General features: G+C 42.0%; 1 protein-coding gene and 1 non-coding gene across 3 annotated transcripts; both read left to right on the top strand.

Moving 5' to 3' along the window:
• Positions 1–43,813: 43,813 nt before the first annotated feature.
• Positions 43,814–129,567, top strand: FAM81A (family with sequence similarity 81 member A). Of its 2 annotated transcripts, none has more exons than XM_070797487.1 (9): positions 43,814–43,933; positions 66,476–66,543; positions 67,657–67,930; positions 90,537–90,655; positions 111,388–111,517; positions 113,101–113,207; positions 121,074–121,209; positions 122,765–122,960; positions 127,289–129,567. In XM_070797487.1, exons 2-9 carry the CDS (start codon positions 66,497–66,499, stop codon positions 127,411–127,413), a joined length of 1,134 nt encoding a protein of 377 aa, XP_070653588.1. In that variant the 5' UTR covers positions 43,814–43,933; positions 66,476–66,496; the 3' UTR covers positions 127,414–129,567. The 2 variants fall into 2 exon arrangements, with proteins under 2 accessions (XP_070653588.1, XP_070653589.1); XM_070797488.1 differs by having other exon boundaries at positions 43,877–43,933; positions 66,476–66,572.
• Positions 68,547–68,618, top strand: TRNAC-ACA (transfer RNA cysteine (anticodon ACA)). Its single transcript has one exon. It is a non-coding gene; the product is annotated as a tRNA-Cys (tRNA).
• Positions 129,568–144,179: the final 14,612 nt, after the last annotated feature.

Here is a 144,179-nt window from a genome sequence, read left to right as displayed (position 1 = left end):
AAATATTGTGTTTTCAGGGCTTGAAAATGCACTTCTTACAAGTTCCATGCAAATTACTCCCAGGAGCTGACATGTAACCAGAAAAATAGCTTTAGCCAAAACTGTCTCAATCTTACCTCCAGGAAACACTTGATTCTTGCTGAGCATAGTCTAAGAGAGACTTCTAGCCAGTCAAATAGGCAAGTCTGGCCTTTGTACCACTATGGTGAATCTAGTTTCTGTCCAGTGGTGCTGAAGCCATAGATCCTGTCTGTGAGGTGCGCCTGCCCCACTGCCTCACTGCAAATTCAAGGTTGGAGAGATAAATGGAGGAATGAGCACAAAACTACCCTCCCACTTTCTCCTTATCAACTATGGGAAAAGGAGAGCCCTGTCGCAGTGGTTACAGGGTGATCCCTGGAGCCAGGTAGGCAGAAGGTTGTTAACCAGCGTAACACGAGCACAATCCGTTGCTGGGGAAAAGATTTCATGTAATGTAAGGGCGATAAGTCATTTTATGAGTTCCTGCAGCATTATTATTTTGCCTTCCTTTTTTTTTTTTTTACTTGAATTTTCTGATGACTGTGTATCAGTAGATATTGCCAAGTTGGACTCTCTGATCCTCGGGCTCGAGGCTAAACTTGCAAAAGTCTCGTGGCCTTACTCTGGGGAGTGAGGCTACTAGGGAGTCCGTTGGCCAGAGCTGTAAACAAGAGATGCTAGTTCCAAGCCATGGCATGTGACTGTGGTTTTGGAGCTGGAAAAGGAGAATCAGATGGACTATTACATGGTGAATTAACTAGTCATTTAAGCTAATAAACATTAGTCCTCTGATAAGAGTTATTATTGAAGCTTCTGCTGGCTCAAGCCCCCAAATACAGCATAATTGGGACCTCAACCTTTAAGATTATCAGATTTGTCTAGACATTTGGGCGTTATTCTGTTGATAATGTGCAATTATTTTTCAGATTTCTAAGATAGTCTCCAGATTTAGTGCTTCTATCTAGGTCTTGGCCATTACTACTTTTGCTTATGCTTTGAAGCCTTCATCAATAGCAAGTGAGCCAATTAAAGCAGAAACCCTTGGTGTAAGGGTGTGAAACACCATTACATCGTATTTGACCACTGAAAGGCTCTGCAGGAAAAAGCTGAATTTTCAGCATAGACTTACTGCTAGAGTTTGAGGAAGAGTGTGTCACCAAACGCTCATTAACACTGTTACCGATGAACTGATCTAGCTGGAGACACTCACTCCTCTGATCTTACTGAAAACCATCCTGACAATCTGTTTCTGAAGCTAGTGATGGAGACACAAACACTATTAGGATTTTCCAGATTGCTTTCGATATTCCAAATGCCAAACCATCAGAGTTGTAAAAATTATTTTTGATCTGCTAAATACTACATCAGGACATGTAGAGTAGGAGATGTCAGTTATAAAGACATTTGTGTGTATACTTTTTACCTTGGGGTCTGAGGTTTTATTGGTGGTGTGTTGTGTGTGCTCAGTTGCTTTAGTCATGTCTGACTCTTTGTGACCCCATGGACCATTGCCCACCAGGCTTCTCTGTCCGTGGGATTCTCCAGGCAAGAATACTGGAGTGGGTTGCCATGCCCTCCTCCAGGGGATCCTCCCAATCCAGGGATCAAGCCCACTCCTCTTATGTCTCCTGCATTGCAGGCAGATATTATGAGAGGGAAATTGCACTAGAGGAGAAATGGATCTAGTCTTAATCACTACGTCACTTAGAGGCTGTGAACCCAAGACTGGAAAGCGGCCTTTGAAGTGGTTCTCAGCATTGTGTTTGGATAAGTAAGCCTGGCTTACTTGTCTTCATGGTACAGTTTGGTGGCTACAGCATCAACCATCATACCCTCCATCAAATGGAGGGAGGAGAAGAAAGGCATATTCCCTTTCTATAAGATCACATTTGGGAAGTTGCAAACATTTCCACCTTCATGTCCATGGCCCGAACTTAGCCACGTGGCCACATCTAGCTGCAAAAAGATGCTGGGAAGTAGTCTTTATCCCAAGCACCCTATACTTAAAAATTAGGGGTTCTGGGACCAAGAAAGAAAGAAGAGAAGGGATACTGGGTGATATGATTAGCAATCTTGGCCACAGACACTGAACCATGGACACCAGAAAAAGCCTTCTGAAAAAGAGGATGTCTGAGCACAGAGTGAATGAATATGATTAGGGACTCTTCCAGACAAAAAGGAGGTAGGAGAGGAGGAAGGGAAGAGTGTTTCAGAGGAGGGGACTGTATGTAAGAGGCTGTAAGGGAGAGGAAGCTGGTCATGTTGGAGTGTCTAAAAGACACTCCATCCCCAGGCGAGGCTCAGGCCTGTCCTCATTCTCCAGTGATGCTCCCAGAGGCCTGGATTTCTCCCGTGTCTCCTGCTTCATTTGATTCTCCAAGTTTACCTTGAGTGGTCATTCCCTCCAGGGCAGGAAAGGGAAGAGCAGACAGAACACAATATCCTTGTGAAGGATTTTTGTTTTCCCCTCAGAATAGAAAAATTGAGAATGAGAAATGAGTCTTCAGTGCACTCCTTGACGAGGCTCCAGCGTGTGTGAGGGGTTGAGGGAGAGAGCTCTCCAGAGGCTCTGGTTCGCCCCTCCACACCTAGGAGATAACCTCCTTCCATTAGTATCCCAACCATGACCAACAGGATCTGTGAATTGGGCGACAAAGGGTCATTGGGGGATGCAAAGCCACTTCCCAGTCAACTTGCCCAAGACTGACTCATGCTTTTACTGCCCAAGTTCATTCCTCTTCAATGTCTCCTGTATCCAGGAATGTACCTTCAAAGTATTTCCTCACTTAGGTGAGAAAACGGAGAGTTACTTGAGCTCCCCTCTCTTGCCTGCCCCTCACATCCAACAGCTCACCCACCCCATAGCTCTCACATCTGCACCCCCCTCTCCAGCTTCACTGCCCCAGGCTAGTCCGAGTTACTGCCAAGTGCTCCGGACTGCTGCAGTGCTTGTCAATCTGGTTGCCCTGCACCTACTTGGCCCTCTACTATCTGAACATGCCACAGGCACTGTCATCATTCACAGCATGAGGTGATCATAGTCCCCCTTCCTTGCCACTGTTGTCCCTGCTGGGGTTTTCTTCCTGTGTTCGGTGCAGCGCTGGGTTCTCAAGTCCACACTGCTCCCACCACCCAAGAGCCGTTCCCTCCCATCTCCCTTCAGTCCAGCCACTTAGGTCACCAGTCGGGTTGGACAACCCTCTGCCCTGCCTCCTGTCTCAGCGCTTTCCTGCAAGCTGCATGCTCCTGCTTTCTCCCGGTGGGTGCCCGTCACCTTTGCCTTCTCTGCTCTGGTTGCTGTCTTGGGGAAGTTGTTCCTGAACGCTCAGTCTGCTGAGAACCATCCTCCCATATTTCCCATATTTCTTCCCTTTTGTACACATGTTGCCTTGTGATTTCACACTTGCTGCTGTTTGATCAACAGTCTCCCCAGCTGGGTCACCCATAGGGGTCCACGAGTCCAGCCCTGCTCTAGAACCAGAAGAGCAAGCATCAATTCATGACAAGGAGAGTAGTACTCAGAACTGTGCTCTGTACCACTGGTCAAATATAATGTGATAAAGTATCTGGTTCTGTTTATTATGAAACCCTAAGACTAGGGGAGTTTTTCCTGATTTTACCTTTTCATTAACCAGTTTACTCTGTGTCTCAATATGTGGCCATAAGGAAAATTGGAAATGCTAGGGAGGCACTAGGGGGAATTTATTATAAAGACAGAGATAAATCCCCAGAACATAAAGAAGTCTGCTTCTTTTGAGGAAGACAAGCAGGAAGGAACTTCAGACCAGTTTTTCATCTCAACCCCTAACTCTAGTCAGGCAATAAATGCTTTTGTGCTGGACTCTCTTGGGTCTTCAGGACGCTATAGTCCATGGAGTCGAAAAGGAGTCAGACATGACTTAGCAACTAAACATCAACAGTGGTGGTATTATCTTAATATCTCTTAACTGCTTTGCAGACCCAAAACATTTCTGCCTCCAGCTCCAGCAGGAATTTGAGGGTTGAGGGTCTCAGGAGAGCTGCCCATGGAGAGCTACCTTCAGGAAGAAGGGTTTGCTTGAATTCTGTTCCAACAGCTTACAGTTGGAAACAAGCTTCACATCCATTATGCTCATCAGAGGTTACAAATTAGTGGCCTACAGTCCACATTAGTACTTTAAATGTGTTTTGTTTGGCTAAAAGGATGTTCAAAATTTTTTACCGTTTGAAAATGCTAAATGCATTTGATTTCTTTTTTGGCTTATAAAATCCATTTCTGTTGACATGTATGTCATCTGCTCTCTTGGGAACACTGAGTTTGAGACCCTCATGGAGGTGGCATTGACAACATGAGGACTTCTCAAGTGTGAGGCATGTGACCTTGGGTTAAATGAAAATATGGTTGAAAATTGCAGGCCACAGACATAGGGTCCCCAGGTGAGATACCAGAGCTCCCTCTCCATGCTTGTACATAGGAAAAAAGACCATGTGAGGACATGGCGAGAGGTGGCCATCTGCAAGTGAAGGAGACAGGCCTTACCAGAACCCAACCAGGCTGGCAACTTGATCTTGGACTTCCAGCCTCTAGAACTGTGAACAAAGAAATTTCTGTTGTTAAAACCATATCGTTTGTGGTATTTTGTTATGGCAGCCTTAGCAAACTAACAAGCACCTTTCTCTGGGTTACTTTATGGACAAACGCATCTGGCTAGAAAGCCCTGGTCTTCCCAGGGGTGCTGGTGATAAAGAACCACTTACCAAAGGAGACAAAAGAAACTAGAGTTCAATTCCTGGGTCAGAAAGATCCCCTGGAGAGGAAATGGCTACCCACTCCAATATTCTTGCCTGGAGAATCCCATGGACAGAGGATCTTGGTGGCTACAGTCCATGGGGCTGCAAAGAATCAGACACGACAGAAGTGACTTAGTACATCCACAGAAAACCTTACTCAAGGCCTTCTTTTAGTCCAGCAATGGAGATCTGGTTACAGCTGTAGAGATGTTTCAAAAAAAAAAAAAAGGAAAGATTTAGCATGCATGGCACATGGGGAAGAAATTAATTCTTTCCATGTTGAAACATTTTATATGGTAAATTTGCTCCAAATCATAATAAAAGTTTTCTTCAATGTCTTCAAGACTCAGTGCCAGAGAATTAATGGGGATTAGATTGTTTCTAAAGGTAAATCTTTACAAACAAACAAACCCATTTATTCTTGAGGCTGGAGAGGAGGTGAAAGACACATTCAAGAACCTAAACAGGAAATGGAAGACCCATTGGGACAAGAAAGCAGGAGGGATCTCATTATCCTAGCAATGTGAGACCCACGGTCTTTATTTCTTCCCCACTCAGAGAGTCACTAGGGTTTCTTGGTAGAAGGGGCTGTCCACTCTGGTGTGGAATCTGTACCAGTAGTTCAGTGAGAATATTCCGGCACCTAGAAGTCTGTTCTCTCCATAGCCAGAATGAGCTTCTATACATCACATCACTTGTCTCCCCTGCCCCCAAAGCACTCCTCCAAATGGCTTCCCATTGTACCTCAAATGAAATTCATGTTTCCTGTGGCCAGCGAGGCCAACCGATCTGGGCCCTGACCACTGCCCCGAACTCATTTCCCATCACCATGCCTTCCTCTTACTCCACTCTAGCTACAGAGTGGGAATGAGAAATGTGAAGGTGTGCGTGATGCAACTATATGCCTCTTTTGTCCAAGAATGTCTGCTACTTCATTCTGTCCACCATTGTCCCTAAGAACTTTAGGAAGAAGTATCTTCCACATGCAAGGAGAGAACAAGCCCTCCCAACTGGTCTTGGGACCACCCACCTTCCTCCTGCACTGCCTCTTTCTAGAGGCAAACTCCAGTTATACTATTTTGATCCCAGCAGATATGACTTTTCTGGGCTCATTTAGGCATCTCTCAGGAGATAAGGACTCTGTGCACATCTCATTGCCTCAATCTGGTAGAACATCTGGTAGGGCAGTCAGCTTGGGAAAGTCAGCAAGGAGCCTAGAGCATCTGCTCTCTCTGTGTGCCTGGCCACAAATCTCATTCCTGTCCCCTTCACAACTTGATCCAAGATAAAATGAAAGAATGTCCAGGTACTCCTGGACAGGAAGGGTGGAACTGTGGAACCACTGGACACAGAGGCATTGGTGGGCCTAAGAGACTGGAGACAATGCTATGGTAGATCTTTCTAGATCATTCTCATTAAAATATCCAGAATGAACTTCCCTCCCAAGTCAAGAAGAGATTAATATTCACACTTACCTATAGGGCATTCCCTACCTTTCTAGTTCTGGATAAAATATAGTATTCAAGAAGCAGTGGCTTTTATATTTAAAATGGATAACCAACAAGGACCTACTATATAGCCATGGAATTATGCTCAGTGTTCTGTGGCAGTCTAGATGGGAGGGGAGTTTGGGGGAGAGTGGACACATGTATATGTATGGCTGAGATCTTTTGCTGTTCACCTGAAACTCTCACAACATTGTTAATCAGCTGTACCCCAATATAAAAAAAAGACCGTGATGCTGGGAAGATTGAGGGCAGGGGCAGAAAGGGGTGACAGAGGATGAGATGGTTGGATGGCATCACTGACTCAATGGACATGAGTTTGAGAGAACTCCGGGAGATAGTGAAGGACAGGAAAGACTGGCATGCTGCGGTCCATGGGGTCTCAAAGCTGGACGTGACTTAGCAACTGAACAACAGCAACAATACAAAATAAAAGGTTAAAAAAAAAAAAAAGCAGTAGCTTTGTGCCAGCTACAGAACTAAATGCTTTCTGCAAGTTATCCCATCTAATTGCTGTTCTGTTTAAGAGATGTGCCTTGTCACCTTCCGTGTTACACGTGGGGCGGCTGAAGCTGAGGGATGCGAACTACTTTTCTCCAACTCACATGGTTTGCAAGTAGTCAGGACCATAATGGATACTAACTAACCACTGTTATTTGGTACATTAATTTAAACCAGTTACCTACACTATTTTAAAAACAGCTTTATTGAGGCATAATTTACATATCATAAAAGTCGCCCACTGTAAGTTGGCGATTGAATGCATCCATCACCATACTGCAGTTTCAGAATGTTTCCACTGCCCCAAATGTTTCCTCATGCCTATTTGCAGGTAATCCCCCTCCCACTCTCTGCCCTGGGCAACCACCTATCTGTTTTTCATCTCTACAGATTTGCTTCTCTAGATACTTTGTATAAATGAAATCATCCTGCATTATCTTTTATGAAAAAACACACTTGTTTTGTGAAGACTGTTTATCATTTCTCAACATTCAGTTCAGAGGTGTGCTGTGGATAAACCCAAGAAGGAAGGCATTGTACCTCCACTTCCGCAGCAGGCCTGGAGGGGAAATGTGTGTTTGTTAACTGGTCCTGGCTTCTAAGGAGGCAGACCTGGGTGCTGCCAGGCTGGGAGCAGAAAATCAAAGTAGGGGAATCATATGTGTTGATTTTTCTGTTTTCTTATTTCTTCAAACATGTGGAATCATTGATCTTAATTCATGAACTTCTACTCGAAACAGTTTCAGGAAAGTTTCCATTTTAAATAAAATGCAGAGTGAAATGAAGCCCTACAAATCTTATTGAAAAAACATAATCCAGGGGACCAACCTACATTGCACCAGCCCAGCTTCTACCCAGTAAGGAAGCGCCTCCCTGGAAGCGGAAGCATGAAAGACAATAGCCAAGAGTCAATTCCTCTGACTCTCTCCCCGATTCCCACCCACGATGGCCATAAAATCTTGTAACATTTATTTCTGCTCCAGACCTGGGTCTCCCTAAGGATCTTGCTCCACTGCTTCCAGACCCTCCGTTACTCCTGAGACGTCTTGCTCTGGGGCGAAGACCTAAGTTCCTTTCCTAGGTGGAGAGATAAACAAGGGAGCTGAACCCTTTCCTTCCTGCCAACATCATCCCTGTTCCTCTGAATGAAACTTCCATTCCCCCCAGGGAGAGAACAAAACCCCTGCCAATGACCACTTAGTCATTTCTGACCCCTCTCATACCCAATTCTTTCCTTGCCAAGAACAAATTCTCTCCAGAGGCAGAAAGACGGTAAGTGGGTTCATGAAGCCCTCGGGGCAAAGTGATGCTCTCCCCTTTCCCCATCTCTCAGAGGTGTTCCTTTCTTTACCAAGACCTGAAAACAAGCCAGTTTTTTTGAAATATAATTGATTTACAAAATTTCAGATGTACAGCAAAGTGATTAGGTGGGCCTTGGAGTAAAGCAAGCAAAGGCTAACAGAGTTTTGCCAGGAGAATGCACTGGTCATAGAAAACACCCTCTTCCAACAACACAAGAGAAGACTCTACACATGGACATCACCGGATGGTCAATACTCAAATCAGACTGATTATATTCTTTGCAGCCAAAGATGGAGAAGCTCTATACAGTCAACAAAAACAAGACCAGGAGCAGACTGTGGCTCAGATCATGAACTCCTTATTGCCAAATTCAGACTTAAAAATTTAAGAAAGTAGGGAAACCACTAGACCATTCAGGTATGACTGAAATCCCTTACAATTATACAGTGAAAGTGACAAATAGATTCTAGGGATTAGATCTGATAGAATGCCTGAAGAACTATGGACAGAGGTTCGTGACATTGTACAGGAGGCAGTGATCAAGACCATCCCCAAGAAAAAGAAATGTAAAAAGGCAAAATGGTTCTCTGAGGAGGCCTTACAAAAAAGAGAGAAGCCAAAAAGAAAAGAAGAGAAGCTAGAGGCAAAGGAGAAAAGGAAAATATACCCATTTGAATGGAGAATTTCAAAGAATAGCAAGGAGAGATAAGAAAATCTTCCTCAGTGATCAATGCAAAGAACTAGAAGAAAACAATAGAATGGGAAAGACTAGAGATCTCTTCAAGAAAATTAGAGATACCAAGGGAACATTTCATGCAAAGATGGGCTCGATAAAAGACAGAAATGGTATAGACCTAACAGAAGCAGAAGATATTAAGAAGAGGTGGCAAGAATACCCAGAACTATACAAAAAAGATCTTCATGACCCAGATAACCACGATTGTGTGCTCACTCACCTAGAGCCAGCCATCCTGGAATGCGAAGTCAAGTGGGCTTTAGGAAGCATCACTATGAACAAAGCTACTGGAGGTGATGAAATTCCAGTTGAGCTATTTCAAATCCTGAAAGATGATGCTGTGAAAGTGCTGCACTCAGTATGCCAGAAAATTTGGAAAACTCAGCAGTGGCCACAGGACTGGAAAAGGTCAGTTTTCATTCCAATCCCAAAGAAAGGCAATGCCAAAGAATGCTCAAACTACCGCACAATTGCACTCATCTCACATGCTAGACTTCCCTGGTGGCTCATACGGTAAAAGCATCTGCCTACAGTGCGGGAAACCCGGGTTTGATTCCTGGGTTGGGAAGATCCCCTGGAGAAGGAAATGGCAACCCACGCCAGTATTCTTGCCTGGAAAATCCCATGGACAGAGGAGCCTGGCAGGCTACAGTCCATGGGGTCGCAAAGAGTCAGACATGACTGAGCGACTTCACTTCACTTCACTTCACATGCTAGAAAATAATGCTCAAAATTCTCCAAGCCAGGCTTCAATAGTACATGAACCATGAACTTTCAGATGTTCAAGCTGGATTTAGAAAAGGTAGAGGAATCGGAGATCAAATTGCCAACATCTGTTGGATCATCGAAAAAGCAAGAGAGTTCCAGAAAAACATCTATTTCTGCTTTATTGACTATACTAAAGCCTTTGACTATGTGGATCACAATCAACTGTGGAAAATTCTGAAAGAGATGGGAATACCAGACCACCTTACCTGACTCCTGAGAAATATGTATGCAGGTCAAGAAGCAACAGTTAGAACCGGACATGGAACTACAGACTGGTTCCAATTTGGGAAAGGAGTATGTCAAGGTTGTGTATTGTCATGTTGCTTATTTAACTTCTATGCAGAGTGAGTGAGTGAGTGAAAGTCGCTCAGTCACGTTAGACTTTTTGCAACCCCATGGACGGTAGCCTGTCAGGCTCCTCTGTCCATGGAATTCTCCAGGCCAGAATACTGGAGTGGGTTGCCATTTCCTTCTCCAATATTCAGAGTACATCATGTGAAATGCTGAGCTAGATGAAGCACAAGCTGGAATCAAGATTGCCAAGAGAAATATCAATAACCTCAGATATGCAGATGATACCACTCTTACGGCAGAAAGTGAAGAACTAAAGAGCATCTTGATGAAAGTGAAAGAGGAGAGTGAAAAAGTTGGCTTAAAACTCAACATTCAAAAAATGAAGATCATTGCATCTGGTCCCGTCACTTCATGGCAAATGGGGAAACAGTGAGAAACTTTATTTTTGGGGGCTCCAGAATCACTGCAGATGGTGACTACAACCATGAAATTAAAAGATGCTTGCTCCTTGGAAGAAAAGCTATGACCAACCTAGACAGCATATTAAAAAGTAGAGACATTACTTTGCTGACAAAGCTCTGTCTAGTCAAAGTTATCATTTTTCCAGTAGTCATGTATGGATGTGAGAGTTGGACCATAAAGAAAGCTGAGCACTGAAGAATTGATGCTTTTGAACTGTGGTGTTGGAGAAGGCTCTTGAGAGTCCCTTGGACTGCAAGGAGATCCAACCAGTCCATCCTAAAGGAAATCAGTCCTAAATATTCATTGGAAGGACTCATGCTAAAACTGAAGCTCCAATACTTTGGCCACCTAATGCAAAAAACTGACTCCTTGGAAAAGACCCTGATGCTGGGAAGGATTGAAGGCAGGAGGAGAAGGGGAAAGAGGATGAGATGGTTGGATGGCATCATCAACTGGATGGACATGAGTTTGAGCAAGCTCCAGGAGTTAGTGATGGACAGAGAAGCCGGGCATGCTGCAGTCCATGGGGTTGCAATGAGTCAGACACAACTGAGCAACTGAATTGAACTGAGTGGTAAAGAATCCATCTGCTGAAGCAGAAGACGAAGGAGACCTGGCTTCTATCCCTGGTTCGGGAAGATCCCCTGGAGAAGGAAATGGCAATTCACTCCAGTATTCTTTCCTGGAGAATCCCATGGACAGAGGAGCCTGGTGGGCTACTGTCCATGGGGTCATGAAGAGTTGGACATGACTGAGTACATATATATACACACACACACAAACACACTATATGCAATATCTTAATAATAAACTATAGTGGAATGACTCCAAAAAGAATAGATATATTCTTTTCCATTATGGGTTATTATAATATATTGAATATAATTCTCTGTGCTATACAGTAGGTCCTCGCTGTTTATCTATTTTATATAGTGTGTATTTGTTAACCCCAAATAACAAATACTTATTATTTGTTACCTGTGTCGACCCCTCATTCTTCCCCTCATTCCTCCTTGACTGTAACTCCCCCTCATTCCCCTTCTGGTAACCATTAGTTTGTTTTCTAAGTCTGTGAGACTTTCTGCTTTGTAAATAAGTTAATTTGTATTATTTTTTGAGGCTCTATATGTGTGAGATCGTGTGGTATTTGTGTTCTCTGTCTGACTTATTTAACTTAGTATGATAATCTCTAGGCTCATCCATGTTCCTCAAATGAACAAGCCAGTTTTAAGTTTTATTCATAAACTTCTCTGGTGCAAACTTCTCTGGTGCAGGAATTGCAGGGAGACTGACTAGAAGCCTAACAACAGCAACAATAATAATAGCTAACATTTGTTAAGCATCACTCTGTGTCATGCTCTGTATATGTCATATAATGCTCAGAATAACTATATAAAATCAGTAGCATTATTAGACCCACTCTACTGAAAACAGCATTATTAGTATAGATATTGTTAGCATAGAAGTTATAAAGAATTATTATTATTAAAGTATTAGTAGTGCAGACTTTTAATTATATCTGGAAGATATAGAGTATATATATATACTCTCTCTATATAGATATATCTGAAAGAGTAGAAATTCTTAGTACAGAAAATAGTATCAGTATTATCACTATAGTGCAGAAATTATTCAGTGTTACTTAGTGGGGGAATTCCCTGGCAGTCCTCTGGGTAGGACTCAGTACCTTCACTGCTGTGACCCCTGGTCAGGGAACTAAGATCACACAAGTCATGTGGTATGAAAAAAATACTATTACTGTAGGACATGCTGCTGCTGCTGCTAAGTCACTTCAGTCGTGTCTGACTCTGTGCAACCCCATAGACGGCAGCCCACCAGGCTCCCCTGTCCCTGGGATTCTCCAGGCAAGAACACTGGAGTGGGTTGCCATTTCCTTCTCCAATGCATGAAAGTGAAAAAATAAAGTGAAGTCACTCAGTCGTGTCTGACTCCTAGCGACCCCATGGACTGCAGCCCACCAGGCCCCTCCGTCCATGGGATTTTCCAGGCAAGAGTACTGGAGTGGGGTGCCATTGCCTTCTCCACTGTAGGACATAAATTATTGCAAAAACAATATCATACTGTTATTAGTACAGAAAATAGTATCAATACTATTATCACTGGCCCCATTTTTTAGGAAAGTGAGGCTCGGAGAGGTTAAGTGAACTGATCTGAGGTTACAGAGTTGGCAGTGAAGCTAGCTGAATGTGCTCAGCTCTTTAGTTCAGTTCAGTTCAGTCACTCAGTCGTGTCCAACTCTTTGCGACCCCATGAACCGCAGCACGCCAGGCCTCCCTGTCCATCACCAACCCCTGGAGTCCACCCAAATCCATGTCCATCGAGTCGGTGATGCCATCCAACCATCTCATCCTCTGTCATCCCCTTCTCCTCCCACCCTCAATCTTTCCCAGCATCAGGGTCTTTTCAAAAGAGTCAGCTCTTTGCATCAGGTGGCCGAAGTATTGGAGTTTTAGCTTCAACATCAGTCCTTCCAATGAACATTCAGGACTGATTTCCTTTAGGATGGACTGGTTGGATCTCCTTGCAGTCCAAAGGACTCTTAAGAGTCTTATCCAACACCACAGTTCAAAGGCATCAATTCTTCTGCGCTCAGCTTTCTTTATAGTCCAACTCTCACATCCAGACATGACTAGTGGAAAAACCACAGCCTTGACTAGATGGACCTTTGTTGGCAAAGTAATGTCTCTGCTTTTTAATATGCTGTCGAGGTTGGTCATAACTTTCCTTCCAAGGAGCAAGCATCTTTTAATTTCATGGCTGCAATCACCATCTGCAGTGATTTTGGAGCCCCCCAAAATAAAGTCAGCCACTCTTTCCACTGTTTCCCCATCTACTTGCCATGAAGTGATGGGACCATATGCCATGCTCTTAGTTTTCTGAATGTTGAGCTTTAAACCAACTTTTTCACTATCCTCTTTCACTTTCATCAAGAGGCTCTTTAGTTCTTCTTCACTTTCTTCCATAAGGGTGGTATCATCTGCATATCTGAGGTTATTGATATTTCTCTTGGCAATCTTGATTCCAGCTGTGCTTCCTCCAGCCCAGTGTTTCTCGTGATGTACTCTGCATATAAGTTAAATAAGCAGGGTGAGGCAATACTCTTCCCATGTCCATCTTCCCCCGCCCAGGGCAGGGGATGAATGTGCACAGGGGAAGGAGGATCTGAGATTGGACTTTGAGAATTCATCATAGTAGCTGAAGGAGAAAGAATTTCAGGTATTTTCTGGTAACCGAGGGCCTGCAGTGAAATGGGTAACTAACCTGGGAAATGTTCCCACATCCTATGTTGGGAAGAAAGAAACCATCTTGAAAGTTAGAAATGAGTTCTGCTGTATGAATGAACACAAATCTCAGTCCCACAGGTAGGGAGGGGCGTGGACAGAACACAGAACACTGGCTGGGATTTGCTGTGGGAGGGGTAACTGGGGCAGGCGACACACTGGAGGGAGGGGAGTCTGGAGCTGTGAGGTTGTGGGGAGCCCGGAGCTGGATGTGGAGGCCTGGAAGAAGAAGCAGAATGAACCTCGGTCCTCAGCAGAAATAGTGTTATGTATGTATCTTCCCATAGAGAACACTGGCGTTCCAGTAAGAATTCAGCTGGAAGCAAGACTAGGGGAAGGAAATTACTCCAAGTATTAATGATAATTTCTTGTTTTAAAAATATTTGTTTATTTATTTGGCTGTGACAGGTTTTAGTTGCAGCATGTGGGATCTACCATCTTTCTTGTGGCCTGCGAGATCTTTAGTTGCAGCATGCGGGATCTCGTTCCCTGACCAAGGATCAAACCTGGATTCCCTGAATTGGGAGTCTTAGCCACTGGACCACCAGGGAAGTCCTTAGGGAATTTCTGTAGCAGTCCTCAAACATAACAGGTTTGTCACAACTGCACCACGTCTCCTTCAGAGCAGGGCAGAGACACAAGTGTAGGAGAGGTGACCATCTCTCTACTTCTCTCCACCAGAGGAATCAGGGGCTTTGTCTGTGTCTCTCCTGGGTCCCTGCCTCTGGGTGGAATCTGCTGCTGCCCTTGTTTGAGTGGGTAGGTGAAAAGTGAGGGAGAAGAGACTACACTGGGGAAGAGAAAGGGGGAGAATGGGACAGAGTGAGACAGGAGGGGAGCAATTGGGGGAGGGCTTTGAATTCACGGCCTGGTTACCTAGATGTGTGCATGGATTTCGCTTTCTGCTGCCCCCTGAGTGTGGAGATGATGTTGGAGAGAGCTAGGGCTCCTGAGTGGAAAGAGGCCTGTGATGTATAAGGTGGAGAGGAAAGGTTGGAAGTTTGGGGCAGATGGTGCAGCATTTGTGACGGGGAAGGAACCGTGGGAGTTTTGTTGGAAAGACTTGCTGGAGTGTCGTGGATCTGAGAAGCAGTCTGGGTTCTTTGTGATGAGGAGCCATTGCTTCCAGTCAGAATTCCTGTTCCTACCCTGGAGGCTGGTTTGTGAACCAATCAAAAGCTAGTTCCAAAGGCCCGCTTTGCAGTCAGTGTCCTTCCCTGCACTTTCTTTCCTGCCATCGGCTATGGAGTGGCCTGAGCAGATCTCTTAGCATCAGGGGTGAGAGAACACCAGGGTGCCCTCAGCAGAGCTGCCTCGGGCTTTCTGGACTTCCCTTTTTTGGTATTAAAATTTGCCTTGAACCCAGTGAGAAAGGTCTTTTCTGAACCGTTTGTGGAGAGAAAAATCAATTAAAAAAAAATTTTTTTTTTTGGCTCAGCCATGTGGCATGTGGGATCTTAGTTCCCCCACCAGGGGTGAACCTGTGCCCTCTGCATTGGATTTCCAAGGAAGCCCCAGTCAAAATTTAAAGTGAGAAAAATCAATTAAACACATTTACCCCGTGTTTTAACTGTATTACCTTGAGTGAAGCCAGACATGATCATGAGAGCAACTGGAAAGAGTGTTACAGTTTTGCTGTGCTCACAGCTCCCTGGGGAGAATTGAGAAGCCGTTCCAGGGCCACTCAGAGAAGCTGGGCCACGGCCGGGAAATACTGGGGCCGGCCACAGGCATAAGAAAGCAGAACCACGTGCAAGCACCTTATTGTGGATTCTGTGAGAAGGAACAAGCGAGGTTTAGCACTGGCTGACGTGAATGATTTCAGCAGGTTCTGGGGCACAGGGGCTGTCCTTGCTTGTCTGGTGCCTGGCCCTGGAGTGACTAGTGTGGTGCATAGCAGCTTGGAGTATGAGCACCTGATGAGGGAGGGGTGTGGACTCAATCGACTGCTCAGAGAGAGGAGGTGACTGCACTCTAGCCAGGCCCTCAAAACGGAGTCGTCAGTATTTGAATAAACCATATGACACTTTATGAACCTAAGGATGCAACCTTCATTTCCTTATTTTAGGGGACATATAAACCTAGAAGCATACAAAAGTGTCTCTGAAGTGAAAGAAGTGAACACGTTTGCGACCCTATGGACTGTAGCCTTCCAGACTTCTGTCCATGGGATTCTCCAGGCAAGAATACTGGAGTGGGTTGCCATGTCCTCCTCCAGGGGATCTTCCCTACCTAGGGGTCAAACCTGGGTCTCCTGCATTGCAGGCAGATTCTTTACCACTGAGTTACCTGAGAAGACCCCAAAATCTCTCTACTTAAGCCTAAATTTTAAGAGTTCTAAGCCATTACCTGCTCTTCCTTATTTGCATGCAGGAGTTCTTACTTAGGCCACAGGTAGATGGTTGTGCTCATTTGTTAGGAAAAGACCTGGAAACTTATTGGTTTGGGAAGCCACAGCCTCCTCCCAGGTGATCCTGTCAATCTTAGGGAGATGGGGATCAAGCTGTCTTGAGGCTCTGATAGGTAGAACAATGGTGTTCCCAAAGATGTCCAAAGATATTCTTGATCCCAGAACTTTAAAATGTGTTACTTGGCAAAAGGGAATTAAGGTTGCAGGTGCAGTTAAGATTGCTAGTCAGTTAATCTTGAGATGGGGCCAATCTAGTCATAGGAGTTATTCAAAATGAAGGAGGGAGGCAGAGAGGGTTGAAAAAGACTCAACCCATTTGCTGCTGGCTTTGAAAGTAGAGGAAGTGGCCACATGCCAAGGAATGTGGGCAGCCCCTAGAAGCTGGAAAGGACAATGGAAGGGAGCCTTTTCTGAAGCCTCCAGAAAGGAATGCAGCTCTGCCAACACCTCCCATTTGTGAAATCTATATAGGACCTCTTACCTATAGAATTGTGAGATGATAATCTGTGTCATGATAAGCCACCAAATTCATGGTAATTTTTTAATGGTGGAAAGAGGAGATATCTTTAAATGACAGAATGATTACTCCTTCAGAACCATTCTTCTGTACCTCTTGTTACTAAATACCGAAGATTTCTCTTTAAGCAGAAATAGATTTATAAAGAGACATTCTGTAGCTTACAGGAACTCTGGGAGGGCCATAGAACAGGCTAGAGAGCATACAGCCAGGAACAACGCCCAACCATACCATGGGGCTGCTTTTCTAAAACATTTTTTAAAAATCTATTTATTTACTTTGAAAAGACAGGAAAGGAAAAACAGCAATAATGTGTGTTTTAATAAGACAGTGGACCATTTGGGCTCAGTCCTGCTGGGGGACCATCTGGGAAACTGTACAACACATTTCACAGTTGTCTCACTAGAGAATGGAAGGGGGGAACTGGGGCTTTGTTCCACTGCTTCCTGTCTCCCATTGGTTGAATGTTGACTCTGAGGAAGTCAACGACCTCAGGTTGCAAGTTGTGTCTAAGCATCAGTTTAACAAACTCCTTTGAGCTGAAAAGAGCTCTCTGGCAGTGAAGCAGAGCTGTGTACCATGTGAGAGATAAAAGTCTTCAGCACAGCAGAAACTGTGCCCCACAGGAGTGCATGAACTCAAACATGGGCTGAGGAGATGTGGTGTGAAACATCGGTATCACCTGCTACAACCCCTCCTAAGACTAACAGCTAACATCTTGCCACCTCTCTCCACCTCTCTCCACACCACATAGACATAGCAAATGCATAGTGTTCATCATGTGCAGGGCACTGTCATCCCTTAAGTCCTTGAGTCTTTATAATGACCCTATCAGGTACATTTCAAAGAGCTTTAGTGCTTAGAGGATATTGGAATCATTCCAAAGTGTGCTGGAACAGTTCAGTTCTAAAATGTTATTGTGCCAGAAATTACATCTTTTGCAACTATTTAAATTTATGGTGAACATTTTGAGATGTCAACTTTAAAATGCATGTGGGGGTTTGTAGTTTTTCAAAATCCTTTGTAAGCAGTTGAAGAGTCTATAAACCACTGTCCTAGACTTCTGCATGTGTGTCTCCCCGAGTGATGTGCCCAGAACCACTGAAAGAGTTGATGGGGGATCGGGTGGGGAGTGTGTAGTGAAGCAGCTAGAGGAGCTTCTGTCATTACCCTTGAAGAACCTTGGGAAATAACTTAAAGGAAAATCAGAACCGGAGACTTTATAGGTTAAAAACATAGGTGGAGCTCTCTGCAGTTCCAAAGGGATGAATGCTGAGATCTCCAGCATCTTGATTCAGTAGTTTCCCACCCCCCAGAGTCTGTGGCTGCCAAGTCAGTGGCTCCACTGCCATCTCAGCTTGGCATCTCCCTCTCCACTTTTTTTGGCCAAGCAGTGCAGCATGCAGGTTCTTAGTCCCCCGACCCAGGGACCAAACCTGTGCCCCCTGCAGTGGAAGCTTGGAGTCTCAACCAATGGACCACTAGCGAATTCTCTCATCTCCCCTTTCATATTTACTTGATTTTCTAAATATCATCTCAAATTCTAAGTGTTAAATTTACTCTGGGATCAACATAGCTATCAGTTCAGTTCAGTTCAGTCGCTTAGTCGTGTCTGATTCTTTGCGACCCCATGAATTGCAGCACGCCAGGCCTCCCTGTCCGTCACCATCTCCTGGAGTTCACTCAAACTCACATCCATCGAGTCAGTGATGCCATCCAGCCATCTCATCCTCTGTTGTCCCCTTCTCCTCCTGCCCCCAATCCCTCCCAGCATCAGAGTCTTTTCCAATGAGTCAACTCTTTGAATGAGGTGGCCAAAGTACTGGAGTTTCAGCTTTAGCATCATTCCTTCCAAAGAACACCCAGGACTGATCTCCTTTAGAATGGACTGGTTGGATATCCTTGCAGTCCAAGGGACTCTCAAGAGTCTTCTCCAACACCATAGTTCAAAAGCATCAATTCTTCGGCGCTCAGCTTTCTTCACAGTCCAACTCTCACATCCATACATGACCACTGGAAAAATCATAGCCTTGACTAGACGGACCTTTGTTGGCAAAGTAATGTCTCTGCTTTTGAATATGCTATCTAGGCTGGTCATAACTTTCCTTCCAAGGAGTAAGCGTCTTAATTTCATGGCTGCAATCACCATCTGCAGTGATTTTGGAGCCCCCCAAAATAAAGTCTGACACTGTTTCCACTGTTTCCCCATATATTTCCCATGAAGTGATGGGACTAGATGCCATGATCTTCATTTTCTGAATGTTAGCTTTAAGCCAGAGAAGGCAATGGCACCCCACTCCAGTACTCTCGCCTGGAAAATCCCATGGATGGAGGAGCCTGGTAGGCTGCAGTCCATCAGGTCGCTAAGAGTCAGACACGACTGAGCGACTTCACTTTCACTTTTCACTTTCATGCATCGGAGAAGGAAATGGCAACCCACTCCAGTGTTCTTGCCTGGAGAATACCAGGGACTGAGGAGCCTGGTGGGCTGCCGTCTATGGGGTCACACAGAGTTGGCCACAACTGAAGCGATTTAGCAGCAGCAGCAGCTTTAAGCCAACTTTTTCACTCTCCTCTTTCACTTTCATCAAGAGGCTTTTTAGTTCCTCTTCACTTTCTGCCATAAGTGTGATGTCATCTGCATATCTGAGGTTATTGATATTTCTCCCGGCAACCTTGATTCCAGCTTGTGCTTCTTCCAGCCCAGCATTTCTTATGATGTACTCTGCATATAAGTTAAATAAGCAGGGTGACAATATACAGCCTTGACGTACTCCTTTTCCTATTTGGAACCAGTCTGTTGTTCCATGTCCAGTTCTAACTGTTGCTTCCTGACCTGCATATAGGTTTCTCAAGAAGCTCACATGGTCTGGTATTCGCATGTCTTTCAGAATTTTCCACAGTTTATTGTGATCCACACAGTCAAAGGCTTTGGCATAGTCAATAAAGCAGAAATAGATGTTTTTCTGGAACTCTTTTGCTTTTTTGATGATCCAGTGGATGTTGGCAATTTGATCTCTGGTTCCTCTGCTTTTTCTAAAACCAGCTTGAACATCTGGAGGTTCACAGTTCACGTATTGCTGAATACACAGAAGAACTGTACAAAAAAGATCATCACGACCGAGTTAATCACGATGGTATGATCACTCACCTAGAGCCAGACATCCTGGAATGTGAAGTCAAGTGGGCCTTAGAAAGCATCACTACGAACAAAGCTAGTGAAGGTGATGGAATCCCAGTTGAGCTATTTCAAATCCTGAAAGATGATGCTGCAAAAGTGCTGCACTCAATATGCCAGCAAATTTGGAAAACTCAGCAGTGGCCACAGGACTGGAAAAGGTCAGTTTTCATTCCAATCCCAAAGAAAGGCAATGCCAAAGAATGCTCAAACTACCGCACAACATGGCTATATGGGGAAAAAAAGCCAAAAACTCTGCTTTATAAACTAGGAAGGCATTAAGCCCTTCTCTTCTAGGGAACCAAATGAACATTCTAGTATAAGCTTCATGGTACATTGAGGATATAATACGAGCTGGGAGGTAGTTTTAAGACTGGGCTGATGGACTAGTTGCAGAGGTGAGGCAGTGAACAGTGGCAACAGAAAACCTACCTACCTGATGCAGGAAAAAGGTGCTTGGTAACTTACCCAAACTGATTTTCCCAATCCATCAAACTCATGAGCTGTGGCTTAATGTTCCCTCTTAGAAAACAATATTCTCTACTTCACAGGGATAAGCACAGTAGTTCTGTGATCTCTCTGGAATCTAGTCTTGCCAAGAGTGAGTTAAGAAAGCTGAAACAGGTTGTTAGAATGTAGTCTGATTGATAGCTCATAAGTTGCAAAAGTGCTTCTCAAGACTGGTATAAGGACCACTTCACTTTTTCAGCTATTTTTTCCTCCAAATGTTGTTTATGCTAACAAGAGGCAAGGTAGGGAAAACTTTAATAAATAATATTTCTTGCTGTATGAAATATGATGAAAGTCACTCAGTTGTGTCCAACTCTTTGCAACCCCATGGAATAAACAGTCCATGGAATTCTCCAGGTCAGAATGCTGGAGTCAGTAACCGTTCCCTTCTCCAGGGGTTCCTCCCAACCCTGGGATCAAATCCAGGTCTCCTGCCTTGCAGGCAGATTCTTTACCAGCTGAGCCACCAAGGAAGCCCAAGAATACTGGAGTGGGTAGCCTATCCCTTCTCCAGGGGATCTGCCTGACCCAGGAATCGACCTGGGGTCTCCTGCATTGCAGGTGGCTTCTTTACCAGCTGAGCTACCAGGAGAGCCCATTTCTTGCAATGATTCCTTTCAAGAATTAGTTTATTTACTTATTTGGCTGTGCCAGGCTTTAGTTGTGGCATATGAACTCTTAGTTGTGGCACGTGGAATCGAGTTCAATGACCAGGAATTGAACCCAGGCCCCCTGCCTTGGGAGTGCAGAGCCTTAACCACTGGACCATCACTTACAAGCTGTGAAGCTTGGCCAGTGCGGAGTAGTGCTGACACTTCCTCCTCACAGAACTGCTGTGAAGAATCAGCAAGGTCATGAGGACAAAGAGCCCAGGACAATGGGACACAGTAAATGGTGGTCAGTATTATCAGGATCATCACTCTCCTTTTGATTTGTAATTCGATTTCTAGATAGACTGACTGCAGGAAAAAACCTTATGTAGAAGATTGATACAAGTCTTTGGGTTATTTTTTCTCTAGTTAGTCATGAGAAATTGATATTCTGGTTTCAAATCACTACTGATAATTTAGTTACTGAAGTAATTTCATCTGTTTGATTAACTGCTGCTACTGCTAAGTCGCTTCAGTCGTGTCCGACTCTGTGCGACCCCATAGGCAGCAGCCCACCAGGCTCCCCCGTCCCTGGGATTCTCCAGGCAAGAACACTGGAGTGGGTTGCCATTTCCTTCTCCAATGCATGCAAGTGAAAAGTGAAAGTGAAGTCGCTCAGTCGTGTCTGACTCTTAGCAACCTCATGGACTGCAGCCTACCAGGCTCCTCCATCCATGGGATTTTCCAGGCAAGAGTACTGGAGTGGGGTGCCATCGCCTTCTCCGGTTTGATTAACTATTTGGATATAAAACATTTATAAGCATAATCTCATTTAATTCACATTAAAAACCTATGAATCAATCAAAACAAATACTATTAATTTTTTTCCCATTTAGGCAAGTGAAAAGGCAGATGGAGAGAGATTAAATAGCTCATTTTTACTCTCCTTTTTCTCTCTAGAAACTGCTCTAATCCCACTTATATACACTAAAATGCCATGCATTCATTGGAGCCCATTTTAAGCTTTCCTTTCCCCCTTTTCAGAAGAAAAGAACTCCATCTTTTCTGACTTCTCTAGCACTCAAAGTGTGAACCATATAATTTAGCACTGTATTACTCTCTTTCATTTCTTCCCAATGGTTTCTGGGGTTTTTTGTTTGTGTCATTTTGTGTGTGTGTGTGTGTGTGTGTATCTTTTTAATTTTAATTCAAGCCAGCAAGACAAGAAACCTGTCAAGGCTAGGAATCGTAGAACTTAAATACACTTTGGGTCTCACTGCCCAATTCCCTTCCCTTCACCCCTTCACGCTCCCCAGCTGGAACTGGACTCAGAGCAAGTGCCTGGTGCATATTTGATTGATTCACAGAGAATTTCCCTGAAATGATGACCTAGAAAATCCATTGCAAGATAAAAATGGAGAATCACTCCTTGGGGACTGGCATCTAAGAAACAGGACAAAAATGCTCCTGCTGGGAAACTGAAATGCAAAAAGCAAACACAAGCAGCAAACACATCACTTTATACAACTTCTGATTCTGATTCTGGCAATTCCCTTCATATCCCTCTAAGTTAATATGACCAGAACATGCCTTTAGTCACAGTGTCCCCTAGTCATAGCACTGTGACCATGTGTAAGTGGGGACATCCTTCTTGACTTTATGACACTCTGTTCTCCCTTCTGTGGTGATGAGAATCAACTCCATTGTCTATAGGAAAATTAAACAACTCTTAACCAAGGGAGGCTAAATAGCAACTGATATTTTTGGAGAGTCTCTTAAATTAGTACAGCTGAGTTTAATGGAAAAATAAACATGTTTCGTACTGAATATCTGTCGCATATTTGCCTGCTGAATATCAGCCTAGAGAGAATTTTCCCATTTGTTTCTTCCTTTTAATCACATGTCTTCCTGGTTGTTTATAGGAGTTATTATATAATCAAATAGATATTTCTTATAAATTCCAAATGTCAAGACATCACTAGGATTCTTTTTGAACACAACATTCTAGATTTTTTCCAGTGGTTCCAATGACCAGGGTTCCTGCCTCGAACCACTGTTTCTTATCCAGGGAAAAAAACAAAGGTCTTCAAGAATCTGATTCTGGTGGAGTCATGTTGCCAGACAAATGCTTCTCAGTGTTTGAGATACATGTGAGTCAACTGGAAATCTTGTTAAGATGCAGATTCACTTTCACAGACTTGTGGATCTCCATTCTAACACAGAAATGGTGCTGGTGCTCCTGGTGCACAGACCGCATTTTGGGTAGCAATGTCTAACTACTTTGGGTAGTTAGGTCTCTGTGGAGAGGCAGGTCCTTGAAAGCTTGACTGAAGTTTCTTGTGTGCAAGAAGATGTGGTCCCTATGATTGGAGGTCAGAAAGGTCCTTAAGTTTTAGATGGCCCAGTTTTTTCTTTTTTTTAATTGCCATTTAAGAAAAAATGGGAGTATAGGTGTTTTACACTGCTGTGTCACTTTCTGCTATACAGCAAAGTAAATCAGTCATACTTATACATATATTCCCTCTTCTGTGGATTTCCTTCCCATTTAAGGATAGCCCTGTACTGAAAGCAGAACAAGCTGAGGATGACCTGAGTTTCTGAAGGAAAATGGGTAGCTTGTTCTTAAGTAGGCAGAAATGCCTACTGGCTGGGAGCTCTCCCTGGTGCTGCTTGAGACTTCTCCCAAGTCTCCTTTCCTTGCAGGATCCCCTCCTGAATTTTAGCTCTTATCCAAAACATCAATCTAAATCCTTGTTTGCAAATGTGCCCTTCTTGGACTTTGATGCTTGACTACCCCTCGTGTTTATTTCTAGCTAACATCTGGAGCCTTTGGTCCTGCCTGGGAAAAAATATTGATGTCTTTAAGCTCTTTCCTTGGGGATAGACTCTCTAAACCATGAAACCCTGATCATTTGTGTGTCTCTTGTCTATCTATCTTCTACTTATCCATCCATCCATCCATCTATGTATCATCCATCTCTGCTTTAATTTGATGTTCTTGACCAAGAAAGGAAAAGAAAGTTCTTCGTGGCTTTTCCAGGGGATCTTCCCAACCCAGGGATGAAACCTGGGTCTCCTGTATTGCAGGCAGATTCTTTACATCTGAGGCACCACCAGGGAAGCCCACATTGTGGCTATATTTTCATAAACAAAATAAGATAGAGGCACAGAGTATGTGCTTTGCACATAGCAGGTATTCATTGCACACTTTTTAAAAAATTGAGATAAAATTCATGAAAATAAAATCAAGCATTTGCAAGTGTGTGATTCATGTATTAAAGTGTACAGTATACACTCATGCTTGGTGCAACCACCTCTGTCTAGTCCCCAAAACAATTAACACTTACCTTTTGAAAGCTGTATGAAAGTAAAGATTACTTGGGTAATTCAGAAGAAATTTCTGTCATTTATTGAATTCATTAGGCAAATTATTAACTCTGAAAATTGTAAATATTTTAACTGCATGAATATTTTTTCATTTTGTTTTTTAATTGCTTTGATGGTAATGATAATATTAGCTGTTATTTATGGAATGCCTACTACGTGCCAGACACTTTTCATATAGCTTCTTATTTAAGCTCAGAATAGCCTAATGAACTAGGTATTTTCATGAACGATAGAAAATACCCCTGAAGCTCAGAGTTTAGTTAATGCGTGTCAAGGCCACTCAGCTACCAAGTGGCAGTGCTGTGTGGTGCTTAGTTGCTCAGTTGTGTCCGATTCTTTGTGACCCGAGGCACTGTAGCCGGGCAGGCTCCTCTTTCTACCAAGTGGCAGAGCTGAGGCTTAATCCAAGCCAATCTGACTCGAGGACTCGATCTCTTAATCACAACAAAATAATACCTCATGTGGACACAGACTTATTATCTGTGACAAGTATGGATTATAAAGAAAGTTAAACTCTCAGAAAGCAAAAAAAACTAGATACGTGTAAACTCAAGTTTAAATGCTTAAAAACAAGGAATGAGAAAAAGCTAACAAAACACCAGAAATCATGCGTGCATGTGATTACTCAGTCATGTCTGACTCTTTGCCACCCTTTTGGACTATAGCCCTCCAGGCTCTTCTGTCCATGGGAATTTTCAGGCAAGAATACTGGAGTGGTTTTCCATATCCTCCTCCAGGAGATCTTCCCAATCCAGAGATCTAACCTGAGTTTCCTGTGTTTCCTGCATTGCAGGTGGATTCTTTACCCAGGGAAGACCCAGACATCTTCATAGAACTATTCAAAGTTAGGGAGTTTTGCTGCAAGTTTTTCATATAATTTAATGGACTTCTATTTAATTATTCAACTGTTAGGATTCTTTTTTTTTTTTAACTTTTTTTTGGTTGCACCCCATAGCATGTGGGATCTTAATTCCCCAACCAGGGATTGATCCCACACTTGTGTTGGGAAGTGGTTAAGCTGGACTACCAGGGAAGTCCTGTCAGGATTTTAAAATCATGATTCTCTTGCATCACCCAGGTGATCTTTTCCTGATCACCACTATCAGAAAGGAAACTTGTTCTAATGTCTTCTGTTTTAAAAAACAAAATAAAAAGTCATTCTGATTACTTTCCTGTTTTTCTGCTCCTCTTCACTGCAGGCCTCCTTGAAAGCATTGTCTGTGGTCACTCCTTCAATCATCTCCCATCTTTTCGTCAACTTGCTCAAATAGATTCCATCCCCATGACTCCATTGAAACAGCCCTCATCAAGGTCTCCTTTGACCTCCATGTTGCTAAATCCATCATTCTCTTTTGGCGCCTTCTGAAACTTTTTGGCAGCCTTTGCCCCTGCTGATTGCAGGGTCAACACCCTCCTTGAAACTCCTCTTTGCCTTCTGCATCACCATACTTCCTTGACTCTCTTTCATCTACACAGGCTCCTCCTTCTCAGTCTCCTTTCTGATTCTTGGTTGTGGATTCCAGCATATAGTTTGTTTTTCTCTGTCTCAGGGCTTGGTTCCAGGACACAGACTATTCCTCATCTGCCTGTCAGTATTCCCTATATGATCTTATCTGGTCCCTTGACTGGAAGTACCTCCCATATGCTAATGCTAATCCAATTATATCTTCTGCTCAAACTCTCCCCAAGAGTTCAAACTCATAGTTCCAGCATAGTTCTTTCTTGGAGGTCTAATAAGCATGTCATACTTAACATGATTAAAACTGAACTCTTGATTTCTACCCCTAAACTCGATCCTCCCAGAGATATATATCCATCTTATAAATGGCATCAAAATTTACCCATCTGCTCAGATTTGGAAAAAAAAAAAAAAACCTTAATTTTTTTTCCTTCAGAATTAAAAGATGCTTGCTCTTTGGAAGAAAAGCTATGACCAACCTATTAAAAAGCAGAGACATTACTTTGCCAACAAAGGTCTGTCTAGTAAAACCTATGGTTTTTCCATGTATGGATGTCATGTATGGATGTGAGAGTTGGACCATAAAGAAAGCTGAGCACTGAAGAATTGATGCTTTTTAACTGTGATGTTGGAGAAGACTCTTGAGAGTCCCTTGGACTGTGAGGAGATCAAACCAGACCCATCCTAAAGGAAATCAGTCCTAAATATTCATTGGGAGGACTGATGCTGAAGCTGAAACTCCAATACTTTGGCCACCTGATGTGAAGAACTGACTCATTGGAAAAGACCCTGATGCTGGGAAAGATTGAATGCAGGAGGAGAAGGGGCCGACAGAGGATGAGATGGTTGGATGGCATCACTGACTCGATGGACATGAATTTGAGCAAGCCCTGGGAGTTGGTGATTGACAGGGAGGCCTGGCGTGCTGCAGTCCATGGGGTCGCAAAGAGTCGGACATGACTGAATGACTGAACTGAATTTTTCTTTCCTTCATCCCTAACTAATTCTTGGTAAGTTTAAATCTGTCTTTACATTGTATTCCAAATCAGTACAATCCATCTCCCCTGCAACCATTGTAATCCACCCATACCTCATTACAATACACACAATAGCTTAAAACTAGCTTCTCTGCTTTCTCTTATGCCCTCCTGTAATTCATTTTCAGAACAGCCATCAGAACAAATCAGATCAGGTTATTCCCCTACTTAAAACAGTCCTTTGTTTCTCTTCTCAGATAAAACTCAAACTCTTTCCTGTGGCTTTCAAGCTCCTGCACACAATGCCCTCTGAATTCATTCAGTAAACAGCCCTCCCTGTCCCTGCCCCCATTCTGCATTTAAGCCGCACCAGCTTTCTCTTTTCTTGCCTGGAGAATCCCAGGGACACGGAGCTGGTGGGCTGCCCTCTATGGGGTCACACAGAATCGGACACGACTGAAGCGACTTAGCAGCAGTAGCAGCAGCAGCTTTCTCTTAGCCTCAAGCACGCCAAGCCCCTTCTTCACTGGCTGTTCCTTCTGCCTGGAATTCTCTTCCCCTAGATCTTCACATAGCCGACTTTGGATCATCCAGGTGTCAAATGCCAGTTTCTCAGAGAAGTCCATGCTGCTGCTGCTAAGTCGCTTCAGTCATGTCCGACTCTGTGCGACCCCATAGACGGCAGCCCACCAGGCTCCCCCGTCCCTGGGATTCTCCAGGCAAGAACACTGGAGTGGGTTGCCATTTCCTTCTCCAATGCATGAAAGTGAAAAGTGAAATCACTCAGTCATGTCCAACTCCAGCGACCCCATGGACTGCAGCTCACCAGGCTCCTCCATCCATGGGATTTTCCAGGCAAGAGTACTGGAGTGGGGTGCCATTGCCTCCTCCGGAAGTCCATGCTAGCTCTCCTTTTAAAGTTGACCGACATTGCTCCACATTGGTCACCATCTTATGGGTCTTTAAAAATATATATCTATATATTTGGGTGCGCAAGGTCTTAGTTGCAGTATGTGGGATTTTTAATTGTGGCATGTGGAATCCTTTTTTTTTTTTCAGTTGAGGTATGTGGGATCTAGTTCCCTGACCTACTTTGGGAGTGCAGAGTTTTAGACACTGGACTTCCAGGGAAGTTCCCCTATGGCTCTTTTAGTTTTCTCCAGGAGCCTCATTACTCTAAAATTGCTTTGCTTGCTTAGTGTTTTCCCCTTTTAAAATATGAATTTCATGAGGTCATAAACTACGCATGACTACTGTACCCCCATGCTTAAAATAGTGCCTATTACAGTCTAGGTTCTCAACAGATGAAGCAATTAAGGCTCAAAGAAATTAAATGATGTGTACAAAATCATCCAGTGAGTGAGTAAGAGATGAAGCCAAAATTTGAACCTAAGTCTTTCACATTGAATTCTGGAGCCCTTCTATTACATGATAATGCATGTAATATACATTCAGAATGCAATTATTTTCATTATCTGAGTAATCTAAAAAAGTCCCCTGGCTTTTTGTTATTTGTATAGCTTATAAAAAGCTAACTAAAATAATTTTCTTCTTTTTCCTTGCTGTAAAACATTATTATATTCATACACACACACCTTAAATGAATACTCTTATGTATCTGGAAAATGTTTTTGTGTTAATAAAATAGGCCTTACCTCGACTATCCTATTTTTAATGGGCTAAAACTGATAGGAAAAGCCATATACTGATTTTTTTGTCAGAAAGTTATTAAAATAAATTTGGAACAATTTACTATGCAGTCAATGGGTTTATGTTCTTTTGAACAAAATTGGCTTTTAAATTAGTGTCTTACGTCCTCTGAAAAAGGTTTCATAATGCCATTCTCAAAGGGGAGAATTGTGGTTTGCTAACCACACATTTTGAAAGTGTCTGAAATAGAAATACAGAAATTATGTCCTAGGAAGAAAGGCGGTAATAAGACAAATAAATAACCTGAGGATTTTCAAAGTAATAGGTACATGTATTTTTAAAATACTCTATAATTTTCTCCTCATAACTCTGGATTTTTTCCTTTAACTTTTTTGCATCAAAGAAATATATGTACTTAGTTTATAAAGTCAAAGATACTTCAGCAACATAAATGGACCTAGAGATTGTCAGGCTGGATGATATTACTTATATATGGGATCTTTAAAAATGGTACAAATGAACTTATTCACATAACAGAACAGAGTCACAGGTGTAGAAAACAATCTTTTGGTTACCAGGAGGGGAAGGGAGAGAGGGATAAACTGGGAGATTGGGATTGCTGTATACACACTACTATATATAAAATATATAATAAGGACCTACTGTACACCACAGGGAACTCTACTCAATACTCTATAATGATATACGCAGGAGAAGAATTTAAAGTAGAGGGGATATATGTAGATGCATCACTGATCCACTTTGCTGTCCACCTGAAACTACCACAACATTGTAAATCAACTATACTCCAATAAAAAGAATTTCTAAAAGTTGCTTATATGATGTTTCTTGGTCTTTCACAGTTGCCTATGGACTTTCTGCCACATATGCTTTTCCTCCAATCTTCCCAATTTGGCAATGTACCAGCTTTTGATTAAACTGGTAATCAACATTTACATTATGTCTGTTGTTCACAGCTGAGCTATGTATGGTTGTACAACTATTTTTCTTCTCTTCATATTACTAATTGCCTTCTTTGGCCATTGCTTTAGTTCTTTTTGCACTTCTCACCAGTTCATCTATAAACTTTTTGATAGAATTATAACTCCTTTCACTGTGGTACAAACATACTAGGTAAGCTGTTTTGTCTTTCTCTCACACATTCTCTCTAGCTCTCTTGCATTTTCTTGGGAATATCTTCCCTGTGGTGTTCCACTTCTTGCTTCTGTCTGCACTAATTGCTCTCCATAAGGCCTGCTGGATATCAGTCCTGGGATGACTTTTGTCATAATCCTAAGAATTTTCTTTTGGAGTGGATTTTCTACTTCTTGGACCCATGTCTATTTATTTTTGGTTCACTTTCTTTTAAAATTATTTTTATTTATTTAATTTTTTAGGTGTATAATGAAGGGATTCAGTTACAGATACATATATGTGTGTGTATATATGTATATATATATTTTAGATTCCTTTCCCATATAAGTTATTATAAAATATTGAATACAGTTCTATGTGCTGTATAGTAAATTCTTGTTGTTTATATATTTTATACATAGTGTGACTTGGTTTACTTCTCACATGGTTTACATTTCTAAGTAAATTCCTTAGGAAGTGTGCAGATGGGGTACATTTGTGGGAAGAAGCATATATGACAATGTCTTTGTTTTGCCCTCAGACTCAATGGATAGTTTATCTGGATGTAGAATTTTAGAGTGGAAATATGCATCTCTCAGAATTTCACAGGTACTGATCTTGCTTCCAGTGTTACTAAAGTGGTGGCTTCTTCAGCCTGAACGCAGATGTGATGGTCCTTCCCTGCTCCCTCCCTGGTGCCAGTCTCAGCGCTCTGTTGAGGCAGGAGCTGCTGACCCTAGGCTCCACCTAGCCCACTAGGCCAACCTGCTCCCACCACCCACCCACTAGGCAAGCGGGCAGGTGGGAGCTCTGCTCCAGGGCACCAGCTTCCAGGCCTCCTCGCTGGCACAAGCTGACTGCTGGGGCCAGTAGTGAGCTGATCCCACGGCGCCCGCAGCCTCAGACAGTGATCCTGGTTAACAAGCATGTCCGCTGCCTCTGCATGGCCACTGTGGTCTCTGCCGCTTGCATGCCTCTCTACACGGAGGGTGGAGGAGGACGTTCTGCAACAGCAGGGTCCTTCAGACCAGCCGCTTTCTGGAGTTGCACCTTTCTGCTTGTCCTGCAGAGGCACTCAGTAATTGGTTGGTGCCATTAGCGGTCCTGCTCAGCCATTGGTTGGTGCCATAGTGGGCCCCGCCCCTTCCCTCTTGTATGTAAAAGTTGCCTGAATTCAGACTGAGGGAAGCTGGTTTTTTGAGCTGCTGTCTGCCATCTTCTCCATCTGCTAGCTTTCTAATTAAAGTCGTTATTCCTTGTTCCAATAACAGAGTCTCTCAGTTTATTGGCCTGTCGTGTGGTGAGCAGAATGAGCTTGGGCTTGATAATATTACTACCAAGATGTGCTTCTGACGTCTGATTCTTTGTATGTGGTTCTTACAGCCTGGAAGATTTTAGGATCTTCTCTTTATCTTTGGTGGCCTGATATTTCAAAATGAATTGCCTTGATATGAGTCTTTTTTCATTCACTGTCCCAGGGACTTGGTGAAAGTGAAAGTTGCTCAGTTATGCCCAACTCTTTGCGATCCCATGCACTATATACAGTCCATGGAATTCTCCAGGCCAGAATACTGGAGTGGGTAGCCTTTCCCTTCTCCAGGGGATTTTCCTAACCCACAGATTGAACCTAGATCAACTAGTAAGGCGGATTCCTTACTAGCTGAGCCACAAGGGAAGCCCTTGAAGGGACTTGGTGACTCTTTTCAATCTAGATGATCATGTCCTTCAGTTATAAGACATTTTCTTGTTTAATTTCTGCAACTTTAAAGGGCTTGCTTTGGGATATCTGATTGGTTGGCCTGTCATCCAATACTGGTCATAAAATGCCTGTGTTGAAGTTTTTTTAAGGCTTTACTTATAATTTTCTCTCTTTCAATTTAATAAAAGGAAAGTTGATATTTCTTGAGAAAAATTTTCTACAGATACCATTATTATTTCCTCCCCTTGGAAAGAGAGTAAGCTCTTCTTTGCAAAAAGAAATGTCAAACTTATTATATTAAGATTAGATAATATGTTGAGAAGGAAATGGCAACCCACTCCAGTATTCTTGCCTGGAAAAGTCCATGGACAGAGGAGCCTAGTGGGCTGCAGTCCATGGGGTTACATGACTGAACACATGTGCATGGGGGTGGAGGGAGATGGGTTGGTAGCAATAAACTGGGAGAAGTAAAAAAAAAAAAAAAGATTAGATACTATGTATGCTTGTGTTTTAAACTTATAATGAATTAGCAAGAAATTTGTATTTGTCAACTCCTCAGCCATTGCTGGCTACATTCAGCCTCATAGATGTTCACTGTGAGTAGAATGACTTCAATTTGCAGTGGGAGGAAGGAGGATGGACTAGTGATGTCATTTGCACTTTTCCCATGGCACCAGATACATAGGCCTCTTTCCGTTTTCAAGGGCCTGGGTGTGTGCTTAATTTGGTTGAATCATATAGGTGGGACAGGAAGGACTCAGATAAATAAGGCAGGAGCTGTACTGTGACAATCTCACTCATTGTTCTTAGAGGAGACCTTGGCATTTGTATTAGGTGCAGCCCAAAATGATCTAGGATGTTGGAACTGTACATCCACTGACTAGGACTTGATAGTTTCATGCAAGGGAAAGAGATGGTTTGGGATGTGGCTGACACCAGAAGGAAAACTTAGAATTGTTCCAAGACAAGCAACATCAGAAAACAGTGTGGGGTGTGAGTCAACCAGATTAATTACCAACTTCTGTCTGCATATGTAAGATAAAATAGTTGAGCCAATATTAATTAGACTTCCACTCTTCTGATTGGGGCCTTGGAAAAAATAGTAATAATAAAACATATATGATATTAAGTATGCTGCTGCTGCTGCTGCTAAGTCACTGTCTGACTCTGTGAGACCACATAGATGGCAGCCCACCAGGCTCCCCCGTCCCTGGGATTCTCCAGGCAAGAACACTGGAGTGGGTTGCCATTTCCTTCTCCAATGCATGCAAGTGAAAAGTGAAAGTGAAGTCGCTCAGTTGTGTCCAACTCTCAGCGATCCCATGGACTGCAGCCTTCCAGGCTTCTTCGTCCATGGGATTTTCCAGGCAAGAGTACTGAAGTGGGGTGCCATTGCCTTCTCTGGATATTAAGTATAACAAACAACATTAAAATAGTAACTTAAATGTTCTAAATTTTTTTACATGAATTAGTGCTTTTGTTCTCAATTAGAACCCAATGAAGTAAGCACTGCATTACCCCCATTTTACAGATGATGCAACTGAGTCAAAAAGAGGTTAAGTAACTAGTCTAAACACATATCAATAGTGTTCAGCAAGTTCACAGCATGAATCCTCCTAAAGAAAAAAAAGTGTCAAGTTTACAATTTATGATTCTAAGGGGAAGAAAAAGTTGCTTCCTGAGTCTGTAGTGATGAAAACCTGCTACATGACTATGTGGGGTGGGGGAACCACAGCTTCTGCTAGAAAATCCTAAAACTCATTTATATTACCTTGGGAAATCTGTTATATGTACATGAATACAAAGTATCTAAATGCTAGAGAGGAAACAAAGAGGATTATACTTGATATTTCTCTCTTAAGAGCAATCAGATAATATTAAAGTACAGAATGTGTACTGTCTATCAATTAGGACTTAAAAAATCACTCTGTGTACGTTTTGCTAGCAAGCATGCACTCATAAAGCTCTTGGTTCAGTTTCATTATTTAAGAAGGTGCTCAAATCCCAAAATGCTTTTGGTTCTTTGTATATCAAACTAAAGATGCTTTTATCAGGTTCATTTGGAAAATGACACTAAATCTTCACTCTTTTCCAGGGTAGACCTGGGTGAAGGGGTAAGAAATCAGAGTGTTAAAATTAATTTGCTCTCCCCCAAATAAAATTTTTTATATGTTACTCTTCATATTCTCTGATAGGTGCAATCCTTGGGGGAAGAAAAGGGGAACAAAAACTGCATTTATTCACAATTCATGTTTCCACATGCTTTATGTACTGAAGTTTGTGATGCATTGTTCCCTCCCAGACTGATGTGGTCATCGGAAGGCCATCCAGCATCATCTGGTTAAAAAACAGGCCGTGGCATCAGAAGTGCCCAGGTTCAAATTCCACCATATAGTACTTCAAATTCCACACAAATAGTACTTAAAAGTTATACTGTATCTATTTCGTTTTCTCTGTTACTATTTTTACATGAAATCTGACTAGGGCCAATAACATGAAAAATTGTCATTATATTTCAAATACAGAAACATCAAATACCAACCTCTGAAAATCCCACCCACGAATCAAGATTATTGCCAATTAATTTATTGATCTACGAGCCCTGTCAAATATCTTATCATGATGAAATTCCCACTGTTAGAAATCTGCCTAACATTGCAAATCCCAGCAGGAGTCTTTCTAGTTATACTCAAAACATCAGACACAGTAACTACCTTTTCAGCCACGACTCCTATCTGCCCATGAGCTACAGATAAATTATTTGAAACTTACATGCAAACAGAGCCTCCATATTCTTCATCTGTGTATTTGTTCTTCTAGTGCTAAACAGCTTTGGGACTTGGACAAGACTTAGTAATGTCTTTAAGTCTCAGTTTTATTCATGGATTGTTGCAAGGAATAAATCAAATACTATAGGTAAAGCATTTAGCCTAGAGCCTGATACATAAACACTGGCTATTATAGCATCAGAGCTAGATAGGGCCCACGTGAGGTAAAGCACTTAAGTGTGAAATTTAAGGGGGTGCCCCAAACACTCAGTAATGAAGATAAATATAATTTTAATGCAATATTTTGAAAATTGACAATTAACACCAAAAATCAGTGATGAACAAAATATCAAAAATTTCAACAACTACAGGATTGGTAGTCTTGATTTTTATTTATTTATTTTTTTGGTAGTCTTGATTTTTCTTTGCCTCACTTCAATGTGGCTTAGCACACTACTGTATAATGTATCATGTGTGTGGTGTGCATTGTTATGTAGTAGGTATTGTCATTTCTTTTTTGTTGTTGAACAGAACTGAAAACTGTCTCTTAATTCTCCTACCTGTGAGGATCACTGTCTAGTAATGTACTACTTGACACAGAAGCTGAAACAAGGGTGTCAGCTTATGTGGGGTTCCATTTTCTAAACTGTGCTGTCCTGACTGGTTAATACACAGTAAACAAACATGTTTGCTCAGCTATACTAAACTGAACCATTGTGACATGAAACTTCAGGAAAGCTTAAAGATTATACAGTGTATAATATACATATATATATGTCTATTTTCTGAAAATTACTTTAAGGAAAACCTTTCCAAAATCAATGTGCAATGGACTTTTCTTTGTTAAATTTTATTTTTTTTAAAGTTCGTTTAATTGGAGGATAATTACTTACAATATTGTGATGGCTTTTGGCATACATCAACATGAATTGGCCATAGATATGCATGTGTCCTCCTATCCTGAACCCCCCTCCCATGGGAAAGGAGTACATCAAGGTGACAAGTATATTGTCACCCTGCTTATTTAACTTCTATGCAGAGTACATCATGTGAAATGCCAGGCTGGATGAAGCACAAGCTGGAATCAAGATTGCCATGAGAAATACCAATAACCTCAGATATGCAGATGACACCACCCTTATGGCAGAAAGCACAGAGGAACTAAAGAGCCTCTTGATGAAGGTGAAAGAGAAGAGTGAAAAAGCTGGCTTAAAACTGGACATTCAAAAAACGAAGATCATGGCATCCGGTCCCATCACTTCATGGCAAATAGATGGGGAAACAATGGAAACAGTGAGAGACTTGATTTTCTTGGGCTCTAAAATCACTGCAGATTGTGACTGCAGCCATGAAATTTAAAGATGTTTGCTCGTTGGAAGAAAAGCTCTGGGCAACCTACACAGCATATTAAAAAGCAGAGACATTACTTTGCCAACAAAGGTCTGTCTAGTCAAAGCTATGGTTTTTCCAGTAGTTATGTAGGGATGTGAGAGTTGGATCATAAAGAAAGCTGAGTGCCGAAGAATTGATGCTTCTGAACTGTGGTATTGGAGAAGACTCTTGAGAGTCCCTTGGACTGCAAGGAGATCAGTCCATCCTAAAGGAAATCAGTCCTGAATATTTATTGGAAGGACTGATGCTGAAGCTGAAACTCCAATACTTTGGCCACCTGATGTGAAGAACTGACTCATTGGAAAAGACCCTGATGCTGGGAAAGACTGAACGCAGGAGGAGAAAGGGCTGGCAGAGGATGAGATGGTTGGATGGCATCACCGACTCGATGGACATGAGTTTGAGCAAGCTCTGGGAACTGGTGGACACGGAGGCCTGGTGTGCTGCAGTCCATGAGGCCGCAGAGTCAGACATGACTGAGAGGCTGAACCTCACTGACTCATTTATTTATCAGGCTGCATCAGGTCTTAGCTGTGGCCTGTGGGATCTTTACTGCGTCATGCTGGATTTTTTGTTGTGGTGCACGAACTCTCTAGTTGTGGCACCCAGGCTCAGTAGTTGTAGTGGGTGGGCTCAGTTGCTTCCTAGCACATGAGATCTTAGTTCCCTGACCAGGGATTGAACCTGTGTCTCCTCTACTGCAGGGTAGATTCTTTTTTGTTTGTTTATTTTATTTCTTTATTTTTAATTGAAGGATAATTACAATATTGTATTGATTTCTGCCATACATTCAACATGAGTCAGCCATAGGTATATATATGTCCCCTCATTCTTGAGCATCCCTCCCACCTCCCACCACATCCCACCCCCCTAGGTTATCAGAGAGCCCCAGTTTGAGTTCCCTGAGTCACACAGCAAATTCCCACTGGCTATCTATTTGACATGTGTTAGTGTATATGTTGCTATGCTACTTTCTCCATTTGTGCCACCCTCTCCTCCCTACTCGTCCCTCTCCACCTCCCCCCTGGCCCCAGTGTCCATAAATCTATTCTTTATGTCTGTGTCTCCATTGCCAGGGCAGATTCTTAACCACTGGACTACCAGGGAAGTCCTTGCAATGGAATTTTCTACAAGGACTCCCTTTGTCACTGAAGTGAGTTTGGGATGAATCAGTTTAATTATAGAATTGTTCTAGAGCTTCTGTCCATAAGTTCTTTAGATAAATTTTCCTTTATTCCAGATTTCACTTTCTAGTGAGTAGTATCATGTTAAAGCTCAGTTGTTTGGTATTTCAACACAATCCAAGCTGCCTTTGCCCTTCTATGTACACTAGCAATTACCTAAGTTAAGACAAAGATGACATCTCCTAAGTTAACACTATTATGAAGAATCTTCCAATATTTTATGCTTCCCTGCTGGTTGTGCCCTAATTATAATTACTTTAAAAACCCTTATAAGATGGATAGGGAACAACAAATTCAGAAGCAAAACATAATATTTGAGAGAATTAGCCAACACATGAAGGGAAGTTATTAGCAATAAAAATAAGTCAATTACAATTTACTCAAAACATATTAAAAAATCCATTATTTTAACATATAAAACAGGAAAATAAGGGATTTCCTTAATTCTAAGGTGTTATTATTCAGTTCAGTTCAGTTCAGTCACTCAGTCATGTCCAACTCTTTGTGACCCCATGAATTGCAGCATGCCAGGCCTCCCTGTCCATCACCAGCTCCCGGAGTTCACTCAAACTCTTGTGCATCAAGTCGGTGATGCCATCCAGCCATCTCATCCTCTGTCATCCCCTTCTCCTCCTGCCCCCAATCCCTCCCAGCATCAGGGTCTTTTCCAATGAGTCAGCTCTTCGCATGAGGTGGCCAAAGTATTGGAGTTTCAGCTTTAGCATCAGTCCTTCCAACGAACACCCAGGACTGATCTCCTTTAGGATGGACTGGTTGGACCTCCTTGCAGTCCAAGGGACTCTCAAGAGTCTTCTCAACACCACAGTTCAAAAGCATCAATTCTTTGGTGCTCAGCTTTCTTCACAGTCAAACTCTCACATCCATACATGACCACTGGAAAAACCATAGCCTTGACTAGACGGACCTTTGTTGGCAAAGGAATGTCTCTGCTTTTGAATATGCTATCTAGATTGGTTATAACTTTCCTTTCAAGGAGTAAGCATCTCTTAATTTCATGGCTGCAATCACCATCTTCAGTGATTTTGGAGCCCAAATAAAGTCTGACATTGTTTCCACTGTTTGCCCATCTATTTGCCATGAAGGGATGGGACCAGACGCCATGACCTTCGTTTTCTGAATGTTGAGCTTTAAGCCAACTTTTTCACTCTCCTCTTTCACTTTCATCAAGAGGCTTTTTAGTTCCTCTTCACTTTCTGCCATAAGGGTGGTGTCATCTGCATATCTGAGGTGATTGATATTTCTCCTGGCAGTCTTGATTCCAGCTTGTGTTTCTTCCAGCCCAGTGTTTCTCATGATGTACTCTGCATAGAAGTTAAATAAGCAGGGTGACAATATACAGCCTTGACATACTCCTTTTCCTATTTGGAACCAGTCTGTTGTTCCATGTCCAGTTCTAACTGTTGCTTCCGGACCTGAATATAGGTTTCTCAAGAGGCAGGTCAGGTGGTCTAGGATTCCCATCTCTTTCCGAATATTCCAGTTTATTGTGATCCACACAGTCAAAGGCTTTGGCATAGTCAATAAAGCAGAAATAGATGTTTTTATGGAACTCTCTTGCTTTTTTGATGATCCATCGGATGTTGGCAATTTGATCTCTGGTTCCTCTGCCTTTTCTAAAACCAGCTTGAACATCAGGAAGTTCACGGTTCACGTATTGCTAAAGCTTGGCTTGGAGAATTTTGAGCATTACTTTACTAGCGTGTGAGATGAGTGCAATTGTGCGGTAGTTTGAGCACTCTGTGGCATTGCCTTTCTTTGGGATTGGAATGAAAACTGACCTTTTCCAGTCCTGTGGCCACTGCTGAGTTTTCCAAATTGGCTGGCATATTGAATGTAGCGCTTTCACAGCATCATCTTTCAGGATTTGAAATAGCTCAACTGGAATTCCATCACCTCCACTAGCTTTGTTCGTAGTGATGCTTTCTAAGGCTCACTTGACTTCATGTTCCAGGATGTCTGGCTCTAGGTGAGTGATCACACCATGGTGATTGTCTGGGTCGTGAAGCTCTTTTTTATACAGTTCTGTGTATTCTTGTCACCTGTTCTTAATATCTTCTGCTTCTGTTAGGTCCATACCATTTCTGTCCTTTATGGAGCCCATCTTTGCATGAAATGTTCCCTTGGTGTCTCTAATTTTCTTGAAGAGATCTCTAGTCTTTCCCATTCTGTTGTTTTCCTCTATTTCTTTGCATTGATCTCTGAGGAAGGCTTTCTTATCTCTTCTTGCTATTTTTTGGAACTCTGCATTCAAAGGTCAGGAGGGGCAGCCGTGAGGAGATACTCCTCATCCAAGGTAAGGAGCAGCAGCTGCGGTTTGCTGGAGCAGCCGTGAAGAGATATCCCATATCCAAGGTAAAAGAAACCCAAATAAGATGGTAGGTGTTCCGAGAGGGCATCAGAGGGTAGACACACTGAAACCATAATCACAGAAAGCTAGCTAATCTGATCACACGGACCACAGCCTAACTCAATGAAACTAAGCCATGCTGTGTGGGGTCATGGTGGAGAAGTCTGACAGAATGTGGTCCACTCGAGAAGGGAATGGCAAACCACTTCAGTATTCTTGCCTTGAGAATCCCATGAACAGTATGAAAAGGCTAAATGATAGGATACTGAAAGAGGAACTCCCCAGGTCGCTAGGTGTCCAATATGCTACTGGAGATCAGTGGAGAAATAACTCCAGAGAGAATGAAGGGATGGAGCCAAAGCAAAAACAATACCCAGTTGTGGATGTAACTGGTGATAGAAGCAAGGTCCAATGCTGTAAAGAGCAGTATTGCATAGGAACCTGGAATGTCAGGTCCATGAATCAAGGCAAATTGAAAGTGGTCAAACAGGAGATGGCAAGAGTAAATGTTGACATTCTAGGAATCAGCGAAGTAAAATGGGCTGGGATGGGTGAATTTAACTCAGATGACCATTATATCTACTACTGTGGGCAGGAATCCCTTAGAAGAAATGGAGTAGCCATCATGGTCAACAAAAGAGTCCGAAATGCAGTACTTGGATGCAATCTCAAAAACAACAGAATGATCTCTGTTCTTTTTCAAGGCAAACCATTCAATATCACGGTAATCCAAGCCTATGCCCCAACCAGTAACACTGAAGAAGCTGAAGTTGAAGGGTTCTATAAGACCTTTTAGAACTAACACCCAAAAAAGATATCCTTTTCCTTATAGGGGATTGGAATGCAAAAGTAGGAAGTCAAGAAACACCTGAATTAACAGGCAAATTTGACCTTGGAGTACAGAATGAAGCAGGGCAAAGGCTAATAGAGTTTTGCCCAGAAAACACACTGGTGATAGCAAACACCCTCCTCCAACAACACAAGAGAAGACTCTACACATGGACATCACCAGATGGTCAACACCGAAGTCAGATTGATTATATTCTTTGCAGCCAAAGATAGAGAAGCTCTGTACAGTCAGCAAAATTAAGACCGGGAGCTGACTGTGGCTCAGATCATGAACTCCTTATTGCCAAATTCAGACTTAAATTGAAGAAAGTAGGGAAAACCACTAGACCATTCAGGTATGACCTAAATAAAATTCCTTATGATTATACGGTTGAAGTGAGAAATAGATTTAAGGGACTAGATCTGATAGACAGAGTGCCTGATGAACTATGGACAGAGGTTCGTGACATCGTACAGGAGACAGGGATCAAGACCATCCCCATGGAAAAGAAATGCAAAAATGCAAAATGGCTGTCTGAGGAGGCCTTAGAAATAGCTGTGTTATTATTATCAACAAAGAAAGCCACCAAAGAAAAGCCATCAGGAACAACACATATTTTATTAACTAGTTATTAACAGAATAGTGTCCCAAGGTGTGAACCCCACCTTTGTTCAATGTAAGATTTTTCTTATTTGATGAAAGATTTTTAACAAGGAAATGGATACGGTGATGATGAAATTAGTGGCAGAATTTAGATTGAGTTAGTGCAAAATGATGTATTATGCTCTCGTTTCTTCATGAGTCCAACAATACATATATGCAAAGACTATTTTTTCCTATCTTGAAAATGTTCACTTAGCACCAAAAACCCTTCTCCTGACCTATGTCTTACCCTCCCTGCACTTCAAATTTCTTTAAACAGTGACCCACACCTGCTGCTGCAGTTTTCTAGCAGCCAGCCTTTTGTTAACCCACAGCAGTCCGAGAACTCAAAAATACCCTTGAAGGTCATCAGTGACCTTCTATTTCCTACATTTTCTTGACTTCTGTGGGACTTGTCACCTTGAGCTTTTCCCCCCAGAGCCTCTCTGAGATTATCCCTAATGTCTCGTATTCTTCCTCATTCCTTTGTGGGAACCCTCTTCCACTTTCTGGTTCCTAGATATGACCATTGCTTGTGGGTAAATCTTTTGGCACTTTATTATTGGTGAAGAACATTGTGTGATACACCTCAGAATGGATCTTGACACCCCACTGAGTTATAAGCCTTAGTTGAGAATTGCTGACTAGAAGATAAAGTGTTAACCACCCTGCAGGGCTCACCATATACTTGGCCTGTTTTCCAGCCTTTTTACAAATACCAGTTTTGACCTATACAATCCCTTGACCTGTCCCTGGATGAGCCTGTTCACTGGCCTCAGGAAAGCCCCTTATATTGTATCTTCATGACTTTTTTTGCTTCTGAAACACAAGTAGGACTAGAACTCAGTTGTGGGAATTCCTTGGTGGTCCATTGTTTAGGACTCCATGCTTCCATTTTAGGGGGCATGGGTTTAATCCCTGGTCTGGGAACTCAGATCCCGTGAGTCATAAATCACTTAAAAAAATCTCCACAGCATCTAGCAAAATATATCGCACTTGTTATTTGTATTTAATAACTGGTGAGCAGTACGATAGCCATCAAGTTTATAAAATTGTTCTCTTTGATGAAATTATTTTTGGTAATCTTTGCCAGTATTAAATAATTTGTAATACACAGCTTTTTACTTTAATGCAAAAAATCCATTTCCTGTAATGAGTCACAATCAAACAATTCTGGAAAAAGATAGTTCTTTGAAATTTATCCTACAGAAATTGTTTGAGCTGGAAAAAAAATAAGATAGGCTTACATCATTGTGCACTGTGTCTCCTCAGGATTCAGAACACGTCACCTGAACAGGGGTAAAAAAAGGTCAGAAGTGGGAAGTCATGGTGCTAATTCAAGGCTACTATGAGACTTCAGGATTCCTATTGAGGAATTCAGAGTTTGAAAGAGCTACAATTAAGTGTCTTCTTACTAATGAATCTTTTAAAATTTTGGATTCTATTTATGCTATTTGATATGATTTTTTAAAAGTCAGAATAAAATGGTGTATATATGTAGCAAGGGCCCTCACTCACCAGGTCCTCTTCTTCTCTACCCTTGAGAGTGATGGAGTCTTGTGGCAAATACAGCAAACAGTTATGCTTCAAAGGCAGCAGAAGTACAAGAGAGAGTTTTCTCTGTTTTATAGATGCTCTACTCTGAGGATTTTAAGGATGCAGCTGCTCTCCCAGGAAGTCAGGAATGGGTGTCCTGCAGCTCTGTATCAAGGGGAAGTGGTAGAATGGAGCTGGGACCAGAGCAGAGAGTGGAACAGTAAGGGGAGAGGGATGAGGCAAAGAGGACTTTCATGTGCTCATCTGAGATGCACACCTTACTACGGTAACCCCATGTGGATAGGCAAGAAACACTTTGAACCTTTCTTGAGACTCTTCATGATGGGCTCTGGGTTTGAATGAGTACTTTCTGATAAGACCTGCACATCTTTCCAGACATAGCAGCCAGTTATGTATGTTTCAAATATATTTTCAGTGGCAAAAACTTAGTGCGAAACTGCGTGATACTGTTATGACCATGACATAGCATTGAATTCCATATGTATTTCCTGAGTGCATACCATGTGCCAAACAGTGGGAATCAAAGGGAAAAAAGGGAAGAATAATCACTGAGCTAAAGGGATGCTCCTAGGTCAGATCTTCGCACCACAGGTCTCAAGGTCATGCACTCTCCTTATGGCAATGGCAGTTTCAAGGGTGTCTGTTGTTATTTGACTGGTGTGTCTCTTGCTGTAGGCTCTATGAGAACAGAAATCTGTTTCTTTTTCTTCTTCACCATTATGTATTAGGGCTAACTAAGCACAGTTTCCAGCATTTGACAAGCATCCAATAAACATTGTTCCCTGAACGTTATGGATGCATTAACCCTTTATGGGGGTATTATTCCGTTTTATACGTAAGGAAACGGAATATCAAAGACCACACAGAAATCACTGCTGGAGAGAGGATTCCATAATAGCCCAGCCTGACTCCACAGCCCAGGGTCTGTCTGCCAAGTCCTACTCCTTTCCCTGGATTGGAGAGGCTGCGACTGGTGGGGTAGACGGTTAGGAACACCTGTACTGGGTAAATACTAGCGACGCGAAAGAGAGGTGAACCGGAGGTGGCGAGGCGGGCATAGGTGGGGGTCCCCAACTCTGCTACATCCCGCCCACAGACAGGAAGCAAAATTCTGAGTGGATCGGCTTGTGCATCCTTCTCAGAATCCACATTGAGAGGAAGGTGGAAAGAGTTAGGACGCTCTGGGAAGGAGATGAGGTAGAAAGGAGGAGGAAGGGAGGTGAAGAAGTCGGGTGGTGACAGATCTTTTTTGCGCTCGCGTCTGCTGCAATGAGACACCACCCCTGGTCCCAGTGGCGAGTGTCAAGGTGATTCATTAAGATGTCACTTGGCCGCCTCGAGGGTTACTTAGCTCCCCTGCACAGGTGGGGCGTCAACGCACAAGCTGTTTCCCAGACAGTGGCCTCGTAAAATAACTTCTCCCCAATGTGGAAGAAAGAGGGTGGGGGGAGATAATAACGCTTGGTTGTGGGAAAGAGGTTTGGTAAAGGGACGTGAGGGCTCTGAAGAGAATTACAGTGCAGCCACCACGGCTATTATCTTAATCAGGCACCATTTCAACACCTCTGCCTTCAAATCAAGCAGCCCTACAACAGGATTTATTTTCCAATAAGCGAAATCCCCGCCCGCCGACTCGGAGTCGCTGGGCTGCGAGCTGGGTGGGAAACAGCAGCCGGAGGAGAGGCTATTTTGGGTGTGGGAACGAGGAGGGAGGAGGGGCGGCGCCGCGGGGCCGGGCGCGGGCGCGGGGAAAGCCTCCAGCTCGGGCTGCCACGGCAACCGCGTCCAGGCAACGCGCCCGGAAGCCGCTCGGGCGGCGCGCGGCGGCTCGCGCCCCCCGGGAGCCGCGAACCCGGCCGGGCCGCGCGCCGGGCCAGGCGGCAGGCGCGCGCTGATTGGACGGCGCTCCCCGCGGCGCGGGCCCGCAGCCGGGCGCCCCGCACAGCCCGCGCCAGCGGCCGCCGCACCCAGCCGCGCCGGCGAGGACATGGGCAGCCGCGGCGCGCCCGCCCCCCGCGCCGGTGAGTGCGGCGTCCCGGATCCCCGCCCCGGCCTCCTCCCGTCCCCCGTGGCGGGAGCGCCCGGGGCCAGCCGGTGACCTTGGGACGGCCCCCGGGGTGAGGTGGGCCAGGCTTAGGGGAGAGAGAGCTGAGTGTGGCCCATGTGACTTGCTGCCGGCGAGAGGGTTAACTGCATGCTGACGCGAAGGGATGAAGTTGGGCATCGAGCACGACTGGCATTGCATTTTTGCGGGGGCCGGGGGAGGTTGCATGCTGGCACACCAGCAGAAGCCCCGAGGGACTGTTTGGGGGAGCTGGGGTGGAGCACACATTGCCAGGGGGCAGTGTTCCCAGTCAGCTGTCCCGCTACTCAGAGCTGAGTGACCTTCGGTGGATTCATCTCTCTGCCCCCTCCCCACCCTTCTCTCATCTTTAAAAGGAGGGGCTCGGGTTCTTTGCAGTTCCGGGGTGCTGCCATGGTACTGAGCTGAGAAGGGTCCCCCAAGTACTGCAGGTGCCGGACATACAAGCCTTAGCCACTACCAGGAGTTTCCATTAATTTGCTCTCAAAGTGGTAAGGTATGTTATCGTTTTGTGAAAGATTGTGGAGAGAAAGCAGTGGCTTGATTAGAGAGTGGTTTCTCATGATGCACAGGTAGCCTCTTGGGTGCTCTAAAGTCGTGAAGAAAATCAGGGTTAAAGCTCCTAGGTTCTTGTTTCCTGTAGTTAATCTAATAGGAAAGTTTGTATTTGAACAGGTAGAATCAAAACCCAATAGTGGCAGGCAGCAGCAAATTAAGTGAGTCATTTCTTCAGTATGCACGAGGTTGTGTGTGTGCGCGCGCGTGCTTGTGTGGCTGCGCTCACGCCCTCATCTTAAAGTCTGTGTGTCAGTGTCAGAAATTATTTCATAGGAGTAAGCAGAAATAATGCTCGAATGATTTGAATCCACGAAAGTGCAGCTCTCTGAGAAGCAGGGATGAACGTTTGCTGCTTGTTCTTTAAATGAGTTGGGTCTGTGAAGGTAACTCAGCTTTTACTGAGAAACCTCCCTAAGCATTTGCCCACTGGGGTATGTGGGGGGTGGGTGGGTAGTAGTGCTTCTGAGACTCAGTCAGTTGTATCACCTCTTCTGTCCTTGACGTTGTCTGCGGCCCGTTTCTATATTCTCAGTTCATGAATTTCTCTCTTCCTGGGAGAGGGAAGGGAGGCAATGCTCTGTCCGGCTTTCTGCTCCAAAGCAAACCTTGATACTCCTTCCAGTGTGATTTCATCTGTATAAAAATGTGGTTTGGGAAGACACATTTTTCAATGTTAATGAATAAGCTTCTGCAAACTTGTTTACCTGAAGGTTTAATAATCTTAAATGGTTTACATATTAGAAATCTGATAACATTCAGATACCAAATCATTACTGCCCAAGAATACCGCCACTAAGCCCTAGGAATCCTTTAATGAATCACACCTCATTACCCTTGGATCCCTTAGTAACAAACTATTCAGCCTCCTGTCCTGTAGGCTGCTCGCCTGTGTGCTCCAGCCTGCCTTTCAGTCTCTTGTTTTTGTACCTCCTGCAGCCACTTGCCTTTGTGGTCATTTTGCTGCAGCTGAGTCCATCTCCTGTCCCTTCCCTAGCTCCAGAGGCTGAGTGAACAAGTTCCCTCAGAACATCCCTCTCTCATCTCACTGGTGCACTCGCTTCCTAGTGCCGCCTCCAAACCATTAACCCATCCCTAACAGTCTTCTCTACAGTTCTTGCCATCTGCTTGTGCTTCAAACCCTCCTTCTCATTGTCTGAGACAGTGCTTGCCCAACCTAGTGGCTCTTCAGAATCACCTGGAGCACTTTGAAAAACATGGCGCTTCAGACTCTCCCAAACATACCGCATTAGAATCATCAAGGTTGCTGCTGCTGCTGCTGCTAAGTCGCTTCAGTCGTGTCCGACTCTGTGCGACCCCATAGACGGCAGCCCACCAGGCTCCCCCATCCCTGGGATTCTCAAAGCAAGAACACTGGAGTTCTTGGAGCTGGTGGGAGTGGGGGTTGGAGAACAGGAATGAGGCAGTCTGTGCTTTGGGAAAACTGGCAGAACAGGTCTTCAGATATTTTCAGGAACTGATTTTATGAATCCAATCCTTGCATCTCCTCGTATCCCTTCATGGTGACATCAGTTCCTTGTGACTAGCAGAAAACCTTTGCAAAGATAAGTTCTTGTTTGTGTGAACTCCTCCTTTTCCAAAAAGTGAACTGATGTGCCAGTTGCTCATCGGGTCCAACTCTTTGTGACCCCATGGACTGTAGCCTGCAAAACTCCTCTGTTCATGGGATTCTTCAAGCAAGAATACTGGAGTGGGTTGCCATTTCCTTCTCCAAGTGATCTTCCCGACCTAGGGATCGAACCCGGGTCTTCCCGCATTGCAGGCAGATGCTTTACCTTCTGAACCCCCAGGGACGCTTCACCAAAGTCACATATATTGACCTTCTCCTACTACCTCTTTGGAATAGTTTCTCAAAGCTATCTGAGGTGCTGCCCTGCTGGCTGCAGTCCTCTTTCTGTGCCAAATAAAACTTAACTCGAAACTCTCACATTGTACATTTTTTCTAAGTCGACAGAATCATTTCATTTGATGCTACAAAAAAAATTAACAAACAAACATGATTAACTAACTTGGTTCTCTTTTCTACCTTGTCTCTTGCGGATGATTTTGGTGTTTATGTTGAGGTTCTATTAATTCACTGAGTTCTTGAAGGTCATTCCTATCAACTCCTGTGGCCTTAGTTTCCACATCAATGCCTCACTTCTTGGACTTGTGTAGTCATGGGGATTTTTTCCACCTTCAAGATCTGGATGTCAGTTTTCTTGGCTGATTTTTCCCACCTACTACACCAGACTAACCATCACTGAGGACTCTGGTCCCTTAGTCACTTGGTGTTCCAATCCTTTTATGGCTCTCTTTCTCTATTTGGAGGATATACTATCCAGCCATTTTGGTTTGGTCTGGAATCCCAAATCCTTTGTCTTAACATGTTGGGCTTCTCATATTCCAGTCGTCAGTCCAAAATCACCCTCAACATCTGCTTTTTCTTCTCCCAGTCTGCCATGTTATCTGCCAAGTTATCACAAAGACCTGTCCACTGGTTCCGCTGCAGATTTATGCGAGCTCTAATTTCACTAGGTCTTACTTTTCTGTTAAAAAAGAAATCCATCTTTTATGAAATCCAAGCTGCATTTCTTTAGAGGTGATGCCAAACTTTTCCATTCCTTAAACATCCAGTCAATTTCCTTCTTTTTTTTTTTTTTATTGATGAGATTAAGGATGTTTACATTGGAGCTAACTGCCCTTTGCTTTAATGTAAGTTTCCACTGTACCCTCTTCACTACCCCAAGCGTTTTTTTTTTTAAATATATATATATTAGTTATTTATTTGGCTGCATCAGGTCTTAGTGAAGCATGCAGGATCTTTTAATTGAGGCATGTGGGATTTAGTTCCCTGAGCTGAGCCCCCTGCACTGGGAGCTTGAAGTCTTAGCTGCTGGACCACCGGGGAAGTCCTTAAACATTCTTTCTTAATTCTTCTTTGACCTTCTTTATTTTCTTCATCCGAGGAAGAAAATGTCTGTCAGGCCCTTACCCAAGATTAACTTGAGCGCTCTGCATGCTGTACCCTGTGGACTCTGCCTGTTTCTTCTGCCTCTTTTGGGAACTTGCTCCATTTGTTATTCCCTTTCTCTAATTTCTTTGGTCCCTCCTTCGTCCCAGCCTTCGAGCTCCGCTTTTAGCCAGATTTTGCTCAGCTCCCCCAGATGCCTTCAGACTTCCATTTCCAGCCATGCCTTCTGAATTTCATTCAGAATTTTTTAAAAAGAATTTCATTTATTTATTTTTAGCTGTGCTGGTTCTTCCTCGCTGCATGATCTTTTCCCAGGTTGCGGAGATCGAGGGCTACTCTCTAGCTGCGGTGCATGGGCTTCTCATTGTGGTGGCTACTCTTGTTGTGGAGCAACAGGCTCTAGGGCGTGTGGACTTCAGCAGTTGTGGCTCTCAGACTCTAGAGCACGGGCTCAGGAGTTGTGGTGCACAGTCTTAATTGCCCGCGGCATGTGGAATCTTCCCAGATCAGGGATCGAACCCGTGTCTCCTGCATTGGCAGGTGGATTCTTTACCACTGAGCTGCCAGGGAAGCCCCATTCAGAATATAACACCCAGAAACCCAGCTATTTTGTCTCTAAAGAGCTCTTCCTCCTAGCTTCCTTAATCTTTTTTCCCTTTTTAACTTTTTATTTTGAAATAATTCAGATTTACAGAAAAGTTGCAAGAATGATTTAAATAATTCCTGTATACTTTTCATCCAAATTCTATAAATATAACTGTTTACCACACTTGCTTTTTCTTTCTCACACATTCACTCTCTCTCTACACACACACACGCACACATCATGCACAGACTCGCACATATATATTTGTCATTTTTCCTGAAACTTCAGAGTAAGTTATAGACATGATGCCCCTTTACCTCCCTCTCCAGTATGTCAGTGTATAGTTCCTTAAAAGAGAGACATTTTCTGATATAACAAGCAGCAGAATCAGTACATTAACATCGATTCTATTGGTACTGTTATCTATTCTATAGACCTTATTCAAGTGTCACCAAAAGTCCTAGTAACATGTTTTAGAGCAAAAGAAGGGGAAAAATCTTAAAAAAAAACAAAACAAAACACAAAAGCCTCCTACTTGTCCAGGATCCATTCCAGACCTTGTGCTTTTCTAGTTGCCTTGTTCACTGCCTTTATTCTGGAAAGTCCTCAGTCATTCTCTTGTCTTCCATGATCTCAGCACTTAGGAAGGGCGAGGCTGGTGGTTTTGTAGAATACCCTTTAACTTGGGTTTGGAGTTCTCTTGGGGTAGATCCAGGTTATCCATCATTAGGGAAGCCTCCTAAAGGGAGATCCCATCTCCCTCTTGGTGCACTGACACGATTTACATGCTGTTTTATGCTCTCTGGGACCTGCTTTTGCTCTCTTGGGTTATTCTGACTTTGCTACTCTTCACACCCCTACATCCAACCGGTTGCTGAGTGTTGCAGTGCTCCCTGCACCGTCTCCCTTAGGACGTCCCTTCCTTTCCATTCCTCCTTTCTGTCCTGTTGTGGAGTCAAGGCCTCTGTACGTGGTCCTGGTAACTGTTTATCGTGGCTTACCACCAGGAGCCCCTGTACATGGCAGTTTTCAGCAGTCAGTATGTCCTCTGCTCTGTCCTCCCTCCACCTTTTCTCAACCTGTCCAGCCTTTACTTGACCCACCTCTTTGAATATCCCACTCACATGCCTGATTCTCAACTGCACTTCTGGCTGGCCCAGTTCAAACCCATCCTGCCTCTTGCCTGGAGGCAGCCCCACCCCTCAGCTAGTGAGAGTCTCTTCACTCCTGCACGGTGGCTTGTCTGTTCTAGTTCCCTGTTGAAGCGAAGCTCTTGAGTGCGGGGGCTGTGTCTTATTCAGCACTGCAGAGGCTCAATGAGTATTTGTTGACTGGACTAACTGACTTGATTAAAATCATTAAGCAAAGGCGCAGGCTGACCTTAGAGTTATCTGCCATGTGGTACATGGTGGTGGGTGTGAAACCTGTGCTTTACTCCAGGAGTCAGGTGGGTGTGGGCTCAAAATAAGGCCTCTTAGCAAAATGATACGTAATTCAGAAAGGTATTTCCATGTTGTAAGTGGAGTAAATGATTCTCTCCCGATGACATCTTAACTTCGCATCTACGTGTCAAGACAAAGAGAGGGCAGATTGGCTTGAAAAAGAGTAGAGAAACCTACTAGCATATTAAAAATGGCCCATCGATTTCTTCACACCCCAAGTGAGCAGCTGAATGTGTGAGGAGCAGTTTCTCAGGCTCACATCCTCCCTCGAGCCCTGGAACCACCTGTTCTCTCCTCCCCATTGTCTGGCCTTCTCCCCTGCTCCCGTCAGCACTGCCTTTCTCCCTCCACACTCCCTTCACTGTCTCCTCTTCCTTATTTCACTCTTTCTGCCTATTCCTATCTCTTAATAAATCCGTGTTCTTCCCTCTTTCTAGTTTGATGATTTTATTTTTTGACTTCTTGGATACCGTTTGACATTCTGTGGGTTTTTAACATAAAAACAGGTGAAAAAGGATAAAACAATTTGGCTTTGTATTTCAGTGGGGTTTTTTTTTTTTTTTTTTTTGACCCCCTCCCCTCCAAGGGCCAGGCTTCCCAGGTGGCACAGTGGCAAAGAATCCACCTGCCAATGTAGGAGAGCCGGGTTCTTCCCCTGGGTAAGGGAGATCCTGTGGAGCCGGAAATGGCCACTCAGTCCAGTATTCTTGCCTGGGAAATCCCATGGACAGAGAAGCCTGGCAGGCTACAGTCTATGGGGTCACAAAGAGTCGGACATGATTGAGCACACACATACTCCCAAGCATCAGTAGTTCTTGGTATTTAAAAATGTAGTTATCAGTGATAATGAAATTTTGTTTTTTCTTTGCCACACAGAATGTGGGATCTTAGTTCTCCCAACAGGAATCAAACCTGTGCCCTTGAAGTGGAGGCATGGAGTCTTAACCACTGGACTGCCAGCAAAGTTCTGAAATTGGTTTATTTGATTATCTTTCTGCTACAGCAAGAAAATTACCAGGAACATACTGGTTGATAAACATCGAAAGACCTGAAGTTTTCAGTCTCTGTTAAGGCAAAATTGGTATTTGTGGATCTGATTGCAGGATGGTGAGTTGTCGAGGTTACTGGAACCACAGTATTCCTCCTCATGATGTACCTCACTGCCTGGCTGTGGTCAGCCTTTTTTCTGTCCTAAGAATGCTTTTGTGTGGATGACGTCTTTGGACAGAGTAGCTACAGAAGTGAAGGCAAAAGATTCTGCTGCTTGACTGAGTGGGGCTGGGAATAACAGGCGTGTTTATGTGGGAGAGAATGAGTAGGGTTGCTTTTGCACTATGAAATTCTTAAAATTGTTTTACCAGGAAGATGTTATTCAGAAACCTCTGGTGCCTTCAGTTCGTTTTTTGTTTATTTCAGATTTCTTTTTTTCCCCCTGGTTTTAATTATCTCTAGAAGAGCTCAGGAGGCCTCCCATACTCTCTCTAAAATAGTTATAATATTAATGTGCTGAACTCAAGTCATTCCTCCAAATAAAAGAGTCTCTCACAGACCCCTGTGTTCATCAGAGAAGTCCAGCCCCTCCCCGCTGTGTGTGAGGAAAAGGGCAGAGACCGGAGGCTGGATCTTTCTTCCCATCCCCAATCTTTAGCTTTTCAGCCAGAGATTCGTGTCGGGTAGAACCCCAGAGTCACGACTAGCGTTGTGTCTGTGTGAGTATAAAGTATAGACTCATGATGCCTTCCCTTCTTCTGTTCGATCCTGGATGCATTGGAGGTGGAGGTGGTTTAGGAGGGAGAGAGTTTACGCTGGTTTTTAATAATACTTTTTCTGTTCTAGCTGGTGCCTTTGGCAGATTCCCTTTTTAACACTCGGTAATGTGTCTTCTCTAATGCCTTCTTTAATGCTAGAAAGAAAAGTTGCCAAATATAGTTGTTGATCATACTAAAACACCCGAAAGGTAATACGAACACACTTGTGGTGTGGGTGTGGGCACGGGCATGGGTGAGAGCCCGTCCCCAGTGCAGGGGACCCTGAAGCAGCCTGCCGAGCTCACAGCTGGAAGGGACCTTGAGTCAGCAATTGATGTGTCACTTGGGCAGGGCCAGCAACTAATTAGAACCATAGGCCTTACCAAGGAAGAACGAGCAAATGAAGAAATGTTTATCAGCGTCTGTGTAGGGACACTGTACTGGGCTTCCGGGGCTTACAGACTCACGGGGTATGTAGTCTTTGCTGCCCCCCAGCAGCTCAGCTGGGGAGACAGAATCCAGGAGAAGTTCAAATAACAATAGAAGATTTAAATAGCATTTCAAAATAGCTGTTATTAATAGATGGGAACAGAAACCAATCTGTTTTTGCAGGGGTTCTCCTAAAATTGTTAGCATCATTTTAAGCTGTGCAGAGTGGATTAGAGCAGCATTGTGGCCATTCCTTGGGTTCCAGGGGTCCTGGTGATTTCAGTTTCCACTCATGAATCCCTCTGGGCCTGCCAGAGTCACATGTGTGCTGCATATTTACGGGATCCCACCAGTTATGCAGTGGTCCCTGACTTGACCAGAAGGCCACTGTAAATACTTTGAACATTTTGAAGTTCGTTTTTGCAGGGGTCAGAAATACAGCCACGCTTCACCTTTCCAGTCTCAACAGAATTCTGGTGAATGCATTAGCGTGGAGGGGAAAGGAAAGAATTCTTGCAAAGTGAAATCAAGGCCATTTGCACAAAAGCAATTGGAAATATCTGTCTTGGGACCCTGTGGCATAGTTGGGTGGGAGGGAAATCTCACAGTCTCCCTGGAGCCTAATGCATTTGGAACGCTGTGCTGCTGTCTCTTACTGGGCAGCCCAGAGCCTGAAATAAGGGTGATCAGGGGCTCCATGAGGGCTTTAATGAGGGTCCTGGGCACAAGTCTCATTTGGTGCCCACAGGTGTGTGCTAAGTCACTTCAGTTGTGTCCAACTCTTTGCGATCCCATGGACTGTAGCCTGCCAGGCTCCTCTCCTGGGATTCTCCAGGCAAGAATACTGGAGTGGATTGCCATTTCCTTCTCCAGGGAATCTTCCCACCCCAGGAATTGAGCCACGTCTCTTTAAGTCTCCTGCATTGGCCCACAGGGAACAGGTGCAAATTAGCAAACTGGGAGTTGTTCAGCTGATACAGAATTTCAGTTTTAGAAGATGAAAAATTTCTAGAGATCTGTTGCACTGTGTGAATAGTTAACACTGTGTTGTAAACTTACAAATGTTTAAGGTAAATTTTTTTACATGTTTTTAACCACAGTAAAAATTGAACAGTAAACTTACTTTAACTGAACCATTTTGTCTTTTAAATCCAGGATCAGGTGTGTTTCCTTGGTTTTGATAGCTAGAAATGGGCAATTTCTGCAGTTTTTGTTTGTGTGTCTTCTCTTGGTTCATTCTTTTATGCAATAAATTTTTACTTAAAGTTTTGTCTTGAAAATAGCATACTCATTGAAGTATTTTGAAAAGAAGGAAAAGTAGAATAGAAATGTATCCAGTGCCATTGTTTATATATTGATTTATTTCTTTCCACTATTTAAAAAAAAAAAACAACATTATTGTAATAGGACTTCTAACTTGAACCCCTGCCACAGTCTCCAGAATGGCTGAGGGATTTCTGGGTTGCTGGGGTAATGTGCTGTTGAAAAAAATGTTAGGCTGTGCCAGGTAAGCTTCATTTGCCATTGACCTAATGTGTCCAAAGAGGGACGTTTTGGTATGAGAATGCCCAGCATCCTAGAGGGAGAAGACGATGGCACCCTACTCCAGTACTCTTGCCAGGAAAATCCTATGGATGGAGGAGCCTGGTAGGCTGCAGTCCATGGGGTCGCTCGGAGTCGGACACGACTGAAGTGACTTAGCAGCAGCATCCTAGAGGCTGTGTAGGGCTTTATGATGGGCTTCCCAGGTGGCACTAGCGGTAAAGAACCCACCAGCCAATGCAGGAGGTGTTGGAAACACATGTTCAATCCCTGGTTGGGAAGATCCCCTGGAGGAGGGTATGGCAACCCACTCCAGTATTCTTGCCTGGAGAATCCTTGGACAGAGGAGCCTGGTGAGCTATATTCCATAGGGTTGCAAAGAGTCAGAGACTATTGAAGTGACTTAGCATTCACACATGCAAGGCCTTATAACATTCCATCCTTTGTGACTTACCCAGATTTCCCCCCGATCCACCTCATAACCATAATGCATCTACCTCCCAAAGTATGCCAACCCAGTATATTTTAGTAAAGATGCTCATTTCTTCTCCAAAATTCTGACCAGGTGTTGGGAGAGGGAAACTGCCTGTCTTTAAGTAGGAGACAAGGGGTGCTTATTTGTGCACATAATTCAGAGACATTCCCCCAGTCTGCACCGTGTCTTAATTTATGGAAAGCTCTTTGACTTTCTTATCAATCTGGATACTTTGGCTTTGAAAGTCATCATCTGTGGCCTCAGTTGCACAGCCCTCTTCCTCTTCCTTTTACTGAAAACACATCATTTGCTCAGATATGGGCTCTTCACACCACAGAACAATATTAGTGATTTGGCACAGAGTGGGGTGGGTTGGGAAAGCAGCCCCAAGTCACAGGAGCAGGCAAGCATGCAGAGAGGGGCCCAGGGGTGTCCAATGGGAGAGGGATGGAGGCAGGTGAGGGTGGCCTATGCACCCGGAGGGGCAGTAGGTGTCTTGTCCTTGATGACTCATCCATCTCTCCTGGCCCCAGGTTGGGCGAGTGCCCCACCTTGGAGAGGTAGAGGAGAGGGAGGTGGCAGAGGTAGAACTTAAAAATTTATGGGGTCACCTAAATTGTGGTGCCATGGAGTAAAGCTCTGTTTCCAGGCCCTGGTTATGGTTTTATATAGTATTGAAAATCCATTTTCAAATCTTGTTCTTTAAAAAAAAAAAAACCCTAACATGATAGATAGTAAATCTTTTCCATGTTACTTCATACTCTTTGTAACCATTATTTTAAATAGCTATAGATATCCTTTGAGTGGATGTGCCATGTTTTAATTTTCATTTCAGTTCAGTTGCTCAGTGGTGTCTGACTCTTTGCAACCCCATGGACTGCAGCATGCCAGGCTTCCCTGTCCATCACCAACTCCCAGAGCTTGCTCAACCTCATGTCCATCGAGTCAGTGATGCCATCCAACCATCTTATCCTCTGTCATCCCCTTCTCCTCCTGCCTTCAATCTTTTCCAGCATCAGTCTTTTCCAGTGAGTTAGTCCTTCACATCAGGTGGCCAAAGTATTGGAGCTTAAGCTTCAGCATCAGTCCTTCCAATGAATATTCAGGACTGAGTTCCTTTAGGATTGACTGGTTGGATCTCCTTGCAGTTCAAGGGACTTTCAAGAGTCTTCTCCAACACCACAGTTCATTTTAATTTACTACTCTTTTATTGGTGGACATTTAACCAATAGGTGTTTATAGAGATGTTAACGTCTAGATGAGATCACATATTAAGTATGGAAAAAGGCATGAAGGGTAGAGATTTGATGGAGATTAGTTACTATTGCCTTGTAATTCTAATCTGGTGCTCCCCAGAATGTACAGGGCAAGTTTGAGTTCTGTGCATGTCCTTGAAGGACTAACAGTTTGACTCCCTTCAAGCTCATGATCTTTACAGATTTGTGTTTTTTTTCTAAGGTGGGGACAGGAGGAACTACTTTCTTTTTCAGTGATATAATGAGAAATAAATTGAAAAAGTAAAGTGTTATACGTTGAGTTGAAGCCTCCTGTAGTCCTCTGTCTCCCACTGAGAGATGAATATGACCCTGATTTGGTGTTGGTCATTTCCTTGTTCATCTTTAGATATTATAGATTTGGCAGGTTAATAAGCACATTTTAAACCTTTATGATGTCATAAATGTCAGCCTTTAAAATGTCATCATCGTGTCCATATCCTTCTTCAGCTTGCTTTTTTACTTAGTATGTGAGATTCATTCATTTTGGACTTGACATTTTGATCCAATTTTTCCACAGCTACTAGTTCTTTCATTTCATGACTGTCACAGTTTATCCATCCATTTGCCTAATGATGGGTGTTCAGTTCCCCTCTCTGCCCACTTTTTTGCTCTTAGAAGACAGTGCTGCCTTAAGTATTCTTCTAAAGGTCTCCTGTGGACGTGTGTGAGAAGCTTTTGGGGCAGTTCTTGGCAGTGGAATTGTTGGGCCATAAGGCTTGTGTATCTTCAGCTTTCCTAGATCTTGAAGGTTGCTTTCCAAAGTCATGGTACTGACTCTCATTCCCAGCTGGTGTTTCCATTGTCCCTAGGGTCCCCTGTGTTCCTGTTCACACTTCACCTGCCAATCTGATGGGATAAATTGGTATTTCTTGTGTTTTTATCTTTTGCAGCAAGCTAGATTTATTTCATAATTTGCTTTTACTGGCCACAGCAGAGCCAATGTTAGGGGAAAAAAACCTGTTAAAATTCTTATTCTTTCTACAGTATCCTTTTGTGATTTTTCTAAGCAAGGAAGCCATTTAGAAATCTATAAAGAGACTTAAATGTTAGATTATGACATAGTTATTCTCTTCCCAGTAAGCAGAACCACACCCTGTATAATTTGGTGTCATAATCCCAGGTGACTACACCTGCTGGTGGAGACCAGGTAATTGCCACTCAGCTGGTCTCTGCTGTAGTCTGTTGGTTAAGAGCAAGTCCCAGGTTCCTCCACACTCAGGGATGGGTTTACACTGGTATGAATTCCTGAGAGTGAGGAGTGTGGGGGCCACCTACATAGAAGCCTGGCTTTCACAATAGGTAGTACGTTGTGATCACCATGTTTCAGCATCGTGGTTTAAATAGTCATCCCTGTTAGGACAGTCAGAGACGTTCAGATTTCAGAAGACTGACTTACCCAAGTCCAAGTCTCATCAAGGGTGTCATTTCAGAGTAGTAATTCATAAGAGTAGCTGGCTGTTAGCCTGGGCCTCGAGTTTGCTGATTCCTGTGTCTTCTCCTTTTATGCACATCCGCACTGGAAACTAGATGATGTGCTTGAGGAGTGTGGGCTCAGGGCAGGAGGAGTGAGCAGGATCTTCTTAGTGGTCCGTGTCACTGAGCCCTGAGAGCTTAATGCATCCCTCTCCATAATAGGGTTCTTCCTGCTGCCCCAGGTTCTTGGAAACACTGATCAGTTTTGCCTCTCCGTACTCTGCTTTTCCTAGACACGCTGTATGTCCCATCTCCCTTTCTGGTTGCACATTCCTTCTTTTGTCAGAATATAATTTAATTGATTAAATTCAGCATTTTGAAATGACTTCATTTTAGTCCTCTATCCTTGAGATTGATTCATCCAGCAAACACTTATTGATCAGCTAGACGCCAGGTGCTGGGAATTGAGCTGTGGACAGTACAGCTTCCCATGGAGCTCACAGCATAGAGCCGAAGACTGACAGTGAGCCAGTGATCACAGGTGTGGTGACTGCCATGTTTCACTTGTAAGCATTGGCAGGATCTTGGGTTGTTCTGACAGGTCTGCTGACTTCATCCCTTCTTGATTCTTTAGGTTTCATGGTCAGTCTTATCTAAACTTCAGTTTTGGAAATAGCTTGCAATTTGCCCCACTGACTTTTTAATACTACCTGTGTTATTTCATAGAACAAAGGGAAAACAAGAGACCAAAAAGTTGAACCAAACCCTAATTATAAATAGTATTTCAGTGTAAATACCATCAGCCAGGAGCTGCCTAACAGTGACAGTATGTCCATTTAATGGAATATTATACAGGCATTAGAAATTGTGATATGTATCTTCATATATTGATAGAAAAATGTTCAGGATATAATATCATTTAGGAAATGCAGGGTACTTATAGTAAGTATAGAGTAGGATGTTGTTTTTTTCAAAAAGGAAAAATTATATATATCCTGAAAAGAGATCTCAAAAAAAGGTAAACTGATATAAACATCAACACTTACTGAGTGGTGATTTTCAATTTGTTCTTCATGCATTTATGTAGAGCCTAAATTTAAAAATTACTTTATTAACCATGAAAAGCATTTTTTCACATTAAGAAAAGGTGTTCTTTAAAATGTTCCAAATTTCTTCATACAAAGTACGTGTGTTGCAAGGCATTTTGTGTGTGTGTGTGTGTGTGTGTTGCTCTGGTTTTGAAAGTACAAGTGATAGTGTGGTGTCAGTCCAGCAGTAACCTCAGTGTATATTTGTGCCAGGAGAAACAGCTTTGGCCAAATGAAAGAGTGATAGCAAGTACCTAATGATTTCCCCCACTAGCTCCCCACAATGAACAGCGTCACTTTAAGCAAATGAATACTATTTGCTGAACTTTTTATATGTTTTAGTTTTAAAGGTAGATACATTTTCTATCAGATGTGATGAAGGGATATTAACTATGGGAGAGAAAGGAAGTGCCTTTTCTGGAAGCATATCAAGTGCCCTGAGGCCAGACTGTTCCGGACACCCTGCCACCTCCTTGTGGATGATGCCTGCTGATGAAGAGGCAGGGCCCTTAGGCCCAGATCCCTGCTGTCTTCCTTCCTGTGATGTCAAACCAGTTGCTGAACATTTGTAAATCTCAGTTTCCTCTGGTTAAATGGAGGTGATAAGATCAGTCCCTTCACGAATGATTGTGAGGATGAATTTCATTAATGTCCATAAACACGCTGCTTGAGTGCCTGACTAGGGGTCAACACCCCAAAAAGGGAGCAGCTGTTAGTTCTGTGTTCCCAACCCGGTAAGTTGAGGCCAGCCTGCTAGGATCATACAGTTACTGGGGGAGCCAGGCTCCAAGTAAGGACCATCCTGATCCCATCACCCTTGTCTTCCATGATGGAAAGGTATGTCAGACTGTAGCCATAGAAAGGGAGAGGGGAAAGGAGAGACAGTGCAGGGAAGGAACATGGCCCGTGGAAAGGGGAAGTAAAGAAGAGGGAAAGAGAAAAAAGGAAGATGGATGGAGAGGGGTGGGTGGGAAAAAAGAGAAAGAAAATCAAATGACAGGAGGCAGTGAGGGGAGGAAGAAGAGCTGAAGAACCATGGGGAGAAAGGCGGAAAGGGGCCCTGGGGGAACCCTATGTCCTCCTCCCTCCCTGGCCCCATCCCATGCCTCCTAGTCTGGATTCTGGTGCAGCATCTACCACTGTGACCTCCCCTATTCTGAGCTGCTCTCGCAGCTGGCCATTCACCACCCTTGAGTCTTCCATCTCTGATCACTCCTCGCTGCACCAGGACAGAGTCCATGCTTGAGCCTGGCCTCTGAGATCAGTTAGGGAACACTCCCACCTTCTTCCTAGACATGCCTTCCACTGTTCTCCGCCCTCTATCTTTTCACTATTTTTAACTATAAGAAAATCAGTTTTTTTTTTTTTCCCACCACCGCGTTACAACCACTTTATTCATAAATGCTTTGCCCTTTTTTTTTTTTTAATTCTGACACTTGGTAGAACATATCAGTGCTGTATTTTAATAGTAAACTGAAAAACTACATTTTAATTTTTCTGTAAAAATTGTCATTTTAGTTTGTTCATGTATCATTTTACATTAACATATAATAATAAATAAAGTATAATAATATTAAAGTATAATAATACTCTAGTGTCATCTTGTTTAGAAAAATAGAACTATTGCTTGGCATTAATATCTCCTTTTGTCATTAAAATATCATATATATGTATCTGAGAATATATATACATATGTATATACCCAGGGTCTTCCTAACCACAAATAAGTGTTTTGGTTTAGATAAGAGCATTTTCCTTTACTCTTATGTGAACCTCCAAATTCTATTGATACATTGCATATTTTAGGCATTGAGATTTTGTTTTTTCTTATTTCTTTTACTTCTCCTGTCCTTGCTTCACCTACCTTCCCTTCCCTAAATTTTCCCAAGTTTCTAACCTTATAAACTGGAGTTTGATACTGTAACAGGGAAACATGGCACAATCAAAACAGTGTACCCCCTAGACGTCCCTGTTCATATTACAGACCCACTCATAGTGCTGCAGGGCAGATTTATAAAATGCGCAGGAGCTGGAAACTTAAGGCAGTGGGCAGAACTGACAGTGGGAAGATCTGGAAAGAATATTTGAGATGTCACTTAATCCAATGACTGAATCCAATTAAAAATCCATTGTTTATTTTGAATCCTTCAGTTCAGTTCAGTTCAGTTGCTCAGTCGGGTCCGACTCTTTGCAACCCCATGAATCGCAGCACGCCAGGCCTCCCTGTCCATCACCAATTCCCAGAGTTCACCCAGACTCACGTCCATCGACTCAGTGATGCCATCCAGCCATCTCATCCTCTGTCATCCCCTTCTCCTCCTGCCCCCAATCCCTCCCAGCATCAGAGTCTTTTCCAATGAGTCAACTCTTCACATGAGGTGGCCAGAGTACTGGAGTTTCAGCTTTAGCATCATTCCTTCCAAAGAAATCCCAGGGCTGATCTCCTTCCGAATGGACTGGTTGGATCTCCTTGCAGTCCAAGGGACTCTCAAGAGTCTTCTCCAACACCACAGTTCAAAAGCATCAATTCTTTGGTGCTCAGCCTTCTTCACAGTCCAACTTTCACATCCATACCACATGGATGTGATTCCATGACCACAGGAAAAACCATAGCCTTGACTAGACAAACCTTTGTTGGCAAAGTAATGTCTCTGCTTTTGAATGTGGTTGGCAATACAGATCGCCAAAGATTGTTCCAAAAATAACACTAACCAACTAAGAGACCTGACAGATAAACACATCTGCCACACTCATGAAAGGGGTGCCAATTTGGAACAGACCTCAGTATGTGTTGTGGACTCATGCTTCGTGACATTTTCTGTCATGGAGAGTGCACAGTGCTTGGTTTGTTACAGGGAGGTGTGTTATTGAAAAGCAATCTCAGGCAATGAGTGGTGGATAGACTTGTTTTTCAGAAAGAGGGTATGACTGGGTTTCTATAGCTCAGGCAGGATAATTCCAGGTGGATGAAATGACCTTTGGAAAAGGGTATTGCAAAGGTCTCCATTCATTCACAGGTATTATACTGAGTGGCTAATGTTGGGGATGGAGTCTCAGTAGAGAATGATTCTTTTTTTAAAAAAATATTTATTTATTTGGCTGCGGCACATGGGATCTTCATTGAGGCATTTGGGGTCTTCCGTTGTGGTGCATAGGCTTCTCTAGTTGCGGTGCGTGGGCTTAGTAGTTGTGGTGAGCAGGCTCCATGGCATGTGGGGTCTTAGTTCCCCAACCAGGGAACAAACCCGAGCCCACTGCGTTGGAAGGGGACTTCCAGTGGGCCAGTAGGGGAGTCCTGAGGACCGTGTGTTGTGTTCTAATCGCTCAGTTGTGTCCGTCTCTTTTCGACCCCATGGACTGAGGCCTGCCAGGCTCCTCTGTCCTTGGAATTCTCCAGGCAAGAATATCGGAGTGGGTTGCCATTTCTTTCTCCAGGGGATCTCCCCGACCCAGGGTTTGAACCCAGGTCTCCTGCATTGCAGGCAGATTCTGTACCACTGAGCCACCAGAGAAGCCAACTGTACGTTTAACTAAACCATTATCTTTAATGCCTTGTGTGCGTGCATGTGTGCTAAGGTGCTTTAGTCCTGTCTCACTCTGTGCGACCTTGTGGACTGTAGCCTGCCAGGCTTATTTTGTCCATGGGATTCTCCACGCAGGAATACTAGAGTGGGTTGCCATGACCTTCTCCACTCTAATGCCTTTCTTGCTGCAGTTTCTGGTACTGGAGTGCTAGTCATGCTCTCTTTGTGTAGCTTCTTGTAGGTCAGCTCTGTGTCCATTAAAATTTGAGGGACTTCCCTGGTGGTCCAGTGGTTAAGACTTTACCTTCTGATGCAGGGGATTCAGGTTTGATCTCTGGTTGGAGAGCTAAGGTCTCACATGCGTTATGGCCAGAAAACCAAAACATAAAACAGCAACAATATTGCAAAAAATTCAATACAGACTTTAAAAATGGTCCACATTCAAAAGATCTTTAAAAAAGAAAAAAAGATTTGATACACGCCCTTAAGTGGCATATAAGTAGGGGGAGACAGACTGCTAAACAGCTGATATATAAATATAAAATATAAAACTCATAGGATAAAGAGCTGAAGAATAGAGACAAGCCATTTTATTGACTTGAAGGGCAGGTGGGCTCTTTCAGGATCAGGGTGAGTTTTCTAGGCGGGCAGGGATGGGAAAGGCATTTCTGATAGAGCACACAGGCAAAGTTATGATGGTAGTGAAGTGCATTACATGCTAAAGGACAGTGGTGGGGAGCATGGCCATGCAGAAGGTTAGAGTTGACTGGAGGAGATGACTATGGTATGAAGTGGCCTAGGATGAGGCGGAAGAAGGAGTTAGGCCAGAGTATGTTGAGAGTAAAGGACATAGAGGTAATGCTGGAATGTGGAGGAGAGAAAGTATGGCACAATCTCTCCATTCTCTACTTTGGGAAATCCTATCCATTTTCATCAGTTCTTTCCTGACCTGGCTGCTAACCAGGAAGAAAACAAAGCGCTCTCCCTTTTTTCCTCCCCATTTTTTTTTTTTAATGTTAAAAACTTGTAAATTGCGGTTTTATTGACATAGAACATTATATTAACTTCAGGTACATAATAAAATGATTTAGTATTTGTATATATTGCAAAATGATCACCATAATAAGTCTTATGTATCAACACACATAGTTACAAAGTTTTGTATGTATGGGATGAGACCTAACAGAAGCAGAAGATATTAAAAAGAGATGGCAAGAATACACAGAAGAACTGTACAAAAAAATTCTTCACGACCCAGATAATCACGAAGGTGTGATCACTCACACTCACCTAGAGCTGGACATCCTGGAATGTGAGGTCAGTTGGGCCTTAGGAAGCATCACTACGAACAAAGCTAGTGGAGGTGATGGAATTCCAGTTGAGCTATTTCAAATCCTGAAAGATGATGCTGTGAAAGTGCTGCACTCACTTTCATGCCAGCAAATTTGGAAAACTCAGCAGTGGCCACAGCACTGGAAAAGGTCATTATTCATTCCAATCCCAAAGAAAGGCAATACCAAAAAATGCTCAAACTACCACACAATTGCACTCATCTCACATGCTAGGAAAGTAATGCTCAAAATTTTCCAAGCCAGGCTTAAGCAATACGTGAACCATGAACTTCCAGATGTTCAAGCTGGTTTTAGAAAAGTCAGAGGAACCAGAGATCAAATTGCCAACATCTGCTGGATCATCGAAAAAGCGGAATTCCAGAAATGTCTATTTCTGCTTTATTGACTATGCCAAAGCCTTTGACTGTGTGGATCACAATAAACTGTGGAAAATTCTGAAAGAGATGGGAATACCAGACCACCTGACCTGCCTCTTGAGAAACCTATATTCAGGTCAGGAAGCAACAGTTAGAACTGGACATGGAACAACAGACTGGTTTCAAATAGGAAAAGGAGTATGTCAAGGCTGTATATTGTCACCCTGTTTATTTAACTTCTATGCAGAGTACATCATGAGAAACGCTGGGCTGGAAGAAGCACAAGCTGGAATCAAGATTGCTGGGAGAAATATCAATAACCTCAGATATGCAGATGACACCACCCTTATGGCAGAAAGTGAAGAAGATCTAAAGAGCCTCTTGATGAAAGTGAAAGGGGAGAGTGAAAAAGTTGGCTTCAAGCTCACCATTCAGAAAACGAAGATCATGGCATCTGGTCCCATCACTTCATGGGAAATAGAAGGGGAAACAGTGGAAACAGTGTCAGACTTTTATTTTTTGGGGCTCCAAAATCACTGCAGATGGTGACTGCAGCCATGAAATTAAGAGACGCTTACTCCTTGGAAGGAAAGTTATGACCGATCTAGACAGCATATTGAAAAGCAGAGACATTCCTTTGCCAACAAAGGTCCGTCTAGTCAAGGCTATGGTTTTTCCAGTGGTCATGTATGGATGTGAGAGTTGGACTATAAAGAAACCTGAGTGCAGAATTGATGCTTTTGAACTGTGGTGTTGGAGAAGACTCTTGAGAGTCCCTTGGACTGCAAGGAGATGCAACCAGTCCATCCTAAAGGAGATCAGTCCTGGGTGTTCATTGGAAGGACTGATGCTGAAGCTGAAACTCCAGTTCTTTGGCCACCCAATGCAAAGAGCTGACTCATTTGAAAGGGCCCTGATGCTGGGAAAGTTTGAGGACAGGAGAAGGGGACAACACAGGATGAGATGGTGGGATGGCATCACCGAGTCAATGGACATGAATTTGGGTAAACTCTGGGAGTTGGTGATGGACAGGGAGGCCTGGCGTACTGCAGTTCATGTGGTCGCAGAGTCAGACATGACTGAGCAGCTGAACTGAGCATGAGAGTGAATATAACTTAAAAATATTTGTTTATGTATTTATTTATAGTTGTGCTGAGTCTTCATTGTGTGGGTTTCCTCTAGTTGTATTGAGCGGGGGCTACTCCCTAGTGTGTGGGCTTCTCATTGCCGTGGTTTCTCTCGTTGCAGAGCATAGGCTCTAGGGTGCACAGGCTTCGTAGTTGCAGCCTGTGGGCCCTAGAGCGCATGGGCTTCCGTTGTTATGGCGCATGGACTTAGTTGCCCCAAGGCATGTGTGATCTTCCCAGACCAGGGATCGACCCATGTCCCCTGCATTGGCAGGCGGATTCTTAACCACTGAACCACCTGGGCAGTCTAAATATAACTTTATGAGTTAGTGTTTTCTACCCATGCTTTTTTGTTCATATGGTTAGTTGGCCACTTAGTGCATTGTTTCAAAGTTGCTTTAGATGTCTACTGTTTCTGTAGGCTAGAAAGCCCTTCAGGGAGGGGAGTTTTGTTGTATCTATTCTAGGTTAGGTGGCTATATGCTGCTGCTGGTGGCTATATCAGATCAGATCAGTCGCTCAGTCGTGTCCGACTCTTTACGACCCCATGAATTGCAGCACACCAGGCCTCCCTGTCCATCACCAACTCCCGGAGTTCATTCAGACTCATGTCCATCAAGTCAGTGATGCCGTCCAGCCATCTCATCCTCTGTGGTCCCCTTTTCCTCCTGCCCCCAATCCCTCCCAGCATCAGAGTCTTTTCCAATGAGTCAACTCTTCGCATGAGGTGGCCAAAGTACTGGAGTTTCAGCTTTAGCATCATTCCTTCCAAAGAAATCCCAGGGCTGATCTCCTTCAGAATGGACTGGTTGGATCTCCTTGCAGTCCAAGGGACTCTCAAGAGTCTTCTCCAACACCACAGTTCAAAAGCATCAATTCTTCGGTGCTCAGCCTTCTTCACAGTCCAACTCTCACATCCATACATGACCACAGGAAAAACCATAGCCTTGACTAGACGAACCTTTGTTGGTGGCTATATAGTAGATGCCAAATGTCTTTTTGCTGTTTTTGTTGTTCAGTGGCTCGATCTTGTCTGACTCTTTGAGACCCCATGGACTGCAGCGCACCAGGCTTCCCTGTCCTTCACCATTTCCTGGAGCTTGCTCAAACTTGTGTCCATTGAGTCAGTGATGCCATCTAACTGTCTCATTCTCTGTCATCCACTTCTCCTCCTGCCTTCAGTCTTTCCCAGCATCAAGGTCTTTTCCAGTGAGTTGACTCTTCTCATCAGGTGGCCAAAGTATTGGCGCTTCAGCATCAGTCCTTCCAAAGAATGTCTCTTAGTTGGGTTATTCTAAAGATTAGTATCTCAACTAAGCTATTTTACAACTTTAAAGTTGTACAGATTCTGTGATTCTGAATATTCCACACTGGCCTAATTTTTGTGGTTTAAATGACAGAAATTATTTTCTTTAATACTGAAGAGCTCTTTTGGCATCATAGCTTGTTTGGCATGGAACACTTTTTTTTCTTAAATGTAATTTGTTTAAATTCAAAGTTATTTGTCTAAGAAAGGGAAAAGTTCACATTTTGAAACTCTAAAAATAACATACTGGATGGATGATGCCAAAACAATGGTTTCAGTCAGAAAACCATTTCTCAATCCAGCATCTAAATGAGAACTAACTACTGAATCTTATCATAGTTACTAGGCTTTCACTGTTTTAAGGCAATTAACAGCAGTATTGAGAAACCTAAGTAATGAAATATTTTTAAAACCTCTAATTTTTTCAGATGTCTAATGCATTGTGATGATCAAATGTTCCTTATATAAGCCTGATGTAATGTGAATGATCATATCTTATAATACAGCTTTAAAGTTTTAATGAAAAGTATGATTTCATTCTCTTAGTAGATAGATAAATTCACCCAAATCAGATCCCGTCGATCATGCATTAGTCTATTAAGATTATTTTTAAAATAATGCTCTTAATTTGCTATGGAATTTACTAAATTTGCTGAGATAAATTTCCTAGGATAGTTTTCTGTACAGTTCTAGGGAGAAGTACAAGAGTGACTTAAGTCTGTTTAAGGAACTATCTTATTTCTATAAAAGTGGTTTTTCAAACTTGAGATGCAGATACGGGGTGAGAAAACTTCAGGAAACTTGACTTAGCATGTACGCATACATGTTGACCTACCCAGCAGGGCTTATGGTATTAGGTTCAAAAGCATTTTGATTCTTGATTCTTTTCTCCTTATTTTGAGACATCTTCTGTTTCTATCATATGTAGGATATTTAATAATATAATTAATCAGCATGTCAGCATAATTTTTGATCCCTTTAGTAACTTAATAATAAGATTTGTGTGTATGTATGTGTTAGTCACTTAGTCATGTCTGACGCTTTGCGACCCCATGGACTATAGCCCACCAGGCTCCTCTGTCCATGGAATTCTCCAGGCAAGAATACCTCCAGGCAAGTGGGTTGCCATTCCCTTCTCCAGGGAATCTTCCCCACCCAAGAATTGAACCTGGGTCTCCAGCATTGCAGGCAGATTCTTTATTGTCTGAGCCACCAGGGAAATCCCCAAGGTCATTTATGTTCTAGACATAAACTGTTAAATAATTTAATGCTTGTTTTTTCAACAGATGTGAATTATTAAAAAGAAAATGGCCCAACGGAGCACTGTATTTCCTTCTCTTGTCACCGAGGAAAGGTATAATATATGGAAAATATGCATCTAAGGTATACTTTTTCTTTCCACCAATTCCATGAGGGCTGCTAGTGGGCATGATGGTCATTATAAAAGAAGCCTTGCAGCTTCTTTTATATCCAAGAATGACTTTTCTTAAGGGCAAGAGTAGTACTGTTGTGTCCCCTCTCCAGCTTCTGACTTGTAGGACACTGTGGACCATTCAGTGATTGTGACCGGTGGAGATTTCACGGTAGCCCTGCATTACAGTTGTACTTCTGATTAACAATAAAATGTACCTCTGGAGGCTTATGGGCTGATATCCCCACTAAAACTTTTTAATGAGAAGTTGCAAATTGAGTGTCCATAGGCCAAAACTGGCTCATAGAAGTAATACATTGTTTGGCCTGGATCATCTTAAATACTTTTTAAATGAGTTGTTAACATTTTAAAAATCAGGTGGGGACTTCCCTGGTGGTCCAGTGGTTAAGACTCGGTGCTTCTGATGCAAGGGGCACAGGTTTGATCCCTGGTCGGGGAACTAAGATCCCACATGCCTTGTGGCATGGCCAAAAATACATAAATAAAAATCAGGTGACTTCACATACAAGCCTAAATTTCTTGGTTCTTCTTGAACTATCAGATGATCTGGAAAAAAGAATCTGCGTTCCCAAATGGTTACTCATGGGTGGAACAGAATTGTGGCTCCCTTAGGTGAGGAATGCCTCTTTCAGTTTCTCAAAGTCCCTAACATGCCCTAGTGTATCCTGTGTGGTATGCTTCACTCCTTTATATCCATAGCCTGACCCTTGTAGGCATTTCAGTTTATAGCCACTTTAGGAGAAGGGGAAAGGAAAGCAGGTCCAGTGATTCTGTTAATAAGCTTTGAGCCTGCAGCCTCTTGTGTTGGGAGGGCATGGAGCCTGCTACCAGCACACTTGACTCTCTGTGGACCATTGATTAAAGATGCTGCCTGTCTCACAAAGAAAACTCTTTGGGGCAGAAATTCTGCTTCAAATCTTCATTTAGCTTGTAAGGATAGATACTTTGCCTTTCCTGGGAAGTCTTGAATCTGGCTTTAAAAATGATTTTTTTTCCTAACTGACAACCCTAGTAATGTGGGGCTCCCTTCTGTAGGCGAGTTCGAACGATGCCCCGACACAGCCAGTCCCTGACCATGGCACCCTACTCATCCGTAAGCCTAGTGGAGCAACTCGAAGACAGGATCCTCTGCCACGAGAAAACCACAGCCGCCCTTGTGGAGCACGCATTCCGGATCAAAGACGACATCGTCAGCAGCTTGCAGAAAATGCAGAACAAAGGGGGAGGCGACCGCTTGGCCAGGCTGTTCTTGGAGGAGCACATCAGAAACATCACTGCCATAGTGAAGCAACTGAATCGGGATATCGAGGTATGGCATGTGGAAGTGTGGTGCGTTCCCACAGACAGATCTGCCCCACACCTGATGACCCCTCACAGGCATTTCTGCCATCAGACCACAGCCGTCTGTCTTGTCCAATCTTAATGATTGCCAAGGAAACAGCTTGAACAAATACATTAAGTATATTCCGGTATCTGGTAGCAGTTACTGTTAGTGTTATTTGTGTTTAATCTCTGTGTACCTTGCTGATTACTAAATCACTTTGTTTTGTTTGGCTCTCAATGGAAAGAGAGGAGAACTCATCAGATAGTTTCCCTGTAAAACCCTTCCTGTCGTTGAAGACAGCTATTAAATCAATTACTAGGTCAGCCTTTGCTGCTTCAGATGAAATGTTTCTAGGTCATAATGATTATATATAATACAGTTGATTACTCAGACAATCTGGGGATTTGAATTGCTTCTCAGGCTTGCTTTTATTGCTCTATTTTTCTCTGAAATGAGCCCAAGAAAAGGCCAATATTGTCTATTTTTAGAGTTTGTAAATTTACTGCTGTTTATTGGGCAATCACAGGGACCACAGAATTTAATTCAGAAAGCTTAAGATCATTTAGGGCCCGGGCTAACATCACTGAACAATGTCAGTACTTCCCTGGTGGCTCAGATGGTAAAGCGTCTGCCTACAATGCGGGAGACCCAGGTTCAATCCCTGGGTTGGGAAGATCCTCTGGAGAAGGAAATGGCAACCCACTCCAGTACTCTTGCCTGGAAAATCCCATGGACAGAGGAGCATGGTAGGCTACAGCCCATGGGGTCGCAAAGAGTCGGACACGACTGAGAGACTTCACTTCCTTACACATGTAGTTTGAAAATATACGAATAAAAGGTATATGGCTAGATTAAGGAAAACCTTTGTCTTATGTCATGGAGATTGTATTTTAATTATGCTTCCTGAAATCAAGACTCTCTTTTCAGTTTCAGATTTGTATTTATTTATTTTAAGAGCTTTACTGAAGTACAATTGAAAAGCCACAGAAGTCTACCCATTTTAAGTGTACAATTCAATGATTTGTAGTAAATTAATAGAATTAATGTTGTGCAACCATCAACACAGTTCAGTTATAGAACATTTCAATCACTCCCCAAATTTCTATCAGCCTGTTTGCGAGTAATCCTTCCTTCTACCCCAGACCCAGGCAGCCACCAGTGTGCTTTCTGTCTCTATAGATAATTTGTCTTTTCTGGACATTTCATATGAATGGAATCTTACAATATGAAGTCTTTTGCATCCAGCTTCTTTCACTTAGCATAATCTTTTTGAGGTGCAACCATGTTCTAGCATGTATCAGTATTTCGTTTCTCTTTATGTCTGAGTGGTATCATATTGGACTTTCCTGGTGGCTCAATGGTAAAGAGTCTGCCTGCAATGCTGGAGACCTGGGTTCGATCTCTGGGTTCAATCCCTGGGTCAGGAAGATCCCCTGGAGAAGGAAATGGCAACCCACTCCAGTAGTCTTGCCTGGGAAATCCCATGGACAGAGGAGCCTGGAGGGCTACAGTCTGTGGGATTGCAAGAGTCAGAAATGACTTAGCGACTAAACCTACCTAATAGTATCCTATTATATGGATATACAGCTTTCTGTTTTTCCACTTATCAGCTGATCGACATTTGGATTGTTTCCAGTTTTTAGCTATTGTGACTAAAGGTATTGTGAATATGTGAACATGTCTTTGTATGGAGATATATTTTAATTTTTCTTGGGTAGATGACTAGGTGTGGAATTGCTGGGTCTTGTAGTAAGCTTATGTTTAACTTTTTAAAATGTAGCCAAACAATTTTCCGAAGTGGCTATGCCGTTTTACAATCCCACCAGGAATGTGTGAGGACTCCAGTTTCCCTACTTCATCCCCAGCACTTGCTATCATCTCTCTTTTTGATTATAGTCATTATAGTGGCCGTGTAGTGGTATTTCATTGTGCTATTAATTTGCATTTCCCTAATAACTAATGATGTTTTCATGTCCTTATTAGTCATTTGTGCGTCTTCTTTGGTGAAGTGTCTACCCAAGTCTTCTGCCCATTTTTTAAAATTATTTTTTATTGTGGTAAGATACTTATCGTTTTAACCATTTTAAAGTGTGCAGTTCATTGACATTAATTACATTCACAATGTTCACCTCTGTTGATTTTCAAAACTTTTTGATTATCCAAAACAGAAACTGTATTCCCAGTAAACAATAACTCTCCATTGCACTTTCCCCTCAGCCCTGGGCAACTTCTGTTCTGCTTTCTGTCCCTATTCTAGGTATATCACAGAAGTGCAGTCATACAGTACTTGCCCTTTTGTGTCTCGGTCATTTCACTTATAATGATTTCCAGATTTTTTATCCATGTTGTAACATGTGTCAGAACCCATTTTTAAATTAGGTTATTTTATTATTGAATTGTAAGATTTCTTTGTATATTACAGATACAGGTCCCATATCAGATAGGAGATTTGCAAAATATTTTCTCCCATTCTGTGGCTTCTGTTTTCATTCTCCCAGTGGTGTCTTTTGAAGCACAAATTTTAATGAGGTCCAACTTACAAGTTTTTTAAAAAAATGGTTTATATTTTTGGTGGTATGTCTTGAGAACTGTTTGCTTAACCCAAGGTCATAAGGCTTTTGTGCTCTGTTTTCTTCAAAAGTTGATTTTAGTTTTTACCTTCAGGTCTGTGAGTTACTTTGAGTTAATTTTCGTGTATGAAGTGAGGTTAAAGATCTAAGTTAATTTTTTTTTCAAATGGATATCCAAGGAAAATCGATCATTTTCCCGTTTGCCCCTTTGTCAAAAATGAATGGATCATAAAATTTAAGGGTTAATTTCTGAATGCCATTGATTTGTATGGCTTTCCTATGCCAATACCACATTGCCTTAATTTTTAGCTTAAGAGTACATTTTGAAATCATACAGTGTAAGCCCTCCGACTTTGCTCTTGTCAAAATTGTCTCTCTCAGCTATTCTAGGTCCTTTGTATTTCCTTATAAATTTTAGGATTAGCTCTATTAAAAACTCTGCCGAGATTTTGACAGAGATCACTTTGAATGTATAGATCAGTTTGTGGAGAATTGCTGTCTTAATACTGAGCCTTCAGTGTTGCAAAGCATCAGCTCTTGGTTTTATTTTTTTCACATTTGCTTTTTTGTTTTCTATTTCATTGCTTTCAACTCTAGGTTGTTTCATTTTTCTCTGCTTATTTTAGGTTAGTTTGCTTTTCTAGTTTCTTCAGGTAGAAGCTTAGGGAATTGGTTTGAGATCTTTCTTCTTTTCTGATAATGGTGTTTAAAGCCATAATGTGGCCTCTGAGCACTGCTTTGGCTGCTTCCATGAGTTTTGGTACGTTGTGATTTTGTTTTCATTCGGTTTAAAGTATCGTAAAATTTACCTTGTAATTTCTTTTTTTTTGGTACATGTGTTACTTAGAAGTATGTTATTTAATTTCTGAATGTTTGGAGTTTCCCTATATTTAGTGGATATTTTGTGGATTTCTAATTTAATGTGGGCAGAGAACGACTTTGTATATCTTTAATCTCTTTAAATTTATTTAGACTTGTTTTTAGAGATTTTTTTGATGTGCATCTTTTGTTTTAAGTCTTTATTGAATTTGTACAATATTGCTTCTGTTTTATGTTTTGGGTTTTTTGGCTGCAAGGCATGTGAGATCTTAGCTCCCTGACTAGGGATCAAACCTGCACCCCCTGCATTGAAAGGTGAAGTCTTAACCACTGGCCCACCAGGGAAGTCCTGAGACTTTTTTTTTTCAGTTATTGAATGTCCGATTTTTATTGTTGAATTGCCCATTGCTCCTTTCAGTTCTGTCGGTTTTGCTTCATGTATTTCAGGGCTTTGTTGTTACATGTGTATACATTTATAATGTGTATTTTTTCCTGATACAGTGATTCTTCTGTCATTATAAGATGTCTCTCTTTATCTCTAGTAACATTTCTTGTTTTCAAGTCTCTTTTGTCTGATATTAATATAGCTATTCCAGCTCTTTATGTGGAGAAGGCAATGGCACCCCACTCCAGTTCTCTTGCCTGGAAAATCCCATGGACGGAGGAGCCTGGTGGGCTGCAGTCCATGGGGTCGCAAAGAGTCGGACACAACTGAGCGACTTCACTTGCACTTTTCACTTTCATGCATTGGAGAAGGAAATGGCAACCCACTCCACTGTTCTTGCCTGGAGAATCCCAGGGATGGGGGAGCCTGGTGGGCTGCCGTCTGTGGGGTCCCACAGAGTCGGACACGACTGAAGCGACTTAGCAGCAGCAGCAGCAGCAGCAGCAGCTCTTTATGACTATTGTGTACGTAGTTGATTTCCTTTTCTGAGAAGTCTCACTCAGCTTATACCCAAGGGAGAACCTAGAATACCACATGATTAACCATTTTCACTGTCTTTGGAGATTACAGCACACCTTTACTAAGGACAGAGATTTACTCAGAGTTGTATCCTACTGGAGTACGTTTGTCTTTTTTTAATAAGGGGATGGAGTTGATCTTTGTTGCTTTGGTGACTGATGGCATCCATTTCAATTTCTTTGGATCATAGCTTTATTCCATTGGATACAGGCTAAGATGGCTATTAATCAGAGTGCCTTATCACATTTTTTGATAATGCGGATTGGAGTCCATAACACAGACCAGAGCATTGAGACTCTCACTTCCTGGAGTCTGAAACCTGAGCAGAGTGTTCCAAGGACATGAGTATCTTTCCAGCAGCTGTACCTGTAGGATGTTAGGTAGTGGTCCTACTGCCTTGACCCTAGGAATTGCCTTTTGTGTCTTTTTCTCAGTCTGGATCCCCAGCTGTCCTGTTGATTGTATGCACTTCTCCCCTATAGCCTTCCAGTAAATTCCAGATTTTTCACCTAAGCCAGAATCAGGTTCAGTTTCTGGCAGCCAAAGAACTCTAATGGTATCCAAGAGGCATAGAACATGTAAGAGACTGCTGCAGATAATTTACTTGTTTTCGGAAAGTGGTGTCTATATTTAGAATGATCTTTTCAGTATTATATTTGAGTGCTAAAGCAGTTTTATCCCAGAGACTGAATAATTTGGCAGCCCCAAGTTGGCACCTTCTCAAGATTGAAGAACCCCAACTTAAACATTTCCATTTTGAAGAGAGAGATATATTAGGAGGCTGATAGCCCTGCTGTACTCCATTCTATAAAGGGTGATGGATAAAATCAAAGTGATTGGGGAGAAACAATGATGCTCAGATCCCTGATCCTTCTACCAGTGGTGAGAAATGTGTTGCAAAAAATTGCAAACCCTCCTGTTTCATGTTAGAAAATGGTGTGACCTCCCCATTCTTCCCACACCCAGCATTTCACTGTGGGTACTCTGCTTGGTTCTCTTTGCTTATGTGGGTGGTGGACAGACTAGAGACTGGAAACCATCCATTCTGCAGTACTATCCTCAGGTAAAAGCAGAGAGTGTAATTCTACCGTTAGAATTTTTTCGGTCTGCAAAAGAGGTGATAGTACTTAAGCTGCAGCTATGGGGTATCTGGAGGATAACTTCCCTTTTGGTAGCTGCTGTGTACTAATCCAACAATCAGAACCATTTCAAATATGTAATTTCCAACTTCAGCTGAGCCCCCAGTGCTGTTTAATAGCTCCTTCATTCTAGGAAGCCTTCACCACCAGTTCCCTCCCTGGCCTCACTTCTTTTTCCCTTAATTTATCGTGGGCACCCAGCACTTGGCACTGTTACCACAGCATTTACTGAATAAGTCTGGCATTGTTTCTTTGCACGTCTGTATCCCTTGATAGAGTGGGAGCCCTTCAAAAAGAAAGGAACTTTGTCTTTCTCATCTTTCCATTGTCCAGCACAATGTTTGGAACAAAATGCCATGAATGTTTTTTAAGTGAATAAATGCCCTGTTCAGATGGAAGCCCATAGCAGATCTTCTGGTAACAAAAAGAACTGGAAGAGACCCTGAGGTCCTTTGTGCAAACTCTGTCCTTTTCAAATGATGCATCCAAGGCCCTGGGAAGTGAAGAGACTTCTCTGAGATCTCTGTTGTTGTTCAGTTGCCAAGTCGGATCCGACTCTTGTGACCCCATGGACTGCAGCACGCCAGGCCTCCCTGTCCCTCACCATCTCTCAGAGTTTGCCCAAGTTCATGTCCATTGAATCAGTGATGCCATCCAACCATCACATTCTCTGTCGCCTCCTTCTCCTCCTGCCCTCAATCTTTTCCAGCATCAGGGTCTTTTCCAATCAGTCGGCCAAAGTATTGGAGCTTCAGCATCAGTCCTTCCATTAAGTGTTCAGGGTTGATTTCCTTTAAGACTGACTGGTTTGATCTCCCTGTTGTCCAAGGGATTCTCAAGAGTTTGAAAGCATCAGTTCTTTAGCACTCTGCTTTCTTTATGATCCAGCTGTCATATCCGTACATGACTACTGGAAAGACCACAGCCTTTACTATATGGACCTTGGTCGGCAAAATGATGTCTTTACTTTTTAATACACTGTTTAGGTTTGTCATAGCTTTCCTGCCAAGAAGCAATCATCTTCTAATTTCATGACTGCAATCACAATCCACCATGATTTAAGAGCTCAGGAAGAGGAAATCTGTCACTGCTTCCACCTTTTCCCCTTCTATTTGCCATGAAGTGACGGGACCGGATGTTGAAGCTGAAACTGCAATACTTTGACAACCTGACGAGAAGAGATGACTTATTTGAGAAGACCCTAATGCTGGGAAAGATTGAGGGCAGGAGGAGAAGGGGACAACAGAAGATGAGATGTTTGGATGGCATCACTGACTCAATGGACATGGCTTTGGGTGGACTCCGGCAGTTGGTGATGGACAGGGAAGCCTGGTGTGCTGCGGTTCACGGTGTCACAAAGAGTTGGACACGACTGAGTGACTTAACTGAGCTGAACTGATGGGGCCGGATGCCATGATCTTAATTTTTTTAATATTGAGTTTTAAGTCAGCTTTCTCATTCTCCTCTTTCACCCTCATCAAGAGGTTCTTTAGTTCCTCTTTGCTTTTTGCTATTTAAGTGGTGTCATCTGCATATCTGAGGTTGTTGGTATTTTTCCTGGAAATCTTGATTCCAGCTTGTAAGTCATCCAGCCCAACATTTCTCATGATGTGCTCTGTGTATAAGTTAAGTAAACAGGGTGACAATGAACAACCTGTTGTTGTACCACTTTCTCAATCTGAGCCAGTCACTTGTCCCATATGAGGTTCTGTGATACTTCTTGACCCACATACAGGTTTCTCAGAAGACAGGTAAGATGGTCTGGTATTCTCATCTCTCCAAGGGTTTTCCACATTTTGTTATGATCCACACTGTCAAAGGCCTTAGTGTAGTCAATGAAACAGAGGTAAATGTTTTTCTGGAATTCCTTTGCTTTCTCTGTGATCCAGCAGATGTTGGCAGTTTGGTCTCTGGTTCCTCTGCCTTTCTTTCTCTTAGCTCTCAGGATCTAAACCCAGACTGTTAAACTCTAAAGATGAGCTCCTTTCACTTTTCTACTTTGCCTCTTGAAAGCTCCTCTAAACTCTGATCTTAGGTAACTAACTCTCAAATGTGACAGGCAGTGCTATTCGTCATTCTTTGCTTTCTGAGTATTTCTACCCTTGGCTCCCCCTCCCACCCCCAGGAAGAATTTCTTCATAGAACTAGGTAATTAAAGATGAAGTTCTCACTGAGTTATACCCTACCCTCTCTTTCCTTTGGTGTGAGTTCATTGAGCTGCTTAGATAATTTGAGTTAATAGCAAACATACCTAGAAATCCAAAATCATCAATCATTTAGGCTTTTGCTAATTATTTTTCTTTAAGATATGTTTTTAACATGATTTTTCTTTAAAGTGTATTTAAGATGATTTTTTAAAAATAATTTACAATGGGGGTTTATAGTAATTTCAGTTCTTCTGTTTTTTCCATCTGAAACACATTTTGAGTAATGATTATTCTTTCCTTAACCAGACAGCACTCTTCCATTTACATATATTTTTGGAGTGTGTAGTTTGCAAATGAATAGATGATTTCCATTTTAGAGAGGGAAGTCTGAAGAAAATCTATTTCTGGAAAAAAATTTTACTTTGCATATATGAGCACACACTTTTTTATAACTAGTAATAACTGTATATCATTATGAAGTAACAGAAGATAGTTTGGAAATTTAATAGACTTTTATATGAAACAGTAATTACATAGTTTTTTATATATTGTGAGCCTAAGCATGTTTACCCAAACATAACTAAAATTAAGATGCTTAATGAGACATCAGAATTGCCACATTGTAGCCAAACTCTGTTAAAATGAAATCATAGTGTAGATTAGAATTTTTAAAGTACTAAAAGTAAGTCTTTATTTATAAGCAACATAAAATTGGAAGGATGGATGCTATGAATAGGTGATATGCACATTTAAAGCAAAGAGATGTGAAGATACTCAAATTGTATTTAAATGATATGAAAGGTGTATTTTTTGTCTGTAGATTCTTAATTTATTCTGTAAATTGCCTTTTAAAAAAACATTCTTGTGGCTTCCCTGGGTCTTCGTTGCTGTGTGTGGGTTTTCTCTGGTTGTGGCAAACAGGGCTACAAGATCTCTAGTTGTGTTGCACAGGCTTCTCACTGTGGTTGCTTCTCTTGCTTACAGAGCATGGGTGCTGGAGCACGGACTCAGTAGTTGTGCGCATGGGCTTAGTTGCCCCCCAGCATGTGGGATCTTCCTGGGCCAAGGATTGAACCCATGTCCCCTGTGGTGCAGTGTTAAAGAATCTGCCTGCTAAGCAGGAGACACAGGTTTGATCCCTGGGTCAGGAAAATCCCCTGGAGGAGAGCTTGGCAACCCACTCCAGTGTTCTTGCCTGGGAAATCCTGTGGACAGAAGAGCCTGGTGGGCTATAAAACATGGGGTCACAAAAGAGTCGGACATGACTTAGTGACTAACAACCACCACCACTGTATTGGAAGGCAGATTCTTACCCACTGGACTACCAGGGAAGTCCTTGCCTGGTTTTTAGGTTATTTTCATCACTGGTTCACACTGGTTTTCCAGTTCACTCAGTAAAATTTACTGGGTATTTGTTTTGTAAAAATATATCCCCACAGAGTGATTTTGTAATATAAAGTAAAGCTGAAACCATTCTCAACATGTACAGCTCACTTCAGGCTCCTGATGGAGCTAGTTGAATTGAGGTGTGTTAATACTGCATCCTGGGACTTCCCTGGAGGTCAGTGGCTAAAACTCTGTGCTCCCAATGCAAGAGGCCCTGGTCTGGAAATTAGATTCCCATGTCACAACTAAAGATTCTACATGCTGCGATGCAGATCTGAGATTCTGTGTGTTGCAGCCAAGACCCAGCACAGCCCAATAAATAAATAAATATTAAGAAAGTACTCTATCTTGTTAAGTTTGGCTCAATAAGTCTTTATGATTATCATGTGGCTCTGTACACAGTTATATACAAGAAGAAAAGTAAAATATATTGTTAAACCACTGGCCTATGTGATCCTCAAGAACTAGAAATGAATCTTAATTTATTTTTAGCACCTCTACAGTGTCTAGCACATCGTAGGAGCTCAAGAAATCTTTCATAATCAAAGGCTCTGGGGTCCTTGGTTCTTTGAGAACCCTATAGTTATTGCCCATTTTCTTTCAGCAGATACAAATATCAAAACAGATGATTCCTGTGGGCTAGTATCTAGTAGGTGCCTGATAAATATTGACTAAAAGCATCTATTGTTTTAATACATCCTGACTCATTGTCTCCATTGGCAGTTTGCATTGCTATATGGAGTATGTTATCAATTATGTATTCCTCAGAAACTTTCCACAAATTATCATCATCATAAATTCAGAAGAGGTAATGTAGTCAACTATGAATTATACATGTCTGGATTATCTATACTGTTTTTGATTAAAGCTGATATCAGTCCCTGGGAGCCAAGTCCTGGTAAGCAGTCCATGGCCCTTTTTTTGGGAAGGGAAGGTGAGCTTTCCCTTTCCTGCCGATTTGATGGCTTAGGGAAGTATTTGGGACCCCTGTGTCTCCTCGGGGCTTTCATCGTGTCTTTGGCCTTTGGGGAGCCAAGCAGTGGGGTCTGCTACCCAGCTGGCTGGAATCTGAAGACCTTCTCCTGGTTTCCCTGTGCTCAGGTTTCATAATGGCCTGCTGGCTTGGAGTGTTTCCTTCGACTGAGTTGGGAAATGGGAAAATGTATCAAACCCTTATTTAATTCACTAGATGATACATAATTTTCTGTCTTAATAATTTGCAAATGGGCTGTTGAAGAGTTTGCTAAGGTCAAGTGATGAGTGCATAGGGGCCCTTATTAACATGTCACAGCAGAGTTGTGGACAAATGATGTTAACGTATCGTTGGGATGAACAGACAGGAGCTTGGTTCGTCTTGAATCTAGTGCACCGTCAGTGAGGAGAGCCCCTTGGCCGTTGGACCTCATGTAGTTACCTAAAAAGGGGGTTACAGCTTGTAGCTCTATCGTCTTGTCCCATTGCAACAGACGTATTAGTAGAATAACATTGATGATTGTCATGTGTATTAGTCTGTGACCTCCAAAGAAATAAAACCAATAGCACATATTTACGATGAGGTTTTGGCTCACATGATTATGAAGACTGAGAAGTTCCACCAGTCTGTAAGCTGGAGTAGAGGAAAGACGGTGGTGTAATTCCAAGGCTTGGGAGCCAGAGAGACGATAGTGTGGATTCCTTCAGTCCAGGTCTGAAGACCTGACAGTCAGGAGTGCTGAGGGCAGGCCAGTATCCCAGCTCAGTTAGGCAGAAAGCAAATTCCACCTTCTTTCTCCTTTTTTTTGGATTATGACACTCAGTGGATTGGATAATGCCTCCCCAAGTTGGGGAAGACCTTCTGTTTTACTGACTTCACCAATCCAAATCCTAATCTCTTCTGGAAACACCCTCACAGACACCCCCAGAAATAATGTTTATCCAGCTGTCTGGGCATCCCATGGCCTAGTTAAGCTGACATAATTAACTATAACGTTATCCAGATTCTTTTTTTTTTTTTTAAACTCTACCCACTAGACTTGGCTTGTCATGTGGCTTGACTCTAGGGGGAGAAGATAGTGAATGGAGTTTGACTATTTGTTTAGTTCTGAATATTTGATAGAGATTTTCCATGTAAATTAACAAATTGGTGTTTTGGTGTCTGCCCTGCCTGTAATACATTTTAGCTTGTCTGTCTCCATCTTTGAGGGCCTGATCAGCTCCAGTCACCAGCTAGATAGAGTCTTGGAGCCTTCAGTGTAGACGATCAAACCCTGGAACATGGAGGTAAAATAATTAATAAATTACTCAGCCATCTACGGGGAGCCAGGCCTTATGTGAGGCACTGGGGCTAAAGCTGTGACTCAGGCATACAAGACCCCTGCTTTTAGGCCTGCTGCACGTTCTAGTGGGATTTATAGGTGCCAACCCTAAGTGGCCAGGGTAGTTTCAGCCTAAATCCAGGGCTCTGAAAAGGTAATTTGATGGAGAGTGATTGTGGGCTGTTGTAGGTGGGCGTATAAGGTGACATGTAAACTGAGACTGGAGTGACAGAAGGGCCAGCCAAGCCAAGGTGATGGGGTGGGGGAGGAGACACGCACGGAAGAGAACATTCGGAGAGGAGGCACTGCAGGTTCCAAGGCATACGCTGTAAGAAGCTTGGCATGTTAGAGGAGCAGAAAGAGGACCAGTGGGACTGGAGTGTCATGGGTGGGGGGTGGGTGGAAGTGGGTGATGGGACGCCATTACTTAAACAAAAGAATTTAGAGAAATTATTCATATGTTTGGTTCTGAGGATACACTAGTTAATAAAACAGATGAAAAACCCTTGCCCTCATGTTGCTTACAGACTGATTTGTATTTCAGAAAGATCGCTCTGACTGCTGCCTGGAGAAGGGAATGAAGGGAAGCTAGAATGGGGGCAGAGGGCATCCAGAGTGGCTTGGATTCGGGAGTCAGGGTAGAGATGGAGAGGAGTGGATGGGTGCTAGATCTGTCTTGGAAGTGGCGCTGATAGGACTTCCTGCACATTAGAGTTAGAAAGACTTCTGCTTAGGACTTGGCAAGTTTTAGGGCTCCATCAGGGCTTCCCCTGTGGCTCGGTGGTAAAGAACCCACCTGCAATGCAGGAGTCGCAGGAGACAAAGGTTCAATCCCTGGGTCAGGAAGATCCCCTGGAGGAGGAAATGGCACCCACTCCAGTATTCTTGCCTGGAGAATCCCATGGACAGAGAGGCCTGTGGGACTGCAGTCCATGGGGGTCACGAAGAGTTGGACATGACTGAGCAACTGAGCACACACGCATTGGATATCTAGGTGGACATGCCAAGAAGGCAGTGGATATATGAGGCTGGAACTCTGGGGATTTTTAAATCTAGTGTGAAAATTAAAGAGCCATTGTCAGGAGATGCTGTCGCCCTGCGCTGCCGTAATTGGGTCCTTCTTCATGGGATTTTGGAGTTATATTTTCATTTCCAAGTCCTCACAAATCTGAGGAGAGTTGAAGAAAGAAGCATGGAGGGCTGTTCTTCTTGATCATTCCTAGGCACCCCTGGCCTGTCTGTGGTGAGATCCCTGGGCATGGGTCTATATCTCCTTTGCAAAAAAGGCATGATAGAATGCTGTGAGGCTCACACAGGGCGGGTCTTTCCTACTGCCTCTGGCAAGGGATCATCCTTAAAGGTAGGCCACATATTAGAAAAAATACATGAAGACTCAGGACATCACTTTTTCAAGGTAACTGGCCTCTTCTCTCTTCTCATGTGAATTTAGACCATGTACTTCCCACCCTGTAGTCTTACTTGCTACAACTGAGACTCCTGAAGGCATGCTTGGTGCTCAGCACATAGTAGGTCTGCAGAAAAGAGTTTCTTGAACTGAATTGGCAATAATGGAGAGTTGATTATATGCTTTTTAAAGTAAACACATAATGATGACATATTGTCCCAAAATGACAAATTAAGAGAACATTTCTGGCTTTACAGAAGGATTGTTTTTCTAAGACTTCATCATGTGGGGGTGTTCAGTTGCTCAGTCATGTCTGACTCTTAGACTTCATCATAGAATTTCTTTAAGTAATACGCTCTAGAATGCCTTCTGTTTTCACGTAACTTTTCAGTAATGTGAATGTTGTGTTAAATTCAGACATAATTCTCTCTGTATTATTCAAAGAAAACACTTCTAATATAATATCTCATTCATCTGCATAAGAATTCTGAAAGTTAAATGGGGTTTTCTGAGCATTGAAGCACACACACATATACTCTAAGCATTAACACACACACACACACACTCACTTTTTTTCTGGTTATAAAAATAATGTAAGCACATTGTGGAAAATACAAAAAAGGAATCAACTGTAATCTAACCCTAGAGATAAGCGAGGCGTTAATATTCTAGTATTATTTTTTATGTACCTTATACACAGCAGGAATCATGCTGTGTATTCATTTATACTCTTTCTTTTTGCTTAATAGTAAATTGTACACATTTTCTCTGGTTTCTAAGAGCACTCCATGAACCTCTTACTGGTTGCATAATAATATACCATGTAGATACCTTGTAAAATACTTGGTCTATGCATCACACTATGAAGACATCTTTGTGCATTCATTTTTGTCATAATACTTATTGTTTGTTTTAAGATTTATTTCAAGAACTGGTCAAAGGTTATGAACATTATGAATATATTTTTGAAGGACTGTGCTCTGGAAACGTTGTAGCATGAGGGCAACTGTGCATTTTCAATTTTTGATACATATTTTAAAATTATAAATTTACTAAAGTATTTACTTCTTTAATAGATGGAAGTGGTACAATTTAAAATGTTTTACTTTTAAATAGACATCACTTTTTAGAGCCACTTTAGGTTCACAGCAAACTTGAGCTGAAAGTGCAGAGTTGTGACTTACATAACCCCTGTCCCCACATAAGCACAGCCTCCCGCACTGTCCTCATCTGCAGCATAGTGGTGCATTATAACGGTATGGTTTTATTTCCTGTTTATTTGCTTATAGAAATACTGGATGTTTAAAAAAAGTGTCATTTATTTTTAGCACCTGTTTTGTGAATTGCACTCATGTTCTTTGCTTAGTGATTTTTTACAAAGATTTGTGTGTTTTATTTTTTGGCTGTGCTGGGGCTTCATTGCTGCATGCAGGTTTTCTTTAATTTTGACTGGTGGGGGCTACTCCTCATTGTGGTGTGGAGGCTTCTGTTGCGGTGGCTTCTCTTGTTGTGGAGCACAGGCTTCAGTAGTGGCACAGGGGCTTAGTTGCCCTGTGACATGTGGGATCTTCCCAGACCAGGGATTGAACCTGTGGCTCTTGCATTGCAAGGCAGATTCTTAACCACTGGACCACCAGGGAAGCCCTGCTTGGTGACTTTTTTGATTGAGAAACAAATGCAATGATTGGTTGGAGCCTTTGTCATTTGTACAGTGTCTAATGCAGTGTTTTTTCCCGGAGGGGTCTGTGAACCATGACCTTCTACATTTCTGGGCCCTTGCTTTGGTTCCCTTGGAGTGGGGTCCAGAAACCTGTGTATTTAACAGGCCATGTGGCTGTCCTTACACACCCCAAAGATGGCTGAGAATCCATAGTCATAAGCTTTATTAGAAACAAAAATTTGAAGCATTATGTACCAAAAAATAAATATTTACTTTCTATTAACTGTAACAATAAGCATTATTTCCTATTAAAAGATAAAGAGCTCACTAGCACATTCTCATCAGTGGGAGAGTGTCAGAACCAGATTAGTCAGATCTCAAGTTTTCTTGCAAGATTGTGTTCTGATGACTAACATTTTATTATTCACAGGTGATTGTAATTGGGATTGCATTCTTCTATTCTGTTGAGCAGGTTCATTCAGAAAAAGCTGGAAACTACAGCAAACAAGATATGTCTCGCAGTTCCAAATTCCTTTCAGTGAAATTTTTTTTACTGTCACTATCAGTGTTACTCAGTCTATAGTGACTTCAGCCAGATTTCCAAAAAAGAAAATGCAGAATCCTCATATTCCTCATTTCTGTTTTTTACAAGGAAATTTGAAAATCCTTAAAAACATGTATGTAAGTGTACTTTTCTGCATATACGTTATACTTAAAAAATAGTTGATAGTGGGACTTCCCTGGTAGTCCACTGGCTAAACTCTGTGCTTCCACTGCAGGGGCATGGGTTTGATCCCTGGTTGGGGAACTAAGATCTCTCATGCTGCATGGTGTGGCCAATAAATAAATTAATTAATTAAATTTAAAAAATAGTTGATAGAAGGGAGCACAGAAGCAGTTTATGCAAGGCATAAACATATTTTCTAGTGGAGCTTGCCTGTTTATTTGCAAATTGGACTGCAAATTGTCATAATACCAGAAATCATCAAATTTCCAGAAATGGTAGCAACCAAGTAGTTATAACCTCAGATATGCAGATGACACCACTCTTATGACAGAAAGTGAAGAGGAACGAAAAAGCCTCTTGATGAAAGTGAAAGAGGAGAGTGAAAAAGTTGGCTTAAAGCTCAACATTCAGAAAACGAAAGTCATGGCATCTGGTCCCATCACTTCATGGCAAATAGATGGGGAAACAGTGTCAGACTTTATTTTTTTGGGCTCCAAAATCACTGCAGATGGTGACTGCAGCCATGAAATTAAAAGACGCTTACTCCTTGGAAGGAAAGTTATTACCAACCTAGATAGCATACTGAAAAGCAGAGACATTACTTTGCCAACAAAGGTCCATCTAGTCAAGGCTATGGTTTTTCCAGTGGTCATGTATGGATGTGAGAGTTGGACTGTGAAGAAAGCTGAGCGCCGAAGAATTGATGCTTTTGAAGTGTGGTGTTGGAGAAGACTCTTGAGAGTCCCTTGGACTGCAAGGAGATCCAACCAGTTCATCCTAAAGGAGATCAGTCCTGGATGTTCATTGGAAGGATTGATGCTGAAGCTGAAACTCCAATACTTTGGCCACCTCATGCGAAGAGCTGACTCATTGGAAAAAGACACTGATGCTGGGAGGGATTGGGGGCAGGAGGAGAAGGGGATGACAGAGGATGAGATGGCTGGATGGCATCACTGACTCGATGGACATGAGTTTGAGTGAACTCCAGGAGATGGTGATGGACCGGGAGTCCTGGCGTGCTGTGATTCATGGGGTCGCAAAGAATTGGACGTGACTGAGCGACTGAATTGAACTGAAGTTGTTATACATGAATGTATCCTTAAATGTCTAGATTGGTGCAGGAGGCAATAGGAAGGTCAGTGGCTTGGTGTGCCTTCTTTCCTATCGCCAATTCTAGAGCCACCTTCTTGATCAGCTGGGATGGGCAGGCGGGAAGGCCTGGGGGAGCCAGCAGAGACCTGGCCTGAGAGAGCATGACAGTGAGGTCCTGGACACGGTGATTTAGGAGTCAGAGAGAGAAGGCCAGTCTCCCTGGGCTCGTGCACCCTGTGCTTGAGCTGGTCTTCTGCCCTCACAGGCTAGGCAGGCTTCAGAGAGGAGGGTGCAGAGATGCTTCCTCCTGGCTCCTCACCTGGATGCTGGCTCTGTGAGGTCACTGGCTGCACCTCCAGCTCTTCAGCTTCTTCCACCATACTCTTCCACTGATCTTACTCCAGTGAGCAGAGAACAAGAAGAGATGTCACACCTAAGGGGGCCCAGCAGCGAAAGGGAGGAAGAATAAGCACAGCTGTTAGAACAGACCTAAATGAAGTAGGAGACAGGTGGACCTTGAGTGAAAAATAATTAGGGCATGTTATGGACTGAATGTTTGTGGCCCCCAACCCCGCCCCTACCAAATTCATGTCTGAAGCTCTAACCTCAGTGTGATGGTATTTAGAGGTGGGGCCTTTGAGCAGTAAGTAGGTTTAAGATGAGATCATGAGTGTGGGGCCCTTATGGGATTAGTGCTCTTATAAGAAGAGGTAGAGCTCCTTTTTTCTGGCATGTGAGGACCCAGTGAGAAGGTAACTGTCAGGAAGCCAGGAAGAGAGCCCTCATAGTACATGCTGGCACCCAGATCTCAGACTTCTAGCCTTCAGAACTGCAAAAAAAAAAAAAAAAAATTATTGTTTATTTATAATAGTCTGTTTATTATTTATAAGGTGTTTTGTTATAATAGCCTCAACTGAGTAATAAGACAGAGATTAAGGAGATCTGAATACAACATAAAATTTCTTCCTTGAACTTAAATTTGTAAAAGTCAGTAGAGACACAGATGATTGCTTTTATGAATTGAATCAGTTGCCTATGAGGGAAAGTAGATGAAGTGCTGAAAAATCAGTGCCAGACACAAGGAGAGGAAAATCATGAGGGGGAAGATACAAGACTTGGAGGGCAGATCCAGGACAGCCAGCATGTGAATAATAGGAACTGCAGAATGAGACAAAAAGCAGAGGGAGAAAAAAAACAATAATAGAAGAAGAATGTTTACTCGAGTTGAAGGTAAATCTGAGACTACAAACTGAAATGTTCAATGAGTTCTAGGTAGAAATCAATTTTTTTTTTAAATCCACAGCTTTTTTCCTGATAAAAATCCTCAACTCTGAAGATGAAAAACAAGCATCTAGGCATAAGGAGGGAGAAGGCAATGGCATCCCACTCCAGTACTCTTAACTGGAAAATCCCATGGATGGAGGAGCCTGGTGGGCTGCAGTCCATGGGGTCGCTAAGAGTCGGACACAACTGAGCGACTTCAATTTTACTTTTCACTTTCACTTTTCACTTTCATGCACTGGAGAAGGAAATGGCAACCCACTGTTCTTGCCTGGAGAATCCCAGGGACGGCGGAGCCTGTTGGGCTGCTGTCTATGGGGTCACACAGAGTCGGACACGACTGAAGCGACTTCGCAGCAGCAGCAGGCATAAGGAGGCAAGGTACTTTTAGGGGAAGAAGCATCAGACTGCCTGTCAGCTTCACAGTTCACCAGGAGGAAAGGCATTTATGCCAAGAATTTCATACCCTTTCAGTTTATCACCCATCCTTCACCAGGAGGGAGGAAGAGAACAGACACAGCAGGGATCCAGAGGGTCTTTCATCCAAGTGTCTGGTCTAAGGAAAATGCTGGAGGAAGGACTCTAACCAAAACACAGTGATGGTGCCCAGAGATCCTAAGATGGGGGAAAGGAAAAGGAGAAACACAAAAGATAATCGGTGATCTTTACGAAAAGACCTATCATTTCTAATGAGAACTAAATGTATACCACAGGGAACTCTACTCAATGCTCTGTGGTGTGGCCAATTCATTTTGCGGCACAGCAGAAACTAACATTGTAAAGCGACTATACTTAAAAAAAACCCCAAACCCTATCATTTTATGTAAATGGATATCAGTAAATTTAACAGAAGCCTTAAAATAAGAAAGAAGAAGAAGAAAAAAGATAATAAAGAAGGGCCATTCAAGCAAAATTCTAATTGTATCTCAACTAGAAGTACTGGGTTATTTTAGCAAAGAATGGTTGGTGTGGGGAAGAGCAAGAGGGGACAAAAGTAAAAATCCCTCCACGTAAGTCATCCTGGGTGAAGGGTGAAGGAGGGTAGGTGTGCCTTATGTGGAGGAGAGCAGTGCTGTGCAGGGAAAGAGCCGGGAGTAGGTGCAGATATGGTTATAAAGGTTGGGAAAGGTGAGCTGAGCCATTCATGGACCATCGATGGCCAGGGATGCTCCCCAGATAACAAAGGGGAGAAAAGGTAATGCATGGTAACCTGATTAAACCAGGCAAAACAGGGGAAAGGAGAAAGGAAACAACAAAAAGCAACATAAGTTGTAAATATAAAGTGAGGTGTAACAATAAGGTCCTGCTGTATAGCACATATTCATCGAACTATATTCAATATCCTATGATAAACCATAATGGAAAAGGATATGAAAATGTATATATATATGTATTAATATGTATGTATGTATAACTGAGTCACTTTGCTGTGCAACAGAAATTAACGTAACATTGTAAATCAACTACAATAATTTTTTTTTTAAAAAGTGAGATGGAGGGACTAACAAGAACAGAAAGCAGCATAATGTCATGAGTGAGAGCCCAGTCAGTGGAGCCAGGCTCCTAGTGCCAATCCCAGCTCCCTCATGTACTGACTGTGGCTTTGGGTAAGTTACTTGACCAGTTAGAGATTTCACCATCTGTGAAATGAGGGTAATAACAGTCCCTCCTTCATAGGGTATTGTGAGGATTAAACGAGTTAACATACCTATAGCATTTAGAACAATGCCTACTGTAATTAGACCAAGCAAGTGTTTGCTTTATTATTTATAAAGTCTAGTAGCAATTTTAATATTAGGTAAGATGAAGCAACATTACAAGCACTAAATCAGATTAGGAAGGTTATTATATAATGGCCATGGCCACTTTGATCTTAAATCTGTATGTGCCAAATAAAATGGCAGCTAAATGAAGTAAACGGCATTACAAATGAAAGGAGACGTTGAGGAAGACATTTTACAGTGAGAGAATTCAAGATCTAGTAGGCAAAAATAGACAAGATCTAGAGAAAGTGAATAATGAGTACTTTCTTAGTGGTCCACTGGCTAAGACTACTTCATGCTCCCAATTGCAGGGGGCCTGGGTTCCATCCCTGGTCAAGGAATCAGATCCCACATGCTGCAACAAAGACTGGGTGCAGCCAAATAAATAAAAACTCTTAGAAAAGAAAATGAGTAATGGAATCAGCAAACTCAGTCTAATATGCAATATTGAAACTTTTGTTCTTCAAATAGTTTTTTTGCATGGAACTTTTGAAAAATCAGTCATATGTGACAAAGCAAATTTTAATACATTAAAAAATTAGGTTTACAGACCATACTTTTGATCATCAGTTCAGTTCAGTTCAGTCGCTCTGTTGTGTCCGAGTCTTGGCGACCCCATGCATCGCAGCACGCCAGGCCTCCCTGTCCATCACCAACTCCCGGAGTTCACTCAGACTCATGTCTATCGAGTCCATGATGCCATCCAGCCATCTCATCCTCTGTCGTCCCCTTCTCCTCCTGCCCCCAATCCCTCCCAGCATCAGGGTCTTTTCCAGTGAGTCAACTCTTTGCATGAGGTGGCCAAAGTATTGGAGTTTCAGCTTTAGCATCATTCCTTCCAAAGAAATCCGAGGGCTGATCTCCTTCAGAATGGACTGGTTGGATCTCCTTGCAGTCCAAGGGACTCTCAAGAGTCTTCTCCAACACCACACTTCAAAAGCATCAATTCTTCGGCACTCAGCTTTCTTCACAGTCCAACTCTCACATCCATACATGACCACTGGAAAAACCATAGCCTTGACTAGATGGACCTTTGTTGGCAAAGTAATGTCTCTGCTTTTGAATATGCTATCTAGATTGGTCATAACTTTCCTTCCAAGGAGTAAGCATCTTTTAATTTCATGGCTGCAATCACCATCTGCAGTGATTTTGGAGCCCAGAAAAATAAAGTCTGACACTGTTTCCACTGTTTCCCCATCTATTTGCCATGAAGTGATGGGACCAGATACCATGATCTTAGTTTTCTAAATGTTGAGTTTTAAGCCAACTTTTTCACTCTCCTCTTTCACCTTCATCAAGAGGCTTTTTCGTTCCTCTTTACTTTCTGTCATAAGGGTGGTGTCATCTGCGTATCTGAGGTTATTGATATTTCTCCCGGCAATCTTGATTCCAGCTTGTGCTTCTTAATTAATACAATTAGAAATAAATAATAGAAGTGATGAAAAGAAAACTTGAAAATGAAGAAATCCTAAGTAATTCTAAAGATACTTAGATATCCTTAGACCAAAGAGAAGTTCAAAACTGAAATTGAAACAGTAAAAACACTTTATACCCAACCTATGCCCACAGCAAATGCTGTACTAAAGGGAAAATATCTTCATTATTAAGGAAGAAATAGTTAAAATAAAGGAATGTCGTGCTCATCTTTTAAAATTTAAAACCACAAGTTAAAAAAAAAGGTAAAGAGAATTCATAAATACTTAGGCTGACATCAGACAAATTGGAAATTTAAAAAAAGTGACTGAAAGGGGAAGGATATACTGTGAGAAGTCAAAAACATTCTCTTTGGAAAGATGGAAAGAGAGTGGTTAGTGGGGCAGGGAGTGTAGAGGAGAGAATATGGGGAGTGGAGGAGGGAAGGGAAAGAAAGGGATGAGCAAAAGAATAACGAAATGGTCAGAGAAACATCTGATACAGACTTTTGCTTTTGAGAGATCTCCTGTTCCCTAGGATTCAGGTTTTCTTGTCTGTCTGTCTCTCTTTAGTGCTTCAGTCTCAGACTCTTTGCTGGTTTGGCAGGCAACATTGCACCATGGTTAGGAGCACAGATTCTGGAGCCAGGCAGCCTGGGCCAGTCCCAGCTAGCCACTGGCTCTCCAGATGTTATCCGTTCAGCTGTTGGTGCCTCACTTCCTGGTGCAGGGATCCTGAGAGTACCTCCCTCACAATGCTGTGTGGATTTGTGCATGTCAGCATGTAGTGCAGCCCCAGGCTCCTCCTAGGACGTGCTAAATAAACTTCAGGGGTGTCCTCTTCATCGCCATCATTCCTTTGCAGATTTCCCGGGATGGATGCTCCTTGAGGTCATGTTTTGTGCTGGGTCACTCCGTCTTTCAGCAGTTCTGCTTTCATTTAATGTCTTTTCTCTGAGATGCATTCTACCATTCCAGTATAAATATTGTTACCGAATAGGTACTAGAAAGAATCATTAGCATTTGTTGTATTTACCATGTAGTGGGCATTGTGCTTTGAGAAGGCAATGGCACCCCACTCTAGTACTCTTGCCTGGAAAATCCCATGGATGGAGGAGCCTGGTAGGCTGCAGTCCATGGGGTCGTGAAGAGTCGGACACGACTGAGTGACTTCCCTTTCACTTTTCCCTTTCATGCATTGGAGAAAAAAATGGCAACCCACTCCAGTGTACTTGCCTGGAGAATCCCAGGGACGGGGGAGCCTGGTGGGCTGCCGTCTATGGGGTCACACAGAGTCGGACACGACGGAAGCGACTTAGCAGCAGCAGCAGCAGCAGCAGGGATTGTGCTTAGTGCTTTATATGCATTATCTTATGTAATTTCGCATAAAGTGGCCTTAAGAGTATAGTCACCATTACTATCAACAGATGAAGAAAAGGAAGCTCAGAAAGCTCTAGACACTTGCTCAGGATCACACAGCTAGAGGGACTGACATTTGAACCTCTTTGTCTGATGTTATTCTTCGCCCCTTTTTCTTGATTTATTACTTCTCAGATTTAGGGATTGTTTGCCTAAAACAATGACAATCAAAAAGCACACTGGAGTGGGGTAAGACCTCTGTCACCACCTTCCATGAGTCCAAGTTCCTAGTCTCAGCTTTGCCTCTGCCTACGGCGGAACCTCCATCCAGTCACCTGACATCTGAGTCCAAATGTTTTTACTGGTAAATGCAGGACCTTGGTCTGAGTGACATCTCTGAGGTCTCTTTCCAAGCCCCTGGTTCTCTGTGGATGTGTACATCAGGTGATGCTTATAAAGGAGCCTCTTCTGAAAGGAGTTAAACATTGCTATTTTTGCCAGAAGTATCAAATGCGTCTGTGGTACCTCGTGAGTTCCCGGATGACCTCGTTGGTGTTTTTGTGTGTTGCCCAGGTACTCCAGGAGCAGATCCGTGCCCGGGACAACATTAGCTACGGAACTAATTCTGCCTTAAAGACCCTGGAGATGAGGCAGCTCTCTGGCCTGGGGGATCTCCGGGGAAGAGTGGCCAGGTGGGTTGTCAGGTATTTGTATCTCTGTGTATCAAGAGTGATTTCTCATCAACTTCATTTTAATGGGGAATATATTTATGAAGCGCCAAAGCAGAGTCTTTGTCTTCTCCTAGTACATTGTCTCCTTTGCCCATAAAATCTACTGGTGGAAGTTAGACCTTGTTTTGAGTAGCCCTGGTTCAACTATACTTCTGTAGTTGGAGCTGTGTGTGTGGAAGGTGATGAGCGGAGGGCTCAGTTGACCTGTGTAATTTGCTAGATGAATGTTATATTTATTGAGCTCAATAATACAATGTTGGAACTTATAGTTTGTATGTCTTTTTTTGGAGGGGAGCATTTTACATATCTCATTTATTAGCTAAGATGATCAGGACTAACTGATTTAAAAAATTTTTATTAATAAAGTAAATCTAACATTTATTTTTTCTTATTTTAAATTAATTTTTATTGGACTATAGTTGCTTTACAGTAGTTGGTGTGTCTTTTTAAAATTTCATTTTCTCCGAGGTATGGCAGAAATCAACACAATATTGTAAAGCAATTATCCTTCAATAAAAAATAAATTTTTTTAATCTTTTCATTATTCTTTTTTATTACCTTTTCTGAAAGTATCAGTCCATGGTAGATTGTACACTTGAAAAAGAGACCTTTCCTCTCGGGTCTTAGGAAGGGTGCTGTTCCAGGGACTCACTTCTGAAAAAGTGCCCCATGGACCGACCAGCAGCGTCCCTGTCACCGGAGGTTTGTCAGAAATGCACAATCTCTGAAGCATTCTCGGGCCTCTTCTGCCCTCTGCTGATATTAAGAGTCAAGCATGCGTGTACATGGGAGCCGTGGAGTTAACAGGCAATTTGAATCAGCTTGCAGTGAAAGTGAGGGTGGTCTGCAGAGAGTGGGAAGGGAGGAAAGGATCCAAGGTCTCTTTGGACCAGACAGGGTTTTAGAGGATATTTGTGCCAACAAAACTTGAAGGACTCTGAATATCGGGCCTGTGAATTCAGGTTTCCTGGATGACGTCGGTCTCATGGCAGAGGGCTCCCGGTTGCCACTCTCCTGAGTTCTCTCCTCATCCGGGTGAACTCCAGTCTCTGTAAGGCCCGTGGTGGCAGATGCCCCCTTGAGCGCCTTATGTCTCTCTCCGCTTGCACTGTACTTTCAGCAGTAATCACCTGCTTGTTATTCCCCGATTGGATCAGGCTCTCCTATATCTGTGTCTTTGTGCTTGCTGTTCTTATACCTGCCCTCTCCTTTCCTGACTTCTAGTCAGCCTTTAAAGTTCAGCTTAAGTTTTACCTCCTCCAGGAAGTTTTCCCAGATCCCTTTCTCCTGAACTTACCTACCACTTTCTGTGCTGTTGAGTCTCTCTGTTGCCTTGGGGCAGAGTACTTCATCTTTTTGTAACCTCAATGCATAGAACAATCTCTGGAAGACAGTAGATACTCAATAAATGTTTATTTGGATGAATTAAAGATTTGGAAAATCACTGTTAACTGGACTTGAAGTTTTTTTTTTGTGGAGATCAGCTGAAAGGAAACCCCAGCTCTGTTATACCTCTCAGAATTGGGAGGATCTAAAGAGCTTCCGAGCTACAAGGCAAGAGTAGGAACTTCAGGAGAACTCTAGAAATTTTCCTAGTCACTTGAGTTGCAGATGAAGATTGAGTGAGGTGATATATGGAAGGGGCTTAGTGTGTACATGAGATGGAGTGAATATAGAGCAGATAGGACCTGTTATTGTCTCGGGCAGCTGCCATGAAATTATCCTTGTATCACTGGTTCTAATTACAAAATGGAGAAATTGTTTTGAAATACTTTCAGGAATTTTACATTTTTCCTCTGCAGTTTCTTATTAACGGCTCTACCCAGCTTGTTCCTTCTCTGTAGCAAATGCTTTTACTCTGAAACAGTCAAAATAATGTGTTGTGAACACCACATATTTTTGCTTTATTTTGTGGCTCTATTCATTTTTCTTCTGGAATGCTAATGAGACTTTGATTGTTGAAACAAACTCATGTGAAATAATTCCTGGGGAAAGTTTTAACTTTCTTGCATTAATTATGTCATGGTTTTGAAAGGATATGAACTCTTTAAGTGTTAGTCTTGGATTACCAGGCTGCAGCCTGGTAGGCTGCAGTCCGTGGGGTCACTAAGAGTCGGACACGACTGAGCAACTTCACTTTGACTTTTCACTTTCATGCCTTGGAGAAGGAAATGGCAACCCATTCCAGTGTTCTTGCCTGGAGAATCCCAGGGACGGTGGAGCCTGGTGGGCTGCTGTCTATGGGGTCGCACAGAATCAGACACGACTGAAGAGACTTAGCAGCAGCAGCAGCAGCAGCAGCGGTATTATTTCAGGTTTTAGTTTATAGTGTTCATGGATCCATTGGTGAAGTAATTGATATGAAACAAACCCTGACCTCCCTGGAGAGCCAACAGGAAAGGGCAAAGGATAATTCTCTACAGAAATGATAGACACCCTTACTTCACTAAGCAGAACACACCTGAACAGGACTGTCTCAGAGAGTTTCCCATTCCTCCCTAACCCAAAGCCTGGAGTCTAGCTTTTCTGTTCCTACTGGGACATTTGGTCCATTTTTTGGCTTACCATCTTTATTTGTCCAAGACTCAGTGGCTTCCTCCACTTTCCTGTCTGAGATCTGTTTGCATGGTATCAGAGTTTTAGAGGAAAAATCCCTGTGTACTGAGGCAAGTGTGCAAGTTCCCTCAGATTAAGTCCAGGTGCAAAGAAAAAACAGATGGGATATCATCAAGTTAAAATTTTTTGGCCGTTATAAATAATGCTGTTATGCACATTCACATACGAGGTTGTGTGGTCATATGTTTTAATTTCTCTTGGATGTGTATACCTAGGAGTGTAGCTATTGAGTAATACGCTTTGTATATATTATAACTTTTGTTAAAAACTGGATGTTTAGGTAGTATATTGTAGCAATCCTGGAAACTGATGCCCTTGGGCTTGTTTTTATTGTTTGTTTGGTTAAGTGACTTAGCTGGACTATGTTAGTGATGTCTGTTTCTCCCACAACACGAAGCCTCTAATGTTAGGATAAATGCTGATCCTCAGAGGCTGCACAGTCAGCCTGTGATGATAGCAGTTTTTGCAAGGCTGTCTGTGACCATCTCTTTCCTTCATATTTTATTAAGCTGCCTGCTTCTGTTGGTGACACACCCAAATCTTAGGCTCCACTGATTCCTTGCAGATTGCTCTACTGTTTTTTTCTTTTCTGTTTGCTTACTTTTTTCTTCTTTGCAATTTAGTCACTTTAAAAATTGCTTTTATTGTATTATTATACAACCTGGTATCCCCAATATATTTCTTTTTTAAGTTGTAGTATAATTGATTTACAATATTATGCTAGTTTCAGATGTATAGCACAGTGATTCAATTATACAACTATGTGTGTATATATATATATATGTATATTTTAAGATTATTTTCCCTCATAGATTATTACAAAATATTGAGTATAGTTCCCTATGCTATACAGTAAGTCTTGTTGGTTATCTATTTTATGTATCTCAATGCATGCGTGCTCAGTCATGTGCAATTCTTTGTGACCCCAAGGACTATATATAGCCTGCCAGGCTCCTCTGTCCATAGAATTTCCCAGGCAAGAATATTGGAATGAGTTGCCATTTCCTTCTTCAGGGGCTCTTCCCTACCCAGGGATCGAACCTGTGTCTCTTGAGTCTCCTGCATTGGCAGGCAGTTTCTTTACCACCTGAGTCACCAGGGGAGCCCTATTTATATACAGTAGTATGTACCCATTATGCTGTACTGTTTTTGACAATGTCCTAGGATGTAAATTGCTGTGTAGTCTGATTCAGTTAAATCACAACCAGCATTTAAGGGCTAATGATGTATACATATAATCAGTTTAGTTCAGTCGCTCAGTCGTGTCCGACTCTGCGACCTCATGAATTGCAGCACGCCAGGCCTCCCTGTCCATCACCAACTCCCAGAGTTCACTCAAACTAACGTCCATCAAGTCGGTGATGCCATCCAGCCATCTCATCCTCTGTCGTCCCCTTCTCCTCCTGCCCCCAATCCCTCCCAGCATCAGCGTCTTTTCCAATGAGTCAACTCTTCGCATGAGGTGACCAAAGTACTGGAGTTTCAGCTTTAGCATCAGTCCTTCCAATGAACACCCAGGGCTGATCTCCTTCAGAATGGACTGGTTGGATCTCCTTGCAGTCCAAGGGACTCTCAAGAGTCTTCTCCAACACCACAGTTTAAAAGCATCAATTCTTCGGTGCTCAGCCTTCCTCATAGTCCAACCCTCACATCCATACATGACCACTGGAAAAACCATAGCCTTGACTAGACGGACCTTTGTTGGCAAAGGAATGTCTCTGCTTTTGAATAGGCTATCTAGGTTGGTCATAACTTTCCTTCCAAGAAATAAGCGTCTTTTAATTTCATGGCTGCAGTCACCATCTGCGGTGATTTAGGAGCCCCCAAAAATAAAGTCTGACACTGTTTCCACTGTTTCCCCTTCTATTTCCCATGAAGTGATGGGACCAGATGCCATGATCTTCGTTTTCTGAATGTTGAGCTTTAAGCCAACTTTTTCACTCTCCACTTTCACTTTCATCAAGAGGCTTTTGAGTTCCTCTTCACTTTCTGCCATAAGGGTAGTGTCATCTGCATATCTGAAGTTATTGATATTTCTCCCGGCAATCTTGATTCCAGCTTGTGCTTCTTCCAGCCCAGCGTTTCTCATGATGTACTCTGCATATAAGTTAAATAAGCAGGGTGACAATATACAGCCTTGATGTACTCCTTTTTCTATTTGAAACCAGTCTGTTGTTCCATGTCCAGTTCTAACTGTTGCTTCCTGACCTGAATATAGGTTTCTCAAGAGGCAGGTCAGTTGGTCTGGTATTCCCATCTCCTTCAGAATTTTCCACAGTTTATTGTGATCCACACAGTCAGGCTTTGGCATAGTCAATAAAGCAGAAATAGATGTTTTTCTGGAACTCTCTTGATTTTTCAATGATCCAGCGAATGTTGGCAATTTGATCTCTGGTTCCTCTGCCTTTTCTAAAACCAGCTTGAACATCTGGAAGTTCACGGTTCACATTTTGCTGAAGCCTGGCTTGGAGAATTTTGAGCATTACTTTACTAGCGTGTGAGATGAATACAATTGTGTGGTAGTTTGAGCATTCTTTGGTATTGCCTTTCTTTGGGATTAGAATGAAAACTGACTCTTTCCAGTCCTGTGGCCACTGCTGAGTTTTCCAAATTTGCTGGCATACTGAGTGCCGCACTTTCACAGCATCATCTTTTAGGATTTGAAATAGCTCAACTGGGATTCCATCGTCTCCACTAGCTTTGTTCATAGGGATGCTTTCTTTGGCCCTCTTGACTTCACATTCCAGGATGTCTGGCTGTAGGTGAGTGATCACACCATCATGATTATCTGGGTCATGAAGATCTTTTTTGTACAGTTCTTCTGTGTATTCTTGCCATCTCTTCTTAATATCTTCTGCTTCTGTTAGGTTCATTCCATTTCTGTCCTTTATCGAGCCCATCTTTGCAAGAAATGTTCTTTTGGTATCTCTAATTTTCTTGAAGAGATCTCTAGTCTTTCCCATTCTATTGTTTTCCTCTATTTCTTTGCATTGATTGCTGAGGAAGGCTTTCTAATCTTCCTTGCTATTCTTTGAAACTCTGCATTCAGATGCTTATATCTTTCTTTTTCTCCTTTGCTTTTCACTTCCCTTCTTTTCACAGCTATTTGTAATTATATATAATAATTACTATACGTGAAAGATGGGCAATCTGATGTTTTAAGTTTCATTACCTTTGTTTTTTTCAACTTACATTAGCTTTATTGCTGTTTATTGAAAGAGATCAAACTGAAACTAGAGCTATTTCATGCAAATGCCTTTCACTGCAATTTAATAACTAGAAGAAAACAAAACCAAACCCCAAAACCAAAGCACTCTGTCAGTGTGTATGCAGTCACGGGCACCTGGGAATTTAAGTTTATAATAGTCATATAATGTGTTTTTATATCATGAAACCCCTTTTACTTTTTTTAAAAATTAATTTATTTTTTAATTGAAGGATAATTGCTTTACAGAATTTTGTTGTTTTCTCTCAAACCTCAACATGAATCAGCTATAGGTATACATATGTCCCCTGCCTTTTGAGCCTCCCTCCCATCTTCCTCCCCATCCTGCCCCTCTAGGTTGATACAGAGCCCCTGTTTGAGTTTCCTGAGCCATACAGCAAATTCCCATTGGCTATCTATTTTATATATGGTCATGTAAGTTTCCATGTTACTCTTTCCATACATCTCACCCTCTCCTCCCCTGTCCCCATGTCCATAAGTCTGTTCTCTACACCTATTTCTCTATTGCTGCCCCGTAAATAAATTCTTCAGTACCATTTTTCTAGATTCCGTCTATATGCATTAGAATACAATATTTATCTTTCTCTTTCTGACTTACTTCATTCTGTATAAGAGGTTTCAGGTTGATCCACCTCATTAGAACTGACTCTAATGCATTCATTTTTATGGCTGAGTAATATTCCATTGTGTATATATACCACAATTTCTTTATCCATTCATCTGTTGATGGACATCTAGGTTGCTTCCATATTCTGCTGCTGCTGCTGCTAAGTCGCTTCAGTCGTGTCCGACTCTATGCAACCCCATAGACGGCAGCCCACCAGGCTCCCCCGTCCCTGGGATTCTCCAGGCAAGAACACTGGAGTGGGTTGCCATTTCCTTCTCCAGTGCATGAAAGTGAAAAGTGAAAGTGAAGTCGCTCAGTCATGTCCGACTCTTTGCGACTCCATGGACTGAAGCCTACCAGGCTCCTCCGTCCTTGGGATTTTCCAGGCAAGAGTACTGGAGTGGGGTGCCATCACCTTCTCCGAGACTGCTTCCATGTTCTAGCTATTGTAAATTGTGCTGGAGTGAACAATGGGATACATGTGTCTTTTTCAATTTTGGTTTCCTCAGGGTGTATGCCTAGGAGTGGGATTGCTGGGTCATATGGTGGTTTTATTCCTATTTAAGGAATCTCTATACCATCTTCCATAGTGGCTGTATTAATTTACATTTGCTCCAAAAGTGCAAGAGCGTTCCCTTTTCTCCACACCCTCTCCAGCATTTATTGTTTGTAGACTTTTTGATGATGGCCATTCTGACCAGTGTGGGGTGATATCTCATTGTAGTTTTGATTTGCATAGCTCTACTAATGAGCGATGTTGAGCATTGTTTCATGTGTTTGTTAGCCATCTGTATGTCTTCTTTGGAGAAATGTCTGTTTAGGTCTTTTCCCCACTTTTTGATTGGGTTGTTTGTTTTTCTGGAATTGAGTTGTATGAGCTGCTTATGTATTTTGGAAATTAATCCTTTGTCAGTTGTTTCATTTGCTACTATTTTCTCCCATTCTGAGGGTTGTCTTTTCACCTTGCTTATAGTTTGCTTTGCCGTGCAAAAGCTTTTAAGTTTAATCAGGTACCACTTGTTTACTTTTGTTTTTATTTCCATTACTCTAGGAGGTGGGTCATAGAGGATCTTTCTTTGACTTATGTCATCAAGTGTTCTTCCTATGTTTTCCTCTAAGAGTTTTATGGTTTCTGGTCTTATATTTAGGTCTTTAATCCATTTTGAGTTTATCTTTGTGTATTGTGTTAGGAAGTGTTCTAATTTCATTCTTTTACATGTAATTGTCCAGTTTTCCCAGCACCATTTATTGAAGAAGCTGTCTTTGACCCATTGTATATTCTTGCCTCCTTTGTCAAAAATAAAGTACCCATAGGTGTGTGGGCTTATTTCTGGGCTTTCTATCTTGTTCCATTGGTCTCTATTTCTGTTTTTGTGCCAGTGCCATACTGTCTTGATGACTGTAGCTTTGTAGTATAATCTAAAGTCAGGAAGGTTGATTCCTCCAGCTCCATTCTTCTTTCTCAAGACTGCTTTAGTGATTAGGGGTCTTTGGTGTTTCCATATGAATTGTGAAATGTTTTTGTTCTATTTCTGTGAAAAATGTCATTGGTAATTTGATAGGGATCGCATTGAATCTGTAGATTGTGGTTGGTAGTATAGTCATTTTCACAGTATTGATTCTTCCTACCCAGAAACATGGAATATCTCTCCATCTGTTTATGTCATCTTTGATTTCATTCATTAGTGTCTTATAATTTTCTGTGTACAGCTCTTTTGTCTGCTTGGGTAAGTTTATTCCTAGATATTTAATTCTTTTTGTTGCAATGGTGAATGGGATTGATTGCTTAATTTCTCTTTCTGATTTTTCATTGTTAGTATATAGAAATACAAGTGATTTCTGTGCATTGATTTTATATCCTGCAACTTTGTTAAGTTCACTGATTAGCTCTAGTAATTTTCTGATACTATCTTTAGGGTTTTCTATGTACAGTATCATGTCACCTGCAAATAGTGAGAGCTTTACTTCTTTTCTGATCTGGATTCCTTTTATTTCTTTGATTCCTTTTATTTCTCTGATTGCTGTAGCTAGGACTTCTAGAACTATGTTGAATAATAGTGGTGAAAGTGGACACCCTTGTCTTGTTCCTGATCTTAGGGGGAATGCTTTCAGTTTTTCACCATTGAGAATAATGTTTGCTGTAGGTTTATAATATATGCCCTTTACTGTGTTGAGGTAGGTTCCTTCTATGTCCATTTTTTGAAGAGTTTTAATCATAAATGGGTGCTGCATTTTGTCAAAGGCTTTTTCTGCATCTATTGAGATAATCATATGGTTTTTATCTCTCAATTTGTTAATATGGTATATCACATTGATTGATTTGTATAGATTGAAGAATCCTTGCATCCCTGGAATAAACCCAACTTGATCATGGTGAGCTTTTTGATGTGTTGCTGAATTCTGTTTGCTAAAATTTTGTTGCGGATTTTTGCATCTATGTTCATCAATGATATTGGTCTGTAGTTTTCTGTTTTTGTGATGTCTTTGTCTGGTTTTCATATCAGGTGATGGTGGCCTCTTAGAATGAGTTTGGTAGTGTTCTTTCAGTTCAGTTCAGTTCAGTTGCTCAGTTGTGTCCGACTCTTTGCAACCCCATGAATCACAGCACGCCAGGCCTCCCTGTCCATCACCAACTCCCGGAGTTCACTCAAACTCACGTCCATCGAGTCGGTGATGCCATCCAGCCATTTCATCCTCTGTCGTCCCCTTTTCTTCCTGCCCCCAATCCCTCCCAGCATCAGAGTCTTTCCTAGTGAGTCAACTCTTCGCATGAGGTGGCCAAAGTATTGGAGTTTCAGCTTTAGCATCATTCCTTCCAAAGAACACCCAGGGCTGATCTCCTTCAGAATGGACTGGTTGGATCTCCTTGCAGTCCAAGGGACTCTCAAGAGTCTTCTCCAACACCACAGTTCAAAGGCATCAATTCTTTGGCACTTGGCTTTCTTCACAGTCCAACTCTCACATCCATACGTGACCACTGGAAAAACCATAGCCTTGACTGGATGGACCTTTGTTGGCAAAGTAATGTCTCTGCTTTTGAATATGCTATCTAGGTTGGTCATAGCTTTCCTTCCAAGGAGTAAGCATCTTTTAATTTCATGGCTGCAGTCACCATCTGCAGTGATTTTGGAGCCCCCCAAATTAAAGTCTGATACTGTTTCCATTGTTTCCCCATCTATTTCCCATGAAGTGATGGGACCAGATGCCATGATCTTCGTTTTCTGAATGTTGAGCTTTAAGCCAACTTTTTCACTCTCCACTTTCACTTTCATCAAGGCTTTTGAGTTCCTCTTCACTTTCTGCCATAAGGGTAGTGTCATCTGCATATCTGAGGTTATTGATATTTCTCCCGGCAATCTTGATTCCAGCTTGTGCTTCTTCCAGCCTAGTGTTTCTCATGATGTACTCTGCATATAAGTTAAATAAGCAGGGTGACAATATACAGCCTTGACGTACTCCTTTTCCTATTTGGAACCAGTCTGTTGTTCCTTTCTCTGCAGTTTTTTGAAGGAGTTTTAGAAGTATAGGCATTAGCTCTTCTCTAAATGTTGGATAGATTTCTCCTGTGAAGCCATCTGGTTCTGGGCTTCTGTTTTTTGGGAGATTTTTGATCACAGTTATCACAGTTTCAATTTCAGTGCTTATAATTGTATTGTTCATAATTTCTATTTCTTCCTGATTCAGTGTTGAAAGATTGAACTTTTCTAAGAATCTGTCCATTTCTCCCAGGTTATCCATTTTATTGCCATATAGTTGTTCATAATAGTCTCTTATAATCCTTTGTATTTCTGCATTGTCTGTTGTAACCGCTCCTGTTTGTTGATTTGATTCTTCTCTCTTTTTTTCCTGATGAGTCTGGCTAAAGGTTTGTCAATTTTGTTTATCTTCCCAAAGAACCCACTTTTGGTTTTATTAATCTTTACTATTGTTTCTTTCATTTCTTTTTCATTTATTTCTGCTCTGCTCTTTATGTTTTCTTTCCTTCTACTAATTTTGTTTTTTGTTGTTGTTGTTCTTTTTTTCCAGTTGTTTTAGGTGTAAAGTTAGGTTGTCTAGTCTGTTTTTCTTGTTTCTTGAGGTAGGATTATATTGCTATAAACATCCCTCTTAGAACTGCTTTTGCTGCATCCTATAGGTTTTGAGTTGTCATGTTTTCATTGTCATTTGTTTCTAGAAATTTTTTGATTTCCCTTTTGATTTCTTCAGTAACCTATTGGTTATCTAGCAACATATTATTTAATCTCCATGTGTTTGTGTTTCTTACAGTTTTTTCCTTGTAATTGATACCTAGTCTCATAGCATTGTGGTCAGTGAAGATGCTTGACATGATTTCAATTTTCTTAAATTTACTGAAGTTTGATTTGTGACCCAAGATGTGGTCTATCCTGGAGAATGTTCCATGTGTACTTGAGAAGAAGGTGTATTCTTCTGCATTTGGATGGATTGTCATGAAGATATTAATGAGATCCATCTCATCTAATGTGTCATTTAAGACTTGTGTTTCCTTATTAATTTTCTGTTTTGATATGTCCATTGGTGTGAGTGGGGTGTTAAAGTCTCCTACTATTATTGTGTTACTGTTAATTTCTATTTTTATGTCTGTTAGTATTTGTCTTATGTATTGAGGTGCTCCTATATCATGAACCCCTTTTATTAATGTTGAGTTATTTTCTAATATAGATATGTCCCAAGGCTCTCTTACAAAATGCAGTGAAAACATGGGAACAGACCAAAATTTACACAAAATGGACAAACAAGTTGTGGAGCAATAATAAGGTCTTCTCAGGATGATTTAGGGTGTTTCTCTCTTTTCTACTCTTGTCTCTCACCTCCTTTTTTCTTTACTTTTTTAAACTTTTTATTTTGTATTGGCATATAGCTGATTAAAGGGCTTCCCCAGTGGCTCAGCATTAGAGAATCTGCCTGCAATGCAAGAGATGTGGGTTCAATCCCTGGGTCAGGAAGGTCCCCTGGAGGAGGGCATGGTAACCCACTCCAGTTTTCTGGCCTGGAGAATCCCATGGATGGAGGAGCCTGGCTACAGTCCATAGGGTCGCAGAGTTGGACATGACTGAAGTGACTGAGCACACACATAGCCTAAATGTTTTGATAGTTTCAGGTGAACAGTGAAGGGACTCAGCCATATATATGTATCATAAAACCTCTTGGTAATGCCAATATTTTGTTAGGCCATAACCCCCATATTAGAAGCTTAGATTATGATACAGTAGTCCCAAGGGAATACACCCCAAGACTGCCAGTGGGTGCCTGAAACTGGGAATAGCACTGAAGCCTCTCTCTATATATATACTATGTTTTTTCCTATATACTATCCCTGTGAGAAAGTTTAATTTATAACTTAGGCAAAATAAGAGATTAATAATAATTAATTATAAAATAGAATAATTCTAAGAGTTTACTGTAAAAAATACTGTGTGAATGTGGTCTCTCTCTCAGAATATCTTATTGTAGTGTATTTACCTTTGCAAGGTTGTGAGATTATAAAATGCCTATGTGAAGAGAAGTAAAATGAATGACATAGGCATTCTATAAGTGTCATTGCTTTTTAAATGCCATATACTACCATGTCACAAGCTGTAAGAGAAGATCTGCCTAAGCATGAAACTCAAATCATGTCTGTGGTTAGACATTTGGGACCCTGTTCTGGACTTTTAATCACCTCCTTGCCGTCGTTGATCAGACAGCCAAGTGATAGAGTCATTCTGCCACCTAATTGCCACAACCAAGAGCTGTACCAGGAAGACAGCTGCCCAAAGACCCGAAAAGGGAAATTTTGGAATGAATACATTAGCAGTTCATTGATAATATTACATCAAGATAAAACAGGACAACTGGTCGGAATTCATTGCGGGTTCTTGTTTAACTAAATCTACTTTGTCGTGCCCACAGCTACATGCGAGCCCCAAGGCTGCCTTTTATGATGTGTGTTTTTTGAAAAGAAAGGAAGGTGGCTTCCCTGGTGGTCCATTGGTTAAGAGTCTGCCTGCCAATGCAAGGGACACAGGTTTGATCCCTGGCTCAGAAAGATCCCACATGCAGCTCAGCTCGTGTGCCACAACTATGCACCTGCACTTTTCCATACTATTCTGTCACTTGTTTCTTCATGACCATATACTGTGGGCCTCCTTCCAGTGTGCACATGGATCTGACTTACTTTTTGATTAAATATGGGATATTCTGTTCCATGTATGTATCATAATTTAATGTATTTAGCCACTCCTGTATTAATGGAAATGTGTGTTGTCGCTCTGATACTTTGACCACCTGACGCAAAGAGCTGACTCATTGGAAAAGATCCTGATGCTGGGAAAGATTGAGTGCAGGAGGAGAAGGGGAGACAGAGGATGAGATGGTTGGATGGCATCGTTGACTCAATGGACATGAGTTTGAGCAAGCTCCGGGAGATGATGACAAGGAAGCCTGGGTGCTGCAGTCCATGGGGTTGCAGAGTCGGACATGACTAAGTGACTGAACAACAGCAATGTTGTAGTGTTTGTGTTTCCAAGTGAGACAAAATATGGAAGCCAAGCTATAGCTAGTGCAAATCTGTGAGCCATGAGCTTTAGGATCATCTTGAGACCTTTTCAAGTAACTTATTTAAACATAGTCTGTCCCTTGAACTGCTTTGTGAAGATGATGAACTGGAATGATGTAAATTTCCATCCAATAAGCTGTTATTTGAATTGGAAAATAATATTTTTGTATTTCATGGTAATTTAACACTTCAGATTTCCCCAGATATAATTTAGATAATGTATTGCTCGAAAATTTTGAGCTCAAAATTAAAAAGAGGGGTCTGACTTTGATATTGTTTTTAAGCATCATTTGTGAGTGGGGATGATTTTGAGGACTAAATGAACTAATATTTTGTTCCTGCATGTTTAATTCATGCATAATATTATGCATCTTGGACAGTGCATGCTGCTAAGTCGCCTCAGTCGTGTCCGACTCTGTGCCACCCCATAGACGGCAGCCCACCAGGCTCCCCCATCCCTGGGATTCTCCAGGCAAGAACACTGGAGTGGATTGCCATTTCCTTCTCCAATGCATGAAAGTGAAAAGTGAAAGTGAAGTCGCTCAGTCATGTCTGACTCTTAGCGACCCCATGGACTGCAGCCTACCAGGCTCCTCCATCCATGGGATTTTCCAAGCAAGAGTACTGGAGTGGGGTGCCATTGCCTTCTCCGTGGACAGTGCATGGTAAGTAGTAAATATTCCTTATAGTCATTCACTGGCAAGTATTTATTGAGCCCCTACTACAAGCAAGGCAATGTGCTCGGCACTAGGGTTTTAGTGATAGAAAAGGCAGTTGCCCTTCTTCCTTAAATGTAGTTTATATTCCTTCTAATAGGAGAGCTAGACATTAAGCAAATTATTGCAAAATAATTATTGATTTCACTTATGATTCTGGTTTATAGATTTTGGGGGAGTTTCTATAGAAATGATATCATCTGCATATATTGGCAGTTTAATTTCTTCTTTTCTGATCCTCATATCCTTCGTCTCTCTTTTTTGTCATCTTGTACTGGGTAAAATCTTCAGTACAGTTAATTAGAAATTTAAAAATGGGCATCTTTCTCTTATTTTCAACTTTATGAGAATACTTCCAGAGTTTTTCCGTTTTTTGGATGATGACTAATCATGGATTCATCAGATTTGGGAAGTTTTCTTGCACTCCAGATTTACTAAGACTCTTTATAATCTGTACTGAGTTTTCTCAACTGTTTTTGCATCTATTCGAATCACAGATTTCTCTCTTAATCTGTTAATGTAAATTTAGCAAGGTGGTTACTAATATTAAAGTACAAAGATCAGTTTCTTTACTATAAACCAATAGGAAACAACTAGAAAACATACTTAAAATGAAGATGTTATTTAAACTAAAATCAGAGAATGTGTAGTAACTAGGCATATATCTAACAAAAATTGTTCAAGACTTCTTGAAAATTAAAAAAAAATTGGTTAAGAAATAATAAGAAAACATAAATAAATAGAAACATATTATATTCAAGGGTAGGAAGTCTTTAATATCTTTAAAAATATCAGTTTTCACAAATGAATCTTCAGAATCAATGAAATTCCAATTAGATTCTAGAGTTTTATGGAGAAACTTGATGATTATAATGTTTGTATGTCAGAATTAAGAGTCAGAAACATTCAAGATACTTATGAAGATGACCAAAGAGGGGAGAATTGCCCTACTAGATACCAAGACTTGCTATGAAACTGTAGTTGTTAAGATATTATGTTGGTGGCTTAGGGATAGAGAAATTGAACAATGGAATGGGATAGGAAGTCCAGAATTGAACCACACATGTATGGGACTTTGATATATACCATAGATGGCATAGCAGATCCGTGGAGAAAGGAGAGACTGTTAAGTAAATGGAGCTAGAAAATTTATTATCCATTTCAAAAAAGATTCATTTTTTCTCTATCTCATACCAAATATAAAATCACCTCCGGATGAGTAAAGGACTTAAATGCTAAACATAAGACTTAAAACTTTTAATAGAAACATATAGAGAAATATCTTTTAGACCTTTTGGTAGGGGAGGATTTCTTCTTGATATATAAGGCATTGAGATGTTTGATTATGTTAAAATTTAAAGTGTTGCTCATCATTTTTAAATAAGAAAATGAGACGTTACAAATGGAGGAAGACATTGTATAGTAAAACGTTGTGTCAAGAATATATGTACAAGTTAAGAATAATGCAAACAATCCAATGCAACAATGGGTAAGAGACATGAACTGACATCAAAGAATAAACACGTATGGCCAATAAACATGTGAGGAGATTCAGTTTCATTGGTTGATATTGAAATAAAAATGTAAAAAAGCAGCAATATATGCTTCTCACTCCCAGTAGATTGGCATCTAAAATATCCCAAAATGCCAAGCATTAGAGAGGATGTAGGTGCCCAAGATCTCTTACCTATTGTTAGTAGGAGTATAAACTAGTGAGGGCTGATATTACCTCTCAGTGCTGAACATCCACATACTTTGAGATCCATCAGTTTATGCCCAAGATAAATTATTGAACTTGTACCACAGGAGGGTATGTTCATAGCAGCATTGTTCGAAATAGCAAAGTCTTGCAATAACCCAAAGTTCCCATTAGTGGAGGTTTGGAAAATAAATTGTAACGAACAATAGAATATTATTTTGTAGTTAAAATGAGTAACTACTGTAGTGTTTAACAATATAGTTGAGGCTTAGCAATAAGTGAAAACAGTAAGTATCAAAATATTACATATGACATAATGGCTTTTGTAACAGTTGAACTCAACTAATACACACATACACATATTTTTAAGAAATATATATGTGTATATATATATTAATAGATAAACAGACATGTATATGTGTGTGCAATACAGTCTTAAAAGGAGAACAAGGGAATGATGACACAGGATTTAAAGTAGGAGCAGTTATTTAAAAATAATTAACTGAATAAAGTGAGCCATGAATAAAGTGAGCTGCAGATGGTGATTGCAGCCATGAATTTAAAAGATGCTTACTCCTTGGAAGAGAAGTTATGACCAACCTAGTCAGTGTATTAAAAAGCAGAGCCATTACTTTGCCAACAAAGGTCTGTCTAGTCAAAGCTATGGGTTTTCTAGTAGTCATGTATGGATGTGAGAATTGGACTATAAAGAAAGCTGAGCACTGAAGAACTGATGCTTTTGACCTGTGGTGTTGGAGAAGACTCTTGAGAGTCCCTTGAACTGCAAGGAGATCCAACCAGTCCATCCTAAAGGAAATCAGTCCTGAATGTTCATTGGAAGGACTGATGCTAAAGCTGAAACTCCAGTACTTGGCCCCCTGCTGCAAAGAACTGACTTATTTGAAAAGACCCTGATGCTGGGAAAGATTGAAGGCGGGAGGAGAAGGGGACTACAAAGGATGAGATGGTTGGATGGCATCACCGACTCAATGGACATGAGTTTGAGTAAACTCCGGGAGTTGCTGATGGATAGGGAGGTCTGGCATGCTGCAGTCCATGGGGTCGCAAAGAGTTGGACATGACTGAGCAATGGAACTGAACTGAAAGTGAGCCATACACGGGCCAATGATGAGTGCATGTCATGAAAACAGGAATTAGAGATAAATGATAATATAGTAATTCTTTAAGAGATGGGAATACCAGACAACTTTACCTGCCTCCTGTGAAACCTGTATGCAGGTCAAGAAGCAACAGTTAGAACTAGACGTGGAACAATGGACTTGTTCCAAGTTGGGAAAGGAGTGCGTCAAGGCTGTATATTGTCACCGTGCTTCTTTAACTTATATGCAGAGTACATCGTGGGAAATGCCAGGCTGGATGAAGCACAGCTGGAATCAAGATTGCTGGGAGAAATATCAATAACCTTAGATATGCCGATGACACCACCCTCATGGTAGAAAGCAAAAAAGAACTAAAGAGCCTCTTGATGAAGGTGAAAGAGGAGAGTGAACAAGCTGGCTTAAAACTCAACATTTAAAAGACAAAGATCATGGCATCTGGTCCCATCACTTCATGGCAAATAGATGGGGAAACAAAGGAAACAGTGACAGACTTGATTTTCTTGGGTTCCAAAATTACCATGAATGGTGACTGCAGCCATGAAATTAAAATACACTTGCTTCTTGAAAGAAAAGCTGTGACCAACCTGCTGCTGCTGCTGATGCTAAGTCGATTCAGTCATGTCCGACTCTGTGCGACCCCATACACGGCAGCCCACCAGGCTCCCCTGTCCCTGGGATTCTCCAGGCAAGAATTCTGGAGTGAGTTGTCATTTCCTCCTCCAATGCATGAAAGTGAAAAGTGAAAGTGAAGTCGCTCAGTCATGTCTGACTCTTAGCGACCCCATGGACAGCAGCCCACCAGGCTCCTCCATCCATGGGATTTTCTAGGCAAGAGTACTGGAGTGGGGTGCCATTGCCTTCTCCGGTGACCAACCTAGAGAGCATATTAAAAAGGAGAGACATTGCTTTGCTGACAAAAGTCTGTCTTGTCAAAGCTATGTTTTTTTCCAGTAGTCATGTATGGATGTGAGAGTTGGACCATAAAGAAGGCTGAGCACTGAAGAATTGATGCTTTTGAACTGTGGTGTTGGAGAAGATTCTTGGGGGTCCATCAAACTGCAAGGAGATCAAACCAGTCAATCCTAAAGGAAATGAGTCCTGAATATGCATTGGCAGGGCTGATGCTTAAGCTGAAACTCCAATACTTTGGCCACCTGATGCGAAGAGCCGACTTGTTAGAAAAGACTCTGATGCTGGGAAAGATTGAAGGCTGGAGGAGAAGGGGACGACAGAGGATAAGATGGTTGGATGGCATCATGGACTCAATGGACATAAGTTTGAGCAAGCTCTGGGAGTTGGTGAAGGACAGGGAAGCCCGGCATGGTGCAGTCCATGGGGTTGCAAAGATTCAGACACAACTGAGTGACTGGACAACAACAGCAAGTAGAAAATGATAATAATAGTGGTAGTAATAGTAATAATAATAAATTTTAAGAAGTTCAGCAAAAGAAAAATGTGGGGTATCTGGAAAGTATTTAATTGCTATATCTGATCTCCAGGAAGGGTTCAGTAAGGAAGAGACTATTGTACTTAGCTTGAGGGATGTATAGTACCTAGTCAGGTGACAGGGTCAAGGAAGAAGACTTCATCCAGAGAGAACAGCTTGGGTCAAGGCCTTAGAGTAGGGAAGAAGTGAAGTAAGTTCAAAGGTTGCAATGTAATGGTGTGGCTGAGTACAGAGGAAAAAAGGGACAGAATATATAAGATGATGCCGAGAGGTAGGTGGCTTGGGACTGCCTCTTTCTAAGCATTTTAAAGGATTTTGGTTTTATCCTAGAATAGCAGGAAATTGTACCAAGAATTTATACAGAATTTGGTTTGGTTTTTCTTTGCTCACACCTTTGTTTCTTTGGGGTTAATACCTAGATTGCAAGGTACATCGAAATATATTCACGTTTCAAAATTTGGAGTATATACGGCCAAGTTACCCTCAAGAAAACTTGTAAAATTTACTATTCCTCCTGCAATGTGTGATGTAGCTTAATTATACAAACTCCAGTGTTGGGCAGTAAACATTTAAAATATTTCCAATATAGATGGATAGTGACATGATTGCTGCTTTGTGTCTATTTTATTGTGAATATTGAAGTTTACACATGTATATATGCAGTTTTTCAGATTGTGTTTCAAAATATTAAAAATATTTTTATCAGTATTAAAATTTTTTTTATCCTAATACATTTTCTGTTATTTCCAAAGAGGATTATAGCATTTTAGTCAAATGATTAAGCTAAACAGGTTGTTCAACTTAGAGAAAATGTGAGTCATTACCAAGTAAAATCTCAAGAAGTTTGAAATAATTGAGCTGGTAGCTTACTTTTTTCAGAGTCTATAAAAAATTAAATTTTCCAAAAATTTTCTCAGTTTGTTGTTTCTTGCATCCTACTCCTTCTCTCTGGGTGTTCTTTTCTTCTTACTGAATTCATTATTTAATGACTTTTTCAATATGAGTGTGTGGGCGATGCATTTCTTAATCTTTGTATGTCTGAAACGTCTTTATTTTGCACTTATTCTTGTATGATGGATTTGTTCCCCTCAATCCTTAGACGCTGTTTCTCCAATATCTTCTGATATTTATTGTCTTCTGGTGTCTGTTGTGTGCTATCAATCCTATAGTCAGCCAAAAAATCATTTTGTCCTTGGTATTTGGTAGCTTTTAAGATTTTATCTTTATCTTGGGTTATATGAATTTCACCGTAGTCTGTTTAGTTTTACTTATGCCACTTGGCATTCATTGACTCAGAGAAGGCAATGGCAACCCACTCCAGTACCCTTGCCTGGAAAATCCCATGGACAAATACTTTAAAACTCATGTCTTTCTTCAGTCTTAGCAAATCTACAGCCCCTGAAATATTGCTTCTTTGCCATTCTCTCCATTTTTCTTTTTAAAATTCTTCAACCTCCCTTTGACTTATGTTAGCATCCCTTTATTTGTCCTCTATCTTTCTTCACTCTTTTTTCATGTTTTGCGTCTCTGTCTGGCTTTGGTGCATTCTGAGCAGGCTCCTTGCTACTTTCTTATAATTCACTGATTTTATCTTCAATCATGTTTAGAGTTTGTCAGGTCTACTAAGAGAATTGTAGCTTATTTTTAGGATTTCTAATTTTTTTCTCTTAACCGCTTATTCTTTATTTTAACCTCTACTTAAAAAAAAATAGAGTTCTCGTGATGGATGTTAATCTATCTTTCATTTTTGAGTACCTAATACGTATGTATTTTAAGCTCAATTGATCTGAGGCCATACATGTGAGTTGAAGGAAAGCTGGCAGTAGTAAGAATAGAAGCCACAGGAGTCCAGGCTCATGTAATTTACTTCTGACTTTAGGACCATTAGGCTTGATGTCTACATATTCCTCCCCCTCCAAGATAGCGTCCTGCCTGTGTGCCCACGTCTGGGGCTTGGTGTTCGTAATGGGCTGCCCAGATTGCCTGGTCCCCCAGTGGCCCCTGCTTAGGCATGTCGTGTCTACTGGAGCCCAGTAGCAAGCTGGCAGGTCCTTCTTAAAGCAGGAATGATTGTGTTGGAACAGGACATGACTTTGCTCTCGATTCCTAGGAGGTCATTCTGTGACTCCCCTATTAGGGTTTGACAGAGGCTTCATGGCCCAGATTATCTATCACAGATACTTTGCATACCTTTAGAACTGCCAAGTCATAAGGCTCAAGGGCAGAGTACCTGGGACCAGCTGCAGAACTTTCCCGTGCTCTGGAGCACACTCAAAGCACATAGCCTTACCGGTGGTTTCGTAAAATGGGAATAGTACTTTCAGATGTGGTAGAAGTTGCCTCCAAAATCCAGAGGCCCCGAACTTGAGAGGTAGAGGTGGCACTGTAGAGTGACGGACCACATCTGGCTCACTCTGTAAGCTTTTTGCTACTGGGCTCTCACTGCATATTCAGTTTTGTACTGATGAGCATTGTAAAGCCTTGTTGTGTTGTTACATCTCTAGTCTTATTGAGCAACATCCCTGTGGTTTAACTTAAAAACCATAATGTGAGCAGCTCTCTGAATTCATCCAAATCTCTGTTAAAAGGGATGATTCATAGTGTAGTTTCTCGAAGTGGGATCATGCACCTTGTAGTATGCAAGGAAGCTTCAGCACATGTTTTAAAATTTTGATAAGAATTTCCTTTGTTGTTTATCTGGATAGATGTGACGCCAGCATAGCCAGACTCTCTGCCGAGCACAAAACAACCTATGAGGGCCTCCAGCACTTGAACAAAGAACAGCAAGCTGCCAAACTTATCTTGGAAACAAAAATCAAAGACGCAGAGGGACAGGTATGACCTGTTTCAGGTAGCTTTTTTTTTAGGTAGCTTTTTGAAAGTGGGTATTTGTTCTTATCTAAGAATAACATGGGTTTAATTATTTCCTGCAGGAGAAACTAGTCAGGGCACTCAGCATAAGCATCCCTCTTCTTCCTCCTCCTTCTATTTCACTGGAGTGGCCCTTTGTAAGAATGCAACCAAAATGCCAAGATTGTCAGTACACTCCTAATTTTAAGTATTCTTTTCCCTCATTCTTCAAACAATATGTTCCAGAAATTCTAACTTATATTTCCAAAACCATGTCTTAGACAGGTAAGTGATAAAAGTGTTGTTTTACAGGCTTTTACAGGCCACTAATCCCAATTTTGGATTCAGGAGATAGTTTATTCATAGGATTTATGGGCTGCCTCATCACATAGTTTGTATATGGGAAAAGATTAGAACAAAGCTAGAGGGTTGCTAGCTTATAAATTTCAGAGTATTCTACCTTGCAATTCACAGGTTAATTTCTTAAAGCAGAATTCTTGGCATTTCACAGTTTGTTTTTTGGCTACTTAGAAGTTTTCCTTTGCCGTAATGGGGCCTGTCTTCTAGGACTTTCTCTACAATGTCTGTTTTACTTGCTGTTCTGCATTTGAAGAGAGACCACTCCAGTATTCTTGCCTGGAGAATTGCACTTCATGGTTTTATAGTAATTAATTTTTTTACAGAAACAGCTTTGGATCCTTATTGGAGGCAGCTGGGACACAAATATGTCTAATCCAATAAATTGACTAGGTACCCCCTTTTATTAGAATGAAAAAAAAAAAGTGTTAGTCTCTCAATCATGTCTGACTTTTTGCGACCCCATGGACTGTAGCCCACCAGGCTTCTCTGTCCATGGGGATGCTGCAGGCAAGAATGTTGGAGTGGTTTGCTATACCCGCTCCAGGGGATCTTTCTAACTCAGGGATTGAACCTGCATCTCTTACATGCCAATGCCAACAACATTGGCAGGTGGGTTCTTTACCACTAGCCCCACCTGGGAAGCCGAAAAATTATGTTTCCTGATAACTTAACCTGCATCTGGAGGTAAATCTGAGACCTAATAGGTTTTGTAAGTGATAAGAATTCCATCCTTTATGACTAGTAGCCACACTAACGGTAGAAATTCCAAGGTAAAAATGACTTCTATTTTATGCCAGCAGGTGGAAGTCTTGGTCCTGGGCAGGAGCTGGGCTTGCTCAACACAGACCTGTAGTTGAGTGCTCACTACATGATGAATATTTTGGCAGTGCTGCTGGTCTTGATATTTTTTTTGGCTATGTCCTGCAGCTTGTTGGGATCTCAGTTCCCTGACCAAAGATTGAACCTGGACCACAGCAGTGAAAGCCCAGAATCTTAACCACTAGGCCACCAGGAAACGCCCCTGGTCTTGACTTTTGATGGGTGTGTGTAAAAGAAATGGAAGTAGAGAGATTAGGTGGACTCCTAAATGAATTTATTACATTAGATTGAATTTAATGCCATGGACGAGAATACATGTCACTAATGTTTTTTGAAATTAGCTCTGAAAAGGTTTGATATGGTATTTACAAGCGAAGTTTCTTTTCCAGATCTCTCAGCTTTTAAACAGAGTGGACTTGTCAATATCAGAACAAAGCACCAAACTGAAGATGTCCCACAGAGATAGTAACCACCAGCTTCAGCTTTTGGATACTAAGTGAGTAATCAACTTAGAAAAATCTGTTATGGTTGATGTTCTTTATACTACAGTTTTTTCCCTTTTGATTTTTATTTATTGTACAAAGTGAAAACCATAATGGAAGTTCACAGGGAAAGTTTCCTTGTAGCCTGTTACCACTTTACCTTGCTAATTATTGTTTTTAGTGACTGGATAATAATCCATCTATTCATCCAATAAATATTTCTGGGCCTAGATGAACATGGCCTGGGTGCTGAGAATCTGAAGAAGAACAGGCTTTGTTTTTATCCCTGGGGAGCTGATAGTCTAGGGAGTTGATGAATGTTAATGGAATAATCACTTAAATGAGTGCATGCTGTGTTATTACTAAATGGTGATACATGTTTTGAAGGAAAGATACATGGTTGCGGCAGGCTGATTAATGGTTCCTGCAAATATCACCATGTTCTAATTCCCGTGAATATGTTATGGCATTGTTGTTGTTCCATCACTCAATCATTCCAACTCTTTGTGACCCCATGGACTGCAGCATGCCAGGCTTCCCTGTTCTTCACCGTCTCCCAGAGCTTGCTCAAACTCATGTCCATTGAGTCGGTGTTGTCATTCAACCATCTCATCCTCTGTCGTCCCCTTCTCCTGCCTTCAATCTTTCCCAGCATCAGGGTCTTTTCCAGTGAGTCAGTTCTTCACATCAGGTGGCCAAAGAAACTTCAGTTTTAGCATCAGTCCTTCCAGTGACTATTTAGGATTGATTTCCTTTAGAATCGACTGGTTTGATCTCCTTGCAGTTGTAGGGACTCTCAAGAGTCTTCTCCAACACCACAGTTTGAAAGCATCAATTCTTTGCAGTCAGCTTCTTTATGGTCCAACTCTCACATCGATACATGACTACTGGAAAAATCATAGCTTTGTCTATACAGACCTTTGTCAGCAAAGTAATGTCTCTGCTTTTTAATATGCTGTCTAGTTTTGTCATAGCTTTTCTTCCAAGGAGCAAGCGTCTTTTAATTTCATGGCTGCAGTCACCATCTGCAGTGATTTTGGAGCCCAAGAAAATCAAGTCTGTCACTGTTTCCTTTGTTTCCCCATCTATTTGCCATGAAGTGGTGGATCAGATGCCGTGATCTTTGTTTTTTAAATGTTGAGTTTTAAGCCAGCTTTTTCACTCTCCTCTTTCACTTTCATCAAGAGGCTCTTTAGTTCTTCTTTACTTTCTGCCATAAGTGTGGTGTCATCTGCCTATCTGAGGTTATTGATATTTCTCCCAGCAATCTTGATTCCAGCTTGTGCTTCCTCCAGCCCAGCATTTCACATGATGTACTCTGCATATAAGTTAAATAAGCAGGGTGACAATATACAGCCTTGACATACTCCTTTTCCTATTTGGAACCAGTCTGTTGTTCCATGTCCAGTTCTAACTGTTGCTTCCTGACCTGCATACAGATTTCTCAAGAGGCAGGTCAAGTGGTCTGATATTTCCATCTCTTTAAAAATTTTCCACAGTTTGTTGTGAATCACACAGTCAAAGGCTTTAGCATTACCAATGAAGCAGAAGTAGATTTTTTTCTGGAATTCTCTTGCTTTTTCTATGATCCAGCAGATGTTGGCAATTTGATCTCTGGTTCCTTTGCCTTTCCTAAATCCAGCTTGATCACCTGGAAATTCTCAGTTCACGTACTGATGAAGCCTAGCTTGGAGAATTTTGAGCATTATTTTGCTAGTATGTGAAATGAGTGCGATTGTGTAGTAGTTTGTACGTTCTTTGCCATTGCCCTTCTTTGGGATTGAAATGAAAACTGACCTTTTCCAGTCCTGTGGCCGCTGCTGAGTTATGGCACATTAAATGGCAAATAGGAACTTTGCAAATGTGATTAAATTAAGGGTCTTAAGATGAGTAATGTCATCTGTATCATCATTATTGATGTAATCTTTGGAGTCCCTGTAAAACGGAGGCAGGAGGGTCAGAATCAGGAGAGAAGGCTATGTGACAATGAAAGCGGAGATTGTAGTGTGATGTGCTTTGAAGGTGGGGAAGGGGGCCACAAGCCATGGAAGACAGGCAGTCACTAGAAGCTGAAAAAAGCAAGGGAATGATTCTCCCCTCAGAGCCTTCAGAAGGGACTGCCTCCGCTCACGCCCCAACTTTAGTCCAGTGAGACTGAATTTAGACTTCTGGCCTTCAGAACCAAAAGGGAATAAATGTGTTGTTTTAAGCCACCAAGTGTATGGTGATTTGTCACAACAGCTGGGGGAAACGAATACAGTAATGCTGCTGGGGTGAGTGACAGAGGCCTGGTTGTAGGGCCTTCCTGAGCAGGTGGTGTTCTGAGTGAGAGCTGAAGAATGAATGGCATTCACTAGCCCTTGGACTACAAGGAGATCAAACCCATCAGTCCTAAAGGAAATCAGTCCTGAATATTCATTGTAAGGACTGATGCTGAAGCTGAAGCTCCAGTACTTTGGCCATCTGAAGTGAAGAGCCAGCTCATTGGAAAAGACCCTGATGCTGGGAAGGATTGAAGGCAAAAGGAGAAGGGGGGGCGGCAGAGGAGGACATGGTTAGACAGCATCATCAATCCAATGGACGGAGTTTAAGCAAACTCCAGGAAACAGTGGAGGACATAGGAGCCTGGCATGCTTCAGTCCATAGGGTCGCAAAGAGTTGGGTTTGGCTTAGCGGCTGAACAACAAAGTAAACAGTGCGGTGAGGACCCAGGAGATGGAAGAGCCTGTCGTGCGAGAAGTGTGACTTGAGGGATAGGCACAGTGCACAAGGGGCTGGGACAGAGCCTGAGGGTGGGAGTGAGGCTAGAGGGGAGGCAGGCCAGCGCACAGGACTTCACACAGTCAGGACTTGCTGTTTCTTTCCCTAGAGCAATAAGAAGCCACCAAAGGATTTTAAGCAGGTAGGGTGATATAGTCAATTTATGTTATTTTTTTAAATGGTCTTGATTGCAGCTGGAAGATGGATCACAGGCGCTGAAGCCGAGTTGTGGATTGGGGGCACTGTAGGCATTTAGATGAGAGAGGTCTGTGCAGGGGGGAAGCTGAGCTGTCTCGTTAGGACACTGTTTGGTGTTACACTTTGCATTGTGTTTCAGTGACACTTTAAACTGGATTTGCCCCCAACGAAACTCATCTGCTGCTCTTCTGCTCAATCATAGAACCATATACTTTTCCCTGTCGTGAATCTTCATAAGCTTGGCAAATTTCCTGCCAAAGCAGAGCCCATAGTGACCATATATGTTTATTTATGTATGTTTGTATTTGACTATTACATTTGTTAGAAGCTGACTTTGTTAGAGATTTGTGACAATTTTTTATTATCATTATTATTTTTGTGGCCACACCATGAGGCATATGGTACCTTAGTTCCCTGACCAGGGGTCAGACCCCTTACCCCTGCAGTGGAAGCACAGAGTCTTAACCACTGCACTGCCAGGGGAAGTCTCTGGAAATTTTAAATTAATCATTCTTCTGGTTCTTCTATCTCACTATCTCCATGCTTAATACCATTTCAAGGTCATTGATGATTTAACAGGAATTCCCTTACAGAAACCATGTTTCCTTTCCTCTAATTATCTGTACTTATATCATTCCTGAGTTATGTTACTCTTTCTCATAGATCCTACAAGCTTGCCAAGTGCAGAAAGATCTCCTGTCCCCTTCCTTCCATCATACAGGAAGAAAATAAACATATTAGTTTTTTTTTTTTTCTGTGAATTTTCTCCCTAGCAGATATTACTAGTCAGCAGACATGAACATCTTTATTTTTCTTCCTACAATTTAAAGTCCAGAAGTCTAGACACAAAGGCTGTTCACAGAGGAAAGGGTACTAAGCCTGGGGCCTGTGTGGGGGAGAAAGACAGATTAGAGACCCAAAGGTAGAACCCTGGTTGAATGAACTAGGGAAAACATAAACAAAAACATTCTGCAGAGAATTCATAAAGAAACTTACCTGTCTTAGTCTTGATTCTGAGTAGAAGTGTAAAAGATATTCCTAAAAAATTCTAAACCACAGTACAACCTTTATGTGGATTTAGACTTAGAGTTCACATTACCCAACCAATTTGAAGAAACCAGAATAGATATTTTATCTTAGAATGATCTCTGGTAGTGGCCTAAGATGCTTGGCAGAAGCAAATACAAATATGCAGTCTTCAAGGCTCCCCGCAGGCAAATTAAGTTCTAAGGAACATAAATGAAAATCAGAAATTATAGACCAACACAAGGAAAAAAAGTCACATAAATAATAAAGTGAGAAGAAACAACAATAAGCAGAATCAGACTCCTAAGTACTGCATATATAGGAATTATCGGATAAAGTGGTTGTGTGTGTATATATGTATGTATGTGAATGTGTGAGTATTCACACACACACTTTTTGAAAATATGACAAAGGAATAAGAGTTTACCAAAAATGAACAGTCAGGGGGATTTCCTGGTAGTCCAGTGTTTAGGGCCCTGTGCTCTTGTTGCTGAGGGCCTGGGTTCAATCCCTAGTTGGGGAACTAAAATCCCACAGGCCACATGGTGTGGCCAAAAAATAAAAAGTCAAAATTGACAACCAACCAAATTGGGCTTCTAGAAAATATAGTCACTGAAAGTAAAATGTAAAATCTTCCCTGACCAAGGAGACCAACAGTGACCCAGGTGCCTTGGAGTCCAGCCTGTAACTCTACCTAGAAGTGGAACCTAGCCTATTACCCCACTTTATTGCTTAGCAGAGCCTTTGGCCTTGCCCTAGCAAGGAACCCAACAAACAACACTTCCTAAAAGCAGAACATGCCCTGTGACCCTACCTGACTAGGGAGCCCCGATAGCAATCCCACTCAACCACAAGCACAGCCTCCGGATTCACTTGACTTCACAGTACAGCTGGTGGCCCTGCCTGACCAGGGATTCTGGCCAGTGACCTTCCTTACCAGTGGTGCACAGCTAGCACCCTACCCAACTGTGGAGCCTAAGCCCTATCATGGGGGTCCAACCACCCTACCAGGGAACACAGTGACCCCACCTGACCAGAGGGAATGGCAGAGTTCAGTTAGTGGCTCCATTTGACTGTGCAGCCCAGCCAGCAGCCCTGCCTATGCTGAAAGTCCAGCCAGTAGAATCACATGACCATTGAGCCCAGTCAACAGTCTCCCTCCACCTGTACTTCAGAGCATGGGCAATAGCCCTCCCCAACCAGAGACCTAACCAACAGATATAGAACATCTCATCCAACAGCAGCAGAATACATATTCTTCTGAAGTACACACAGAACATTCCCAGGATAGATCATATATTAGGCAACAAAATAAGTCCTAAGAAATTAGATCGAATCATGTCAAGTAGCTTTTCAAACCAAAGTGGTATGAAACTAAAAATTAATGACAGGAGTAAATTTGAAAAACTCACAAATATGTGGAATTAAACAACACATTCCTGAACAACCAGTGGGTCAAAGAAGATCAAAAGGAAGATTTTTTAAAATCTTGAAACAAATGAAAATGGAAACACAGCATATATAGACTGTAGCCCCCCAGGCTTCTCTGTCTGTGGAATTCTCCAGGCAAGAATACTGGAGTGGGTTACCATTCCCTCCTCCAGGAGATTTTCCCAACCCCAGGATTGAATCCAGGTCTCCTGCATTGCAGGCATCTGAGCCAGCAGGGAAGTCCACCAAAACTTATGGGATGCCACAGAGGCAGTTCTGTGAGGAAATCTGCAGTGTTAAATCCTTACATTAAGAAAAAAGAAAGACCTTGAATAAACAACCTGACTTTATACCTCAAGGAATTTTAGAAAAAGAAGAACAAATTAAGCCCAAGATAGCAGGAAGAAGGAAATGATTAAGATAGGCCAGAAATAAATGAGAGAATAGTAAACAACAGAAAAAAAATGGGGGAAAATAAAAAAAGTAATTGTCAAGCCAAAGAGACAAAACTTTCTCTAGACTAAGCAAAACAAAAAGAGGGTTCAAATAAATAAAATTATTAATGAAAGAGGAACTACTACAACAGACAACACGGAAATACAGAGGATCATAAGAGACGGCTACGAACAATTGTATGTCAACAAATTGGATAACTTAGAAGAAATGAATAAACTCCGGAAACAAGCTACTAAGACTGAATCATGAAGAAATAGAAAATTGAACAGACCAATGATGAGTAAGGAGATTAAATCAATAATCTAGAATCTCTCAACAAAGAAAAAGTCTGGGACCAGATAGCTTCATGAGTGAATTCTATCAAACATTTAAAGAAGAATTAATGCCAGTCATTCTCAAACTCTTCCAAAAAGTTGAAGAAAACACTTCCAAACTCATTTTACGAGGAGCATTATTCTGATAACAAAACCAGATAGACACTACAAGAAAAGAAAATTATTGACCAATTATCTCCGATGAACATACTTGCAAATGCTAACAAACCAATTCAACAGCATTTTAAAAGAATCATGCACCATGGTCAAGTGGAATTTATCCCTGAGATGCAAGGATGTTTCAATATATACAAGTCAATCAGTGTGATACATCACATTAACAGAATGAAGGATAAAAACGATATCATCTCAGATGCAGAAAAAGCATTTGACAAAATTCAACATCATACTAAAGACTCCCAACAATTTGAGTATATTAATAGAATGTATCTCAACATAATAAAGGCACATATGACAAGCCCACAACTAACATAATACTCAGTGATGAAATTCTGAAAGCTTTTCCTCTAATATCAGAAGTAAGACAAGGATACCCATTCTCAGCACTTCTATTCAATATAGTGCTGAAAGTCCTGGCTAGAGCAGCTAAACAAGAAAAAGAAATGAAAGACATTCAGAACAAAAAAAGAAGCAAAGTTATCCCTGCTTGCAGATATTATCTTATAGAGAAAACTCTAAAGACTCCCTCAAAGAACTGTTAGAATAAATGAATTCATAAAAGCTGCTGTGCTCTGTGGTCAGGCCCCCAGGTCAGGTGGGTCTCCACAGTTGGGCAGGGCTGCTGGCTTGACTTCCTGCCCATGTAAGACTGAGAAGCTTTGTTTTTGATGATATGACCAGGAAGTGTACTTATCACTTCAGTGCATGTTCCATTGCCTGACTTAGTCATATGGCCACACATAGCTGCCAGGAGGGCTGATAAGTGTGGTCTTAACTAGGTAGTTGCACACTCAGGTCACACTTGAGGATTTCTTAATAGGGAAGAAGAGGAGAACAGATATTGCAGAGAATTGGGGACTTATACCACAGGGGGGTATACATTTTATTATTTTTATTGTTAAGTCACATATATTCTTGTGTACTTTTATTGTTTTCATAATAAAAATAATTCAAATGGGGAGGCAGTGGGATGTTATTTTAAGGTATTTGGAAAGGGAGAGGACTATAGGAATGGAAATTTGAGTTTTTAAAAAATTCTCTCTTTGATTTAAACTAAGAAATATCTTTATGGGACAAGAGCAATTTGCAGAACATAAGAGAGAAAGGGATCCAGGCTCCAGTCCTGGGAGAAAAGTTGGAGAAGGAGAAAGAGTCCTGGGCAAGGAGGAGCCTAGAAGAGAGCCAGGCTACTGTGTCCTTTGAGCCAGGAGTGGCCTGGGCCTTTTAAGCTGCAGAGGTAGGTGCTTGGAGCGGCTCTGCATGTGACGCCTTGGTACGCACACTGCCGGGCCTGCACGGGTGGGAGTGCTATCAGGCGCTTTTCTGTTATATCCTCCTCTTCTCCTTCCTTCTCAATTTAGTGCCAAGTGCAATTCTATGAAAAAGGTAAACGTGTAATTCTCAGTGAACTGAATTTAATGCTTACATATTTCCAAGAGATTTGATAGAGACGGAGGTTGTTTGATGTCATTTTAAAGTTGTTTTATGTATAACAGCTAATTTTTCTTGTTTTAGATTTAAAGGTACAATCGAGGAACTCAGTAACCAGATTTTATCTGCGCGGAATTGGTTGCAACAGGAACAAGAACGGATAGAAAAAGAACTTTTGCAGAAAATCGATCAGCTCTCCTTGGTTGTTAAGGAAAACAGTGTAGGTATTGATGTTCAACCATAACATAGTTAAGTTATTCGGTGAGACCTGCAATGTTTGAATAATACCTTGTAACGTATGTTTGATTTATTTAGCATTACATTAAGCTGTTAATGGTTGTTTCTTGCCTTATAATCTCTTTCCATGGTTCATACTGATTCTTTGTTATAAAGAGACAGAGCACTTTGACTTGTTTTGATTAACAAAGAAAAATAATAGAAAATTTCAGTACTTTTAACTAAGACAAATCCAAATCAAGACCTTAAAGAACCAAGTTGTCCAGCTGCATTTCCAAATAAAAATAGCAATTACATATTTCATCTTAGTTTTAGTTTCATGGTCTGGTCAAAGCCGCCTTGACTAGATTTCTCCCCCCAGGCCCCTCCATCACATTATAAACCCAGCATGAGGGGTCACAGGGCAACATCTAAACAGAATCCAGTTTTCTTCCTTCTCATTTCACCCCACTCTCCTGTAGGCCTAAGGTTTGCAGAAGTGCTCAAAAACCATACCCAGAAAGCCTTGCATGTATAGTATTCAGTATCAGGACTTGGAAAGCAAATGCTTTTTGATTTGGTTATCTAGCCTGACCTCCCTCTCCCTTCTCTTTTCTTGCACTGCTTCCTCTCCCTTGGACTTTGATGGAGCATAAGTGACTGGTGTAGATTGTATCTCTGGCTCTGCTCTCTCTTGATGCCGAGCTGTTGAATTGCAGACTGTGCACTGGGCACATCACGAGAGTTTTGTTATGCTTTAGCCCACTTACAGCTTGGTATCTGTAGTCCTGGCCTCTAAAGCTTGCCCACAGACCCAGATTCTCATAAGAACCAAGCGTGATGGAGAGAAAAGGAAAGAAAATGTTCTGTTTGAACTGTTTCTTTACATGTCTCCATATTTTTATCAGATCTGCTGATTGATTTGTAGTCATCTGTGTCTTTGGATCACTATTTTTACATCTGAGGTGCCTTAATAACTAACAAACTCCAGGATAATGGTGACTTTAATATGATAGAAGCTTATTTATTTTTCACATAAGAGAAGTCTGGGTATAGGGATTGCAGGGCTGTTATGGTAGCTCATCAATCCTCAGTGACCCATGATCTTTCTGGCTTACCAGTCCTAGAGAGTGACCCTTGCATACATAGTTCAAGATGGCTGCTAGAGCTCCAGCTATTACATCTGAATTCCAGGAACAGAAGAAAGAAAGAAGAGGTTTTTTTTATTAATGTCTCAGCTATTTTTGTTTTTTTAAGTTTTCCTAGAAGTTGCCACGTATGTTTATACTTATGTCTCATTACCCAGAACTTAATCATATGGCTACACCAAACTCAAGAGACAATAGAAAAGGTAATCTTTATTCTGAGTGCCCTTATACCCAGCTGAAAACTGGAGATCTGTTATGGAAAAAGGGGAGAGTGGATATTGGGGTGAGCATCAAGCAACGTTTTTGATTCTGTTCTCTGCAGATTGTTCTTAAATGATGATATTATGACTGATGTGAATGCAATGCAGACTCTTTGGAGTAATCACGTGCCATTCTTATCATGGATCTCAGGGAGCCAGTGAAAGGGACATGGAGAAAAAGCTCAGCCAGATGTCAGCCAGACTGGACAAAATAGAAGAGAGTCAGAAGAAGAATATGGAGGTACAGAGGACAAAACAAGAGGAGGAGAAGGTGCATGGGCGGATCAGCAAGCTTGAGTTACAGATGACCGAAGACATGAAGGAAATGAAAGCCGAAGTTGATGCGGGTAGGTCAATAAGAAAACAATTCTTGTGCTTCATTTTCTGTATGATCTAAAAGTCAACTAATTAGTATTCCCCCACAACTACCTACAGACCTGGATAATGGAATGTCCTTAGGTAATTTTCCAAGTAGAACTAAAATATTGCTTCAACTTCAAGGACATGAAGACAGATAGACCTCGAGAGACAGGCGAACAAACCTAAAATTGCTTAGCTTGCATACATAGCTTCAGTGCCATCTGCAGATTCTTTTCTGATCATAGCCAAGGTCAGTATGCCTCAGAAATAAGCATATATCTTTGAGAGGCCTTTGAAGGCTTATGTTATACTGCTGGCAGTATCCCACCATGGCAGTGAATGGTATTCCTCTGCTCAGAAGCCCACAGGGCTCATTCTTCCACACTTGTTAGGAAGACAGTGTCAGAGCTGATTTCAAGTTTTAAAGTGCTGCCAGATAAAGGAGGTGTTAGATTTACATTTTAAATTTTTATGTATTTGGCCGCCCTAGCTCTTGGTGGCAGCTTGCAGTATCTTTTAGTTGTGGCATATGGTTCCCTGACAAGGAATTGAACCCAGGCCACCTGCATTGGGTGTTCGGAGTCTTAGCTACTGCACCATCAGGGAAGTCCCGAGAGGGATTAGATTTATACTCTGAACTCTAGAATACAGAACTGGGACCAATAATCAGAAGTTACCTGAATACATATTATAAAGCAGAAGTGTCTACAGTTAGAAGTCTTAGAAAGACACGGGTGCTTTGTGAGCCTGGGAGTTCTTTACTGAAAGTATTTACGTGAAGGTTGGTTGACCATGGTCAGGAAGGAGAAGACAGTCAGGTAGTATGGGAAGGGGAACTAAATTATCTCCTGATTCCTTCCTGTTCCTCTGGTTCTGTGAATTTTCTTCATGGAATTGTTCTATTTTGGCCACATGAGAAGAAAAGTAGCCCCATCCCAAGAATAATTTTGTTGTAACCACCATGGAGTCTCAAGAGTTGGGCACAACTAGACGGCTAACACTTACTTGCTTATTTAACTACCGCAAGTTAGTTTATTTTATTTAAAGAGACGCTGCCATTAAATTTATGACTTTTAGAACTTTGTGGAGATAAAAGTGAATTTTCTTTCTTGGTCTTTTGGGCTAGTAGAGTATGATATTTGACTATTTCATTGGTGGTTAATGAGATGGTGATAAGAAATGCATATGAGCCTTTAAAAAATTAAAAACATTTACTTTTTCTTGTTATGAAAACAGATTTCTTAGTGGAAAATCATAAAACACAAAATGTATTTTAAAAAACCCTTCTATTATCCAGAAGTCTTTTTTATGTATAGTATATTTCTATACATGTAGGATATATATATTATTTTGTGTGTGCCACATGACTTGGGGTACCTTAATTCTCTGACCAGGGATTAATCTGGGGCCCTCTGCAGTGAAAGTGTCCAGTCCTAACTACTGGTCTGCTAGGGAATATTTAATAAGTAATTTTTATACTTCTTTTTCTTGAATTGTTGCATAAAGAAAATTTTTTGAGAGAAAATTCTAAATTTGCTAAGGAAGGCAAGATAATTTTGACATTTATTTTAACACATTATCGACCAGGAGTTTTTTGTTGTGGCTGATGATTTGTTATGTAAGTGAATATTGAAATGTCTTCAGTCTGTAATATTTGGGTAACAAAAGATGTATTAATACCTCTCTGGTAAATAAGATATTAAAAACCAATAGAAATACAGAATAATATGAATTTTATTGGTTTTTTTTTTCTATTTTGCTTTTTATTTTGAAGTAATTTCAAATTTAGAAAAACCGTAAGACTAGTCCAAAAACTATACATCTTTGAATTAGATTCAGCAATTGTTAACATTTTGAAATTTGCTTAATGTATATGTATGTATGAATGTGGATGAATATAATTTTCCCTGAATCATTTGTGAGTAAGTTGCAGAAGCCAGAATACCTTTTTACCCCTTTGTTATTTCAAAGTATATACCCTCAGAACAAGCACATTCTCTTTTTTAAAAAATTATTTATTTATTTTAATTGGGGGATAATTACTTTACAATATTGTGGTAGTTTTTGCCATACATCGACATAAATCAGCCAAGGACATTCTCTTAAACAACTGTGTTGTTATTTAGTCACTAAGTTGTATCCGACTCTTTTCTGACCCCATGGACTGTAGCCTGCCCGTTTCCTCTGTCCATGGGATTTCCCAGGCAAGAATACGGGAGTGGGTTGCATTTCCTTCCTCAGTGGATCTTCACAAGCCTGGATGGAACTTTCCTCTCCTGCATTGCCAGGCGGATTCTTTACCACTGAGCCACTGGGGGAGCCCTAAACAAGTATCCTACTATGTACTATTGACATTTTTCAATATTCAGTTTTCAAATTTCACCATTGTTTCCTTTACGTAGCAAGCCATCCCTAGTCCAGGTTCTCATCCAGAATCACTTCATCATATTTAGTTACCACGTTGCTTATCTAGTCTCTCTTAATCTGCATCAATTTCACAGTAATGTTGTCATCATTAAAGAACACAGGCCAGTATTTTGTGAAATGTCCCACCGTTTCGGTCTTCTTGCTTCTTTTTAATTCGATTCAGGTTGTGTGTTTTGGACAGACATGCTGCAGAAGTGATGTGTCCTTCCCAGGGTTTTTTCTTTCAGTACCTTAATTATATCCTGCCATTCCCTTCTGGCCTGCCAGGTTTCTGCTGAAAGATCAGCTGTTAAATGCATAGAGTTTCCCTTGTATGTTACTTATTGCTTCTTCCTTGCTGCTTTTAATATTCTTTCTTTGTGTTTAACCTTTGTTAGTTTGATTAATATGTGTTTTGGTGTGTTTCTCCTTGGGTTTCTCTTGTATGAGACTCTTGCTTCTTGGACTTGATTGACTATTTCCTTTTCCATGTTGGGGAAATTTTCAACTATAATCTCTTCAAAATTTTCTCATACCATTTCTTATTCTCTTCTTCTTCTGGGACCCCTATAATTCAAATGTTGGTGCATTTAATATCTTACCAGAGGTCTCTGAGACTATCCTTAGCTCTTTTAATTCTTTTTACTTTATTCTGCTCTCCAGCAGTTATTTCCACAATTTTATCTTCCAGCTCACTAATCCATTCTTCTGCTTCAGATATTCTGCTAGTGATTCTTTCTAGAGTATTTTTAATTTCAGTAATTGTGTTGTTTATCTCTGTATGCTAATTCTTTAATTCTTCTAGGTCTTTGTTAATTGATTCTTACATTTTCTCCGTTCTATTTTCAAGGTTTTTGATCATCTTTACTATCATTATTCTGAATTCTTTTTCAGGTTGTTTGCTTATTTCCTCTTTATTTGGACTTCTGTGTTTAAGTTTGTTCCTTCAATTATGCATTATTTCTCTGCTTTTCATTTTTTTAAAAAACTTATTGTGTTTGAGGTCTCTTTTTCCTAGGTTTCAAGGTTGAATTCTTTCTTCCTTTTGGTTTCTCCCCTCCTAAGTTTGGTCCAGTTTTGTGTAAGCTACACATAGGGTGAGATTTGTGCTGAGTTTTTTTTTTTTTTTTTTTCCTCTGATGGGCAGGGCTGAGTGACGTGGTAATCTTGAATGCTGAGGATTGGGTTTGTATTTTTGTCTTGTCTGTTGTTTGGATGAGGCGTCCTGCACAGGGTGCTACTGGTGGTTGGGTGATGTCAGGTCTTGTGTTCAAGTGGTTTCCTTTGTGGGAGTTCTCACTATTTGATATTCCCTAAAAGGTTAGGAGTTCTCTGATAGTCTAGGGTCTTAGAGTCAGTGCTCCCACTCCAGAGGCTCAGGGCTTGATCTTTTAGCAGACTGAAACTGAAGGACTCTACTTCCAGTAATGATGTCATGAAGCAGTACTGAAATCCCTTCTCCAAAATCAATGTGAAGAAAGAAGACCATGAGCATCCTACTAAGGGAGACACAGAATTTAGCTTCTTGAGTCAGAGAGCACTTAGGTGCAGACAGCGCTGAGGTGGTCTATCTTAGCGTGCAGAGCCCAGGCTTCTTTCCAATTCCTCATCAGGGGTACGTAATGTTGGGTCCTCCCAGTGTTGGTGAAGATAGCTTTGACCCTTGGTTAAAGTGGTGTCTGTCATATTTCTCTATGGTAATATTTCATGTTTCCCTTGGTATCTGTAGGGAGACACTGTGAAACTATGTAACTATTCTGTTTCCCATTAAACTTTTATTCCAGTACTTTGAGAATCTATTGATAATTCTTGCCCAAATCAGGCAGTAGTATCTGCTGTAGGATTTGATACAGCATTGTTGTTGTTGTTTTTTAATATTAACTCTTGTGAAATTTACCCTTTCTTAAAGGGTTTACCGCCATCTATGAAAGCATAGGATCCCTCAGGCAAGTTCTCGAAGCCAAGATGAAGCTGGACAAGGACCAGCTACAGAAGCAAATCCAACAGATGCAGAAGCCAGAAGCTCCCATGTGAAGGGACTCGGGACATGGACCTCAAAGGTGGTTTTGCCAGTGGGGCCAGAAGCTGGATACCTCTGTAGCCAGGCTGTCACTACATTCAGGATTGTTCTATTCATGGTGTGCATGTGCCAAGAAATGTTTTCATGGGTCTAAATGTTTACCTTGAATCTTGAAAACACTCTTCTTTAAAAGGATTACATACAATTTTTACCACTTTATTCCACTTACCTAAATTCAAGTGATAATCCTTCCTTCCCTGGATTTTAAAAGGCTTTTATCCCTTTCATTTTATGAATGAAAAGACTTAGCAGTTTCCCTTTGATTCATGATGCTCTCTAGCCAAGACTTTACTCTTGAAAATGTCATGGTGATTTTTTTAAATTAAGAAACTAATGAATCATCTTGGGAATGTGTTGCTCCTCACTAAATTTAGAGAATGTTTTAATGGATTAGAATTCAACCTTTGAGTCCATATTTGGATTTTATTATTGTTGTCTGTGCATTTCTTATATTGGTTCTCTTCTTGTAAATCTTCTGTCTTTTGTAGGGGGAGGGGATTTAACATTTGGGAAAAGAATCTACCACTTATGCAGTGAAAATAGTTTAAAAATTGATAACTGCCATATAGATTACAAATTAAAATGGAAACTTAAGACAGTTACTAGATAATGCAAGGCACAATTATCTGTATCAGCCACCTAGTTATACCAGGTTTTAATACTGAAAGCTTTTTCAATTATCCACAGCCTATATAGTGATAGCCATATATTCAATAATGGAATGGTGGTAATAGTGTATTACATAATTGATTGTTCATTAATCATATGGGATGTGAAAAACTTTCAAGCTTTTTGATCTCCTCTCTAAATTTTTCCAAAATTGGCACAGAGTGCTAAAGGTTTATATACAATTATTGTAGCTGTATTCTTGTGCCTTGGTTTTATCACATCAGTGCACTGTACCCTATAGAAGTTTTGCAGACAAAATAGAAGGCACAACAGCACATCAGAATTATGATGTAAAAACGGGATCCTATGTATTTTTTAAATGTTTTAAAAATTTTATCACTGTTATGATGTTAATCATTCAGTATCATTAATGGAATAGAAATTCATACTTTTGTATGGTCAGAAAATCAAATTGATACTGCATTTATAACAATGTCAAGAAATGTTCATTTTGAGCAATTTCGTAGATGATGGGTGTTTTTTTTTCAATCGCCATATTTGATTAGTCGTTGGAAATTGGCACCAGTGGTATCTGTTCACCTGTATATGTAACAACTAACAGTGAGACACGTGCCATTCCGAACTGTGAGGGTACCCAAGAAAAAGCAAACAGGAATACTTTGAAAATTTTAAAAACTGTTTTTTTGTCTGCCAAGGACTCAGGAAAATTAAAGCATTTTCTATTTTAGAATAAATCGTGAATGAAATCTGTAACTGGCTATTACTGTTTACCCATATAAATTATGCTGCTGAAGTACATAATAGTTTACCCTCAATGGCTTGACAAAGTTTTTTCTTTTTAATTTGTACCTGAGAAGTCATACAAAGAATATGTCATCCAACATATATTTCCTTATTTTGTCACAGATCTTCCCATCTCTATTCAGGAAGACTGCTTCCACTTAACAATGAAAAAAAAAAAAAAAGTTAATGCTCTTTTGCAATTACAAAGTGAGTTTCTCTTTGTGATCAAGTAACCGTGTTTATACAGTTCTCCTGGTTTAAGCACAGACCAGCACAGACAGCCTCGGCTCCTCAAGCATCTTTCTCCTCTGGGGGCCCCGAGGAGGAGGAATCAGCACACGTCACACCTGGGAGAAGGGGAACTGGCGGGACCAAGGTCAAGGGGTGACCTGACCAGGTGATGCTTCTGTCCCCCTCTTGGGAGTTCGGCGGGGATTCTCCCCTCTGGCTGATTGAAATCACCTGGGCACTTCAAAAAGCTGTCAGTGCCTGGGCTGCTCCCCCAGACCAGCTAAGTCAGAAGCTCTGCAAGGGGATGCAGGCAGCCGCACGCGTCAGAGGCCCCCAGGTGACTCACGTGTTGTGAGTCCCTAAGCTCCACGTCCTCTTTTCACCAAAGTTTAAATGAGAATCAGCTTCCCTGTACTTTCCTTTACCAGAAATTTGCAATAAAAAGAATAAAACTTCCAAATCAATGTGGTGTATGATTCTTAAAAGCCTTTTCGTGGGCGGTAAATTAGGGTAAAATACGGTAGGAAATCTTGCTTCCTGGGGAAACATTTTGGTGGTTGCAGTAAAGTGCTCTGAGTCCTGGCAGAGCTGCTGGGACCTGGAAAGTCACAGGGAGCTGCTCCATCCTTGGGTCTCCGGAGCTCTGGGTGCCGTCTCGTCTTTGAACTAATGGCAGCGGGCAGTTCCCAGCATGTGTGGTATGCCCACGTTGCGACCTTGGTGGGTATTTGTTCATTTAATTATAACAATAGTGCATGGAGTTGAATACTGTTTGTTTCCACATTTTACAGATGAGAAAACTGAGTCACGTAAAGGCGAAGCAACCTCCCCCAAATCCTGCGGCTGGTAAGTGGGAGCCGTGATCCAAACCAGGCAGCTTACTTCCACAGTCTGGATGCCTAACCAGTGCACTCCCCTACCTCTAAAGATACAGCCTTGCTTCCCACATAACTTGGACTTGCCAGACCGCTGACTCCAACCCCATCTCTGTGTAACCTTACAGTTCTGCCGTCTGAGTCCTTTTGCATTTTAATGCTCCAATTCCAAGGGCTTCCCAGGTGGCGCAGTGATAAAGAATCCACCTGCCAATGCAGAAGATGGAAGAGAAACAGGTTTGATCCCTGGGTCGGGAAGATCCCATGAAGTAGGAAATGGCAACCTGTTCCAATATTCTTACCTGGAAAAATTCTATGGACAGAGTAGCCCCAGTCCATGGGGTCACAGATTCGGAGAGCACAGCCCATGGGAGAGGCAGTCTTACTACCTTTGCTTGGTCAGATGTCTTCCTCTGGTGGTTTCAGTGAAGGTGGGGTAGTTGACGCCACAGGACTATAGTATCACAGGCATTTCATCCCCTGTCTTTAGATGTCCAAGGTAGTGGCTCTGTGCATTTGGGGATGGGTTGTATTGGGTGAGTACAGAGCAGACAGAATAAGAAAGACAGACCCCTCTAAATTGTAGTCATCCCACTAGGCTTTCAGCCTGAAAAAAAAAAAAACAATCACATACCACTCAGGACATCCTGGGAGCTCAGTGGTAACTATGGGGAGTTTTTCTGTTACTGCTGTGTGACCTTGGGCAGTTCTCTTAACCTCACTGAGCCTCATTTTTCTTATCTGTAGAGTGGAGATTATAATAAAAGAAGGAGCTGGTTTATCACTTTCAAAATGCTGAAGTAATTTATGCAATATTGGGTATCAAGTGGTTTGTTGGGCCTGGGGGATTAATATTGGTGGTGAGACAGGAAATATATGGGGGTCCCTGTTTTGGTCCAAAGTGTCCCATTATCTGTGGGGACTGTATGGGCAGTGATTAATCTCTGAAGAAAGTGATATCCTAGCCTGAGACAGGAAAGAACAGTACAACCAGGGTGAAGCTGTTAAGATCAGCGTGGGGACAGTCCCTAAGTGTGGGGAAGGGCAGGGCAGATCCTTAAGTTGTTGGTCTTATCCATGGATCAGAGCTGGGAAAGACAGACTCCAGGTGAAGAAGGGTAAAGGTAGATAGGGAGGCTGAGGGTGCAGAGCCCAGAGTTCTAGTTGGGAATTGAAAAGCAGAACAGGCGGGGCTGTGCCCAAGTGGCTGGTTGGCATTTGAGACTTGTTTGTGTATAGATTGTATCAGCCCAAGTGTCCACTGACAGTTGAATGGAGAAGTAAAACCTGGTGTATGCATACAATGAAATACTCTTCAGCCATAAGAAGGGAGACAGTTCTGACACATGCTACCACAAGGACACTATGCTAAGCGCAATAAGCCAGTCACAAAAGGGCTAATATCCTATGACTCCACTTGCATGAGGCACCTGTGCACGTGCTCAGTCATGTCTGACTCTCTGTGACCCCATGGACTGTAGCCCACCAGGCTCCTTTGTCCATGGGGACTCTCCAGGCAAGAATACTGGAGTGGGTTGCCATTTCCTTCTCCAGAGGATCTTCCCGACCCAGAGATCGAACCTGTGTCTCCTGTATCTCTTGCGTTGGCAGGTGGATTCTTTACCACTGAGCCACCTAGAGAAGTCAAAGTCAAAGGGACAGAGAGTAGCATCATAGTTGCCAGGGGCTGAGGTGTGTGGTGGGGAAAACGGAGTTAATATCTAATCCATACAGAGTCTCAGGTGGGGAAGATGAAAAAGTTCTGGAGTTGGATGGTGGTGATGGTTACACAACAGTGAATGTATTTAATGACACAGAACTGTACCCTTAAAGCTGATTAGAATAGTAAATTTTATGTATAGTTACCACAAGAATATTTTTTTTAAAAAATGGATTCCTCAACCACTGAATAAAGACTTCAGGTAAGAGTGCAACCCTAGCAGTTTTATTACAGTCTCAAAGGAAACAGTGAGTCAGAAATACCCAGCTAAACCACATCTGAGTTTTTGACCCACAGAAACTGCCAGGTAATAAATATGTGCTTTTTGAAGTCACTGCATTTTAGGGTAATTTGTTTTACACAATAATTAACACAACAACACTCAGAAATCTTGACAGAATTATTTTGTGGAAATGTCACAAATTATGTTACAAATTGCATTGTCCACATATATAGTCTCGTTAGTACACTTTCAGAGCCGGGAATGACCTTGAAAACATCAAATGACATATATACCTTATCATGTTTAATCTTTGTAATTACCCTATAAGGTGTGTACTATTATTTCCATTTGTGATGGAGTGATTATGGAAGGTCATACAGCTAATTAGAGCAGGAGCAGGGATTTGAGTCTTATCTTTCTCCAAAGCCCAGGCTGCCATTTTGCTCCAAGGCTTCCAAGGTGGCCCTAGTGGTAAATAACCCGCTTGCCAGTGCAGGAGACATAAGAGACACAGGTTTGATTCCTGGATCAGGAAGATCCCCTGGAGGAGGAAATGGCAATCCACTCTAGTATTCTTGCCTGGAGAATTCCATGGACAGAGGAGCCTGGCGGGCTATAGTCCATAGGGTTGAAAAGAGTTGGACATGACTGAAGCGACTCTTGAGAGACCCTTGGACTGCAAAGAGATCCAACCAGTCCATCCTAAAGAAAATCAGTCCTGAATATTCATTGTAAGGACTGATGCTGAAGCTGAAATTCCAATACTTTGGCCACCTGATGTGAAGAACTGATTCATTGGAAAAGACCCTGATGCTGGGAAAGATTGAAGGCAGGAGGAGAAGGGGACGACAGGGGATGAGATGGTTGGATGGCATCACCGACTTATTGGACATGCTGCTGCTGCTGCTGCTAAGTCACTTCAGTCGTGTCTGACTCTGTGTGACCCCATAGATGGCAGCCCACCAGGCTCTCCCATCCCTGGGATTCTCCAGGCAAGAACATTTCCTTCTCCATTTCCTTCTCCAATGCATGAAAGTGGAAAGTGAAAGTGAAGTTGCTCAGTCGTGTCCCTTAGCGACCCCGTGGACTGCAGCCTACCAGGCTCCTCCATCCATGGGATTTTCCAGGCAAGAGTACTGGAGTGGGTTGCCATTGCCTTCTCCATTATTGGACATGAGTTTGGGTAAACTCTGGAAATTGGTGATGGACAGGGAGGCCAGGCATGCTGTAGTCCATGGGGTCGTGAACAGTTGATCACGACAGCGATTGAACTGAAGCAAGTTAGCATGCACATGTGCTAGCCGACACCCACAACATAATGTGATTGGTTTAATAATCCCATAGCTTATTGGAATCATAATCCTTTCTGCATCTGTGGTCTCAATGTGTCTCTAGACTAACAGCATCGGCATCACCTGGGAAGTTGTTAGAAATGTAACCTCTGGCGCCCAACCCTAGACCTCCTACTGCGTCAGAAATTCTGAGATGGACTCAGCAGTCTACTTTAACTAAAGTCCTGCAGAAGATTCCAATGCAAGTGAAGTTTGAGGATCGCTGCTCTAGAACTGCACTGTAATACAATAGCCATTAGTCACGTCAACCATTTAAATTTAATATGTTGTTATTTAGTTGCTAAGTTGTGTGCAACTCTTTTGTGACCCCATGGACTGTAGCCCACCAGGCTCCTCTGTCCATGGGATTTCCCTGGCAAGAATACCAGAGTGAGTTGTCATTTTCTTCTCCAGGGGACCTTCTTGACTCGAACTGAACCTAAGTTCAGTTCCTGCATTGGCAGGCAGATTGTTTACTGCTGAGCCACCAGGGAAGCCCAAATTTAAATACAAATTAGTCCAAATTAAATAAATTTAAAAACTCAGTTGTTCAATTGCACTTGCCCTATTTTACATGCTCAGTAACCACCTGTGGTTAGTGGCTACAGTATTGTCCTGTGCAGATATAGAATATTTACATTGTCACAGAAAGTTTTATCAGATAGCCCTCATCTACAGCAATAATTTCCTCATCTTTTCAACTGACATCTCTGTCCACAACGCTGTACCTTCATTGGTCAGCCTGAAATGAGCTTTGGATCTGGAATTTTCCTCCAGCCTCATCTTTACAACGTTATATCAGTTGTCCCTGATAGAGATGATTTCCCAGGTCCTTATATGGTTTTGTCTCGTCTAGCAGTTCTGATCAGTAGATACTGCTGCCTGGACTGAGGCAAGAAGGATCCAGAGGCTGGTGCTGGACTCTGGGGGAAAAGCCAAGGCATGTGAGCCAAGGGGCAGGGCTGCCACCTGGGTGCTGCGCCTCTGACAGGTTCTCACAAGACATCCCAGGCATGGAGGATGCCCTACAAGAGTTTGTCAGCCAGGGGACTTGAGTGACTCTGATGCCCCCTAGGGAGACAGACCTGGCAGGCCTGGGTTGCCTGCATGCATGCTAAGTTGCTTCAGTTGTTTCCAACTCTTTGTGACCCCTCGGCTCCTCTGTCCATGAGATTTCTCAGGCAAGAATACTGGAATGGCTTGCCATTTCCTTCTCCAGGGGATCTTCCTGACCCAGGGATGGAACCTGCGTCTCTTTACATCTCCTGCATCGCAGGCTAGTTCTTACCACTAGCACTCCCTGGGAAGCCCCTGGCAGGCCAGGAATTAGGGTGAGCCAAAATGGAAAATATGAAGGGACACCAAAATCTCTGTAATTAAGATAAATAGTATGTTAATGCAATGTTTTTTAAAAATCAAAAATAATGCCAAAAATTGCACAATGAACAAAATATGTTCAAACCATGCTGTATGAAGCTATTTTCGATCTGAGGCAGAAATAAAATTATGTGCCCCATATACATGTTTTATGTAATTTTATTAAATATTTTACTTTTGTGCATCATAGTGTTTGTTGTTTTTTGGTTAATTTTTATTTTTAGAAATATTGCACAAAAGTACTATTATCTTTGGGCTGCTCTTCTCCTTACACTTGGTGAATGAGATGAGGGCTCACTCACCTCATCCTAAGCCCGGCCCTGCCCAGATGTCTAGAAATTTGTGGCTAAATTCACTTCTCAATGATTGTTATTAGCTTATCTCAGGGACGTCTGATTGCTTTAGAGGGCTTCTGGTCTGTTTTTATCCCTAACTGTCATGCCTGGTCTAATTTTCAAACTTGTGACCCAGTTTCCTTGGTGATAGGATGGGGACGCAAAGAAAGCTAAGCTCTGACTCCTTTCTGAGACTCTGGAGGCCATAGTGGAGCAGCATGGAAGGAGGTGAAAATGTTTGCTCCGTCTCATCACTTGCTGGCATCCTAGAGAAAGCTCGCCACCTGGCCAGCCCTTCACTGTCCTTTGCTGCCTCCATGTGGAGGGAATAGAAACTTCTTTTTGTTGATGAGTTGATAAACTGTGTCTGACTCTGCCACCTTGTGGACTACAACATGCCAGGCTCCTCCATCCTCCACTGTCTCCTGGAGTTTGCCCAAACTCATGCCCATTGAGTCAGTAATGCTATCCAACCATCTCATCCTCAGCTGCCTTCTCCTTTTGCCTTCAGTCTTTCCTAGCATCATAGTCTTTTCTAATAGAATAACTTTTGGAAAACCTTGTTTTTAAATTGCAGTATATGGCAATCCACTCCAGTACTCTTGCCTGGAAAATCCCATGGACGGAGGGGCCTGGTAGGCTGCAGTCCATGGGGTCACTAGGAGTCGGACACGACTGAGCAACTTCACTTTCACTATAGTTTATTTACAATATTAGTTTCAGGTGTACACATAGTGTTTCAAAATGGTTCAAGATTATATTCCATTTATGTTTATTATAAAACATTGGCTGTATTCCCTTGCCGTCCAATATATCCCTGTAGCAGCAGTTTGTACCTCTTAATTCCCTACCCCTATCTTACCCCTCCCCTTTCCCCACTGAAAATGAAAGTGGAAGTTGCTCAGTCGTGGCCAACTCTTTGCAACCCCATGGACTATACAGTCCATGGAATTCTCCAGGCCAGAATACTGGAGTGGGCAGCCTTTCCCTTCTCCAGGGAATCTTCCCAAGCCAGGCATCGAACCCAGGTCTTCTACATTGCAGGCGGATTCTTTACCAGCTGAGCCACAAGGGAAGCCCAAGAACACTGGAGTGGGTAGCCCATCTCTTCTCCAGCAGACCTTCCCAACCCAGGAATTGAAACAGAGTCTCCTGCATTATAGGTGGATTCTTTACCAACTGAGCTATCAGGGAAGCCCATCTTAATTTCTTGACCAGGGATTGAACCTGGGCCTTCAGCAGTGAAAGCATGGAGCCATAACCGCTGGACCACCAGGGTTCCCTGGTCTCTCTCACCACTGGTAACTGCTTAGTTTGTTCTTTATATCTGTAAGTCTGTTTCTGCTTTGTTATAGTCATGTTTGTTTTATTTTTTAGATTCCACACGTAGGGAATGTGTTCCAGTTGGAAGAACCCAGAACCAAAGAATTCCTATGTGGAAGAGCCCTTGGAGATCCTTGAGCTCAGCTCTCGTCTTCTGGAACGGGAAACCAGAGAAATTAGAAGTAGGCTTTGCAGGTGAGGACGCATGACAGTACTGTAGACAAGCTATAACCGTGATGGTGACTCAGCGCCAACTCTGCACTAGCTGGGATGTGGCATGAATGCAACAGACCAAAACTTCTGCCTTTATAAAGTTTCAAGCCTAGTGTGAGGTGAGGCTGGGGAGAAAAAACAATAGGCAAGTAAAGGCCAAGCTGGTCGGTTGATGGTAAGGAGGGAAATAAAGCAGGGGCTGGGAATAGGGAGTTCCAGGAAGGGAGGTGCCAGGTGAAGGAGGATGGCCAGGGAAGGCCTTGCTTAGATGCAAAGGCCTGATGGAAATAAGCGGGGAGCCAGGCAGCTACCCAGGGGAAGAATTCACCTCTATCTTCTTATTTTTATAAAACAACACAGTTTACAATTGAGGCATTCCATACGCATCTAGCTACTAATGTGTTGGCCTTCTGGCTAAATAGTAGCTTTTTTACCTTTCATGCTTTTATCATCCCTGATTGCCTCATTGTTCCCTATTTGGCTTCTCAGTTTCCATACCGTGGATGACCAATTCTCTGTAGTAAATTCTGTGCATGAAATATTGATCCTAGGCAGGTTCTGTCTTCCCAAATGGTGCCATGCTGACATAATGTGTAAGGAGTAAATTGCACCTGGGATCATCACATGCTCGGCCCCATCATCCGTGTGTTTCTCCTCCAGTGCCATGAAGATCTTTGTGAAGAAAGAAGTGTTCACCCATTGAGATATGGGGAATTCATTCTGGCTTATATGTGGTTTGGCTTGAATTTGGATGTGCTTTTCCAGTGCCATGAAGATCTTTGTGATGGAAGAAATGTTCACCCAGTGAGGTATGGGGAATTCATTCTGGTTTACACATGGTCTGGCTTGAATTCAGGTGTGCTTCTCCCCCAGTGTCATGAAGATCTTTGTGATGGAAGAAATGTTCACCCACTGAGCATTCATTCTGTCTTATACATGGTCTGGCTTGAATTCGGGTATTGAGAATGGCCTGTCTTATAGCCTTTTTATAATGCATTCTGCATCTGCTTTAGCCATTCAGAGAAGAATGCATGATCTGGAACTAAAGTATGTTCATGGTGAAGATAAGGATGAATGCCCCCCAGACCGTGCCCAGGCTAGTACTCCTTTAAAGACAAGATTCCCTTCCCAGGTATTGAGGTCACATTGACTTGCTGTATATGTGCTAATCTATTTCATTTGAAATCTTTAAAGAATATATTAATAACCTCTACCATCATTGATGTTCTTCATTCTGACAAGATATAAAGCTCTACTGAAAACCATGCTTCTCCAGAGGGCTATCTTTCTTGGTAGAGCCTGCACTCCTGGGCTGTAGTCCTCAGTTGGGCTGAGTGAAACTTTTTTTTTTCTGTTTCTTTCGCAGATTGTCGATTGAGTATTTGCATCGACGTTTGGAACTTCCAGGCTTGTGCTCACTGATAAGCCAACACCACCTCTATTAGCTGAGATTGTTTGAGTGTGTCCCACATCATGCTGATCCTTGTATCTACCCAGAAGTCTGGACAGAGCAGTCCCTCTGTCCCTGCCCAGGTCTGCCAGCAGTTCCCTCAGCTGAGCACTCTAGAATCTAGCCAGGAGCTGTCCAACAGCTGCTTGGTTGCTTCCCAAACCAGGTTGGACAGGGCTATATGCTGAGTTTTCTTAAGTACGAACCTGTGAATGAAAAATATCGCCTGCCATATCAGAATGTTGCAGCGATCAAACCTTTCCATTACATCCACCCAGAAGATGAGCCCTGACATAACTCAGGAAGGAGGCCCAATCCCCCTCCATCTAGCAGTTAGCCACTGCAGCTATCCTTGTCAGCGCACCCCGAGGAGAGTCTGGATAAGAACAGAATACTGGCTGCAGATAGCTGAGATGCATAGCAAAGGAATGATTTCAAAAAGCCCAGGCTTTGTATCTTCCCATATGTAGAAAAGTGCTAAATTCCTTTGAGATACCTGGTTTTCCTTAATTTACAGTAATGTTTTGATGTTCTGATTACCTGGTCTTGGTTGCAAAAACTCCTATATATCCTGGCTCCCCTCCTTGCCTCTTTGGAACAGCCTCTCAGAGTTATCTGAGATGTTATGTCCCAGGCTTAAGTCCTCAGTTTTGTCCACCAAATAAAATGTAACTCTTGGGCTTCCCTGGTGGCTCAGTGGTATTTCTCCTGCCAGTGCAGGGGACACAGGTTCGATCGCTGATGCAGGAAGATCCCATGTGCTGTGAGAGGCAGCTAAGCTCTGCCACAACTACTGAGCCTGTGCTCTAGAGCCAGGGAACTGCAAGTACTGAGCCCACGTGTTACAACTACTGAAGCCCGCATGTCCTAGAGCCCGTGTGATGAGAAGCTGGCACACCACAACTAAACGGTAGCCCCTGCCCACCACAACTAGAGAAAACCCCATGCAGCAATGAAGATCCCGCACAGCCAAAAATAAATAAATCAACACTTTAAAAAAAACATAACTTTTAGGTTGTGGATTTTTTTTTTCAGTTCACAGACCTCAGCCTCGTCTGCTGTCACCACAGTTCTCAGCGTCTTCAGACACATGTGGGCGTTTGGACCAGTTTTCCATCTCTAGGTTTCACCCCAAGAGTGAGAAAAGGGATGGCATGTTTGTTAGCTGTCCTTTTTCCTCCTCACACCGCCCCCCAACCCCGGGATGAAAGAGAGGGCTGTGCTTCCTGTTTCTGCTTCCTATGCGGACCAGGTCGCCACTCAGCCTCATCTTCCTCACTCCAAGCCCTTGATGGTAGAAGGCATATTCTTTCTGTGCCATGGAGGCCAGTTTGCTTTATGACCAAGTCCATGGCCCATGCTCCTACTAGGAGTTAAATTTAGAAAACTCTCTCTCATAACAAAGCCTGGCTTTTGAGATTTGTCTGGGTGTTCAAGATAGCTATTCTGGGTTTCAAAACTTAATGTGGACTGCTTTCTCTTGGCATCCTTGATATCACTGTCCCAGTTCCCTCTTTGGCCAATGGATACTTCCGTAGAAGAGGGAACAGGTGAAATGCAAGGATATGCAAAGACACGATTACTAAATTAGCTAATTTCAAAGTATTATCCCATTACATATACCTGGATATACTCTAGACTTTGATCTACTTGAAGGCATTGTCACATTTCCCCAGATATCTCAAAATGTCTAAGAGAAGTCAGATACTAATTATGAGAAGATGTATGGATTTACTAACTTTTTTGGCTTTCTTATGTTGTCTCCCATTATAGCAGCTCCTTGTAGGGCAGCTTCCTGCTCTAGATTAGTTAGAAATTCCAATGAGTAGTTCCAGATGGGCTAGGGTCTTTGATGAATGAAAAGTGAAATGAATTAACTTTAATGTACTTTAAAAATTTATTTATTTTTGGCTGCGCTGGATCTTTGTTGCTGTGCTTGGGTTTTCTCTAGTTGGCAGCACATGGGCTTAGTTGTCCTGAGGCATGTGTGATCTTCCTGGTCCAGGGATTGAACTTGTGTCCCCTGCTTTGGCAATGGATTTTTTACCACTGGACACTAATGAACTTTTAAAAAACTAATCTTTCTAAAGGGTTTGTGTCTGGGGTAAAATTCTAAACAGAAGGCAAAAATTTGGGGGATCAACTGTATTAGTCATTCACTGAGCACTTACTCTATGGAAAGTGTCTTTTGCACATTATCTCATTTACTGTTATTTATGAACACTGTGAAAAATAAATTTTATGGCAGACCTGTCTTAAATAGGCATTCTGAAAGCCAGACAGTATAAATTTCTCTGGCTCAAGAAGAAGAAATCATTTCAGCTCAATCTCATTTTGGCTCTTTTTCTAACCTGTAGAAATTATAGAGCTATAAAGTCTATTACTAGATGGAACAATAGGTAGATTTTAAAGAAGCAACAAAGAAAAACTGACACCCCATAACTACCACCCCAGCCCTCAAATTTCTTAAAGAATAATGACCTGATTACATGTATAGGACTTTGTAATTTACAAAACACTGTCTAAAATACTTAGCCCTCATAATTCCCCAGAATTACTGTTACTATTATTATTCTCATTCTTAGATAAAGAAAGCAAAGTTAATCATTTTAATTGAACATCTACTATGTGCTGGACACTTTAAAATTGTTTTTCGCATTTATTTTGACCACAATCCAATGAGTAAGAGATTACTATTTCCATCTTACAAATAGGGAACCTATTAATAAACCTCGGAGAAGTTTGGTCAAAGTCATACAGCTGGCGAAGGAAGGCTGAGCACCCGCACATTCTTTGATGCCACGTTTAATGCATTTCCTACTCCAACCTATTACATCCCTCAAGCTGCTGGGGAGGAATGCGAATGTCAGAGCCTCCTGCACAGATCCACTTAGCTCTGCATCTCACAGCCCTGCAAAGATGTAGAGGGGAGGAAGGGAGAGTGAGAAAGGAGAAGTTTCCATTATAGCATCAGTGTGAAAAACACAGGCAGTTCAGCCTGAAAAAAAATTCCTCTCCCTTTGTCTCACTTCTCCCGCTGCCTTTCTCAGATATTTTTGTAACACCTCCTTTTGCTTGTTTTCTCCTGCCAGTCGTAGGTAGCTGTAGGTGGCTTGACTCCTTGAATAAAGCCTCGTGGGTGCTCATTACTCTCAGATTGAAAATGCTTTTTGGTAGTAAGAAATCCTTTCTTTACATGGTGATCCTCCCCACTTCCAAAGTCCTGAATCCCTTTTATTTTATTTTTTAAAATATTTATTTATTTATTTGGCTACACAGGGTCTTAGTTGCAGCATAGGGGATCTTTAGTTATGGCATATGAACTCTTAGTTGCAGCATATGTGATCTAGCTCCTGACCTAGGATCGAACCAGGACCGCCTACATTGAAACCGTGGAGTCTTAGCCACTGGACCATCAGGGAAGATCCCTCTTAAAATATAAAAGTACTCTAATGCCTAGAGAAAGGACAGGTGACACTCAGTAAGCATTGTTGGATAAATGAACACATATTGAAATATAAGACTGGATGGTAGTGTTTCTATTTGAAGCATCAGCAAATTAACAACACTAAATATATGGAACGCTCATTATCCTAAAATTTACAATCAGGAGTCCTTATGTGACTTGGTAACCTTCTGAATTATTCTAGAAATGTCAGTTTTGGTGAGTACTTTGATCACAACTGTTTAAATGAAATAATTCCGCATACAATATTTTGCCCAAATGGCTTGTGCCCCTGGTCGTAGCCGATTGGACCAAAGATGGACACCCTGTCAAAGACAGTCAGTCACAGGTGAACAAAGCTGAGTTGGGTCTATAGCTATTTAAACATCCCTTCCACTTGCTAGGGGATGAAGTGGTGAAGAAAGATTGATATAAATTAGCTACTATCTGGGTTATATGGATATTTACAGCTGCTTAGTATAGATTCTATTGTACAAAAATCTGTACAAGAATATTCATAGAACTATTATTCATAATATCCAGAAGGTGGAGCAAAACCCAAATGGCCATCCAATGATGAATGGATAAACAAAATGTGGTGTATCCATACAATGGGCTATTGTTTAACCATAAAATAGGAGTGGAATTTTGATACACGAAAGGACAAATATTCTGATTCTACTTATATGAAATGTCCAGAGTAGGGTGGTTGTCAGGGGCTGTTGGGGAGAAGGAATGAGGAGTGATGGCTAATGGGAATGGGGTTTCTTTTTGGGGTGATGAAATGTTCTGGAATTGGATAGTGGTGATACTCAGTAAATATATTAAAACACTGAATTCTACTTTTTTTTTTTTTTTTTTTGCAGTGCCACGTGGCAAGCAGGAGTTAGTTCCCCAATCAGGGATCAAACCTGTGCCCGCTGTGGTGGAAGCATAGAGCCCTAACCACTGGACTGCCAGGGAAGTGCCCTGACTTGTAAACTTTAAGAGTGAATTAGACCTCAATCTGTCATTAAAAAAACATTCAAAGAAATAATAGCTTCCATTAAGAAATATAGTGGGGGTACTTCCCTGGAGGTGCATTAACAGTCCGTCTTCCTATGCAGGGGATGTGGGTTTGATCCCAGGTTGGGAAACTAAGATCCCACATACTCAGAGGGAACTAAGCCCTCGAGCCACAACTACTGATCAGCTCATGCAACAGAAGATTCCATGTGCCCCAGCTAAAACCCAACAGAGCCCTCCCCCCTACATGTAGTGGGACTTCCCAGGTGGTTCAGTGGTTAAGACTCTGAGCTTCCACTGCAAGGGGCATGAGTTTAATCCCTGGTTGGGGAACTAGGATCCCAAATGCCCCACAGTCAGAAAAACAATAATAAAAAATAATATAAATATGTAGTAAGAATAAATGACACCACCCTTATGGCAGAAAGTGAAGAGGAACTAAAAAGCCTCTTGATGAAAGTGAAAGAAGAGAGTGAAAAAGTTGGCTTAAAGCCCAACATTCAGAAAACAAAGATCATGGCATCTGGTCCCATCACTTCATGGCAAATAGATGGGCAAACAGTGGAAACAGTGTCAGACTATTTTTTGGGGCTCCAAAATCACTGCGGATGGTGATTGCAGCCATGAAATTAAAAGACGCTTACTCCTTGGAAGGAAAATTATGACCAACCTAGATAGCATATTCAAAAGCAGAAACATTACTTTGCCAACAAAGGTCTGTCTAGTCAAGGCTATGGTTTTTCCTGTGGTCATGTATGGATGTAAGAGTTGGACTGTGAAGAAAGCTGAGTGCCAAAGAATTGATGCTTTTGAACTGTGGTGTTGGAGAAGACTCTTGAGAGTCCTTGGACTGCAAGGAGATCCAACCAGTCCACGCTAAAGGAGATCAGTCCTGGGTGTTGATTGGAAGGACTGATGCTAAAGCTGAAACTCCGATACTTTGGCCACCTGATATGAAGAGTTGACTCATTAGAAAAGACCCTGATGCTGGGAGGGAATAGGAGCAGGAGAAGGGAACGACAGAGGATGAGATGGCTGGATGGCATCATTGCCTCAATGGACGTGAGTCTGTGTGAACTCTGGGAGTTGGGGATGGACAGGGAGGCCTCGCGTGCTGCGATTCATGGAGTAGCAAAGAGTCGGACCCGACTGAGCAACTGAACTGAACTGAAGAATAAATGTGTGGTCCTGCCTTTGGATCCAAGAATTAATGAGATAAAGTAGACATCTACTTTTGTCTGACCAGCCTCCACCTTCTCTAGGTGACAGTCTCTGATTTCTCTGGACAGTTAGCTTCCTTCTGATGGTCCTGTTGAGAGCCTGAGTTGCAGGGTCCCTTCACTCCCTCCCTGACCAGAGAAGTCTGTGACTTGGAAACCTGAACCCCAAGCTGAGTGGCTCATGGATGCTGTTGAGACTGAATCCTTCCCAGGACATCACTGAAAGTTTCCCAGTAAGACTCCTGCAGCTGGCTCCATTCCTGTGTTTAGTTTTGGGCATGTCTTGTGATACATTTCTCTTCTGCCCAGAATTGGTTAAACCGGAGCTCCTTGTGAAGGGAAATCTCGATGGATACCTCGGGTCCCTGTGCTGTAGCAGCTGCACATGCAAAATATCAGAAGTTTAAGTGTCACTGGTAGTAACTGCAGTGAACCATTGTCTATCACGTGTGGGACTGGGCTGTGCTAAGAACTGTGCTTGCTTCTTCTCATTTAATTCAACAGTCACAATGATTTTAGTTGGTAGGTACCGTCTTAGCTCTAGTTTACCAATGAGGAA

The sequence above is a fragment of the Bos indicus genome, chromosome 10 (genome assembly GCF_029378745.1).
Source record: "Bos indicus isolate NIAB-ARS_2022 breed Sahiwal x Tharparkar chromosome 10, NIAB-ARS_B.indTharparkar_mat_pri_1.0, whole genome shotgun sequence".
NCBI classification, from domain to species: Eukaryota; Metazoa; Chordata; class Mammalia; order Artiodactyla; family Bovidae; genus Bos; species Bos indicus.
Note: the sequence above shows the minus strand (reverse complement) of the source record. Positions and strands in the feature narration are given on the sequence as shown.

Bases quoted from the DNA above. Each gene is read 5' to 3' on its own strand.
- FAM81A (XM_070797487.1), top strand. From the start codon at position 66,497: ATGGCCCAACGGAGCACTGTATTTCCTTCTCTTGTCACCGAGGAAAG. The intron at 66,544-67,656 runs GTATAATATATG...TCCCTTCTGTAG, and splicing joins TCTCTTGTCACCGAGGAAAG to GCGAGTTCGAACGATGCCCC. The intron at 67,931-90,536 runs GTATGGCATGTG...TGTGTTGCCCAG, and splicing joins AACTGAATCGGGATATCGAG to GTACTCCAGGAGCAGATCCG.